The 121,896-nt window shown below is 42.7% G+C and overlaps 3 protein-coding genes across 11 annotated transcripts; 1 reads left to right on the plus strand and 2 right to left on the minus strand.

The window, feature by feature from the left end:
• The first annotated feature begins 3,992 nt into the window (after window positions 1-3,992).
• Window positions 3,993-107,815, plus strand: DOCK7 (dedicator of cytokinesis 7). 9 transcript variants are annotated; one of them, XM_082053182.1, is made up of 51 exons: window positions 3,993-4,128; window positions 13,497-13,602; window positions 27,261-27,436; window positions 27,632-27,700; window positions 30,331-30,460; window positions 30,567-30,779; window positions 31,175-31,260; window positions 33,353-33,419; window positions 34,655-34,804; window positions 36,709-36,789; window positions 39,007-39,172; window positions 39,823-39,965; window positions 42,095-42,188; window positions 43,733-43,895; window positions 61,540-61,657; window positions 62,252-62,322; window positions 63,023-63,161; window positions 63,349-63,450; window positions 63,703-63,789; window positions 64,543-64,774; window positions 66,019-66,183; window positions 67,090-67,259; window positions 72,510-72,599; window positions 73,530-73,625; window positions 73,729-73,869; window positions 74,014-74,127; window positions 75,144-75,314; window positions 76,051-76,190; window positions 80,709-80,878; window positions 81,662-81,816; window positions 82,688-82,870; window positions 83,355-83,490; window positions 84,598-84,694; window positions 85,126-85,143; window positions 87,037-87,133; window positions 88,398-88,532; window positions 89,238-89,390; window positions 90,079-90,237; window positions 90,500-90,600; window positions 91,829-92,021; window positions 92,205-92,348; window positions 93,096-93,227; window positions 93,955-93,969; window positions 97,625-97,720; window positions 98,369-98,503; window positions 99,869-99,958; window positions 100,819-101,055; window positions 101,743-101,886; window positions 102,868-102,974; window positions 104,002-104,169; window positions 105,335-107,815. In XM_082053182.1, the coding sequence occupies exons 1-51, from the start codon at window positions 4,091-4,093 to the stop codon at window positions 105,375-105,377; spliced, it is 6,426 nt and encodes a 2,141-aa protein (XP_081909308.1). In that variant the 5' UTR covers window positions 3,993-4,090; the 3' UTR covers window positions 105,378-107,815. The 9 variants fall into 9 exon arrangements, with proteins under 9 accessions (XP_081909308.1, XP_081909315.1, XP_081909316.1 ...); XM_082053189.1 differs by lacking the exon at window positions 97,625-97,720; XM_082053190.1 differs by lacking the exon at window positions 97,625-97,720 and having other exon boundaries at window positions 98,378-98,503.
• ANGPTL3 (angiopoietin like 3) lies at window positions 45,989-54,448 on the minus strand (the record flags this gene model as incomplete). The annotated part of the gene is made up of 7 exons (XM_082054885.1): window positions 45,989-46,194; window positions 47,525-47,797; window positions 49,623-49,718; window positions 51,190-51,303; window positions 52,069-52,186; window positions 53,023-53,133; window positions 53,951-54,448. The coding sequence occupies 7 exons, from the start codon at window positions 54,446-54,448 to the stop codon at window positions 45,989-45,991; spliced, it is 1,416 nt and encodes a 471-aa protein (XP_081911011.1).
• Window positions 107,816-107,964: 149 nt separating the features above from the next.
• On the minus strand, window positions 107,965-120,977 carry USP1 (ubiquitin specific peptidase 1). Its single transcript, XM_082053192.1, has 9 exons — window positions 120,810-120,977; window positions 120,376-120,602; window positions 119,315-119,438; window positions 118,852-118,959; window positions 118,166-118,326; window positions 117,266-117,984; window positions 115,574-115,744; window positions 114,344-114,545; window positions 107,965-109,545 (listed from the first exon to the last, which is right to left on the minus strand). The coding sequence occupies exons 2-9, from the start codon at window positions 120,543-120,545 to the stop codon at window positions 108,813-108,815; spliced, it is 2,388 nt and encodes a 795-aa protein (XP_081909318.1). The 5' UTR covers window positions 120,546-120,602; window positions 120,810-120,977; the 3' UTR covers window positions 107,965-108,812.
• Between the last annotated feature and the right edge of the window lie 919 nt (window positions 120,978-121,896).

Consider the following 121,896-nt stretch of genomic DNA (forward strand, 5'->3'; position numbering starts at 1 on the left):
GCACAGTACATAGGCATGAACAACTTTGTAAAAAATAAGCAGCCTAACGCATCTAATCTGTCATCTCTTGCATACAATTTTGCTCTAACTTAAAAAAAAAAATTGCATACAACAGTTGTTTATGAATCAGAAGCAGCTGCTAGTTCCTAAAGAGATGCTTGGATGAATTTTTTTGCAGACTGAAATTTCTTGTAATAGGTCTCTGTGTCCAATAGGTCACTTTCACCTCTTTGCAAAGCATGAGTTTTTTTTCTTCAGACAAAACATTTCTTTCAATTAATTCACTTTTAAGATGAGAAAACAAGAGGCAGACAGGTTATGTGACTCACAGTGCCTGTCAGTGGCAGCACTTACCTTGGTTCTCAAAATAACACAGCGACACCACGACATCAATCATACTGAGTTGGCCGTGATATGGAGGCAGGGTTTGTTGATACCATGATTTTTTGTGTTTGGCATTATTGGATTTATAATGGTAAAAGACTGCTTTTTTTTCCCCTCTATATTTCTTCAATTTTTCCTAAACTTCTTTTGGTTAATGCTCCATGCAGTGCAAAATTTAGTCAATCTGCAGAAGCTCCTGGTTCTCTTTACAAGGTCATGTGTACATTTCTACCAACCTCAGTGATCTCTCACTGTTTAAAGTCATCTACACTGACTTTGTGGACTTCTGCTGCGCTGTTACTCTCTGAAAAGGAATGAGTAATCTTTGTTATTTTTCTGAAATTCACTTGTTGATGCTGACTTTTAAATGAATTGAGGGGTTTTGTTAATATTTGACCAACTATATGGAGAAAGCCTATTTGTGTGGAAAGCAATACCTTCCCATTGAGAGCACATGAGACATACTGTATTTGATAAAGATCTATTTTAAATCTTCTTTTTTTGTATATTTGAATTGAAAATACATACATTTTTACTTTTTGTACATAGGCGTTCCACATTAGATAGGGTGGACTTGAGGGTTTTTTTCATCTCTGTTGATACTCCTGTACATTTATATGCGTCAACAAGACAAGTAACAAATCATTCACAAAGAGGTGGGCTCTTGGCCCCTGCTCCATTTTAGCTGTGTAGCCTACTGCAGCGATGATCTGCAATTAGTGTAAAGGCTGTCAAGGAGAGACTATTTCATTAATTTAAAGCTTGATTGCTCCCAGTTATTGTCCTGCTCCTCCAGCCAGGCTGTGGCCTCTCTGGTGGCAGAGCAGGAGGTGTGTCCCCACCTCAGCCTGTGGTTTCAAACTCTGGTATCCACACACAGGCTTTCCTTCCTCACAGCTCCAGATGTCACAGCACATCTGTCAGGCACAGCGGAGGTGCAGGCACATCTCATCCGACTGCCCTTCTTTCGGTTGCCTCCAGCACAGGGGTGGGTGGACAGCTGGAATCAAATCTGCTAGAGCTCATGTGGACAAGCTCTGAGCTGCCGAAAAAGTCAGTGAAGAGCAGGGCACTGACAAATGAGCAAAGGTGACATCGAAACTCAGCAACTAGTTGCCTCAAGCCCTTGTGCTATGGACTTTGGAGAAGTAGGAAGTAGGGAAGCAGGTGACACATGGCTTGGACGCCTATGCAGAGCATGGTTGGTGGGTGGCTGGTCCAAGTTGAGCTCATCGGACAGAGACCTGGAGTCGCCTGTGTCATTACTGCATTTTAAAACCTACCCTTGGTCTTAAACAGTCCATGCTAACAAATCACTTGTAGAAGTATATTCAATAAGCTATACATAGATTTTTGGGGATAACATTGAGCCAACTTTGTGTGTCCCGCCACTTAATCAAGTTCTTCTGTTGGTGGTAGTATCTGTCAGGACGGGCAAATGAAACCTAAAATCCAAGAGGTCTCTTGATTGACCTTGGCTACTTTGTGTTCTATATATCAAGGCTTCTGGGGCTGGACTGCTCTTTCCATGTTCTGGCACCGATAAGAAATTTTCATAAATGCAGGATTCCCAATTTCTGTATAAAGGAGTTAAGCAGTGAGGTTTTTCTCTTAAGGCAGGATTAAATTAGCCCTCCTGCATCTCAAACTTTGAAAAGGAATTTCCATATGGGTGGGAAAGAGGAAGCATTTCTGGTGGTTCCTCATGCTTAGGTCTGTTCTTGTATGCACACACACTATGTAAGAGAATTTATTCATGGAATCATAGAATGATTTGGGTTGGAAGGGACCTTTTAAACATCATCTAGTCCATCCTTCCTGACAGGGACATCTTTCACTAGACCTGGTTGCTCAAAGCCCCATCCAGCCTGACCTTGAACACTTCCAATGATGGGACGTCCACAACTCACGTGGCTTATTGGCTTTTTCTGTCTGCACTGTGTGATGGACTTGCCCTGGCTGCAACTCTACGTGTGGACAGTAATTCAAGAGCAAAGTCTTTGTGTTGGCAGACGTTTATGAGATGTTTTCTCCCCTCCCCCTTGGAGAAGAGCAGCGCTTTCTCAGAGACACACAATGGGTCTTTGCTTCGTGCCATCTCCATCTGCGTGCACGTGTGTGCATGCATCTGTGTAACACAGGACAGCACATTTCTGTAGCCGGCCACAATCTTATCCACATGGCACTTGCTTGATATATGCACAGAGCCTGATTAACTCCAGTGGGATTACTCACACATGTATATATTTGCAGATTTCAGGGCCTGACATTCCCTGTGTAAACACATACAAACAGAAAAACAGAATAATCATATGCAGCTGGAAATCGGTGGCTTCAGCGAATGGAAAAATGGGCGTACTCAGATTGCAGTAGCAATGTGCTAGAAACATTCACACAATGCAAACAGATGGAGTCGGATGAATTAACACTCGCTACTTTTGGAGACTTCCTGGATTACTATTAATAGTTCTCTGGTTTAAATTAATGCACAGCATATGTCGTGTAACATTGACTTCAAATTATCTGCTAGAATGTTTCCTAGGCTCAAGCTTTTTTTGAAGTCCCAAAAATAGTTTTAACTCTCCATCCTCTACCTTCTCTTCCCGTTAGAATGCCCACCTCAAACACAATACATTTATGGAGGGACTGGTAGTAAAGACCTTTTTGGATGTGAAGATGGTTGTTAAACTGTTCCAGCCATCTTTTAAAGCACTATTAGGGAGGATTTTTAGCCTTTCTGCAGGAAAAGTTGGTACCATACAGGGTATGAGAGGCCGAGCGCCCAGTCTCATCCCTGCAGGCATATGGAGCGTACGGGAGCGTGGGGATCAGGGGTGTCCCTCGCTGCTCTGCTGGGTGGGGATGCAGGTGGCCAAGGGACCTGTGGAGCATCCCCAGCCAGGTGCTTCCATGGGTTGTCACATGCGAGACCCTGGCAGCGGTTTGGAGCTGTGGCCTCTGCTGCCCACACCCTCTGGTTGAACTCTGCAGGGGTGAGATGCTGGATGGTGTGAGCTGGGTGAAGAGCCATTTTCCCTAAACACGAGGGGATCTTTGTTACTACAAGTAGTAACCCCAAGCCACTCAATTTTTGAATGGGAATAAAGTGGCATAGGATAATACAATAGTTTGGGTTGGAAAGACCTTCCCAGCTCCCCCAGTGCCACCCCTGCCATGAGCAGGGACATCTTCACCAGCTCAGGTTGCTCAGAGCCCCGTCCAGCCTGGCCTGGGATGTCTCCGGGGATGGGGCATCCACCACCTCTCTGGGCAGCCTGGGACAGGCTCTCAACACCCTCAGCGTTAAAACGAGGCGGTGAGGGCGAGCTGAAAAGGAGACGCGCTCAGCCTGCACCGCGGCAATGACAGAACGCGGTCGGTGTAGCCCCTCCGACCCCTGGGGGATGAAGGCCGGATCGCTGCTGCTGGTCCCGGCTCCGGCCCGGCTGCCCCAGCCCGCCCCAGGGCCGCGGGGATGGGCAGGGAACGGGGCCGGTCACTCCTCACCGCGCCGTATGTCTGCGAGGAGCGGCCCCTACGCGGGATGGGGGAGGAGGCGGGCGGTGCGTGGCGAACGCCGGGGGTGGGAGCTGGGCCGGCTGCGCCGCGCGGGTGCGCGCCTCCGCGGAGCATTACGGCGCCCATTCCCGGCTCCCCGGCTCCGCCAGCGCTGAGGAGCGGACGCGCGGAGCCCCGCAGCGCGGCCATGGCCGAGCGCCGCGCCTTCGCTCAGAAGATCAGCAGGTAGCGCGGCCGCGGAGCGCGGGGAGGAGGCGCGCCCGCTCCCGGACCCCGGCGGCGGGCGTGGGGAGGGGCGGGCTGCCGGGCCCGACCGGTGCGGAACGGGGACCCGCCGCCGCGCCCCTGGCGGGGCGAACGGGCCCGGCGCGGCCCTCCCGGCCTCCGGGCTGCTGACAGGGCGGGCGCGCCGCGCCGGGCCGAGCCGCACCGGGGCCGGGCCGCCGCGCTGGGCCCGCCGTGAGCAGCCCCCGGCCGGGCCGCCGGGCAGGGGCCGCCCAGACCGGCGCCGAGGGGCTGCGGTTTCCCCCGGCTGCAACAAAGGAGTGGGGGGATGCGGCCGTGTGTGTGCGCCGTGTCCGCCCGCCGCGGTGCCGCTTCCCTGGGGAAGGGGAGGAGGATAAAAAAGGAGGAAAAGCGCTGTTTAATTCAACTCCCTGGGAACAAAGGCTGGCCGGGCGCATTGTGCAGCCCCCTCCCGCCGCACAATGGGCGGCCGGCGCTCCCGGCAGCGCGGCCAGTGTTTTCCTGCCGGTGCGGGGCTGCCGGCCCCGGCCCCTGCCCTTGTCCCCGGCTCCGGCCGCTCCCCGCCGGGTTGGCCGTCGTTGCTCTGCCCCCGCAGGGCCGGGCGGCCGGAGCCTTGGCCGGGCGCTGCAGCCCGTGCCCGAGAGCAGCAAACCTGCTCCCTCGCTGCCTGCAAAATGGGGGAAATAGTCCCTTTCCTTTTGTGTGCGATGAGTAGCTCGTTCATGTTAGCACAGCTCCTTGGACCTGCAGAGCTGTTTGGTACTTGGAAGCATTAAACATCCTTGTATTCCACAAAGTTTTGGGTTGGTTTGTTTGTTTTAAAGAGGAATATTTATAGGAGATTACTTGCTAATACCAAGCTTCTGCAGTTCTATGTTCCAGGTTAGGCATGTGGTTCCAGGTGGGAACCACAGTTTTCCTGTTGGCAGGTCTGACCAGATAGCCTTTGGTGACCCTGGTACCTCTCCTGGCTGTAACTTAGCAGCAGAAGGGAAGTGGGAATCATCCATTTTGCTGCTGCTATTCAGGATGCTGTGGACAGTAGTGAAAGCAGTATCATTTTCATGCTATTGAATGGGGAAACTGTAGGTACAAATAGTTGCAGTTAGAGAAGCTGTGATGGAGAAGGGTCACAAAGAAAAAGGAAGTCAAAGGAAAAGGCTGTAGGTAGGAGGCAGAGGAGTGGTATCAGTAACACCCCACTCAAAATCTGAAGACGGGGTGAAAACATTGCTCCTCTCTCACGGTTCTCAGCAGAGTTTGGTGTGCACCATCCAGGGTTTAATGTGATAGACCAAGGTCTTGGGAATAGAGAGAGCTGGATTTGCTGCCAGACTCTTTTTCCTGGTTCTTGATTGCAGTCATAGAAATAGTGACATGTGAGGCAAGAAGTAAGAGTTCTGCAGCCCTGGCAGGAAATTCAATAAAATGGCCCTGGGGTGACCTGGTGCTCACAATGTTTCTGTCTGTGTCGACGTTCCTGCCTGCATCAGGCAGGAGCTCAGTTCAGCAAGTTCCTCAGGCAGTAGCAGAGATTTACCGTGTTTGTGTACCTTTAGATCTAATCCCCTCGATGTGATTTCAGCCAAATGGCAGCAGTGTGTGTCTGTGCGTGGGCAGAGGTGGTCTTTTTAACATGTCACATTCACTGTTTGTACAAGCTGTGCCTGCAGAAGGACCCAGGTGGTCTGCAGTTGAGTTCAACTCCTTCTTTTATGGTTATTTATAAGACTGCTCTATTTTTCACTGGGGTTTCCCATACTGTTTTCTTCTGAGAAATCTGAAGTTCCTGGTTCACGGGCTGCACGTCCAGTGTGTGTGAAGGCAAAAACTTGTGGGCAGGAGACATGGTTGTACCCAGAGGTGCCCAGACTGAGCTGTAGCCCTTCTGGTGCTGACACAGAATATGCTGCTGTAAATTACTGTTTCAGAGGATGAGAGGCTCCAACAAGCAGCACACGGAAGTCCCAAGAGCTGTGTTGGTGGCTGCTGGAAGCCCTCCCCATTCCATTGTTTAAAGAAAAATAGATCCATCGCGTTTTCACACTCTCCCCTCCGGTTTGGCTTACTCATTGAGGTAGATAAGGCATTTGTCTTGCTCAGAGGAAACAGACACGCTGCTCTTGGTTTGCCTGATAGTGTGTAATTCAAATGGGATGTAATTCAGATCCACAAAGGTAAATTACTTTAAGGCCTTCCTACCAAACAGATGCAAGCATCTAAACTGGTTATTACAGTAGTGGTAGAAAAAGAAATCTGCCATCGGCTGTGCTCTTTCTTCACAGCCCTGATTTACTGCCGGTGCTTTCTTCAGCCGGCATGGTGCACCTCAAGGTAGACACCGAACTCCAGTGCCGGCCGGTATCTGTTTATTGCTACTGGAATCTTCAAATATTGGGGATAACAGCTATCAGGGACTGCCACAACAGTTTCGAATTTAAGACTGTCTGTTACAAGGTGTCTTTCTGACGAGGTCATGCCGCCTTTTTGTTGGAAGGACTTCAAACTACAGGAGATTTTTAGCCTGAACTTTGGCCGTCACATGTACTTAGTAATTCTTCTTGACTCCGTTGGAAGAAACTCCTGAGTTAAACTGACTGCAGTGGGTTAATAATACTTGAAATCTCACCTGAAATGGTTAATTTTAAATTGGAAATATATCAGTAATATGTTTTTTTTTTAATTAAACTGAATTGGAACACGTTCTTCTGCAGCATCGTAATACTTGTGTAACTGCATGAATACTATTGTTTCTGTCTCAGAGTAAGAAGAGATGTACTTCTGTTTAGTACCCCTGTTCAGTTCATATGGTGTTTGGGGGACTAGAGGAGAGTTAGCGGAATGCAGGATCCACCCCAGCAGAGATAAAGTTCACACATTTAGATGTCTCAGTAAAAAAAAACCCCAAGCAGTCAATACATTATTCTGGAGGAACCAGCTAAGTTGTGTGTTTGCCCTCAGCAGGGCTGGGTGTTCAGGACTGACCCAGCCGAGTGCTGTGCCTGTGTTGTCCCCACCAAGCACGCACCTCTCCACCTGTGTGCGCTTCAGATTCCCAGTTGCATTATCCCAGTGCATTTTCTGAGTGTGGGGCAGCTTGGCAGAGAAATGTGATGTGGAAGCCCCACCACCAAAAAGGCCAATTCTGAGATCCCAAGTGTCTCGGTAATTAAAGTGTGTTGTATCCCAGCACTCCAGTCTTTCCAGGGGTAGGCAGAGGAAAAGGTGTGCGAGTTTTGCCAGAGTTCAAATATAGAAAAAGGAAAAAAATCACCCTTAAAACATCACACAACATACACAGTTCAGGCAAACTCATGAGCCCCCATCTCAGTGCCTTGTCATTGCTCTTGGACCATCTCGAGATTGGGCTGTCTGAGGGATTCAGAACTGCTTCTTTGGTCAGACTATCACCATTTGGAAAGTCTCTTTCCTTAAAGTTTTGCTCTTCCTTTACTGCTCCCACAGTGAGAGGATCCTTCTGACTTGAAATAACATACCTGCTGTACCGTCTGTTTTGCTCTGCAGTTCAGCCTCAGAGCCCAGAGCACGGTTTTTACCACTGATCTTTATTCTCTTGCTGAGAATTTTCCGTTTTTCTGTCCCCCGCTCTCACTGGAGTCTGGCTAATTTTGTTTTCACCCTTGTGGGTCCAACCCCTTCTTCTGAGGTGCTTCCATGTGAATGGGAACTGCACGGTGCCATGAAGTGCTGCTGTCTTGGGGGCAGAGCCCTGGCTAAATAGGGGAGACCTTGCTCTCACACATTCAGTGATTTGGAAATATCCCATCATCCAGGGCTCTTAGGTTGTATATGGACAGATTTCTGGAGTAATCACAGTTTGTTGTCTTTATGGGTTTGAATTGAGGGGAAAACACTTCTGTTCTCTGCATTCAGAGCTTGCATCTCATTTCTGCTGAAGCTCCCTTTACACTGTAAAGGGTGACCTGGGAAAACTAAATTTACATTTGTGTTCATTTAGAGCCCTTTTACATTGCCTGAACGATGTGTCAGAGAGACTGACAGCCACCTTTGCCCTGCCGGAGGGTAAACAGGGATGGTGTGAAACCCACTGAAGCCGATAGCAAAGCTGTCACTGGCTTCCACAAGCACCGAATCGGGCCAGAAACGTAGTGGTTGCAGCAGGATATTCATTGCGGTTTATTCTCTTCCCATATCCAGATGCCATTTGCCATCCACGATTGTGGATAATTGCAAGTATTTTTAACAATTTTAACAGATTCTTCAGAGCATCTTCTCCGAAAGTCACGTTGTCTACCCCGTCTGGCCGTTGTGGATGTCTCATGCTGCAGTCAGCAGCGCTCTGGGAAGCCTAAGAAAATTTCTGATCGCTCAAAGCAAGAGAAGGCAGGGAGAACAGTTCATCTCTGGGCTTTCATTACAAAGCTGTTTCTTTGTACAAGGCTTCCTTGGTTTTTTTTTTTTTTTGTTTTGTTTTTTGTTTTGTTTTAATGCGAGATGTCACTTTGATCTCTCTTGAAGAGTCCAATCTTGTGGTGATTTTCACAGTAACGTATCTTGGGAGCTCAATCCCTTTGCTGCAGCTTAGGGGTGACATTTTCAGCCTCAGTCATCAAATATTACCAGAAGGGCACCGCAGGTAGCATTGTATGATGTTTTCTGTTTTAATCAATGGTAAGGAAAAAGGAAACATGTTGCTCATCTTCTGTGTTAATTTAAGAACCCACACTTAGCCCACAGCAGTCAGGATCACGCTGGGTATTTCCCCAGCCTCATTTCACTCATTTCCAACCCATTTCACTCAAAGGGAAAGAAGGAAACGGGATGCTGGGTTTGGGAGGAAGGCTCCATCCAGGGCACAGCTGAGCTCCAGGGCTCTCCCTCCAGCAGGTTCCCTCATCCACAGCGACACACACCTGGTCGCTCATGCTGTGGTTTAAACCTGGATGGAGCCGGCTGTTCTGCAGGCAGGAGAGCCCAGTGGAGCACAGATGGACAGAGGGACAGGTCATCTCACTGCAGTGGCAAGACCAGTGCGACTGACCAGTACCATTTGGCTTTGGGAAAACCCAAGAGCAGCGAGTAAAGCAGGACAGATACCTCCAGCCACGTGCAGAGTTGTACCCAACTGAGCTGGCTGAACCAAGGGAGATGCTTTCGCTTTAAAAACTCTGTAAATACAGTTTTCTCTGCTTCTGAGAGAGAACAAGCAGCTTTGCATGGACTGATGCAGATGCTCACCGTACCAGGCTGCCTTTCTCAAGAGGCAAAAGCTTGCTGGGTGTAGAGTCACTGCACGTGACACATGAGAAGAACAACAGGCAGGAGTAACAGCTTTGTGATTAGAAGGATGGGGAGGAACAAACAATTTGCATTGCTCTTTCAAAATGGGGAGGGCTATGGAAAAAAGAGAAACTTCCTCAAATCTCTGCAGCAGATGATCAGGATGACTGTGTCCTCTGTCCTGAGCAGCCTCCTCTGGGAGAGGGAGCATCTGACCCTTGCTTGGTGTAACTGGACAGGTCTTGGGGAGCCTTTTCTGGGGAAGACAAAAAGAAGAACTGATATTTCCAGTATGCTTCTTAAGCTAAAAAAAAAAAATGAAAGGGACAATTTTTGATTTTGACTGGGTAGGAATGAAACAGAAATGATTTTTGTGCATAGTAAAGAAACATGGAAGTGCAAACAAACGGTTTCGTTTTGTTATTTACAGCTCAGAGTACTTTGAGAATCACTGGTCTTGTTTTGCTTTAGAAGCCAGTTCCGAGGGGATTTTTTTTCCCTCTCCTTTGTCTTTGTGTGTGTGTGTGAACCGAAGGCACACACAATAATTAACCAGTGAAGAAGGTCAGAAAGGAAGTGACTAAGGAAGATGTACTTTAAACAGAGACATTCATGAAGCCGTGGGCTGTAATTAACTGGAATGTTTGTCTAAGGATCCCAGGTTTCATGTGTGAACTTAAGATAGTTATTAAAGAGGCGTTTTTTTATGTGTCCTTTTAATTATCAGAGCTTTATTGACTCTTCTGCCAAACTGATTTTTTTTTTCTTCATTTGGAGACTATTTTGAAATTTATTTCTGTTTTCTGTTTGGTTTTGCTGTAATACACTTGTTGGTTTGGGGAGCATAGCTTCTAGTTAGAAATAGTGTTCAGGGTTATAATATAATGTGAACTTGCTAGTCATGAGCAGATGGGATTTGTCATGGACAAACAGCTTTTGGAAAAGGAGGAGAAGGTGAGTGTATGATCAGTTTTGGGGAAACTGTGAAGCTCTGTGATGAAGCAGTGAGAAAGCAGTTCCAAAAGCAGTCAGCTGAGGTGTTTTCTCAATAGGAAAATACTCATTTGGGTCTACCAAGCCCTGGTCAAGCCTTATCTGGAGTGCTGGGGATGAAACACCATGTTAGGAGGTGTGATTGCTGATGGAACAGATGCGGGGAATTGCCGCTGGATCATGAAGGAAGCAGAAAGCCTGTCCTAAGATCTGGCCTTGCTTTGCCTGGCAGAAGGAAGGCTGGGATGGGATAATTTTTGTGGGAAGGGGTGGGAGGAGTGCTATTGAACCTAACTGATGGTGTTGGCACAAACCCAAATGGCTATAGATTACCCATAAATACAGTTGGTGATCAGGTTATGTTAGAAGCTGGTTTTGAAATGTCAGGAGCGTGGTGCTTTCCAGTGGGGGAAATGGTGTTGGGCACGTTTGCGAATGCGGTGATACAGAAAGGGAGCCAACAAGAGCTGGGGATCAGACTGCAGGCTTGGAGTAAGGAGTGGGAAGTCCTGCAGACACTGCTCAGGAATTTTGGGATTTAGACAGTAGCCAGTTATTTCGTGTGGGAAGAGGTTTGGTAATTGTGAAAGCTGGAGATGTGAGACTACTTCAGACTTGAAAGGAATGATGGTGTCTTGGTCAAACCGACTGGAGGTTGTTCAGTTCCGACTGTGATCATGCCTCAGGGGGAATTTTTAATATCCAGTAAGGTTATTAATGGGGCAGCAACATGGAGCTGCCACTGATGTACAGCACATGGTCAGAAGCTGCACTGCTCAGTGTCACTCTTGTGTTTGACCGTGTTTCCTCCCCTGTTGCATCAAATGACCTTTTCAGTGGGGATGACATTGGGTGGTCTGATGGCATCGCTGCAAACTCAGTGTGGCCCTGAGCAATGCTATGGTTGCAGCCGGGCTTGTTTCAGCTTTGAGTTGGGATAAAGCACAATCGTAGCTGGAGTTAAGGGTGTAACCACATACAGCACAGCTCCCAGCTGCTGCAGAGCCGCCCGGCTGGGGCCAACATGCAGAAGAAAGGACTGAGAACCCCTCTGGAGTCTGTCACAGAGTGTGTCTCGGGTTCATAGGGATCTGCAGGAGGAGCAGCGCTAAGGAACGTGGCTGGGCATCGGCTGCGGTTTTGCAGCTCAGGATGGGTTTCCTTCCTTCTGTGCTTTCTGACTGGAAACAGCACACGTCTTTTAAAAATATGGAAGGATTTTTAGTTTTTCCTATGTTGTGCTGCATTGCAAAATGTGTATCATCAGGAATTACACAAAACACACACCTACCGAGAGGCTGGATTTAAAGCAGAGATCATCCGCAAGCTTGTAAGTCTCATCAGCCACAGATGCGTAGTGTTTTCCAGGCCAAGCAGCCATTTTAATATGTTCCAAATTTTCCTATAAATGATAGCAGCATGCGTGATTTGTTCTCGTTTGCATGTATGTGTGTGAACATGGTGGGAGCAGGGCAGATGTTTTTTCCGAGGACGGTCAGACAGCCGAGTGTTGTCCGTCCCCAGCAGGAGCTGCTGATCTGCTTTCAGAAGCCACCCACCAGAAGTGAAAACATAGTCTCCTGTGGATAAATGCAAACATGAAGCAAATGACTTCTTGCAGCCAGAATACATAAAACTTTTTTTTTTGTCCTTCTACAGTTCACTTTTTCAAAAGACAAAAAAATGCTTCCTCTAGCTAGTCTTACTGCTGTCCTCTGGCCTGAGGAAACATCTGCGCTCCATGGTAGGCCTGGTTGTCCCACCTAGTTCCCTTTTAGAGTTCCCTTCTCTTCCATTGACATCAGTTGCCTCCACCTGTCCCCATTCCTGCACACCAGCATTTACTGCCAGAGCAGTCCTGAAGCCAAGAGCCCATCCTGACACCAAGGTTTTGCTCAAGGGAGGTTTAACCATCTTTACTTGACAGGGTTTTAGCAGCACGTTCCCCTGAGTGAGATCAGGAGCCGGTCTGTCAGCCATGATGCTGCTCCCACAAAGATCGCTGATATAGCAGAAAAAAAATTACCCATGTCCTTGCAGCCTCTTCGTCTGTCTTAAGCACCGGTTGGCGTCTTTTTGGAGCTGGGACCTTGTTCTGGGAGACAGAGCGGAACTGCAGTGCTGCAGTGTGGTGAATGACACGCAGCAGCGGGTTTGTCACTAATAAATTGGTCATTGACTCCTGGAGAAGAGTGTCCTGTGTTGGTGTGCTGGTGAGGTCCTGAAGACTGGGGTAGTCAGCACCTTTTTTTTTGTGGAAAGAATCTGAGCTTTTGATTTGCTTCTGGAACAAAACCATTTCCACCACAGTCAAAGACTCGCCGAGATGAGCTGCAGCTTACTCTGGGGTTACAACATGGAGCACTGTGGATGGTTGTGTTAGGGCTTGACCCATGGCTATTAAAACAGTCTTTGACTATGAACATTTCCCTCTCTGGTGTGCTTGTCCTTTGATGAGATGTTCCCTTGGTGGCTTTACTTAACTGTTGTGTTCTCAGTCTTACCAGTGACAATGCGGCTTACTGGGGAGAACAGCAAACCCCAGAGGGGCACAGTGTGGATTTTACCCTCTGGGCATGGAAGGATTGATCTGTGATTTTCCTTCCTGGTGAGAAAAGTTGCCCAGTGGTGGGATTTCTCTTTGGCAGAGATCATTAGACATTGTGCCCTGCCAGCAAGGGATGAAAATGAGAGAGCAGAGCACAGGAGGAGATGTGCGACCAGGCTTGGAACTGCTGAGGGGTGCGGAGAGCTTTCCTTGGTAGGAACGGGAAAGAGCCTGCTGGGAACAAGTTTATTTGTGCTCAGCGTCATGTGCATTTTATTGCTGCAGATGTGCACAAAAGAGCAGTTCACAGAAGCAAAAAAAAACTTAATTGCTGTTAAGAATATGTATACGCAGCCTTGCGAGAATTTTGTGATTCTCTAAGAATTTAATATGCGAGGTCTGTTCTCACTGGCTGGTGACACTCTTATGCCAACCAGCGCACTAAGTATTTGGTTCCATTCCAACAGCAGCATAAAGTGTGTTTGATATATCATCTTCATCGTGATTCCTTTACAGAGATAATGTTGTCTGTGTCTCATTTCAGAACGGTGGCTGCTGAAGTCAGGAAGCAGATCTCAGGACAGTATGGAGGGTCTCCCCAGCTCCTCAAAAACCTCAATATTGGAGGCAGCGTCTCTCATCATACAACTGTAAGTAGTGCTTGGAACATGGAAGAGTGAAGATGGTGTGCATAGTTATTTTGATAACCATTTGGAAAGAAGTTGTGGTGCTGATAGGTTGTTGACCTAAGCAGCCCGTAATAACACTGAGGAAATAATTCAATGCAAACCCCCCTAATTTTGGAGGTCTCAGTCTTGCAAATCGGGCATTAAATTGCATGTGCATGTGTGGTTCTCTCCATGAAGCGCTTTACAAGCTTGTGCCCTTCAGGTGGCTATTTTCTTGTGTTTCTTATCACTCTTGAGAGTGGGACTGCAGTGGCTCATCTGCTCTTCAGAGGTATTTTGTTATTGTGAAATTTTAATGTGGTTATTCCTCAGGAATCTGTGTTTACTTACAAGTTTACAGTCCACTTTCCAGAGTGGCTGAAATGTAGGCCATGTTGTCAGAATCACCCTTTCTGAAGTCAGATTTTCTTGCATGGCCTACCAGTAACCTTCAAAATTTATTGACCATGGTGGTAAAAAATTCAAGAGTTCCACCAAACTTTTTCAGTCTGGAACTGTGTTTTTGGAAGTGTTCCTTGGATTTGGATTGTTGCTTTGGGTCATAGCAGTTGCTTTTGCAGCAGTCAACTTAGAAAACAAATACGATAGCATCTCATTTTCTTCAAAGAGGGTTGATTAGGTCAGGCAGTACTGGAAATGTGCCCTGAATTTGATAGTCTGCACAAGTGTTTGAAGTAGGGTCCTGTAGAGTTTCCTCAGTTCATGTCCTGCTCTGTGTCCAACACAATGCGTTAAAGCTTTCTCGTACAAAGCACAAATGTGTCCTTGGAGCTTGTGTTGTCTCAAAAGGGATCTCCAAGATGAAGTTGATCCCTAGCTTAGAAGAATGACTTGGCTGCAGGCTGAAAGTTCATCTTGAAGGAGATCTGGCTGTGCCACAGTCACTGGGGACTGAGGAGGGCTGGAATTCCTGTAGTTCAGCTGTGTGAGCCCCAGGCCACCAGAGGCTGGCTTTTGTCAGCTGTAATGTGAGTGAGCAGGAGGAGGGGTTAACGAGAGCGATGTGTCCAGGGCTAATGCTTTATCACAGCCATCTCTGGAGGGGTGTGGAATGATAATGCAAAGCCCTGACTTGGCAGTTCTCTGTGGTCTTTTGCATAATCCGGTATTAGGTAATAGGGAGGGACCCCTGCTGTTAGCGTTGTGGGCTGGATGGAGCACTTGGGGTCATTGAATCCACTTGCCTGCAGCAATGGATGGCTGAGGAACAGACCCTGCTTTGAAGGACCCATCCCACAAGCTTCTGTGCCTCTCTAGTCTCACATGTGGTTTCATCTTGGAACAAGTCCCCTGAATTAGTTTTCTAACTCTTCATTGCTTCCATACAGCAAGATATCTTCTGTGAATCTCTCCAAGCTGTCCCTCAGCCAGCCATGGTTTTGATAATTATTTTTCCTTGTATTCCCCCCATTTAGCTCTGAATCATCTCTTCCACTTTTTCTATTTCTAAGCTTTTTCCATTCTGCCATCATTTAAATCTATGTGCTCAAAGCTTTAGTCCTGTCGATCTACACATGTAATTCTAAATGCATGGTGAGATTTGTTGATCACGGTATTGTCAGCCCTGCCTTCAGTTCTTATGTCACTTGTTATCCTGTTGCTGTTGTGTTTTCTGGTAAATATATGCAAGAATCTGTAAAAATCCTGGAAAAGGTCATGCTGACAGGGAGCAGGCTCTGAGCCTTTCCTATCAAACTGCATTGCGTGCTGGTTGATGTGATTAGCTCCTAGTTTGTCAGATTAAATTCTGTGCTGAGCAAAGATGCTCTTCAGAAGCGTGATTAACATGGAGCGATAGTTTGTAGGAGATAGACTCATGACTTAACTAAATATACTTTTCCTACAGACTATGTCCTGAGGCTGAATAAAATGACCGAGGTTGGCTTGTACTGAATTTGGGGTTAATTTCTCTCCCTTAGGCATCCATCAGAATTTGCAGTGCCTGCCTGCCCTGGCTTGATAACAAACATTATACAGAGAGAAAGCATTACTGCTCTGAGACTGAAATAGCTATTTGCTCTGGAAAAATTCAGAAGTTTGCATGTCCTAATACATTTACAGCAAAGAAACAGAAGGCCCTGAAAATCTGCATGGCAGTTTTGTGTAGCCATACTGGTTTGAAAGCCTAGATTAGGATGCCTGGTGTGGGTTTAAATAGGCAACTTATGCTAAAATGTATGGATATTTTATGTATGGATATGGATTGAGTTTCAGGTGAGAATCTCCACCATGGCAGCAAGTTGCACTGTTGAGCGTGTGGCATGGAACTGGAGGACTTTACACAGTCATGCAGATGTGATCTCTCCTACCCAGTGCACATTACTCATCGTGTGGAGCATTTCCATAGCTAGTTGTGATCCAGACAAGGTCACAGGTCACACCACTGATTCCGTCAGCAGTTGCCAACAGTAGCTGCTTATGGTAATTCGCCTTGGAGTCTTATAACACGCAAGCCAATGTAGACATTTTAATGGAGAAATGTACATTTTTCTGAATGAAGTGCCCTCAGCACTGTGCTTGGTTGGGCCTTTTGTTTCTTGTTGACTGAAGCCAGTGCAGGGACTTTTCACACTCAACAGACTTACATGTGGTTGAACCGAGGATAAATGCAAAAACCTGTCAGCTGAATTTTAGCAAGTCTCTTCCCTTTTGCTTCACAAGCAGCAGACTGCCAGAACTGTTTCTAATTTAGTAACTGGTGGAGCTGGGGAGAAGACACTGCTTTCAAATGACTGTACAGGAGCCCGCGGTTTATTATTGTCAGCCTCCACCCTTCTGCCACTTTAGGAGCAGGTGATTTTAATTGCACACCCCTCAAACCACACGTACAGGTCCAAAGTCTTTGGAGGCTTTTTCTGTAGGACCTAGCATGCTGATGTGGGACTCCTCGCAGGATGCAGTCCTTGCAGCACTCAGCTTTTATTTTTGAAATCCAGAACAGAAGGCACTGACAGTTTATTGCTGAGAAACAGGAGGAGCTGTAAGGTCTTAGATGAAGAGGATTTTATTTTTTTAAGTTACTTTTGCAAGTCCCTCTAAATCCACTGATAAATTGAGTGTACATTGCACCTTGCTGTTTGCGTTCTGGGTTGTAAGCCACGTGCTGTGCTTATCTTCGGTGCATCGAGAGGTTCGATATTCCCTGGTGGGAGCTGGAGCTTCTCACCACTGATGAATGCTGTGAGCAGAGCTCGCGCTTCCCTTCACAGAATTCCCTAGCATCTAGCAGGATGGGCTATTGGCTTTGTTTATTTATGAACTGGACTGTTTACTATGGGCTATTATAATCCCTCATGACTAACCACTTTCTTTTCTTTCCAAGTTTATTTCTTCTGCTGAGCTTCTGCTGTGTTATCGTGCCTGTTATCCGCTCTCCCTGTGTTGCATCCTGGTTGCTGCAGCGTGGCAGAGCCCGATTCCTCTCCCTGCATTTCTGCAGTAGTTTTGCCTGCATGAAGCTGGCTTGTGTATTGTCAGAGATTAATACGAGTTACTGCTGAAGCCACCCAAAGCTTTCCCCGAATCTTGGTGTGCATGTCTGGGTTTGCTGTTTAATGGCTGCTCATTATGCTGCTTTGGTGTAGGAAGTGCAGAGTTTTGGTTTCTTTCTGCAAATGGACTTGTAGTCTGTTTTTTGCCCCGGGTGTGCTGTCTTTTTATGAGGGCAGATGATGTTACCAAAGGACAGAAAATAATCACCAGGTATTTGGACCTCTCTTCAATTGTAGCTCAGCTATTTCTGTGTCTTATTCTACATTCAGCAACTTTTGTTGCTTAATGATATTCCTATTTTTCAAGTTAGATGAAGACTTATAAAATCTTGGATTTATGAACACTTCACTTTTGAATGGCAAAGATTTTCGTTTTGGTTGTTCAAAACTTTTTTTCCCTAATATTTTTTATAAATTAATCTTTAGAAGTATATTTTAATAGGAGGAACAGCATTTCACAGAACTTGCAAATGAGCAGAATGAATGTATACTCAGTTGTTTTGCAGAAAAATAACAGCTGTTTCCAAAGGATCAGGGGTAATAATTCCTCTCTGCTGGTGTATGTTATGGTGTAGTTGAATGTAGTATGAGGAAGAACACTGTTGTAAGAGATGCTAATTAGTCTGGGAATAAAGGGGTCTGGATTCTTGGACATGATGTGATCTGACTGTGTCTGCTCTCAGCGTGCCATTTTCTCCATGTAAAATAAAGCTGCTGACATTTACATATCTTTGTGAAGCACTGCCAGGTTAGGGGCATTGTCTGGGCTAATTGAAGCTTTGTCTTGAATTTACTGGATGTCAGACTTTGGTTGTGTATTCAAAGATAGTATCTAATTATTCAATAAGAAAATATAGGTTCATTTGTATATATTCATTGTTTATTTTAGCATCTTTTAAAAGGAGAAGAAAAGATAATTTTTGCAAATGAATGCAAAACACTGCAAGGGAAAACATGACAGTATCCTATGTGGCATGGAAAAGGGCCTTTCAAAGTGTTTGAAGCCAAGTAGTCTTATCACCAAAATCGCTAAAATGAAAAGGAAAATGAGCCAAGGCTTAATGGTGTCTCAGAGCTGATTGAGGCTTGACACTGAGTCCCATGACGTGTATTTCCTGGAGGTTTCGCCCTGCCTGGCTGAGCGGTCTGTCCTCAATGCACAGGGAGGATGGGAGAGGCGTCCACATCCTCTTCCCTCCTCCTTCCACCGGGATTGCTCACACTTAACTCGGCTCTGCTGCCGGCGCTGGCTTTAGAAAATTAAAACTGCTACGGACTGTTTCTAAAATCTCCCGTTGCAGAGCTCAGGAGCATTTTGTACCTTAAGCTGGTGAGCATGGTGTCCATGGAAAAGCTGAGTCTCATTTATCTGCAATAAATTAAACAGTTTATATGTTAGCAGAAATAACTAATCTTAACTAAATGTTATACCAAGTACATTCGGTTACTTAAACGAAGCATTCATGGCAGGCCTGTTAAATACTCAAAATCTAAAAATGCCACTAAATCCTACTTGTGCTCTGGTAGAATCATAGAGTGTCCTGAGCTGGACGGGACCCACAATGATCATCAAGTCCAAGTCCTGTCCGTGCACAGGACAACCCCACAGTTCGCACCATGTGTCTGAGGACGTTGTCCAGTCTCTTCTTGAACACTGTCAGGCTTGGGGCCGTGACACCTCCCTGGGGAGTCTGTTCCAGAGCTTCAGCACCCTCTGGGTGAAGAACCTTTTCCTAACGTCCAACCTGAACCTCCCCTGGCACATCTTCCTGCCATTCCATCGGGTTCTGTCACTGGTCGCTAAAAAGAAGAGCTCAGCCCTGCCCCTCCTTCTCCCCTTGAGAGGAAGCTGTAGCCGCCATGAGCTCTGCCCTCAGTCTCCTCTTCTGCATGCTGAACAAACCAAGTGACTTTAGCTGCTCCTCATATGGCTTCCCCTCCAAACCCTTCACCAACTTCATAGTTGGTTGGTACCAGCTGTGAGAGGGCACGGAGGAGTAAACTGATGTCAGAGTCCACAGAAGTGTGTAAGGTGCAGAGCACATGATTAGTTTTATTAGTGCTAAGCTAATTTGAGTGAGCCCCACGTCTGTTATCTTGGCTAGCAGAGCTGGGTGAGTGCACCCAGGTTTTGCACTGGCCGGGCTGATGCTTTCACTGTGGGGGGCACTCAGGTGGCTCTGCAGGGCCAGGTCAGCAGGCAAGGTGGCTGTGAGGATGGAAGTCCACGGTGGTCCCCAGAGCGCCGGTCCAGGGGCTGAGCTGTGCTCTGTGATGGCTTAGCTGGGCGCTGGGGCTCATGGCTGCTTAGAGCTGGGACGCGGGGACTGTCCGTGCCCAAAGCTGCTTGGGCTTGCGTGGGTTGTTAGGCGAAGCTTTGCTCCCCATGGATGTGGCAGACACAGTGATTTCTTCACCTGGGCACGTAGATAAACCGCTTCAGCTGTCGTGAGCTAATAGCATAGATACCACCTCTGGCGTCATGGTGTGTCTCCTGCTTAAACCATACCCTGGATAAGCTGCCCACTGATAACTGAGACATGGCCGTGCCATGTATTTCCCACTCAGAAAAGCATGCATGTTTATGGTTACCCCAGTTCAGAGCCTGGGTGAACCCCAAGGGTCCGCAGGGATCCATCTGCGCTGATCTGATGAATGTTTCTGCCCAGGGAGGGAAGCCTGTGATTTTTCTATATTCTCTGATCAAACTGTTTTAGCTTTTTCATTTCTTTAATAGTGGAGCTTTGATGTGTTCTTTGTCTTCATCTCTGCACGCTCAGTTTTGGCGCAGTTTATCAGAGGATGGCTCAGATCAGTCTTAGCACTTGCATTTACTATATCAAAGTCTTTGTGTTCTTGAAATACTCTATTAGTGAAATTACACGATTCTTAATAATCAAATAAGATACTGTCATTCTTCTTACCCATCCTTGAAGGCATAACTTGTGTCTTTCTGTGTTTGGTAGGAAATTACTTTAGTATTCCCAGATAACTAATTAATCTTGGATTAATATTAATATTTCTATACCCAAATGGCTTCCTACATTAGCAACCAGTTATAATAGCAAATAACCTGGCAATATTTGTCCATAAAACATCTCACTGGTTTTGTGGCTGGTTGTTATTTGTTACATGTAGGTTTTCTCTTTAGGTGGGTATATTTACAAATATTTCCTTTCACTAGAGGCTTTTTCCATTTCAAGCATTGTGATATTACATGAATTTAACACCCATTACAGATCATTGAGCTTTACTGTAAAAAGAATCCAGAGCTTAATACTAAATATTCTCAGATCTTAAAAATGGATGCTTTAGACTATTTCTAAAACTTTTTTTTTGTTTTATTAGAGAATGCTTGCAGAAATTTTTGAGCCATATTTATAATTTGAAATGAAGGGCTTTTATCAGCTATTCTCTCTAGCAATTACATCTTTAGCAATTACATATTTCAAAACACCATGCAAAAGAAATAATAAGAGCCAGAGCAAAGCAGGAGGTGGGGAGCTGCATTCCAGAGGCAGAATGCATGGAGCTGGAGATAATGGCTGGGGAGGTGTCCTGGCTGAGGGCTGGGAGCTGCCTGTGGTTGATGGAAAGCAGAGATTGTGGAGGAATCTCCTTGGTTCATTTGAATATTTCCGTGTATTATAATTGCAGCCAGAAAATTAAATGCAGGCATTCTGTGTGCTCACCAGTTGTTCGGCAAGGAAAATTAAGGGTATGGGTTTTATGACATGCAGTACTGGTACTAGACAAATATGTGACTCTTAGAATTTGGATCCGGTCGTGACTGGTTTTGGAGTAAGTGTTTAAGTGAAAAAAAAATGTAATTTATGCAAGTAAAACGTATTTGTTAGTACTTGAGCATTGCCGGTGCTTAATATTGCACTGCTCATGTTTCAAAACCTTTTAGAGTGACTATGGTTTGTAGTTCACACTTAAAAATAAATCTGATGCCTCTGTTTAGCAAATAGATCTTTTTAAACTGTCATCTTCTTTAACTAGCTTGCATTTTTTTTTTTTTAGTGTGTTACATTTCCTGTATTCTCAGATTTGTGCTGAGTCATGTCAGATTTGACTCCTATTGGGGTTCCCTGAGATACCAGTATCTCTTTAAGGGTGATTTAAGGGATTTTGCCACAACAAGAACAGGCCATCTGCATTCCTGAGTGCTCAGCAAGGGAAGTGACTGTTTGCCCTGGAGACCTAGCGATAGCAGGAGAAGGCTGGGGCTCAGCTTTGAAATGTTAATTTGCTGCTTCTGTCCTTCCAAGATTTTGCCCAGGGAGGCAGTGGGTGGGAAGTTGGTGTTAATTTAGGATTTGAAGCTTGGGTGCAATCTGTTACGGTTTTAGTGCATTATAAATTGTTGAATATTTAAGGAGGTATTGAAATTAAGATGGAACTTTGTCCTACTTTCAAAATTGGCAGGAAATATCACCCTAATTTTGAAGAAGTGCCTAGCTGCCAAGTAAAAATAGTAGTCAGGATCCTCCCTGAGATGAGGAGCTCTGCAAGGGTAATTTTTCAAGGTCCCTTACAACATCTTCATAGGGAATTCTGCCCAGGAGGTATAACCTTCCGGTCCATGCCATCGTCATTTTGACAGAGCCGCAAATTGTACAGTGGTCCTCACAGAGACTGGGTCTCTGCCCTTGGGAATGATGCAGCTCATTTTAGATAAAAAGAAAATTTGTCTTGGATTAGGCCACGAGCAACTTGGGTTCGAATCCTTGTTCTGCCAGATGCATCCTGCCAAGCCATCACGTCATAACCATTTAGAATTGTCCCCTGTGAGAAAAAGCATCTTGGGAGGGCAGAGATGAGGGAGGGAAAAGGGAACAAGAGGGCAGTGGTGCTTTTCATGGCTATGCTGGCATACAGGAGCTGGAAGAGTCTGCAGAATCATAGCTGACGTCTGAGTGTGTTGCTTAGGACGTCCCATGAGACTACTTGTGACACTCAGTACAACACGTGTCAATTAGACAACAAACTTCTGGAATAGGATCTAGAAATACCCCTCTGCCCTGCTGTTTGTAGGGAAGGGATAGATGAAACTCCTTCAGGCAAACATCTGAGTGCCTGTGAACATCAAGGCACACAGCAGTGACCTACGCAGGCCTTCTTCTGTGCTCCTGCCAGTGTCTGAGAGATGGAGATAATAATTGTCCCTTTTTCTGCCCTGGTTGCTGCTCTGATCCCTTCCTGAGCTCTGTACAGTGCCTAGGAATGCAGACCTTTTCTTTTCAGGTCCTTGTGTAGGTGTAATTGGGTCAGTAAGGCAGCAAACTGGAGAGGCTCCTGCCGCCCCTTGCCAGATTTGCAAAGATTTGTCTTTTGTAACTGGTGATGATGATACAGATTGCTGCTCAAAATAAGGAAATAAATGGGAGAGAGACATGTTTGGGCTAGTGGTGCACTAAAACTACAGCAAAATACAATGTTTCCTGTCTAGAGAAGGACAAAGTCGATAGGAAACGAAATTTTATTTTCAAGCTTTTAAGGGGATATAACAGTGAAGAATAACACAGCCTTAAAGAAGAAAGCTTGACTGTCCCTGTTGCAGGAGAGCTGTAAACGTGTGAAATAGGGTTTCATAACACAACTTCTGAGAGCTGTAACTGCAACAGCGTGGCTGCACCTACGGAACGTGTGCGTTAAATAGTTTGTATAAGCCAAATCAATCAGGCTGGTGTCTTAGTTAAGCTGACAGAGTGTGTGTCTACGGTCAGGTTAAGGACATATGCAGAACTGTTACTTGTAAGTGTTGTGTTTAGTTTGGGGTAATTGGGCTCTCTAAGTCTGAAAAAGAGAATCCTGTTTGATTTCTTCTGTACTTCCAGTTTATCAGTACATTGTGTTTGGTGTTTAGGTGGGCAGGGAGCAGGTTATGCCCCAACTATTCACACCCAGCAGCCCCTTCCTTCCCATGTAGTCCTGTTCGTTTAATAATTAGCACCAGAACAGTGCATGCCCTGAGTGAGCTGGGGGCTCACACAGTGCCCTGGGGGCAAAGACTGAGTGAAAACTGTGTTCAGGAATTATCTGAAAGATTATCCAAAATTCGTTCTCTAATTACAGGTCATACAAAATCAAGGAGTATTTTTTAAAAGAGTGGCAATCATGATTCTGAGAGCAGGCTTCCCTTTGCATATTTTTAGTGTGTATTTGCCATTAATGTAGATTATTCCATGGTCGTGGCTGGGAAGATGGTCAGAGCTCCTGTACAGCTGCAGTTTCCAGAGGGCATTAATAAACTCTTGGAAGAAATGGACACCCTGTCAATGATTTCTCACCATAGCACTCCAGCATTCGCGTTAGGTTTATTATTACCCCCTTGGTAGGTGGACTGCACGCTTGCAAATACTTGGCTGAAATTGTCCCCCTGCCTTTGGAAGTCTGACGAAGAAAAGCCGGCTATGTTTTGTGGAGGAGGCACTTACTGTTGCTTCCCAGGAGCTGTCGGGGGCAATCAAAAAGGCCTTTCCTGGAAGCGGGATGAAGATTGTGTGTCACTAGCAAGATACAGCTCCCTGCAGCCTCCCAGCAAGCCGGGCTGTGGGAGAAGGATGGCTTTACAGCTCCTCAGCTGTTCCCTTGCTCCTGCAGCAGCAGACTTCAAAACCTTTTAATGTGCAGCTGAAAGTGGGACTTGCTGTTCTTGTGATAATCTGGAGATCAGCTGTACATCAGAGTGGTGCACAAGGAAAAGGGTGAAACTTCTGTAATCTAAGAAAGTGCCACAATCCTAATAGGCTGTGGGACTTGGTTGTTGGGTGCCTTGTTATTTTTGCTGGTGCCACAAGGAGTTAAGCCAGGCCCGGAGACTCGGAGGTCAGCGCTGAGGTCAGCGCTGAGGCCGGGTGATGTGAGTGGATAACCTGGTCCTTATCCGAACTCCTTTGGGTGTGTGTATTCGGTCTGATGGATTCGTATGATGATACCAGGTGACTTTGGCCAGGTTGCAGATAACACGGGGATAGCCCCTTGCACACTGTGTCTGTTCTTGGTCTCATCCACAACTTCAGAGGGATGCGAGATGGAGAAGTTAAATCATCAGCAGTGAGAGCCATGAGAGGAGCTGTCGTGGTTCGCTTCAGACACTGGGACACCATTTGGGTTCATTTTCCTCTTGGTGTGTTTGTTCATCCTTATTTCCTCCTCCTCTTCTTTCATCACTTCTTCCCCCACAAATATCTAAAGCTTAAAATAATGTGCTTGCCTTTTAGCTGCCAATAGGCTGACACGAAGTAGTTCCTCTTCATAACCATGAATTTATGTTGGGCCTGTTTACTCAGGTGCTAGACAGTATTTCTGGCTGCACAGATGGCGAGTGTAATACAGGCTTCTGGGCTTGACTTTTATGTTTGTTTACATCTTCATGGTACAATAGTTATCCAGAGAAACAAACTGGAAAATCGTGAAGTGCAGCCTTCATCCTGAGGTGTACGAAGGGCTTGGAAATCCCTGGAATGCAGGCCCAGGACTTGGTGTTGGGCAGCCCCATAAGCACTGCCCGCCTTGCGGGATTAGGGTTTTACTAGTGATTCGGGTTTTGCTATGGTGGCCAGCTCATTTATCTTTTGTCCAATACATTACAGTGCTGTTTTGGACAAGTGAAATTTGAGATGTAAAAATGCCAGGAATGGGGAAACACATTTGAGGCAGTGAGAGTCTCTGCCCCTGCTCAGTCCTGCATGTCCCACTTAAATCTGCATTAATACAGAGTCTTTTCCTTCTCTGCTGTAATTTTCTAATGTTTATCAAGCTGAAGGGATTAGAAAGATCGGAGGGAATGAGGAAGAGGTTCCTCTTTGTTAGCCTGGGGAGATGCACAGGTAAATGAGTTCATGTAGGCCGAAGCACAACACTTGCATGGTCACCTCAGTTTTGCTGAGCAAATGCACTGGAAGGGGCCTCAGCTTTGGAGCTGCTAGTGTGGGAGGGAGGTCAACAACAGGAGTCAAAGCCAGTCTTAAAATGTTAGGGCTTAAAAGTAGAGTCAGTTAAGCAGCTTTAAGTTGCCCTGTGAGGCCACCTTAACCCTCTGGCCTTCCAGTGACTGTGCTGTCAGTGTCCGGCTCTGGATGGGGCTCTAGACTGGGCATGGCAGGACCTGAGGAGGCTCTTTACCCAGCACCTCTGCCACCCAATGTCCCTCTGGCTTTTTCCTACTGATTTTATTATTTTCATCTTAATTTGCAAGGAGTCTCCATTGTTGAGTTCTTATTTTTCTTTGGATTTGAGGTTGCTTGGTGAAAAGGATAAAACGCATGGGAAGCAGCAGTAGTATTATGCAGCAGCTCTTCTGGAAAAAAAAAAAAAAAATCCACTTTTAGCAATTCCTCAATAACGAACTATCACAATTCACTTATCAAGTGCCACATGGAGCTGGTCTATCTGTATGTCAGAAACCAATAGTGTGAGGTGATGACGTGTTAACTGTGATGTGGGAAAGAGCAATGACAAGTTCTGCTCATTGCGAGTTTTGCAGTGATGAACACAGTTAAGAGTATCTGGTTTGTATGTTCAAAAGTTCTCCAAATCACATACTTTAAGTTCGTTTCAAGAGTTCAGGATTAGAAGGGGAAAAATGGTTGTGAGGTCAGAGTTAAAGAGATGGTAATGATGGTGCATTTCTTTACAGAGGAATTAAATTGTATCTTTTACCTGAACTGTAGAACTAAATACTGAGTTTCTAGACATCCTATTTTTTTGGTGGACCAGATTCTTATCTCTCACAAAGTCATCTGGTCCAGCTCATCCGACTTCGTTGCAGTCATGCCATTTTTCTGCTGAAGGCTTTGCCTTCTGTATTTTAAGAAAATTGCAGTATTCATTGAAGTTGGCTGTGATAGAAGAGATTGTTTCATTACCCTCTGCTCTAGCCAACTCTTTTTCCTTGAATAAAAAGTTGATTCATTTCAGAACTGTTTGGCAATAGAAGTTTAAAAACTGGAATTTGTGGTTGGTATAGCAATTTTTTTTGAGAAGGACATTTAAAACTTAAGTGGTAAATGTTCTTTTTAGAGTCATCTCCAACAGAAGACAAGCTCCAGAATCGTTCCCTATCCCACAGAAATCATCTGGACGACAGGAAAGAGGAAGGAGTAGGAAAACTCGCTGAATTTTGATGTGTTTTTGTGACTCATGTTAAACCACTCAGCCTCACTGGGGTGTGCCAGGGAATTCTAGGAAATCTGTCAGTTGCTGTAGAGACAGGTTCCTCAAAACTCGTTTTTACTGTTTCATTTTCTTAATGTCTATGTTTATGCACAGCCTCATAGTATAATGATCTCACATCAGAATATATATAAGTATTTATATAATATACATATGTAAAAATACATAGTTATGCAATGTATGTATCCAGTTTATGCATATTTTTTTCATGTATCTAAAAAAACCTCAGTATGGTGAGATCAGTACTGCCAGTGAAATGTACTGTTTTCTTGCATGTGTTCAGTCATTCCTTGTGCCCAGTAAAGATGCTTTTTAAGTCTCCATTTTATTTAGAGCAGAGTCATTGTGGCACTAAAGGTCATAATACCTGGATGAGAGGTACTTAAACTTGTACTGGTGGTAGATGAACATTGTATTTTGTGTGGTTTAATTCAAAATAATGTTAGTCTTCAGCGTTCTGTGGCTTCCTGAGTTCTTGGTAAATCAGTCCCTGCTCTGGATTCCTGCCCGGGGGCCGTGCCTGAGGGTGAAAAGGTTCTTGCATCAGGGTGAGGGTTCCCTTTGTGATCAGAGCATGGTAAAAACAAATCCAAAGTTATACCCATGGGAAACAAATGCAGAATGGTCTTTTGATGCAAACTGATTAATTTCTTGGAAATAGGTGGAAATACTTAAAAAAAAAAAAAAAAAAGTGTGTTTTTTCATTGATGGCATGCATCATAGAAATATCAGATAAAGATAAGACATGAAAAATAGCTTTGGGATGTGTATTAGCTAAGGTTAACACCACTAGGGTTAATTGTCATCTGATGTTAGATCAAGTTTCCTCAACAAGGCAGAAGAGCTGGTTTGAAAAGCAAAGTAAAATATGTGATACGTGCATGTGATTTTTTTTTCCCCCTTTCTCTCTGTTTTAAGACCCTTCCATTGCTCGTTTTTTCCCAGGTGCCGCTTACAGAAGCGGTGGACCCGGTCGATTTGGAGGATTACCTTATCACACACCCCATTGCTGTGGAGTCCGGACCCCTGAGAGACCTGCTCGAGTTTCCTCCTGATGACATCGAGGTCGTGTACACCCCCCGGGAATGTCGAACGCTTGTGTCAGCTGTGCCTGAAGAGAGGTAGGAGGTGACAGGGTGACACTTCATTCAAGGGAAATAATTGTTCTGGGTTTGATTACCTGCAAGACTGGAGCCTGGAATTTTTGTTTGTAAATGCCTGAAAGAGTAAATACAAACCTAAGTGGAAGTATGTATGTTTAAAGAGTCATTATTGTGTCTGTGATTTGAATATGTTTGTTTTTATTCTTTTAACAGTGAGATGGACCCTCATGTGAGGGACTGTGTGAGAAGTTACACGGAAGACTGGGCGATTGTGAACAGAAAGTGAGTTCCCCTGTGGTATTTGTCAGCTTGCCTTCATATTTAAATTTTTTGCAGGGTGGCTAGCTGGGATGAATAGGCTCAAAAATTATTGTCCTGGCTACTGGTTCCATGTGTCCTGGCTTTTAGTTGCCCAAATCAGCTGAACTGAAGCTTTGTGTTTAGCTGAAATGATGCTTTGTGGTTTGAAAATTAGATCTCAGACGTCAAAAGCCCTTGGGGCATTTTTGAAAATCTAGGCCATTGTAGTCAACAGTTGCTCCTTTAGAATGGTAGAGAAATTAGGGAATGTGAACAAGTAAAATAACTTCCAGCATTTGTGTCTCTCTTTGTTCCACATGTTTTTAGCTCTTTTTAGAGAGACGTTACATTAATTTTGTAATGATGTAGGATTTATGTGCAGGCACAAGTAGCTAATAGATAAGGTGTCCTCTGCATCATTCATTTGTTCCCAAAGAGACTTTGAGAAAGTCTGTAATTTAAAAAAATAATTATTGATATTTGAACTATCACAACATTTATCTAACGAGTTAATAGTTTAGAGATTGTGCATGCATTGATTAACTTATGAAGATTAGCAGGAGGGTTTCTGAGTAGCTTTACTTGGAACATACGCTCTCTCGGATGATTGAAAGTCTGATGAGTTCAAGAGCTACTGTCGAGGTGTAAGTGATCCGTGTGATGTGCATCACCTCCAAGTGACTTGACTGCAGCTACAGCTCTGCCCTTGTGGCGTTTGCTACAATTCAGTGGTTTAATGTTGTCCGGAGAGCCACTTCAGGGGATGCTGAAGGTATGCTTTGCAGTGCTGGGGTGACCTAATAAAATTGTGGTTGGTAATCTCAGCCTAAAAAAAAAAAACAAATGACGAGGGAACATGCACATGAGAGAGATGCTTTATTAACTCCCAGCCTGTGTGGGCTAAAGTCTAGAAGGTGCAGGGGGCTCGTATGATGTGACCCACCAGCCAGCACACCACTCAGTTTCTCAGCAGCTTTCACTGGTATCTGGGACACCTGGCCATGATTCCTGCACAGAGGAGCTTTCTGTCCTGTGCAGATCAGCTGCAGGTTGTGTTCTGTGTCAGGGATGCATTAAGCTGAAGACATCGGAACTGCCTGAGTGAGTTAAAGGTTGTTGAGCTGCAGTCAGAGGTTTCCTTGCCCCTTCAGAGGAGGAAAGACACTGCCGTAGGCATTCGTAGCAGTTTTTGTTATACTGGGATAAAATCATGGCGGTGGAGTGGGTAGAAATGGAAGTGTTACTGCTGGAGAAGGGGAAGAGCCCAGAAGCCTGGCTGGGAAGGATTCAACTGTAAGGATGGTGACAAATTTTTCATAATTCATTCTGTCAGATGGTTACAAGTGCTTTGACAAGCTCTGGGACACAAAATCCAGCTCTTCTGGCTTTAGAAGAACATGACTTCTGATTTGCCATCCTTCTCTCTTCCTCCATCCCCAGGGGAAACAATCTTTATTTCCATCTCTGTTCTTTGTAACCAAAATGGTTTTTGGGGAAGACAAATCCATCCATTCAGTGATTACCTTAATGGTATTGGAAAAGCTAAATAAGTTTTCTTTACTGGCCTGAAAAAAACAATACTATATTCTTATTTCAATCGTATGACATGATTTCTGTATGCTAGACTGATGGTGGCAATGATCACAGACATCCCTGAAGTCAGGTCTGATTTAGAATGAATTTCCACTTGCTGGTGGAGCCGTGATTGAAATCCCGACATCCTAGTGAGGATTATACAGATAGTTCAGCTCTCAGGAATTATAACCTAGCAAGGAAAATACTTTCCTCCTTTTTCTTCACCCTTTCATTGCTTGCTCCTAACACATCCATATTTTTCATGTGTCTGTACATCCTCCTGTGGTAACTTCAGTAACAGGGCAGGATGAGAACAATTAATTCTAGCTGTGACCCCAGCACTACTTTTGGAACTGACTTGGAGTGCGTGTTGTAAGGAGACTGTGGCTCTGGCCATATGTGTGTGCAAATGTAGACATAGTGCCATTGGGTATCCAAAAATTTGTTAGTCAGAGATCTGACTTTGTCAGCAGCAGTAAACAGACTGTTTGCTAGCAAGCACTCTTACACCCTGGAAAGCCCTGAAGGACCCAGTCCTGCTTATAAAGGTGCCGTGGGAAGATGCTCATTTTAGTTGGGGTTGGAAAGTCATATATTTTCCAGAGGTGATCTATGTTCCATGCAGTCCTACCTGAAGTTGGTGGTTTGGTTTTAAAGGTGTTAATATTGTCTGCTCCAAGCCAGTTCTTGCTCTAGCAGAACCGCTGGCTTTCCATCCCCATGTTCTTGGCCTCGTTTAAGCTTGGCATCACAATCGCACATTTTATGATGACCTTAATTGGCCAGTGATAATACTGCTTTTGACATCGGCCAGGGTTGCTTTCCAGTGGAACAGAGTCACATTGTAGTCCTGGAATACTGGTTGTTGCCTTATTACCCAGCTACACTGGAGGGTGACTGGAGATAACTATTTGCAGAGAGCAGTTCATGCTTTGTGGGGACCCGTGCTGGTAATACTGGACTCATTCTGTAATTCTCCTCCTGGGTTTGGGGTCAAAAAGGATGCTAAGAATGCATTTGAAATACTTTGTTTTCAGATATCACAAGCTGGGGACTGGATTTAATCCCAACACCTTAGACAAACAGAAGGAGAGGCAAAAGGGGCTCCCCAAACAGATCTTTGAGTCTGACGAAGCTCCAGATGGCAACAGTTATCAGGATGAACAAGTAATGTACCTTTAAAACCTTGCTACAGAATTCCTAATTTATAGTCGCATTTTCAAAGTGCAGTCCTGTTCCCGTTATAAGTTGCTTTTAATTTGTTGAATCTCAGGATGACCTTAAACGACGTTCAATGTCGATTGACGATACTCCCCGGGGCAGCTGGGCATGCAGTATTTTTGATCTGAAGAACTCCCTTCCAGATGCCCTTCTCCCAAACCTCCTGGACCGAACCCCAAACGAAGAGATCGACCACCACAACGAAGACCAGAGGAAGTCCAGCAGGCATAAGGAGCTTTTTGCACTACATCCAGCACCAGATGAGGTATTTTTACATACGTGTGTGTGAGACTAAAAAAGTGAAGGATCTAGGGAATGTGAAAATTGTCAGTCTGCCACGGGTTTAAAGGAGTTAAGATTACCTATGTTTAATAGCCATGAGATCCATGTTTTTTAGCATATTGTCTTGCCATAGATGTTACTTTCTGAAGATTCGTTTTCCTTTATGGTTATGCAATCCTGTATAATGTAGAAACATTAAAGGGACTTAATTTAGCATATTTATAGCTGCTGATGAATGCATCATGCTGGTAAACCTCAGATTAAATTTGTGTTAGTGTCTTAGGAAGAAAAAGTTATGCGTGTGCTTGCTTCATAGTGCTATTAGTGGTTTTTCCAAGTGTCCTGTCTCTAAATTGCTGTTCCTGTAATGACTTTCAGGAGGAGCCTATTGAACGACTTAGTGTCCCTGAAGTACCCAAAGAACACTTTGGCCAAAGACTCCTTGTGAAGTGTTTGTCCCTTAAGTAAGTGTCACTCCAGCAAATGGAGCTGTGTTACAGAAACTGAGAATTTAAATCTGCTGTTGTATCTGTGTGCATCTGAAATAGCACTGCTGCCTTGTTTATTACCCTTGAAGAGATGTAACATTGTTTGGTTGGTCATAGGCATAAAGGTTAGTTCTATAAAGCATGAGTTACACAGAGCTGTGCGTCAGACAGTTTTATCTTCAAGACTTTCTTTAGTGGTGGGATATAGAAAGTATTTACCTTCCTGGGCTTTTCTCCGCATTGCTTTTCAGCCAGTCCACAGCTGTACTTGTTCCGTGGTACCACCATGTGTGCTTCACCATGCTCCTTCAGGGCTCTGAAGCTGGCCAGTCATTGGTGTTCAGCTCTGGAACAAGGATGTTTAAGTAGAGAAAAAAAAAAAAAACAAACAAAAAACAAACCAAGATTAAAAATGCTTAAGCCTTAAAACATAAGACAACCAAAGATTTGCCAAAGTTTAGTCTCTACAACCTTGACTGTGTTCCTTTAAGAGTGAAGACTTTATATACTTAGCAAGCATTAGCTGGAGGAATAGAAACCTGTTAAACAAGTTTAATGAAGTGGAGCTCCTGAATATAGGGTTACCTGCAGCTGGTTCATTGCCTATAACTCTTGTCTAATAACACAAGGTAAAATTTTACTGTTATTCCCTTGGAGAAATAAAGTACAAAACTGATTTTCCACACTGCTGTATTCATCATCTGTGTCCTCAGTTAGGTCAACCCTTCTTATTAGAGAGCTCCAGTTAGACTACATTGTGGCTCATAACTGAGATATATGTGTGGGACATATCTCCTGCTCGCAGAGCACTCCAGGACCTAATATAGCCATAGAGATGAACTGATTTTGCAGCCTTTTATGAACTGGAACAACATAATATGCAGTAGCAGTGGAGCTTCCTCTCCAAAGGACAGTGTCTTTAGCATAAATAAGTCAGAAACGGGAAATTACTAATTTCTGCTATTGAAGCATCTCTTGCTGACTGTAAATTTGTAGGAAATCTGCCCGAGTACATGCTCGTTTGTGTACCGGTCATCTCTGAAGCTGCCTTTACAGTTGTAACAGCGAGCGTCCGAGTTTGCGCTATCTTAGTGGCACAAAAAGAACTTCATAGTCTCTCCCCAGAGAGAAGGCTAAGATGACCTAAGCATGATTATTTTCAGGTTAAACTCACCTTTGGTGCAAAACTCAAGAAAATATCTGTTTGATGGTACAAAGCATTCCAGGCTGAAAAGCCACGAGGATGGGGTGTCCCACCGTGAATCAGGCATTAACTACATAGCAGTCTCCGCAGACAGAAGAACGGCATTTTAACCCCTGCTCACTTTGGTGTAGAGGCAGGTTTTAATGGTTTTTTTAAATTCCTTTAACTTCCCAGGTGATTTTAAAATAACGTTAGCTCTATTTGGTAGTTTAATGTTTTCATTGGAAGTGTTTTAGTTAGCATTACTACTTGATAACTGTTACTCTGAAAACCTGAGAGAGGTTTTGAGCTATTGGTATTTTCTGACAAATGTTGGAAATTGCCAAAATAGCTGTCCCTGACTCTCCAGAGGAAGGAGCTTTCTGGTCAGCAATGCTGAGAGGAGCTGTTGGCCGTTTCACCTTATCAACAGGTCAGCGGGGTAAATTAGCAGTAGGACAGCTGCTCAGGGTAATCAGAGGAGCCAAATGGCCCAGCTATCCCAATTAATTATTCCTCTCCCTCTACAGAAGCTATCAGGTTGCTTTGCTTAGCTTTCAGATGACACTTGAAGAAGATAAAAGCTTGATGTCCTGGGACCCTAATCCTAACCTTTCTGTTGGGTCAGTGAGTGGAAGCGGCTTTTAGAAGGTCCAGGAAGCACCGGTGTGTGTCCTAGTGGAAGGGGGCAGTGCAGAGGAAGCAGGACAGGAAATTGGGGACGGAGATCCCCCTTTTCACTGGGAAAAAGCCCATAGGTTTACTCAGCTGTTCCTGACATCTCTGATTAGTGTCACCTTACCCAGGGGGTCTTGGGGAGGAGGATAGATTTGCCTTTCTTACTAAATGCAAGCCAACTGATTTTATATGTTTCTTTCTTTCAAGATTCGAAATAGAAATTGAGCCCATTTTTGCAAGTTTGGCTTTGTATGATGTTAAAGAAAAGAAAAAGGTAGGTTTTAAATTACTTGAGCGATGACATTTCCACTGAAGCATTACAAATCTGTATTTTAAAAAAAAACGGGGGGGGGATTAATTCTGGAAACAAACCTCTACGAAGGCAGTGACATACTGGTGGTTAGAAGAATAATGAAGGCATTTCATGAACCATCTGTGTGTTCTTCCTTTGCTTAGTAAAACAGTTGAAGGATAACCACTTTTCTAAAAATATTATCTAATATGTGAGTGCCTGAAATCAGAATATATTGTCCAATCTTGGCTTTCAAAAGTCTCTTCCCCAGAGGGAACTTAAGTAACTGAAACCTTTTATTTAGATTAAGATTTTATGACTTTCCTAATCTCTTTTCCATGATTCAGCATGGTATGTGTCCAACCAACATTTTAATAATGCACAAGAAAGTCATACGTGCTAAAACTGCTAAAATCAAAACAAAACTGAGCAGTCTTTTCAAGATCGAAGTTATAGGAAATGCAAAATACATTTATTCTCCTATTTATGTTCTGTATTTAATATTTGAAGAGTCATTTAGTTTTCCTAATTCAAGATATTAGCAGTAGTAGAGAGAAAAATGTTAAAAATATGCATTTTGACATTTATCTCTTTAAGACTTGAATTTAATGCATTAAGTTTTAAGTTATGTAGATGAGAGTATGTGGAATATTATGTGAACTTTGTTTAATATTTAAATCACATTTCATAAGCCAATTTTATCATCTCATTACTCCATTTTTTTCTTTCATGTAGTCAGTTCTTTAGTGACCTCTGGTGTTGATAACCAGCTCACATCCACTTTGTCTTTGAAGCCTTAATACACTTGAGATTTGGTGTTTTGGTGTAGGTGGCTTCACTGTCTCCCCTGCAGGATGTTTTGCTTTTTCTTTCAGTTCTCTTAAAGAACATTTTTTATTTTGATCCTTTGGTATTTTCAGTTCACATAGCAATTGTATTTCCTAGTCCTGTGACTGGAATTCCCTACCTTACAGGAGGTGGAGGAAACTTTGTCGGTAATGTGTATTGTTTGCTCCATTTCCTTTCTCTTTTCCCACTGTTCTGCCTTGATTCCTCAAAGAAAAGGCCTTTTCTTTTTCCTTTACATCCATGGTTTGAAAGGAGGCACTGTTGGTAGTTTTTTGCTTATATTTTGAAACTGTCTGTTGTGTTTGTGAAGAGCTTACCAAAAATAAAAAGTATAACTAATGCTTGAAGTTACCCAACTTCTTCCTTAGATTTCAGAAAATTTCTACTTTGATTTAAACTCTGAACAAATGAAGGGAATGCTTCGTCCCCATGTCCCCCCTGCTGCTATATCCACGCTGGCCAGATCTGCGATCTTTTCCATCACTTATCCCTCTCAAGATGTCTTTCTGGTAATTAAGGTAAGAAATACCAGAAAAAAAATTGAATTATTAGTATTGTCTCTTGTTTTCTATTTAAAATAAAATAAACCCAAATCTGGCTGACTACTTGTCTTATTTTCATTTGGAGAGTAGAATTTTGTTCTCAAAAGCATAAACACTGGAACAACAGAATTCTGTTTCATTTCAGAGATTCTCACTCAGTACATTAAGTTCCTTTGTAAGAGAAACAGTTCAGTGGAGATATAAATTGTTATGTTATTGAAAAAAAACAAAAAGAGCACAAAAGTTTGCTTGATACAGAGCAGCTTTCTGGGGCCTGACCTTGGTGTTCATATCAAACAATGTGCTGACTCCTTCAGATGATAGATAAGTGGGTGATTTAAAAATATATATTGATCTGAATCTCATTTCAAAAATGACATATGCCCTTAAGCCAGATTTTCAAATGTCTTTAAGAATTGGAATTGCTAAGAGAGTGAGATCCATAGCTGAAATAAAACAGGACATTGGTCACTCCTGGAATAAAGTATACAAAGATAAGTTATCTTCTCTTCTTTCATTTGATTCAATGAGTGCATAAATGTTAGGAGTTCGGACTGGCATTTCAGTCAACCTTTTTGGCTGGTCTCTGTGTACAAATCATCCCATAGTAAAAAGAGGAGTTGAAGACATGCTTTCAGTTTGCAGGCAGGGGTTCCATTGTCTTGAGAACCCCATGGACTGATGTTTGTTCAAACTGCTTCCTATATGAGCAATAAGCTTTTGCAAATGAATTAAGGCAGTCCCAGGTGAGAATAAGGCTTTCAGTAGTGTTGGAGCATATTGTGATCTCTGTTTTTTGGTACGATTGTCTGAATTCCTTCTAAACATCATGTTCTGGCTGTGCACACGTATTTCCTCTTCTGGTTTGTACAAGATACGAGGAAGAGAGAATGCCATATTTATGAGATGGGGATCTGTCTGAAAGAGCTTGTGACTGCACATTAGTGCCTGTGAAACCAGTGATCCAAGAGGAGCTGGTGACTTAGGTGTTTTTTGATCTGATAATGAAAAGGGTATAGTCAGGGATAAGAAGACAGATGCATAGTGTGCCTTGTAGGATGGATTTTCACATGGGTTTTACTCACTAGGAAACAGCTTTTCAGACAGCTGGTGTTGCCGGCATAAACTGTGAGTGCAAGATTTGATGGAAAGTAGTTTTCTTCTTTATCTTGTGGTGGCCTCGTGGAGTTCTATTAATAAACAAGCGTGAATGGCACTTTGTAAGCATGAGAGAAGTTTAAAGATGTTCTATTAATAATCTAATAACAGCGTGTGCACAGTAACAGGCGTGGGCGGGAGGGCCAGGATGCTTCTGAAAGAAACATCTTCATCCGTGTGATAAGGAAGTTGTTTCTATCAGAAATGAGGTGAAATGTGAAGACTTCAGAAGCAAGCATCAGGTCTTTGACTGACTTTAATTATTTGGTTATTTCATTATTTGATTTGAAAACACACTAATTTAAAATAGTGCTTGTTTTAGCTGAGCACGTCTGAGTCACCTGTTTGTGCTGCTGCAATGGGTCCTTAATATGGAGAACAGAAATAAGAACAGCGTTCTGAAAATGATGATGCTGAAGACAGTGTAAGATGTCTCCAAGACCTCAAAAATGAGCTGAAAGTGGCTCTAGGATAAATCAGACCAAAGTGAAGTGGTATATGCTCCCATTGAAGCTACATTTTACACTTGTGATTAAGTTAGAGCTGGAGATCTGAGAACTTGCATGGTTCTGACAATGTGAAGGCAGCACTTGTTCCCTAATGCACAAAGGGAAATCAAGCTTTCTCTCTTTGGAAAGAATGTGTTTGCTATCTGGTGTTTGTTTAATTTAACAAGCCTTGCTGGATGCATGTCCTTAAAATGGTTCATTTTCCCTTCTCAGCTGGAAAAAGTATTACAGCAGGGAGATATTGGGGAGTGTGCAGAGCCTTATATGATTTTTAAAGAATCTGATGCAGCAAAGGTAAGAATTTTTTTAAAGTTTTGATTAAATTTGGGTGTAAATGCTTTAAGACATTTTGTTATGAATTAATTAAACATACTTTTTTTTTTTCGCTTTGGGACTTAACAGCCATTGATGCTGTTCTGCTGTTAAAATGATCCATTTTTAATTAAGAATCTGGTCAAATTCTAAAGGCCAAAGAAGAGTCAAAGACCCTTGAATCCTGATGCCTTATTGTGGTAGAGCTGTTGAAGCTGATCGGTTTTTGTAGCTGACGGGCGAGACGTGCGGTTACCATCGAGCTCCGTCAGCCAGTTCTCTGTCCCACAGGATCAGCCGTGTGCTTTTACCTGGGTCAAGTGAAGGCCCCCTTTGGTGCAAATTTGCAGTAAAATTTCAACTTCTCCCTTGCTTCTGCAGCTTACCTCCATCACAGAACCTCTGCCTTCCTCTGGAAGGATTGTAAAGCAGATGAAATATGTTAACATGAGATTCTCCACCAGGCCCCATTTTCAATTGCAGTGCATTTCGGGTTCTTTTTTTTCTGCTATTTTGTGCTGATTTTTCTTTTTCCTAAAATTGTAAAGAAGGGCCACACTCAACAGCAGGATGAACCTGCCCTTTTTCCATAAAGTAAGGATAATTTTAAATTTTTATACTTTAGTGTTGTTTTTTTGTTCCATTGACAACATCCCTTTAACTCCTGCCTTCAGTAGTGTGGGCATCGTCCTCCGAAGTGCAGCGGATGGCACGGACCTGCCCTGGTTTGACTGATTTTTTTTGTCTTTCCCACATGTTTCAATGCCGCCTGTCTCCTTGCTGTAGAAACCCTTTGCTCGGGACTAAAAGCAGAGGTTTCCCCACAGAGAAGAATCTTATTCCCTGCAGTTGGCAGCTGATTGCTCGTTGAAGCGGATCAGAGTTTGGGTGGGAATTGCAGGTTTGGTAGGTTGAAAAAAAAACCCAGGAATACTGTGAGGATGTGCAGAATTCAGTGGCACCTGGACTGACCTTTCCTCAGTCTTTTCCCCCATCGGCTTCTCCTTGTTTTTCTCCAATGTGACATGGCTATAGAATAGCAAATAATGGATTTTATTGTTACTTAAGCTACATATGTTATTTTACAACTCCAGCTTGTAAGATGTACAAGAGAGCTTGAAAAGGAAACCTTGCATACGTAGAACGTGAAATGGTGCTTTTGAGCCTCAGAAATGGTTCCTCATTTAATGTACAATTAACTGGGTTAAGCCAAGTGAACAGTAAAAGGTAACAGTGAGGACTGCATGAAGGGGGAAAAACAGGTGCCAGCCATTCCTGGGACCGAGAGTCTTTCCATTGTGCTTTTTTCAGAGAAACTGGGCTGTTCATTTGTTAGTTTTGATCAAACTCTAACAAAGTTTTTTCTTCCTGAAGCTCTAGTATATTTTTAGCTGAAGAAGTTCACATTTTTTGTTTATCTCTGTCTTTGTATCTCTGCACCGCAATATGAAAAATGGATAACTTTTACCTCACGTATATAGATAACAAAAGTAAAAAAACTGCGTTTCCTGTGATCAATAAGTTGACATGTGCCTAAGTGATATTTTGGAATTAGATTTGCATGGTGCTTGGGAATGAAGGTGAAAAGGTGATTTTTCAAGATCTCCTTCAGTAAGGGGCATAAATGTGTTCTGAACTAGAAGAATGTGAGCAGGAGAGGTCTTACTGTTTTTATCCAGCCCCCTGTCTGGGGACTTCTTAAAGTCCTGTAGGTAACAACCCTTCTTAAGCAAAAACGTGCTCTTTAATGTACAGAATTATGGAAAAGACCTTTGCTTTTTTTCCCTCAATAAAATAAGTACGATACTGCTTTTTTGAGGGATGTTTCCTATACAACTCCAGATGATCTGGGCACCTGCTGCATAAAATCACATTAAGAAAGACCGTTTCAGACTTGACAGAGTAAAATTCAGCTTTTTCTTGGAAGAGCAGTGGGCAGATGAGCTCACTGGGGTTTGACAGAGAATTTGGGAGCCTCAAGAGCTCCAACTCCCGAGGTGTCTGTGGCTGGTACTGCTGGCCCGATGGCAGCTTTGTGAAGTTTTACACTTGGTGATCCTCCTCTAGGAGGTGCTGTTGAGGCACAAAATCATTGCAGGTTAGACTAAGATGCCACTGTTACTTAGTGATTTTGCTAAACGAACCTTTGGTCCTGTTCCTCTGCTTTTAATCACTTGGATTGAATAATTTTCTTCACAGAATAAGGAAAAGTTGGAAAAACTGAAATGCCAGGCAGAACAGTTTTGCCAAAGACTGGGCAAGTATCGAATGCCATTTGCCTGGACGGCCATTCATTTAATGAACATCGTGAGCAGCGCCGGAAGTTTGGAAAGAGATTCCACGGAAGGTGAAGTTGGCACAGGAGGTACCGTATCTGGCGTCTGCCTGAGGGAATGCAGACAAATCCAGAGTTTACTGAAGTTTTGATTCATGCCCCATATCTTCCATCGCTCCTTTTATCACTTTTCTCCCCCTGCCCGAGGCCTTCTGATAGTTTTGGGTCATGGTTGAACTAAAACAGAAAAGTCCATGATAACAAATGGATTTATCTTTCAAGGATTTTACAAGCAAACCATCTGTTATATTATTTAAAACCAGGCTTCTAAGACTGGGAGCACGTTATAGGCTGATGAACATTTTCCAAAGGAGTGGATTAATCTTTGTGAACCACACAGCTTATCTGAAACTGCTCTTCAGCATCCCCAGAACTGCCAACTTCATCATCTTTCAGAGCAAGAGAAATACATAAATCTCCACTTATTATAATAGCAGTAAGGCAGTGGGGTGAGGTTGCTGGGAGAGGAGTAGGAGCCAGCTGTGCTTCACGGCCTCCCAGTGCCTCCCAACTGCAATTGCTTTAGCATAGCCACCTCTTATTGCATAATTTCCAAAAGCAGCAGCTACCTTCTTGTGTAGAAAATCCTGGTTGGAAAACAAGTAGGCTCTTGGACAATTGTTTTTCCTCTCTTTTTTTTTTTTTAATTTCTCCTACTTTTTATGTATTATTTCTTGAAGAACGTAAAGGATCGTGGTCAGAGAGACGGAATTCCAGTATTGTTGGGAGGCGTTCGTTAGAGAGAACCACAAGTGGGGATGAGGCTTGCAACTTGACCAGTTTTAGACCAGCTACTCTGACAGTGACAAACTTCTTCAAACAGGTATTGTATGAAGTTATCTAATTAAGGAGTCGTTCCTTGGACAGAGTGATTTGATTGTGTGAAGCCAGTTTAGACCAAAGTGATTGATTTGTGATACTTTCAATGTGTGTAACGTCTATTCCCTGATCACAGGATATCTTTGAACAGCATGCAGTGGGTTTATTATGTCATGTGCTTAATTCTGCCAGCAGTAGGTCGACAGTCTATTGGTGGATTCTTTCAATAAATTTACTATGAATAATTACATTGTGGAATTTGAAATTATTATCTGTTTATGACTCGAATGATGAAGTGTCATTGTGGTATAGTGACTTAACTATGCTAACTAATATTAATAGAACTGAGTCTCCCCAGGAGAATATCAGTTTATTTTGCTCCAGATTTTTCTAACATGCATTCAAAAAAAGTTCTGGTCAACATATTTAGAGAAACACCCATAGAAGCAAGTTCACAAAAACTGAGGATAACTTCTTCAGGTTAGTATATGCCAAAAAGTATTCCAGATATTCGTCCGAGTCTAGGAGTCGCGTAGCCTTTGTCATGATGTTCAGTTGACTCCTTTGGTTTCACTGAGTGATAAGAGAATCCCGTTGAAACATCAGCAGGCTCAGAACCAGGTTCGTCAATGTGATTTGAGGTTGGTATTGGTTCCCTGGACACATTTACATAATATATAGCATGTTGATCCAGGGATGCCTGAAAAAACAAAGCGTTTCACTTCTAGTGCTGCTTTACTGACTGGCAGCCCTTCTTAGCCAGAGCTTTGGATTTTCCTGAGAAGCAGCAGAAAATGTGATTTTAAACAGAATAAAATTTTTGGTTAAGTGTAGAAAATGGTTTCAGTTCATTAATTTTTGCTAACATTTGCTTAATGTCGTATCTGGTTCAGGAAAATTGTTATTTGAATGTCACCTTTGTGTATAAAAAGGGATTTAATAGTGAGCAACCAGATATTTTTGGATAGATTCTCAGTTATTGGGCATACAAAGATTTAGGTGCTATATATTGAAAGCTGGTTAAGCTCTCTTTTTTTTTTCTGATTGTTTTGGTTGCCTGCCACTTTCACTGTGGGTAGCCATCCAAAGTCTGCTCTTTAAATACAGTAGAGTAAATAAGGAGAAATGTCATCAAGGCCATGAAGTTATCATGGTGCAAACCATGTAAGTGGAGGGTGGCTCAAGGCTCTGGTGCTTTCATGAAACCAGTATGACCGTAACTGGGCTCTGGGAATGGCGTCTCTGGGGTCTCAGTGACACAGAGCAGCGCAGGAACTTCCTTTTACTTTTGGGCTGTTATTAAAATCCAGGTCTGTAACGTGTTCACCCAAGATACAGAAAGTAAAAAAATAAATGTTTATTTACTTTGTTGAGGTTGTTCATTTGACAACTTTGAAACAGCTCGTTTTATCATTTTGACCTTTAAAAATTGCCAAACATTGATTTAAGATTAAGTTTCTAATTCTTCTGTATCTTTTATTTTTCGTCTTCCTTTTCTCCTGTTGAGTACAATTAATTGAAAACTAGCCACCATTTTTCTCCTTCCATTGGCTTCTTTTTTTGTATTGTGATTATTACCTTTATTATCTTCTGCTTTTGCATAGTTACAGGGTGGCAGAGTCACATTTTCTATAATGTTTCCAAAATTAATGAAATTCTGAGCTACTGGAATGTGGCACAAGGAAGACTGACAACAGGTTCCCTCTACTTCCCACCATTTCTTAACACTTCTCCTGAAAAGAAAGATTATTTTAGACTCATATCAAGGAAAAGGCAGAGGAGAAGGAATGAGGGTCGCTACCTGAATGACAGATACTTTTTCAAACTATTATACTTGCTAAAATTTGGATATTTTGGGGAAATCTTTTAACAGCCATTCTCAGTTTTGAAAAAGATAATATTGATGGGGAGAGAAAAGGTTTTCAATGAGAAGTTCCAGCAGCTGTCATGATGATTAATAAGGGGAAAAGGATGGAGAAATGAACTGTAATTTAGCATGTTAATCCTAACACCTTGTTCTGGGAGGGTACATCTTGATATCAGAGGAAAAAGACTGTAGTATTAGATGGTTTATTCATTCTCTCGCAGTCCTGAAGGGTGTGTAAATAACCATTTTCTTCCCAAATCCAACAGGAGGGTGATCGCCTGAGCGATGAGGATTTGTACAAGTTCCTTGCTGACATGAGGCGGCCGTCTTCGGTGTTACGGAGACTGAGACCTATCACAGGTAGTGAACAAGATCTTTTTGGCTCACATCTTAAAATATTTGGTTAGTCCTTCCTGACTGCCACGCAGTTCTTATAAGTAAGCAGATAAAAAAACCCTAAAAAGTCATTGACAACATTCCCTGATAGACCACGAGCACTAAAGATGGCATTTTGGCAGGTTTTTCTCTGGCATGTGTGTCTGCGTAGCTCCTGTCATACTGAGAGCAGCGTCTGTGAGAAGAGGATACAAACCCCAGTGCCCTAAACCCAGCAGGGGCTGAGGAACCTCTGTTTTCCAGAGTAAAATCTCTCTCTCTAGCTAAGAGGAGATCTCTCTCCTGGCTCCCACTAGGTTAATAGGAACAGACTCCACCTCTGTTTGAGCAGGGGAAATAGAAATGCTGGCACACCAGAAGTGAAACATCTCTGGTCCCTGACCTGTGCTATTCCTGACAATATTTACTTAACCTGTTCTTAAAAAGCTCCAGCAACAGCAATCTGACCGCTTCCTCAGATCATCTCTCCCAGCACTCAGCTGTCCTTGTAGTGAGGTTAGGTATTAAGAAAACTTTGCCAAAGTATCTTGCTGTGAATTAATCTGATTATGGTCTGTCATGCCCTCAGAGCAGTGATCACAACCTTTCAAGTACTTGAATACTGTTATTAGTTCACTCTTATTCACCTCCATTTTGTAGCCTAAACAGTCTTGAGTGCTTTCCAACTCTTTTTCAAAGGTTGTGGTTGTAAAATTGCCTGTTACTCTCTGCTAGAGTTTCTTTTTCCACACTTTTCTTCAAGCACGGTGCTCTAAATGGGTGTGCTGCTCCTCCTGGGACTTCATGCCCAGTGAAGCAGAGGAATTTCTCTCCAGTGTCTTACGCATGCACTGCATCTCTTGGGATATTTGTAGCTTTCTTCTGGACACTGGTTTATTGTCACTGCTGTTACCCAGCCCTTTTCTACAGAATTGATCCATGCCTTTTTTTTTTTATTATTTGTATGTTTGGCTTCTACTTTTTGATATAAGTTCTTTGCTCTTTCTTATGTTTCACCTTAGTCATTTGATGCCATTTCTCCAACTCTTATAAATATTCACAGTCATTCCAGCCTTAGTGCCATCCATCAACAAACAGTGTGCTATCAGTGCTGCCAGCTGACTTGCTAAGGAAAATATTCAATAATCTCACTGCAGATTAGCTTTCAGCAACTCCTGATGTATCCTGGTTTGATAGGCAAGATTCCTGATGTTACTTTGAACATTGTTTTTAACAGTAGTTGGGCCTCACAGCAGCATTATGGTATTTCCGCAGCTTGTCTATGAGAACAGCATTTGGGACTTGTTAAGATGTGTCTTTTCTGTTGGTTCTTATTTGGTACCCCAGTGGCCCTAGGTATCAGTTTGATTCACTGTTATTTGTTTTTAACAATTCCACCTTGGCTGTAATTTATAATTATTTATGAAATTAACATATAGGCTATTAACTTGAAGAAACAAAGCAAGAACATGCTCTTTTGTTTATATTTAACTTCTATTTATTCTAATAAAAGCATTTCCTTCTTGCAGCTCAATTAAAGATAGACATATCCCCAGCTCCAGAGAATCCCCATTACTGTCTAACTCCGGAGCTGCTACAAGTCAAACTTTACCCAGACAGCAGAGTTCGGCCTACGAGAGAAATCCTGGAGTTTCCTGCCAGGGATGTCTACGTTCCAAATACCACCTACAGGTTAGAGTTTTGAAATACGTTTCACATTTCAAGACCTGACACTGGCAAATCTCAAAATTCCTGCCTTATCATCTGTTTCATTGCAAAACTTGCTGTATCAGTAGATCTGCTGTGCCAGAGGCACAAAAAGGATCCAGACTGACACAGCGTAAAATACACAGATGTGGAGGGACAAACACATCTGCACACAACTGGGCCGTGAACAGGAGAGAAGTTTCTCCATTTCCTAAAATTCACAGTGAAATTTAGTTGAATTATTTTCACTTTTATATAGGTTATTTTCTTTGTCCGTGTCATCATTCTGTTGCTGTTTCTGTTACTTTCTGACACTTCCAGTGACTTACTTTTTTTCTTTAAAGTGGGGGATAAAAATGAAGAAAATGTGGAATCCCTTTGCTCATATTTCTGTTTGGATTTCTTTGTTCACAGTGCTTGAAAAAAATCTTCCAAAGGTCTGAAAGATTAGAATTTTTTCTCAAGTATCTTGGAAAACAGTAGCCTTTCAGTAACTAAGCCCAGATTTATTTTCATTATGTATCACTATTAATATAAAGCTTTTTCACAGGATCTTTGAATACATTACACCTCTGAGTGGAATTGTCTTCTTCTGTTGAGTGATTTCATAAACTTACCAGATCAGTTACATCTTGTTATAAAAGTTTGATAAATATAAACCAGGTTCCGTATCTCATGTCTTTTTTCCAAAGTTCGTTTTATTTATTTATTTATTTATTTGGGGTTGGACGGGTAATTAAACATTACAATATTTATTTATTTATTTATTTATAAGGGGTTGGACAGGTAATTAAACATTACAATACACCAGTGCAAATAAGCAGCACTGTGTGATCTCTTCTTTGTGTTAAATCCATGAGGAGTAAAAGTGCTTTTGCAGTTTCTCTGTAATTAGCACATTCTGTTCACAGCTGCTTCACTCTGGCAAATTACAACTTAAAACCATTTTCTATATGGTCGCAAACATTGAGATAAAAAATCCGTACTGTACAAGGATCAGGTAAAATATACAAGTCAATATGACTCAATTTAACTGCAGAATTGGGGGCAGCATGTCTGTAGTCTGTCTGCATTACAGCATTCTGCAGCTGAAGTTGAACACATGTGAATGTGTTTTCGGGAGTGGGATCAACACTGGACAAACGCGATCAGGGCAGTTGTGCCTATAGGATTTGTTGGTTGGTACCATTGACTCCACTGGAGTTACCTCTCCCAGGCAACTGTTCTCTGTTTGAAAGTTGTTTTGTCAGCTACTCACTTGGTCTTTCATTTAATTTCTTAGGTGTACTAAAAGGTCGCAAAGGGATGGCTCTGAATCTATTTCAAATGAGAAGAAAAGATCTTTCATGTATTTCAGTAAGCTTTGACGCTTAGCTCTTAACTTTCAGTAAGAAGGTATAGTTCTTAAGTTATTCTTCAAAGCATGATGTCTAAAAGATCAGGTCTGTGCTGTGGCTTACTTGACATGCCTGTACACATCTATAGCTGCGCAAGTACAGGGATTCAGCAAAGATCATCCTGAGTTGCACTGCTGAAAATCTGTCTGGTAATACACAAAACCGTGAAGGGGGGAATTACCCATCTTTCCTTTGTTCTGAGAAACATTCCACAACAGTACCATGAACCAAATATCAAATCAGTTACTTTACAAAACAAAATTTCTTTTTTTTTTTTTTCCCCTGTAGATTAATGCTTAAATGTCTTCTGTAGCATTTTATCAGCCCTTTGTTTACCGAAACACTTTCTGTGGTCCCTGCTGTACAACCCAGAAACAAATGGAACAGCCTGAAAACCCATTTCCCCAAGCAGTGCTGTCTAGTGCGTTAACGTGCAACTGGTTCCTGGGCATTAGAGTTTCATCCTGGGGAGGTAAAAGCTCCACATAAGTTACAGCACATTGGGCTTTGGGCTATGGTGAATGAGAATACTCACCAAACATACTCTGAGACCATCGCAAATGCCTCAGGGTTTATGTGTTGGAGAATACACCATACAGCGTATGGATTTAAACATGCATCTGTTATTAAACATCACATGAACTTATTTGATGTAGTGATGTTCAGTGTACATGTTCTGAATTAAAATCCATCAGGTTGAGTGATCCAGTCAAAACTTTTCAGATCTGTTGGGTGTATCATCATTTTGGTTGACTTGAGCAAGTAATATCTTCCTTTCTTAGGCTTCCAGTATAAACCTTTTCTTCTGTCTAGTCTTCCTTTTGACCTCGGCGTGACATATTTTCCATTAAGATTTGTTTCCTCACATTCACTGTGCCACCACCCTCCTGAGGAAAAATATTGTAAAATCAGTGACTGTCAGTTGTACCCCGACATACTGTGCTGTTTCTGGGTAGACAGCTCCCATTTGCAACATAAATCTTCTTCAGATCAATCCCATCAAAAGTGACAAGTAGCCGGTATACCCAAATGAAATGGTGCTCGTACATGTACCCACTTACACTTGCAGGCTGAGGGCCACTAGACAGAAGTTGTGCTCACTGTTATTGGCTGCTTCACATAGAAGAAGTGGTGCATAGAAAACTGCAGACGCAAATGCAGCCACTGAATTGGGACACTTAAGAAGTTGGCTCCACACTTCTGTGCTGTCTGTGACCCTCCACAACTGACTTTCTGATTTGCTGATATTTTTTGCAGGTACAAGTAGTTATATCTCTGCATGTGTAGAAGGCTGAAGAGCCTTTAGTAAACAAATTTTCTTTTTTATTGTCTGGTGTCCTTAAGCATAAGCTTAAATTGTAAGCCCAGTTCTGCTTGCAAAGGACTGGCAGTGACTCTGTGCTGGAACTGAAAGTTTAGCACTTTGGAAGTAATTGGCCTGCTTTATGGTCACTGGAGCTGAGTAACACTCTCAGTTTTGTTTGAGACATTAGCAATTTTCAAGCCTAGAATGATGTACAAAGCTTTCGTTGCATGAAGCAGGTGTGCAGAGGGCAATTCTGTAGCCTGTGGTTTAATCATTAATTACTTTTTCTGTTGTTTGCTTTTTGCTATAAGCTGGCAAAACATAAAAGCTTCATAAAATCAGAGAATCAGGAATCCTTTAACCAAATTATCTGTGAGTAGAAATATGTCTTCAGCTTCCCATCTTGCTCTTTTGAGAGCGATTACAGCATGTATACTTAACAAACAGCTAGAATCTGCTTTCGAATGGAAACTCACTTTTGGTTTGTAGTCAAAATGGAGTTAAAGAGTCAGTTTGTCTTCTCTTTTTTTGCAAGGAGAGGTTAAACAGTCCGACCTGCCACGCTGGAGCGGGCATTAGAGAAAGAACTGTCCTTTCCTTCATAGCTCAGAATCTCATCCTGGCCTTTTATTTCAACCTACACTGCTAGTTCAGTTTCTGATGTTGGTCATTTACACAGCCACACTGTGCTTTAGTTTTACCTATCTATAAAATAGAAAGATGATGCCTCGTTGTAGGACCCCGTTATCTGCCAACAAAAAACATCTTCTGCCCTTTCCTGCAAAGAGAAAGATGCTCCTACCCCCTCTTCTCTGTACCTAACACCAGGCTTATATCAGTAAGTACCCTCCGACGTATCCTGCCATCCTTCATGTAACAAAGAAGCCCCTGTGTTAATACACCCGGCATACCCAAGTAGTTTTCTGGACAGTTGAAGTCGTTTATTGTGTCCAGGTCCCGGTCTGCAGTGGAGAAGCGCAGTTCCGTCTGCTCCGGCAGCGCGTTCGGGATGCTCCCGGAGATCCGGGAAAGCTGGAGGGTGTAGTTTGTTTCCAGGCCTCCCAAGCTGAATGCGTACTCGATGAAACGTTTATTATCCTTCCAGTCCTGCAGCTCAATCCGTAAGATATAGTCCCCTTGTTTAGTGATGGAATAGGTCTTATTCAGGCCCAGCCAGAATTCCTCTGCAAAGTCATAGGAAATAGATGTTTTTAACATGAAACTGGGCATAAGCACACTTAACCATGTTTTTCAGATATCTAACCCATACCTCAGGTAGCTCACTCGCCTTTGAAGTATCAATCTTTGAAAATACATGTTCAAATAAGCCGCACAGTATCAGTATCAAGAGGTGTCAGAGGTGAGGATTAGGGGACAGAAATCACCAGGCAGAGAGTTTGGTGGGGAAGGGGTTATGTGATAAACTTTCCCTGAAACCCTATATCGCTCATGCTGCTGTTGAATTTGTTTTTACAGATAAGCTGCGGGTAGTATGTGTGAAAATATAGTATTTAGAAGGGTTTATTCATTGCTTTAATTAAATCAATAATATGAGTCTTGGGGACTGCTGATCTTTTCAGAGGTCTCCTGCTACATTCTTTTTGTTTACCTCTTCTTAATTGCACACTGGTGATCAATAAAAGCAAGAGATATAAATGAACTGGAGCTTCTCTCTTAACTTTCCCACCTCTTGTGAAACTTTGAGAGGGAGCTCAAGACATTTAAAACATGCATAATTGGAACTGTGTGACAAATGAAGCAAATGACATACATAAAACCTAATTGCAATTGTTACATGTTTTAAGGAAAGAGCTGCAGAACTCAGCTGAGGTTTCGATACCCTTGTGTACAAAGTGAATTTAACTTGAGGATTTTTCTTTTCCTGGAATTCTTGATAAGTAGTTTAATTGTTTCATAAATTATATTCATTAAGTAGCTTATTATCAGTGCTGCTGGTGTCAGTGCACAATGTGTAATTGCCACATGTGGAAATAGTATAGCTGAATGCGGGTGCCGTGCATGCAGGTGGCATTTAAAGCAATAGAAAAGATGGTTGAGTAAAATACTCCCACAGCTTACAGGTAAGAAGCCTGTTGTATTTTATCACCTTAGAATATGTAGCACAGAAGTGAGTAGGATGTAGCTGAGAGCAATGCCATCCTCTGCAAAATCTTTCTGATTTGGGAAAGATGTGGATTCACGTTGGTGTAGTATATGGGAATTGGAGATGAATTAAGACACAGCTGTAGCATTCAATATGATCAAACTATATAGGTGAAAGTCAACTTCAGTCATGAGCTACTGTCCCAAAATTCAGGAAGGGCTGAGATATAGCAGCTCTTTATGTAGAAGAGGTGGAAGTAAGTCAATATTGCTGCATACATTGGTGAGGTTTTCATCACTGCTATGCCTAGAAAGTCAAAGTATTTTCTAAACAGAAGTAGAGTCATCTCATTGCACAAGAAGTATAGGAAAGATATTCTGGATGGGGAAGCTATTGGGCAGCTCTTGGTGCTACAGGTTCTTTGGAGTTGATGATTAACAGGGGAACGTGGGTGTTTCCTCAGCCTGTCCAGCCATGGAGGGGATTTGCCTCGTGCAGGGAAGCCAGAGGTGTTTGTGCAGGGGGCACATGCAGCCTGGGGGGGCTCTCGTGCTTGGAAAAATAGGTGGGGATTGCAGAAATTTTGAGAGAAAGTAGTGACAGCAACTTGGTGAGGTTTTGCATTTGTGTATATTTTAAAGGCTTTGCGTGGTGCTTTTATAAATAGTAAAAGCTCAGTACCTAAAATAGCATTTAAAGCATTCTGGCCTTGATTCAGCAAAAGTTTCTAAAACTGTATTTGCACATGTCTCTTTGAAAATTTTGCTGAGTTATGTCTTCTGGTAAGCACTGTCAGATCTGTTCGCAGGTTTTCTCTGCTCTCATGTGAACACCTTTCAGTAAGAAGATTCAGCTTCTCAAATCAACTGATACAAAGAAAAGACACACAAAAAAGGCGTTTTTACCATTGAGGTCACCAAAACCATTGGCATAGGCGTCCCAGGTTTGGTTGAAATCTAGTGATCCATCCACCCTGTTCTGGATTACAGTCCAGGAACTGCCTGTGAATGCGAAGGGGAAATAAGTCACAAGCCTGGGTTAAGTGTTCAGCTCGTTAGAGAGAAGATGGGAACTAACTGAGACCATCAGGTGCTGACCTACAGATTGCACTGCTGTGGCTGCCTGTCTGCAAATTCACAGTGAAGAAAATGAGTTTGCACTGAACGTGGCTCCATATGAATCCCACTTATTCTTCATTTTGCAGCAGACCTGAGTGTACATGTATATATATACAGAGAGAGAGAGATATACATACAGAGGACAGATGCCCAGATTGTCATGGCCTTGGCCTTATTAACCATCCATGAATGTACTCTTGGGTGCCATAATTTTGAGGTAGAATGAGTTAGCCTAAATCTTCATGAAAGAAATTTAAGTGGGCCCAGCTGAACAGAAGGTGGGGCTGTTTGAGTGTCCTCTGCCACATCACAGCAACTTGGCTTACTGGACTCATTTTGTTAAGCTGCCTTAACTGGGTTTTGTTAGTTTATGAGGGCTGAGAAACACAAATGTAGAAAAAATGATAAAAAAGGGATATGAAATGTTCTGGGCATTTGATCAGATTGTCAGATTCTCTCTGCTGATAGCGCTTGACTGCTGGGAGCGCAACTCCACAGAAGATGTGAAGCGTTGAAGGCCATGTCCACACCAGGGCTGCAGGACGGTCTTTCTCCTGACCAGGTCATGACACCCTCCTTTCAACAAATGTAAGCAAAGGAGCTTTTTGCACAGGGCAGCCCTATGCCGCTGTGTTTACACATCCAAACAAGTGACACGGCCCTGCCACGGCTGCACCAGCCATTTGGCAAAGGGACTGTGAGGGTCATGAGGCAGGACATGCGCAGGGCAGCACCGCAGGATGCTGCAGTGCAGGGTGAAAAACACAGGGAATGGTGAAGTGGCCAAACGATGTGGGATCTCTGGGTAGTGGCATAAAGGATCAGACAAATGGGTTTCTTACAAAGGTAGAGCTTGGGCATTCTGGTCCATGACAACTCTGGGTCTATATGATCCATACGTAGCTACAGACTCACCCAACCATGATACAGGACTCCCTTCTTTGGGTTAGGTATATTTAAGTCTCAAGCAATAACCCTTGTTAATGAAACAAAATTTTACTAAGGTATTTACTATTTAATGTTTGCTTTTATTTGGAAAACCTATTAATGGTTGCAATAAAATGGCATTTATAATTGCCATTTTCATTATCTATAGCTAAAGAGGCTTGTTTTTTTTTTTAATATACATAATTTCTGTCACATGATTGAAAGTTCTTTCCTCAGTGTAAACAAGAGGTGAGTAATGAGTTAGGAGACTTTAGGATATGGGAAACCTGAGTTCAGAATACAGACAGACCAATAAGTCAAGAGGATGCATAAATCATGGTAAGATTTTGTGCGCTTTGGGATGAGTTTTTCAGCTTATAGGAGCTACTTAGGTGAAAATTAGACTGTTGCTAGCACGGTGTCTTACCGAATTTCATTTCACAGTAGACATCGAAAGCTTCCGAGCCGTTTGGCTTAATAGTGTAAATGCCACTGAGCCGCATGCCGCTGTTATAAAGAGCAGTGCAGTCAGGAGCAGCACCTGGGAAAGCAAACAGCAGACCCTTACAAATCCTGCTTTGGATGGGTTAAGTTTTAACCCAGCTTTGTAACTTGGGATAGAGCCAAAGCAAAAACTAGAACAATCTTTTTGGTAATTTTATTTTACAATAAATGTTAGGAAATGGACAGACTGCTTTAGACTTGGTAGCGCAGCTGCCAAGTTGTACGTCAGTTGGACTGCCTATATTTTTTTAAGTTTGGCACGGTTTCAATTTAGATAATTTCTGAAAGTTTTTAAGGCCTGAGACTGGACTCTGGCAAATGGACTTGTGAAGCCCTTGTGAAGCCCTTGTGAAGTTCCTAATAAATACTGTTCCCATTGCTGCAGGTCAAAAAGGCCTCTCAACGTTCAAGAAAATTCTTCAAAATCTTAGAATTGTCCAGCATGAAGTAAATTAGTTCTCTGTTCATACTCTCCAGGACTGGCATCGGCGATGCCAGAAGTGTTGGTAAAAGGATGGTCACAGCACGTGTTTGTTTACAGGGGTGAATGGAGGCTGGAGGTTGAGGACAGGATTGTTGGATGTTCTCCTGTATATCACCCCAGAGACAAGTACATGTATCATGGGTCTAAGTAGATGATGGCATTTTTTTGCAAAGCAGGAATTCCAGCTCCTTCCCACAGTGCTGCATATACAATAAGCGTTTTTTGCTTTTAGTCTTTGACCGTTAAACACAAAGCTGTCACAAAGAACACTGCGAATGCCATGTTTTGTGTAGTCATGTCTAGGAGAGAAGGTCTCACCTTCAGTTTTGTGTGTCACAACCGTGGCGTTGCGCACAGAGGAGGGAACGGCCTCTGGTTCCGTTTGTTCCCCCGTGAAGGAGTTCTCTGCGAGTTCCTGCAGCTCTATGTGGTTCAGCTAAAAGAACCGTAATTACAGATTGTTAATTTCCCAAGGCTCTGAAATCTCTGAAGTGATGAGATTCATACAGCAAGCTGAACAATGTCATACAGAGAATATTTTTTCTTGTGAATGTAATCCTTTAGAATACCCAATTTACAATGTAAAAATAACTTTAGAACCACACTGGTGGGTTTCAGGTGCATGAATGTCGGCTGTGCCACTGCTCAAACAGGGCAGGATTAATGAGGTGAGTAAATGACCCGTCCTCACCTTAATGGGCAAACAGATTTAACTCATTTCCTCGGGTGGCATCACTTAGATAAATAATACCAACATCTAAAGAGCACAAAACCACCAATTCCTTCAGTGAAATGCATTTTCCTTTTATAGCCTTCCCTTAGGAATAAATTAAATATGAGCATGTCAGTTGCGCTCAGTGTTACAGTGACACATGTTGAACTGCAGAATGTGGTTCCCTATTGGAGCGAATATCAGAAAAGAAGAAAGAGGTAGAATGTAATGATACTTAGAAGACCAATGGAAGGACAACAATATGGTAGATAATAAGAGAAAAAAAGTTAGCAGCCAGAAAATACAGCAGCCTGGTGTTGATAGTGTTTCAAAGCTCTGTTCTTGGTCAGCGTGTGCCCTGGCCATAGCCCTCTGCCTGGCAACATAGCAGTCTCTCACCTAAAATGTACATATTTGCGGTCAAAATTGTTTATACCCGCCTCTGCACCCCCAAACTGTGAACAAGAGGGATGGCTGACCCAAATGAACGGGCCATTGGCTCCTTCAGTGTTAGGAGAGATGACAAATTTTGAAAAGAGCAATAGAGATGGTTCCTGTACCTTGTCCTCCAGCTCCATTATTTGATCGTGCTGTCTGTCAAGTTGCACATGCTGGTCCTCCACGATTTTGAGAAGTTGCTTGATGTGGTTGTCCTGCTGCTCCACGAAAGCCTGAGGGCAGGGAGGAAGGGGAGATGTGGTTAGAAGCAGTGAAAGACCTTCACAACCTTTTGCTGTTGTTATTTTCCTTCCATTTGCATGTCCAGAACAATTGCATTCTGTGAAGCTGACCCTTGATTCAAACTAAATATATGCCACCAGTCGAAAAAGGGAATGATTCCCCGCATTTAGGTTATTAACTTGGGATTTGGGACATCTGGATTCATCTTTCTGTATTGAAACGAATATCCAGTATTTTCTCACACGAATTGCTTAACCTTATGCTTCTGCAAAATACAGTTAATCCTTCTTTTTCCATAGGAAACTTTCTACCCACTGAAATACATGTATGGACATAAAATCTATTAACAATTGCGAGGTTCTTTGGTCCTGGAGGTCATGTGGATCCTATGGATGTCCCTCTTTTAAGGTCTAAGACAGTTCCTAGGGCGTTGATTTGTAATGAGCTGGTAACATACAAATCTATGGGCCTGGTAATCACATCACTTCCCTGATGGCAGTTTTTTAATCATTATTATTACAGTGTTTCTTAAAGCTAATTTGCAAACAAATACTTGAAAAGATAGAGCCTTATAATTTCATGATTTTGTCACTGATTTTACTGGGAAATTTTACCACAAAATAAGCAGTATGTTAGATTAAGACATTAATTCTTTTATGATTATTGCAGTGAGTTATTGCTCAACATATACAGTAGTATTACAGTGAAGATGCAGGGAAAACATGAGCTTCTATTACTTAACTACCAATAACAGCATTACAGTTTACTTTGGCTTTGTGTGTCAGGGGCTTTCACAACTCTACTTACTTTGAGTGAAGAAATTTCTTCTGTTTCTTGCACTGAAGGATGGATAATGGCCAGTTTTGTGACTTTGTCTTCCAGTCCCCATACTTGCTCTTGCAGCTGGATTTTGTTTTGTATGAGGTCTTCAATCTTCAAATTCATCTCCTGCGAGAGATTCTTCATCTCTTCGTTGTTGATTTGCAGTCTGGCTGTAGTTTGTTTGAGCTGTTCTTCTTCTTCTTTGATTTCACTGGTTTGCAGTGAGAGCTCATAAAAGGACCTATCAAAAATGTAAAGTTTTTGAAAGATGTCGTTCATCTGCCCCTTTGTCTTGTGGACAAAGTCTTTAAGACCATGCCCAAGCTGGAGGAGTCCGTTGGCCAAGATTCGTACATCATCTAACATGGCAAATCTCGACTTTGTCTCGGGAGAAGCAGCAGAATCTAAGGAGGAATAATCCTTCTCAGCTCTGGCTGAAAGAGCAAGTGGGGCAATGAACAGAAGGACTAGAATGATTTTCATGTTTTCTGCTCCTTATACTCTTTGTTCAGGATGCAGAGAGTTTTCCTACTAACAGTTTTTGCTGTGTGGCTGTTCTGACTTGAAGAATTTGATCTATTTATACTCCTCTTCATTTTAGAAGAGGCAGACCAACGAGTTGATCATTAAACTGTGTGTATTTGAACGAATGTAACCCCTCTTGAATGTAGGTTGATATCTGGGAAGATAAAACTGAGAGACGGGCATGGTGCTGATTAAACTGGTTCTGAACTTTTCCATCTGCCAGACTTTCTGTTATAAAAAGTTATTGATGACTTAGAGTTTTTCACACAATGCTTTTTAATAGGTTAGTTTTGGGTCATAATCCTGATAAGGACCTAAATTGCTTCTTGTTTGTGTTGTATGATTCCTTTTACTGCCTCGGAAGTATAGAAGGGTTTAGCGTACTTGAAGAGTGCTGGATGCTGTGTTTCAGGTTGTGCAGCTGCTTGGTAAGCTATGGAAGGGCAGAAAATTCCCAGATGATTCACACCGCTTGATTCTCATTTTGTACCATTTTCTGATGTAACTCATTGTGCTGCAGTGGATTTACTTGTCATCTAGTTCAGATTAAGTGAGAAAGAGGGAATTAGGTCCAGAGATTGCCTGGATGTGATTCTACTATGTTAAAGTTTGTGCAGGGTTTTATAAGGTTTGCACCATATAAAACGTATTCTTTAAGAGCTGCTTTCCAGAGGTGGATGAGATAAATAATATCTCGCTTACATTTCTCACCTTACCATTCTCTTTACTGTTTAAGATTCACACTACATAAAGCAAGTCTGCAGGTACTCTGAAATAAATGTCCTATTCTGCAGTGGGTCTCTGCATGGAAGCATGTATGTTTTTTGAGTAGCACTGCGGTATGAATGAAAGGTATTTTTCTTTCTGGAATCACTTATAGCAATCCAAGAAATCAGTCTATGCGTAATATAGTCTGTACTTTGCAGCGTTTTCAGGATTTTGTTTAATTCTTTTCTGTTTAATAATTCTTCTTCTGGTCTGGACCTTTTGTTGTTCATGTACATATGCACATATGATATGAAGCATCAATAGAAAAATTATTTTTAAAATGAAGTTGTTATATGATGAACTTCCTGTGTGATGGAGGCTTGATACTGTGCAGGTAACCTCCCTACCTATAATTAAGTAATGTGAAAGTATTTTAGATAATTGGTGGAGAATATTTCACAGCAGTATGATTAGTTATCTGATTTGCATGGCTTAGGGCTTTATTCCAGAGATCCAGCTTTGACAAGGTTGATTCTTTCACAAGGGATGTCCATGCGGTTCTAGTCTCTGAGAAGCTCTTCAGTGGAAGCCTATCATGCGTTATTAAAATCTGTATATTTTTTTCAGATTAGTTTCTAAAGAAACTAATCGAATCAGTATTTACTCAACCCTTCTAAAAATATGCTTAAAAAAAAGTGTTCAAACAGTTAGGGTTATTCATGGGACAGGAATCAGCCTGAAGGGTTTGCATTGAAATGTCATTCCTGCAGCATTTTCTCATTTGATGATATCAATGGAAATGTGTAAAAAGCTGTTCAAATGAGGAGGAAGAAAAAAGCATGTGCAGGGTCTGGACTGCTCTTATATTGTACCTTTGTGGGAAGTTCTTAGGGTTCTTAATACTTGAACTCTGAAAAGTTTGATAGTTTTTGCTTTGAATGGTAGACCGAGATACATAACACCTGATAATCCTATTTAAACACTTCCATCCACTTAAGTCCTATTTAAACACCTCCAGTGTTTAAAAGGTAAGATAAGCATGTGATTTTGAAGGATTTGTATTTTCTCATTGGGTTGTCACTTATGTAGATGAAGTCCAGGTATGGTTTTTATCTAGGCCTGACACTGCTCTGTAATAGGGAACAAAGTCCAGCCTCTGGCATCTGACACAGGGATTTTGAGCTGCAAAACCTGGAAGAACTGCTTGTAAAATTTTAATAAATAAATAAATATATATTTACATATATTTATATATATTTTTATATATTTATATATGTATATATACTTTATACAGTCCACTTCAAAGTACTTGAGTGGCTTTGGTTTTACAGGGTTTCAAATGAATCACTTTCTGGTTTAGCTATTACTCACAGTCAGAAGAAGTCTTTCTCAGTTTCGTTTTAAATAGTTTTGAAACTTTCCTAACCCCTTCACCCCCAAAAAACCTTTATTCTTAGCTTAGTCTTCAGAAAAACACAGAAAGTTACTCAAGAAATAGCAGTGACGAAGCAAGTGGAGATCAGACATTGAACCAGGTTTCTACAGCTGGAGAAGATGCTGCATCTCACTCTGTGCCTCCCGTTCCTGTGCCAGGGTGCTGCTCACACATGACACTACCAAAAGACACTTTTCCAGAGACAAAAGGCAGTCAAAATGCTCTGATGTCAAATATTAAACAAGCACAAGTAGCTGCCAAGCACGTTTCCATATTAGTGCCAATAAGTGATAAGCTCGCTATAAAAAAACACCCTTAGATATCACAGCAGTCACAGAGTATGTCAGCAAAGCAGGACACAGGCAAGCAAAGGGGAGAAGAACCTTCTGGTGTGATTAAACCATTGGATTCAGAAGCTGTAGAAACCCTAAGGGGGAATCCAGCCTCTGGGAGCTCTTAGCACAGGCAAGAAAAGATGTGTTATATATAACAAACACGATCCTGAAGATCTTTTGTGCAGCTGGGTGACCCTTATTAAATGGGCTTTAAATGATTTTTATAGTGGAAGTAAAGCAAAGAAAAAGGTCTCTGGGTTTTACCGAAAAGGGAAAGAGTTAGACATTCCCTCTAGGAGTTAGGATCAGCTCTTAAGGTTTTAATACCTTTATAAAGGGTTTTGCAAAATGGCTGCAATCACATTATATAAATATTTCGCGGAGTGCCTGGTGCCATTGATTCCATGGCTTGGGAAGCCTTTGAACTTTAGCCATTCACTTTATGAAGCTAAAAGTACTTTTGAGATCTGTTTGAGATAATAGCATAAGCTTTGCGTATGTTTTGCATAGCATTGTAATAAATGCACCAGACGCAAGTCCTTGGATTTAGAGCTTCTGGCTGAAACTTTTGTTGATAGCAATCTGTAAATAGTATCATCAAGAAGTAGCCGCTGAAAGCATAAGGACTAGCGGTCCTTTGGTTTAATCAGTGTATGCCCAGCATGGTTGTTGGTGTTGCAGTGTTATTTTCGTGATCAATCCCTTCTCCACCCTTTTTCTCTTCTGTAGAGAACTGACCACTGTGACATGAGACCTCCTCACAATATTTGGCCCACCAGAAAGTTGCTCTCTCCTCATGTTTCCCACCACTTTTTACAACAAAGGCCAGGGACTGTTTTTTCTTGATTTCTGGAGGCTACATTCAGTGCTGTGCCACTTTGCTTTGTCTTTAAAAGCCCAGCGGCTTCGATGTCCATCATCTCAATGAGGCAGCTTCTGCCATCACTTTGCACAGAAGTTGTTTCACTTTTTTTCTGAGGACAGTGGCTACATCTCTGATGTCTTACAAAGTCTATTTAGCCTAGGTTTTCGTACACACAAATAATAAGAACTTGAGATGTAATGCGTCAAAGGAAAGAGGGTAACAGAGAAGAAACAGAGAAGCCTCCCAGGGCAGCTGTAAAACAGGGACACTGGTTCCTTTAAGAAATTTATAATTTTCCTATTGTTTTTCATCTGTGAGTGTCTGTGGCTCCTGTAACTGTGCTTACAGCAGGCAGGAATATCTGCAACTTATACCTATGTAGGGTAAGGTAAAATTGGATTTTTTGTTTGAGATCACATTCTGATGTGCAAACAGGGGAATTTCCTCCCCTCTCTTTATTTAAATTCTCAACAAAAGGATGATATAGGAATCCTGTGGAGAGAAGCTGCCTGCACAGGAGCAAGCATTCAACTCTCGGCTGTCTTACAGTGGGATCTGTGCATCTGAACTCCCCTAACGAACGTGAGCTTCTTCCTAATGAAATGCAGGATATCGGGGTTGGTGCTGGTTGTTACTAATGCCAAGCCCGACATATAACATCAGCTCTAACATCTGTTTGTAGGGCTCTAGCACCCTCTTTCTAGAGTGGCATCCACCTCGTGAAATGTCTCCTTTGCTCCCAGCAGCAGAGGCAGTACGAGAACCACAAGCTCAGTCTAGATTAATCTCTGCTATTCAGCATAAATCAGTCCTAAGCGTAAGACTGCCTTTAATATAGGGATCCTGTAGCCTGGCTTCACAAATACATTAAATCCTTCTCTTAAGCACTAATAATACTTAATAAAAATTTTATGAGCAATGTACATTTTAGAGTAAATTTTCATATCCATTTTCATTTTAAAAAGAACATCGAGGAGCAAATGTATTCATGCCAGAACAAAGTAATTTAGTAGAGTCACAAAAACGGCACAGGCCCCCTCTGAGATAGTAAGAGAACCTTGAGTAGGCAAAGCGACCAGTGGGGATGAGATTCAAAAACTTAATTCAGCATGAAGGACTTGAAAGGGAAGAAATTCCCACATGCCAGCAAAGGATATTCCTCTGTCTGGCAGGGTGAAAAAGAGCCTGGCTTCGTAGTGCTGCCCCGTATAGCTTTCTGGAGCTGTACAGCTGGGCTGCTGCCTATAGGTACCAACCTGGAGGAGGGACCTTTTTTTTCAGGGGCTCTTAGAGAATTCCTCAGGACCAGCATTAGCTCGTGTCTTTGAGGTTGGGAAAACCCGTGGATATCGGGGAGTGAATGGAATTGCCATCAGAATCAAGTTCTCGGATGGGATTAATTTGCCGAAATGTTGACATAAAGTGCAACTTCTGACAGTCTAGGGCAGCCGACCTTCTTCTTCCCAGCTGGTCCTTCAGGAGAGTGACCCACTGCTGGCCCAGTGCAGGTGCTTCGAACATCCACGGCATCTAAAAACGCACCAGGTACCTTCACTGAGCAACCAAATCGCCGTTCTCATGACAATCAAAAAAAAAAAAGAATCTTTTTGTTTTCAGTCTACTGTTGCCAGCACTCCATAGTGGCTGCTTTATTACACTTAAAATGTTGTCCTGCTGTGCTCCTCACTGCAGTTTTCCGTGCCCATCTGTTGTATCTTGTCTCTCTGGGACAAGGAACAGTTGGAAACTACTTACAAATTGTATTTAGATTCACTGAATAGTTCCCGAAGGGGGACAGAGGGGAAGGAAGCCTCTTTTTCCTCTTGACTTGCAAGCCAGGGCTTGTTATGGAATTGGTTGCTTCAGTATTTGGGTAAATGCAATACGTCAGTCTTTTATCCCGAGCAGATGGAAGGCAGAAATGTGAACTTCTCACCTACCGTCGGGCTGCTGAGGAGCCCCTGGTGAGCATTGCTCTTGGTCCTTCTTATTGGAGCCGTAGGAGCCGGGATGTCCAAAGGGTAATGATGCTGGTCTGGTGGGCAGGGTGGTGTGGGAGATGGAGAGGGGATTTACAGGTGGTCTTTTTAAAGATGTTTAATAATTCACACACTTTTACTTATTTGGAGGCAAAAGAAGGTATATTTCCTTTGAATAATTGCATATGTTGAGTGGAACGTTTCAGAGGTTGTTGACTTTTTTGGTTTTGTAGGGACATGCAAGGGACTTTCTGTGGTATAAATTACTTGCTTAAAAGACAAGCGCAGGCTTGTAGTGGACAGTTTTGCTAATGTTAGTGAATGCAACTTGGGCTTTGTTGGCAGGGACTCAGCAGTGCTAAGCGGATGGAAAATATTGCCGAATTTTGCATCTTAGAATTGAATAGAGTAGAATAATTTCAGTTGGAAGAGATCCTCGGGATCATCGAGTCCAACCATACCCTAACTCTAGCACTAAATCATGTCCCTAAGAACCTCGTCTAAACACCTTTTAAGCCCCTCCAGGGATGGTGACTCCACCACTGCCCTGGGCAGCCTGTTCCAATGCCCGACAGCCCTTTCCAGGAAGAATTTTTTCCTGATGTCCAATCTAAACCTCCCCTGGTGCAACTTGAGGCCGTTTCCTCTTGTCCTATCACTTGCTATCACTGTTGTGTTTAAAGTAATCATAGAGTTGGAGAAATGGACCTGGAAGAGGCCTCCAAAATGTGTGCCCCCGTGCCCCTGGCAAAGGTTGAGGTTGTCTATAAACTGATCCGGACAGGTGTCTGCCTCACCTATCCTCAAAAAATAGCGGAAAATGGAGATTTCACGTCCTCACTGGGCAGTTTATTCTACTGCTCAGCTAGCCTTACAGTCAGAACATTTTCCCTCATACCTCACCTAAATCTCCAGTGCTGCAGTTTCAGCCCAGTATGCCCTGTCATATTCTCTGTGGATGTGATCGTGATTTAATCACTTTGATCTTTGCAGCTGTTCTTTAGATACCTGGGAGTGTTGACATTAGCCATGGCCCCAGCTGTTCCCTCAAAACTAAACACTCCTGGCTTGGTCTGGCCATCCCCGCTGTTGGCCAAAGCTCCCAGCTATTCTTGTGTCTCTACTGTGAGTTTTAGTTGATTCTCATCCTTCCCAAAGTGTGGTGTTCAAGTGTGAAACTGGAGACACCATGACCTGGGTCATTGCGAAGATTGCATGTCATCTGTTGAAGCTGCAGATTCCCGTTTAGTTAAATCTGTTTTCAGAGAAGAGGTGTAACCTGAAGTCATCCTGATGTAAGAGATTAAAAATGAAGAAAGAAAAAGAAACAAGGACAGGTCACAAGGAAGTTATTGAACAGAAACCAACACTTTGTGTTAAGCAAATAAACATTTCTCAGTGCTTTTCTATTCGTATGTTTTCTTACCACTTGAACTTCTTAGATTGTACAATCACTATAAAATTTTTAGATATATTTTCCAAGCACCCTTATAAGCAGGAACTATTTCAAAATACTATGGCAGTTTAAAAAATACAATTTTTGATGTCTAAAATAAGGAGTCATTCTGAAAATGCTTGTGCGCTTTTCTTGGATAGAAGACCATGTGGCCAACAGAAAACGTCAAACCATTCACTTTGACTCAGATCGTTTCCATGGAGGTTTAAATAACAGATTAATAAAGATTAAACCCTCTCATTCTCGCACTTGATGCCTTTGTCTCTTGCAGGAATCTTCTTTACGTCTACCCTCAGAGTCTTAACTTCGCCAACCGCCAAGGATCTGCCAGGAACATCACTGTAAAGGTCCAGTTCATGTATGGAGAGGACACCAGCAACGCGATGCCGGTGAGGGGGGGACTCTGTGCTCCATGTGAATGCTACATGCCACAAGGCAGAGTACACGTTGCAGTCGTAAAATCCCTGTGTTAAAGAAAACCTCACTGAAATATATTTCAAAATAGCAAGTTCAGGGGAATATAAAATGGCAATATTTCAGAACAAAGAGTAGATTTGTGTAGAGTTCGTAGAGCAACAGTGTAGTAGCTAGTATTTTTAATCTGAAATGTTTGCAGTGGACACCCTTGTGTTTGGAACAGCATCTTTGCTTCCATGCCAAAAAAATGAAAGGTGATACTTATACTTACATTAGAGCCAGAAGTGACCAGCACTGGGTGAAGATCTGTGTAGGATTGGTTACAGTCATCATTTCTTCAGCCAGGTCTGTGTGCATGTGTAACTGGGATTATTAAAACTGTGAACTCTTCAGTGACCGAGTAAAACATTGCATGTAAGTGAAGGGGCATGTAACAAGCAGATGTAACTGTACACAGCTTCAGAGACTTGTGAATGAAACTGTAAATGTCTCTGCAGGATTATGAAAAAAATTCTTGGCACAGTCTTACAAGATTTCTGTGTTGTTGTTTTTTTTCTTTGTGGCAGGTCATCTTTGGCAAATCAAGCTGTCCTGAATTTTCCAAAGAAGCGTACACAGCTGTGGTATATCACAACAGGTAAAATACATGGCAGCTTGTGAAAGATGTTGCCCTGTATGGGTAGTGTGATCCCACCCAAAGGAAGTTTTACTGATGTAAAATTATTTAACGGTGACTATCTACATAGCACCCTCAACAACTGCAGTGGTAGCTGATACTGTAGAGTTTTGTGATAACTAGGAGGTGGAGTCTTTGTTTGATCTGGTACAAATCAAGAGTATTTTATCAGGGACTATGATCATGAGCACGTAGCCCAGTTCAGCAGATGCTGTTAAGTGCAAGCTTCAAGTTAGTAGGCATGAAGATCTACATTATAAACTCATGTTAGCATGTACGTTGTGATTTTGATGGAGCCATTTAGGCTTTAATTAGAAACTGGAATTACTTGGTCTTGAAAATAATTTTGTTGAGGTAAGGATTGCTGAATCTGGCCTTGAGGTGTTGATAGTCCTTGTAACTCTTCCAGCGAGAGGTATCCCAGCAGAGAATCCTGTCCTGCAGGCTGGGGGTTGTGGTGGTCTCCACCTTGAGACAAGAGTTTATTGCTCATGGGGAGCAGCGAAAATGAAATTCAGAAAATGAAGCTTTAACCCCTGGGATAGTCCATAAACTTCCTTCCCCCCAGATACATTAACTCCAAGGAATTAGAGTTGAGCATGAGATAGTAAAGCACATGGTTTGTATTGGTGATTCAGCTGAGCGTCTGGTCTCTGCACAGATCGCCTGATTTTCATGAGGAAATCAAGATTAAGCTTCCAGCCACTTTAACTGATCACCACCACCTGCTTTTCACCTTCTACCATGTCAGCTGCCAGCAGAAACAAAACACTCCCCTGGAGACTCCAGTTGGATACACTGTGAGTGGCTTTCAGTCTTTGTGTTTCAGCACCAGGTATATTCGTAATCCAGTTGTTTGCAATTTTTTCAGCATTGCTGTCAGCTCATACACCATTGCAGAATTTGACAGTCAAGCTTGCAAAGTTCAAAAAAGCCTTAGAAAAATATGTTTTTGTTTTTTCTTTTGTTAATTCCTTCTCCTTAAAGTGGATACCAATGCTTCAAAATGGACGGTTAAAGACCGGTCAGTTCTGCCTCCCTGTTTCACTGGAAAAACCACCACAGGCTTATTCAGTGCTGTCTCCAGAGGTGAGTTGTTCTTCATGCAGGAGAATACTTCTGTTAAAAAGTGAAAGAATGCATGTGTGTGTGTGCATGTGTATTTTTAACTCATAGGTTATTTCTTAACTATTGTTAATTTTAGACAGGTGTGTGTGTGTTTGTGTGTGGGCACATGTGTGTGATCTGACAATAAAATCAAAAGAAATGGCACTTGTAATTAGAAATGCCTTAGCTCTGGTTTCTGGCACATCCTCAGCTCATCTTTCTGTTAACCTACAGGTTCCGCTCCCTGGGATGAAGTGGGTGGATAACCACAAAGGGGTTTTCAACGTAGAAGTTGTCGCTGTATCATCCCTCCACACTCAGGTAAATGTTAAGAGCAGTCATTGAAATAAAAAGAGTTTGATAGTCTTTTGACAGTTGAAACACTGTCAAAGTTGATACTGTGAAGAGTATAGTAATTACTTGTAGTGAAATTACAATCTTATTTTCAGTTCTGAGCAAGCAGACCTGTTATTCCACATTCTGCTGTGAGTATATTTGAGAAATTCTGCTTAAAGATGTGAGCAGTTTGGCCTTTATTCACAGGGAGTGAATGGCCAACAGCGTTTTCAGACCTCAGACTGTTGTTTTTAATACAACAGATCTAATGTACAGTCCAAGCATATGATGTTTTCTTGTTTTTTCTTTTCCTCTGTGCCTCTTTTGTTTCACCATGTATTTTCCATCTTTCTTTGATTTGGAAAGAAAGATGGCAGTCATTTTGACTAATCATTTCAACTTTAGTTTTATTAATTCCCAGTATGTCATTTGGTGGGGTTTTTTGTGTATTCTATTTGTGTTGTAAATAGTAACATAATTTTAGTACGTTTTGGTCTGTTTTACTAACAGTCTGTGGGTCCTCTATTTTTGTGCTGACAACCTCTGGACATTGGCTGATTTTAGTTGAATTAGACATGTGGGCAGAGCTCTCCAAGATGTTGAGTTTCTGCTGATTTTTTGAGATTAAATGGTCAGGCAGAAGAATGAGGGAGAGAATCCATGAGGGGCAAATCCATAGAAAGCAGAGTTACTTTTGGAACTTCTTGCTGATTATAGGTTTTTTTTGCTTGTATGTAGGACCCTTACCTCGACAAGTTCTTTGCACTTGTCCATGCTCTGGATGAGCACATGTTCCCTGTGCGAATAGGAGATATGAGAATTATGGAAAACAACTTGGAAAATGAACTGAAGAGCAGCATTTCAGCTTTAAATTCCTCTCAACTGGAGCCGGTAGTGCGATTTCTTCATCTCCTGCTTGACAAACTGATTCTCCTGGTAGTAAGACCTCCTGTCATTGCAGGCCAAATAGGTATTCTTTTTAAGTTTTATAGAGAATTACATAGCTGAAAGTTTGACACTTCCAATTTTATCATATTTATGTATAAAATAAAAAGTCCAGTTTTATGCTTTATTTTTGTGCCACTAATATACCCTTGTATCTTCAAAATAAAACATGCTGGCATCGAGATTGGTGGTGATATACACAGAGTAATATCTAATACAGAGGTTTCCAAGAATGGCTAGTAATTTGATGTCCAAGTTGAGACACCAGAAAGAGGTCTGGCTTTCATGAGCTGGGTGCAGCATTTTCTTAGTGCCGGAGCCTATTAAGGTGTCACCACGCTGATATTCAGAAACTAAGAACTTCAACCTTACTAGTCACCTTGGAAAATCATGAAGGTAGGTCAGATAAGAGGATACAGATGCTGTGTGTTCTTCCAGCTATTGTGGGTCTGATACTGTCAGTATGAATCATCATTCCTTTAGCACCCTGTTATGGGTTGTGCTCTGGCAGTATAAAAAATCTCAGGTGGAAGTCAGGATTAGTTCCTTGGTATTTAAAATGGCAATTGAGAGCTTTTTAGGAAACTTGAGTTTGGACATGCTGCTTTAAATACAGCAGTTGTTTATTTTGGAAAGGTTATCTTTTTTTATTTTACATTTTTAAGCTGTTTCACTTTTCAAATGTTCTGTATTGGTTTAGTTTGTCTGTATGGACCATTGAGGACATTAGTGTCTAGTTTTTTACAAAACTACGATTTACAGTCTCCAGCAGCTGTCTGCTTCATCCCTTATTTGTTCGAAATATCTGCCTTGGTCCACGTGTAGATTTCTGTGGTCATTTTTGGAACAGGTTTTTTTTCCAATTGTTCTTTTTGATGCAGCTTATGTTTTGGCTAAGGCTTAAATGGAGGAAATAATTAACTGAGAAAAGTGTGATAAATATCCAAAGGATATTATCCATCAATTAAACAAGGACTTGATCTCATTACCATTGCAGTTGATGACCAAAGTTGGTCTGATTCCAGAAATCAGGCCTAAGTTGATTAAATTTGTTATTAATAAAATTGAAGCTTATCACCTCAACACCTGTCCTCCTGTCAAGCTGTTTATTAGGCCCAGTTCAAACCCCAGGTTCAGTTTTCATGAGAAATGCTTCCTATACTCTTGACAAGCTTCACTATGTATATTTTAGAAGGTGAACAAAATGCACATTTAGGATTTGCTCATGGGTATGTCTACAGTTTAAACCTCCTCACTTATCACTTTCAGTTAACCTGGGTCAAGCATCTTTCGAAGCGATGGCATCCATCATAAACCGGCTTCACAAGAACTTGGATGGAAACCAGGACCAGCACGGCAGAAACAGCCTTCTCGCTTCCTATATTTATTATGTTTTTCGCCTACCAAATACCTATCCCAACTCACCATCACCAGGTATCTCTTTTATTTCGAGTCACAGTTTGTTAAAAGTGGCAGAAATTGCCTGCTGGCAGGTGCTCTGGAGCTCCAACTGTATGGCTGGATCCCAGCCAAGCCCTATTATTAACTTTTTCTACAATCCACTGTAGCCATTTACAAGATGAGTTTAATTACAGTTAGCCATGTCAGAGATTTAACTGTTTGATGATCTTAAATAACAGTATCACTACTGAAAAACTGTGAGGTTAAATTATGGCAAAATACTTGTTTTTTAGTTTTGTTTTCAGTGGCAAGTAGACAGACATAGAACACTCCTGGCCTCTCCTGCTTCCCAGTCTCCCTCACTAGTAGTTTTGAACTTTCATCCAGTTCCAGCAAAAGTTGATATGCTGGTAGAGTAGTGTGATATTCTTGAAAACTAATGTCTGGGTATGGGAGGGAAGCAAATTAATTCCACCCTTGCTGAGAACAAGGGATGTATCTGTATGTGGAGGAGGCGGTGTGAGTGACAGCCACAGAAAACTGGGCTTTGGAAGAGCTGTTGTGCACAGCACTTGCTTCTTGCATGGAGCAGAAAACCTCTGGGAGGGGTTGGGAAGGTTGTGTACTTAAAATTGTGCCCAGTTCAGTGGTTTTTGAGTCTGAGGTCTGGCAAATAGCCCTTTAATTAAAGACATACCTCACACTGGCTGCCTAAATCCACAGAAAGCTTCCTGCTTCCCACAGATTGACGGATAAAATAGCTTTTTAATCCCATCCCTTTCTCCCTGCTGCTTGCCTGGGAGAATCAGGCAGGGGAAGGCACAGGGAAGGTTTCATTACTAGCTGTACAAAGGATTTGCTGCCTCAGACTGGTGTAAACATCGGGGATCAAGGCTCTGGGCGATGTTCTAATAGGGATGTTCTTTGATGACATTGCAGGTCCTGGTGGCTTGGGGGGATCGGTGCATTACGCCACCATGGCTCGATCTGCCGTCCGACCAGCGAGCCTGAACTTGAACCGCTCGCGGAGCCTTAGCAACAGCAACCCAGACATATCTGGGACCCCCACCTCGCCGGACGATGAAGTTCGCTCCATCATTGGCAGTAAGGTACGCGGGCGCCACTGAGGGTCTTGCGGGAACTTCAGCATCTTTTATTTAACCTTTAACGAAATAACGGGGAAGTTTCTGTGGTGTTTTTTTTTTTCTATGAAAAGATGTTCTTACTAATGGCTCCTTCTCAGACTTTTTCTGTCAGTTACTGATAACACTCCTGAAACTCCACTCCTTGAAAATAGTTGCTGATCTCTCTGACTTGCTGGAGACCATCCTGGCAGTGTTAGTTCCATATGTGTGGTGGCCAGGGGCAAGAGAATGGATTTACCACCTCACTTTACACAGGGCCAGCTGCTGTATTCTCTCACCAGCTCTGTTACATCTCCCCAAATCTTACATCCTCTACCTTGTTGCCCTGTGGTCCCACACTTGCCTCCCAAACCAAAACTCTCTCTTCTCCTCTGCGTTCAGCACTAACTGCTGCTCAGATGCTTTCTCTACTACTTGTGTCCAGAGCAGGTATCATGCACACAGCAGGAGTATTCCTGCTCCCTGCACAGGCCAGAGACGATTTTGGATGATTAGTGAGTGAGCTGTAGTCTGGCTGACTGAGCTGCAGTGTGAACTTACGGTGTGATAACTGTACCCACCATGGCTCCCCCAACCTATAAGTGACTTTCGTAGAATCATAGGATGGTTTGGGTGGGAAGGGACCTTCCCAGCTCTCCCAGTGCCACCCCTGCCATGAGCAGGGACATCTTCACCAGCTCAGGTTGCTCAGAGCCCCGTCCAGCCTGGCCTGGGATGTCTCCAGGGATGGGGCATCCACCACCTCTCTGGCCAACCTGGACCGGTGTTTCATTAGTGCAGAGCATCTGGCATGGTCTTACTTTGGCTTTTAAGAGCTCAGTATATGCAGAAAGGCCCATCCCTCTCTGGTGACTTCCCAGTACACAGGACTGCTACAGTTCTGATTTGAACACTTCCCTCTTCTGCCTAAAATATGTGGGATGAGCCAGCACAAACCTGCTGTGTGGATAATTCCCTTCCCTGAGAGGGCTGCCTTAGCTTGATTGGGGTTCTCTTTTTTAATCTTCAAACTGTGATAACTTACACCAAGGTGAGGCTTTCTTACCTGTGACCCATCGCTCTTCCGGCACAGATGAATTCCTGAGCCCTTTCAGAGATCTGTTACGTTCGATCCTTTGGAATCAGTGAGCAAGTTTGTCAGTAAAGCCATCAGCCTGACCAGACAGGCTTGGCACTGCTTGGTCCTGGTTTTATAAGAGCGAGAAAAACATAGTTTCAGAAAGAGGTTACCGATTTTAAATGAATAACAACATAAGTTGCTGACCAAATAAGAGACTGAGGTGTGGGCAGGCAAATCATTATTTCTTACATCAAAGTTTGGACTTAAAAGTCTTAAAATATTTTAAAGACCACTTCAGTATCTTGCTAATTAAACAACCCTGACCTTTTGTGAAATGCCATAGGCACTGATGTGCATATGGAATTTACACAGGCTATCAGAAGTTTAATGCATGCTGGCTTAGTGAATAATGTCACAATACAAAATGAACAGAGCTTTTCTTGTAGAGATGTACTCTAGGCTTTAAAGAGAATCCTATTCTGTGGATAATTGTTAAGGGAAAAGTTTCCTTTAGGGCAGTCTTGAGCGTCAGAAATTAAGCTCAGTCCTGACTACACAGAATTTTGGTTGAACAGAATTTTTTTCTGCTTGTTAGCAGACAAAAATAAGACACTTCTTGAGATCCTGAAATGAGTAAAAGGGTGCAATAATTCCTGGTCTGTTTCTCTGAGTAATGGCTTAGGCAAATATACCCAAATAGGGAACCTGAACTTCAAACTAGAATTTATCGTGGGAGATTTCTGCTTTAAAAATAAGTAAATAAATAGTGTTTCGTTGTTTGATGGAAGTTTTTGGAGTCCAATCCTAAATTGTTTTTTATTGTAATGTAAGATATTTGATAAGTTGAGTCAATATGCTTTAAGTCTCCCCTATATCACCTTCTTTCTTAATTCCAAGAATTCGAATAGCCATCCTCTTTACAGAATTTGGAAGATCTCTGTTTATTTTCATAACAGAGGAGATTTCAGGCCTGTCACTTATTTTGCCTTCATTTATTAATTGAGCCCATGTGCTAAAGCAAATTTATTAAGTGTCTAAAAAGACCTGTGATAAGATTTTACACTTTAAATGTTCCTGAAATGTTGGAGATGTGCTGGGAAAACAAAGGATTGTGGAGTTTCATTGCTCTGACGGGATTTTCACATACGTGTGTTATGTTCCTGCACAGATCCAGCTGTGCAGGTTGAACCCCAGAGACAGAACAGAATTTAATAGCAGTGTTGTGAACTTCTGAGTGACTCTGTCAAGCAAAAGGAAGAAGCTCCTGTACTCTTATTTTCCAAGGGGGAAAAATCTTTCCCTTTTCAAATTTTTACAATATGACTTCTGCTTCTGCAAACACAGTATATGTTCAACTTTATCCTCAAGACCAGAGCAACTTGATTAGAAAGCTTGTGAGCAGAATTGTGAGTGTGATCAGGTCTAATTTTGAAAATGCCGTTATTTTACAAAACATAAGGTTAGTTCAGCATTCTGCGAAGTCCTTTCGGCTTTAATTCACTGTGAGCAAAATAAAGCATGTTTATGGGTCTGAGCAGGGCAGAGAGCTTTGATTTATTTCTTTCAAAAAGTAACTGAGATTAAAATTCTCTCTTTATGTGTGTTAAGTATTTTTTTATTGGACATATTAAGCAAAATTACAGCGTTGCTGTACTCTGCGTAGAGGATAGCTCAGTGGATTAATGGTTCGAATCCCAGGATACAGCTCTCATGCTGGGTTCAACCTTGAGGTGGATTTTTCTTGGCTGAGAGAAGCAGATTGTTGGGCTTGCTGGACTTTGCAGCTGGTTATAATCGCTGCAATGAAATGGGCTGCACCTTTGCTTCATGGATTGGGAAAAAGCCCTAAGTTGGCACAGAAACCGGGATGAAAGCTCTCACTCAGGTGAGGGTTGAAATCCAGGTGTGGAATTTATAAGGAACTGCTATTTGGCTGTGGCATTGCAAAACTGCCTCTGTTAGAACTGGTTCCAGGGACCCAGGAAAATCCACTGCATCCCACTGAGTGTTCCTGACTTGGGAGCAGCCTGGATGACAAACACATTTTAATTTTTCCTTTTTGTATTTCTGAGTGGCTTGAGAGGAAAAGGGAGCAGAGGGAGAGGAGGGATCCACAGTCATTTTGCCCATATGATCCATTGCAGGAGTAGAACTTGAAGTACAAAATAGATTGAGCTTTTAAAAAGCAGGATGATTTTTCCTTGGTTCCAGAAAAGGTGTGTGCTCCTTCCTCTCTTTGCCACACTGCCCAGAGAAAATAGCCAAGTTTCCACATGAAATCGTGTTTGCAGGGTCACTCTACCAGGAGTGCTGGATTTTTATTCTGTGAGCAGAAAGCCCTGTGAGAGCTGACAGATTCTTTGAAGTGTTTCACCGTTTCCGTAGGATTTGTAGAGCTTACAGACTGTGGGCTAATGAGTAATCTACCTTAAAAGTGCTGGAAACCTCAGAGAGCATCCTTTGTGGTTTTCACATCTGTGCACCAATTTCTGTCACACTGTAAATCTCAGCTGGCTTCGTCTACTGAAACGAATTGGTTTAAACTGACTAAAGTGAGATTTTTTTTCAGGAAGAGGAGCATTTTTGAATGTCAAAAGTTACGATAGAAAGGGTTGGACCAGAGCTGTCGACAGTATTAATGTGGTGTATGTGTGTGATGAGATATAAAATAATCCTCTGAACTAAAATGTCTCAAGAGACACCTGAGAATTCAGGCTGCTTTAACAGCACTAACTGGCGACGTGTTAGCTGCTTTGATTGCTTTTAAGGACTAAACTTTGACTACTGTATGGCATGCAACATGTAATATTTCTTTCCTTTCCCAACTGCTTTCTATTACATGCCCAGGGTTTAGACCGCTCCAATTCCTGGGTAAACACTGGTGGTCCAAAAGCAGCCCCATGGGGATCCAACCCCAGCCCAAGTGCAGAGTCAACACAGGTGGTGTCCTCGGGAGAGGTTTTTCTGGATTTGTTTTCCCTGATGTTTCCTTGTAGCATATCTTCTTTCAGTGTACACTGTGATTTTGTTGGTTTGTTTTTTTATTTTTTTTTTTTTTAATTTATTCCTGGAAAGCTTTGAGTTTTATTTTATAAACTAGCATCTTCTCCCCCACCACCTCACCACACTGCATGAAAAACCTCAAAATGCGTGAACGTGTCCCCCTCTTTCATTTCAGTGGTTGCTGGTCTGTGAAATGTAAATGCTGTGACTGCTTTTCTTTTATTTTATTTTATTCTCTCTCTCTCTCTTTCCTAACACTAGTTTCAGCTTCAGGTGGAGCACATTTCTAAGTGGGAACATTAATCACAGCTTCATAGTTTTGTCCATGTTTGCCATTTCTTTTGATGTTGTGAACCATTTTGCCATTTTCATCAAGCATTTAGTATTCATAGTCAAGTAATCCTTCATGACTGTTTGAGTGGAATGTTGTTAAACCAAAATTGGTACCCATGTAAAATTCTCTCTTAAAACATGTAAATTTAAGTGCTGGAACCAGTGACTAGGGCTGATTGTATCTGTTCTGTGCTGCAAAGTATGAAAACTTCATAGCAGCTTCAGTCAGAAAGACTTAATTTATTTAGCCCCCGTTGCCTGCTGCTTTCCACTGCATGGTTGCCTTGAACATACCTCTCAACTGTGCCTCCTTTCCAGTTTATCGCTTATCCAGAATTAGCCTGAGTTCACTTGCACTCACGGCAGATTATTTCCATCAGAACCAGAACTTCAGTAATTTTCTCATTCCCTGGGCCAGTAGCAGCATCGCTCTGGGGCACATCCCCACGTGCTCAGTCGCTGGTAGATTGAGAGGTATGGGCTGAAATTACAACTATTACCGCCTTGGACATATGCATGTTGAGAAAATACAGCGATGAAAAAGTTTCATGCTTTGCAGCATTAAGTGTCTTTGTGCATAAGAACATGGCAGTTATGTAAATAGCCTATATGTCTTAAAACAGTAAAAAGTAGTGTCATTTTGTTTAAACCAGATCTCTAAATGAATGAGAGTTTGAGAATGCGTAAAAAGGTGTAAAGACAGTAAAAGCCTACAGTTGGAACAGTATTTTTTTAAACGTACGTTGTCCTTGAGCTGCAAAACCCATCCACAGCAAACTTTAATGTCCTGTCATCATTCATTCATCTCCACTCCGTAGGCTACGGATCGAAGTTGTAATCGTATGTCTTCGCACACTGAGACGTCAAGTTTCTTACAAACATTAACAGGACGATTACCAACCAAAAAGGTAGATTTCAGTGAAGACAATTGATTTTGTGGGGCAGGGAGGTCAAGTCATTCTGAAAACATGATGCAATCTATTATTTTATTTATAGCCTGGGTTTTTCTGAGGTCATTAGGAACTGCTGTTGCTTAACACCTCTGAATATCCAGGCTGTAGTGAATATGAAGTATTCTGGCAGAGTTCAATTGGGAAGAATAAAAATGATCAGAAGTAGCTTGTCTGATTTAATGTCCATATTGTTTGGAGCCAGTTTATTGCTGGCTTTCAGAAAATATGAATAGCGCTGTCTAGACATGTAAATGATACATTTTTGTGTGCAAAATTATAATGCTTTAGCTGGCAAGATCCTAAAAAGATCCCGACAAGATCCTAATAAATGTCAGAAAGGCAAAACGCCTGACTTTTGTGTAATGAAAATGTGATCACTGCCAACGCCCAGTCTGTGGGTTGGTCCTCCCGAGAAAAGAAATCAAAAAGCTGTTTCGTAGCCCCACATTTCTTTCTTACTGTTTAAAGTCCTTTCTCACATATAACTGTGTACAAATTGCTTTATGTGTCCACTTTTTACTCCTTTTTCCTGCAAAAATCAGACCAGGCAGAAAGGTAGACTTTTAAACTAAACTCATTTGAGCACCAAACTTTTTTCTTTTTGGGGTGGGGGGGTGGGTGGAAAATTCTTTTGACACTTGAAATTAAATTTTGGAGCGAGATGCTGTGAAACGTTTCTCACATCACATATCATAACATCGTCCTTCATCGTTAGCCGGGGATTTCTTTAAGGGATGCCACCACTGCTGTCACGTTCCCAGTTATTTATTTTGCTTAACCTCACTGTTTGCCACACTTCCCATGGACCGTGCTACCATTTCTCACGCGGACTTTTTTGTGAATTGATCGTGAGGCTCGAACTAACTCTGGATTTAATCTGTGTAGCTTTTTCACGAAGAGCTGGCCTTACAGTGGGTTGTGTGCAGCGGGAGCGTGCGGGAGGCAGCCCTACAGCAAGCCTGGTTCTTCTTCGAGCTGATGGTGAGCAAGCTGGAAACACCTCACTTATCGCCTTACTGTTCGTAGTTTAAAACACAAATGGCAACAACTGCAAGTGACTTTGCTGTAATTTATATTCCTATAGGTGAAGAGCATGGTGCATCATTTGTATTTTGCTGACAAACTGGATGCGCCAAGAAAGAATCGTTTTCCTGAGCGTTTCATGGATGATGTAACTGCTTTGGTCAGCACAATTGCTGGTGATATAGTCTCTCGGTTTCAGAAGGTAATGGCAAACAATTAAACTGAACCCCGGTCAGAGTTTAGGCACCAGACCTGCTGCATGTTTGCTGATGCCTCAACCAGGAATTGTTTGAAAGCATACAGTCTTCTTCATTTTCTTTCCTATTTTTCTCTTCCTTCTCTCTAGGATACAGAAATGGTTGAGAGGCTCAACACCAGTCTTGCATTTTTCCTCAATGACCTGTTGTCTATCATGGACAGAGGATTTGTTTTCGTTCTTATTAAGACTTGCTACAAACAGGTGAATATAAACAAATATTATGACTTAGCTGTGAACCATAGCATAGCCTATTACTCTAATTTTCTTTGGACAGGCAGTAAAGTATGGACACAGAATTCTGCTATTCAAGACTTTTTAGAGCAAGCAAGCCATTCTCAGTAGTGATATAGAGTTTACACCCTTCTGGTTTCACTCCTAAATGTGAATGGGAAGTAACTTCCTTGAGTGAATGGACATGCAGCAGGGAGGAAGAATCATTCTCTCTGCTTACCACGTTTAGAGTAATTGAAACAAAAAATAGTAGAAGGTTTTGTGAGGGAGCTCAGACTATCATGGTTTGTCTCTCAAGAACACATTTACCCTGTATGATCCCATTGATCGCCAAACTCCCCTTCCATCTTTCTGAGGGTTCATGGTCTCCTCCCCACAAGGAAAATTCCTACACTATGCATTGGGAAGCTTATTTGCAGTGTTGTGGCAGGGAAATTGCCTCAGACCACAAGCTTTCATCTGACTACAAACATCCATGCTGACACCGTGTCCAAGGAGATGAGGAGGTATCAGGAGTGGAGGCTTTGACTCATTTTTGCTGCAGAGTCTAAAACATTTTATATAAGGAGCGGGAATAGCAATTGCATTTGAACTTTGTTGCCTACTCTGTTCACCAACCCGCATCTTCGACCTGTTAATGCATCGCAGTGCGTGATCCTGCTTCTCACAACTCCCTACTTAAATCACTAGGATGTGGCTGTCATATGTGAAGCACATAGCTCTTCATCTCCTTAGTATCAATAGCACTGTTATATACATCTTGTACTGATATATGTGCCATTGGCTGGGATGTATATCCCTCCTGCACATCACAAGTTGAATCTGTGTCATGAAGAAGTGATGTGGATGTGACTATTTAATGATATCAAGCTCTTCAGTCCTTGATTTGGAAGTGTTTTGGGAAGCACTGGTGGGACAGGGGGGCTGGTGCTGCATTTATACTCTGTTTTGGTGCTAACAGCGATCTCCTGGGCTAAACTCACCAGGTGTCTTCAAAGCTGTATTCCTTAACAAATCCAAGTAACCTGGCATCTCTGAGGCTGGACTTCCTTCGCATCATTTGCAGCCACGAACACTACGTCACCTTGAACTTACCCTGCAGCTTGCTCACACCGCCTGCATCTCCATCACCGTCTGTGTCTTCAGCGACTTCTCAGGTACAAAGATCCTTTGTGGAAATGCAAGTTGGGCTGCATTCTGAAGCCTAAATCATATGAGGTGGTTGCACCACCTGTATTTTCAGTGTCTGCTTGCTAATATTTGTTGGAAGCATTCATTTAGAAATTAATTTTCCTGCTACATAGATTTTTTACTTCCTTTGATAGTTTATTATTGAAAAAAGAATGCCTATATCCCTGTCCTCACAGTCACCAGACATATTAATGTCCTTAGGGACCTAGTCCCCTTCTATATTGGACCAACACACGAACATAAATGAGCCATTAAAGAAAAGGCTTTGCCCAATGTTGCTCTTTTCTTACAGAACAAGGATGTTTCACAGCACTGTATTCAGTCCTAGCCTGTGCAGAAAAAGTAATTTGAATTAGTAAGTGTGTCATTCAAGTGGATTAATTAGTTGCAAAATAACATAAATCAAATTAAAGCCTTCTTAAACCTGAATAAGATCATCTGTACCTGAGTTAAAAGTTTGACTGATCTGCTTTTAAAGATTATTTGGCTTAACTTTCCTAAGGCCTGTCCTGTAGGTGGGAAGGCAATAACAGTTTGCATGTAATGTAAATAGATGTGGCTAGATCCAAACAAAAAAGGGAAAAGGTACCTTACGTGAGATTGTCTTTAGTTCTGAAAACTGCTTCTAATGTATTTCATAAGCTTTGACTCTGTGTTCCAAGGGACCTCATTATGCAACTTCTGAAACTTGGTTTTTTGCAGAGTTCTGGATTCTCCACAAATGTCCAAGACCAGAAGATTGCAAATATGTTTGAATTGTCTGTGCCTTTCCGCCAACAGCATTACTTGGCTGGGCTTGTATTGACAGAACTAGCTGTCATTTTAGATCCTGATGCAGAAGGGTAAATATTTACCTTTTTTTTTCCCCCCCAATACTTTTCTGTAATTCCAAGCAAGTTGTGGATGCAAAGAAAGTTCTGCCACAGCCAGAGTTGATTTAAATTTGTGAGCTGAGCAGATAAGAAACCAGTTCTTTAAGAATCTGCTTTCTCCCTACCACTCATATTTCGTACTTCCTTGGCCCTGACTCTGTAAACATGGTTTCAGTCACATTTTTCCAGCTGAGAAGAAGGGAGAGAGGTTCCTGCTGGAGTCCCTGTCTGCCACAGGGGCACAGCTGAGGCTCTTAGAAGGAAAATAGGTAAATAGATTTTCTCAACTGTAACAAGAAAATTTTCAACATTTCAGAAGTCTCTGTGGCTGGTGGTTTTGAATGTTTTGAATGTGTATTTCATTTGTGGTCCTCCCAGCTCTTTTTAAGCAAAAATTATGCATTGATGAGGTCCCTGCAGGTCACATATATAGACAAATAGAGTCAAACATGCAGTTTGTCCGTGACTTGCCTGGCTTGTGCAGCAAATATTTGTCTGAAGTAGGAGTGCAGCCTGTAGTCCTGACATCCAGTCTGTTACTTGTGTTCTTTAGGACTGTCTTCTGCTTTGCCTCTTTAAAATGAGTTTCAATGGAAATTATTGATTGCTTCCACAGTCCTAAGTTCTCTCACAGGCATTTTTCTCAAGGTGGACTCAGAAATACCCGCTGAGTCAACAAATGCTGATGATTCATGGTTAATTCTGCCCCTTTAACAAGAGGTGTTGGGAGTTAAACATTTATTCTGTTTCCTGTTGGAGAAGAAAGTGATGCCATCAATTAGAATATTTTCTTGTATACATACATAACATACTGCAGTCCATTTGTTGGCCTGAAATGGAAAAAGCAGCAAATGTTTGCTCATATATGCTGGCTGCAGAAATCCTTTTTGTAGCACAGGACCATCCTGCTCACTGGTCAGAAATCGGGTCCTGTCTCTCATCATATCACAGTATCACAGTATGTTTGGGATTGGAAGGGACCTCAAAAGATCATCTAGTCCAACCCCCTGCTGGAGCAGGAACACCTAGGTGAGGTCGCACAGGAACATGTCCAGGTGGGTTTTGAATGTCTCCAGAGAAGGAGACTCCACAACTTCCCTGGGCAGCCTGTTCCAGTGCTCTGTCACCCTTACTGAGAAGAAGTTTCTTCTCAAATTTAAGTGGAACCTCTTGTGTTCCAGCTTGATCCCATTACCCTTTGTCGTATCATTGTTTGCCACCGAGAAGAGCCTGGCTCCATCCTCATGGCACTCACCCTTTATATATTTATAAACATTAATAAGGTCCCCCCTTAGTCTCCTCTTCTCCAAACTAAAGAGCCCCAGCTCCCTCAGCCTTTCTTCATAAGGGAGGTGCTTCACTCCCTTAATCATCTTCGTTGCCCTACGCTGGACCCTCTCCAGCAGTTCCCTGTCCTTCTTGAACTGAGGGGCCCAGAACTGGACACAATATTCCAGATGTGGTCTCACCAGGGCAGAGTAGAGGGGAAGGAGGACCTCTCTCGATCTACTAACCACCCCGCTTCTAATACACCCCAGGATGCCATTGGCCTTCCTGGCCACAAGGGCACAGTGCTGGCTCATGGTCATCCTGTTGTCCACCAGGACCCCCAGGTCCCTTTCCCCTACACTGCTCTCTAATATGTAATCTCCCAACCTATACTGGAACCTATTTGCCCTTGTTCTTCACCAACTTTCTGTTCTCACCTACCTGCCCCTTGAGCTCTCTCTCCTTGCTGTTCTCAGCACTTAAGCTCGGACCAGGATGGTAATCTCAGCCCAGTTGCACAAAGGGACAGTGGGGAGATGGCTCCTCCCCCAAACCTGGTCTAGACAGAAAAAAAACCCTGATTCTAGTTGAACTCTTGAGATGCAATTTGATCAAAGCTCCTGAACTTTGGTGGAGATGTATGCCAGTAATGCATTTGGGTTTTACTGTTTTCCTGAATGACTTGTAGTTTGCAGTGTATTGGCTGTTATCAGGCTTCAACCTTCTACATTTGCCCTGGTATATCCACCCTATAAAGTAACCCAGTCTGTTCCAATGTGCTCCTCCCTTGCCTGTGAAGACTTTCAACAGGCAAATAGTATAATGAGCAGGCTATTAGTAGAGGCTTCAGACATGCCTGCCTTGTGTTGGCCACCACTGGAAAAAGCTCAGAATTGTTCCCCGTTGCACGATCCTGCAGCAGGACTGGAGAGGGATGTCCATCTAGTTGCTTATTGTGTTAGAACTTTGCCTTCAATGTGTTCTGTTCTTGCTCTTTTTGCTCCATTAGCAAACTATGTTAAATTTTAGCTCACCCTTTTTATAAGAACTCTTTGGGTCAAGGTGGGTGGAACAGGCTGCAGCACCCTGGTGCCTGAAGGTGGTAGGTTAGACAGATCCCTTTGTGGGAGGTGCTGCACAGCAACACGGTGCGTTACATCCTCCTCCAGCATGCTTAGATTCATAGAATCATTTTGGTTGGAAGAGACCCTGAAGATCATCGAGTCCAACCGTTAACCTTACGCTGTCACTACTCCATGTCCCTGAGAACCTCATCTCCGCATCTTTTAAACCCCTCCAGGGGTGGTGACTCCACCACTGCCCTGGGCAGCCTGTTCCAATGGCCAACAGCCCTTTCTGGGAAGAAATTTTTGCTCATAACCTCTAAACCTCCCATGGCGCAACTTGAGGCCGTTTCCTCTCATCCTGTCCTGGAAATCTGAAAGACTCTACAAGATGCAGATGAAAGAACCAGCTGAATGTGTCAGAGTGAGTCCAAGCAGCTGTAGACCCTCAGCAGACTGTCTCTGCAAACAACGCTGGGGTGCTTTGGTTATTAAGTCATATTGCTTGTTTCACAGTGCCCATGTTGTCCATGTTGTCTGAGGTTATAAGGGCAGAAGTGAGAAAATCAGAATTTGACCCTCAGTATTCAGCAACAAAAGTAATTTTTCCAAAACTGTGCAGTCTTGACACAAATTTAGGCCAGGAGTGAGATAACAGAGGGGATGGCTGGAGGACGGCATGATCAGTTCATTGCATTATCAGCCAGAAATATTAGTGGGCCGTATTTCCTCCTCTTGGCTGTGGATCGATCCACTGCGGTACCTGCTCTGTCCTGGAGAAGTGCAAAAGAAATCCATGTCACCCTAGGTTTGAATTACTCTGGATGTGTTTTCTGTCTGTGCAGTTCTGTGGCCTGCAGGATAGTTTCCCTTGAACTGTCAGAAACACAATTTGGGTGCCACTCCTTCAAAATAATACAAAGACTTTCCTTTAGCCTTAATCTGAAGGAACTGGTCACTTAAATAAGCATTTCCTTCCTAGTTGTTAAGGGTCTCACTAATTACACAAACAAACAATTGTAGGATCTCATTACAGCTTGATTAAAAAAACAGAGGAAAGACGTGTCGCTACAACTAGCTGATGTCCTCTAACCTGTATGGGTATCTTTTAAATCATTTTAAACCCCCAACAATCCAGCCAAAAGCCTCTCGTCTTTTTTTTAACCAGAACTCAACTCTACTTTTCAGGTAAAGTGGATACTGCCTGAAATTCAACACTTGTTTTAATACCTCAGGTCTGAACACTGAAGCTTATGTTTTGCTAATGCACAATGTATGAGCTTCCTTGGCTGCTTCCTGCATGGGGTAAAGTTGTCTTCTTGGCCTGGTTTGCCTACAGAAGCAAATAGCTCCAGAGGTCCCTGCTATTTGCTCTGAGAGAGTTTTGCCTCGGTGTGGTGGTGGAGGGAATTGAGCAGAGGGCAAGTTCTTGAGAGATTCAGGGGAGTTTGGGGTTTCAGGGTGTGAGCGCCGAGTCGGCTCACGCAGGGTGTCCTGCCAAAGGGATGGTGCTTGGGCCCTGCCATCGTTTGCGTCTTAGTAATGAGGGAGGCCATTTTTGTTGCTATTTTTCCTTCTACCCCTCAATTTCCTTGACACTTTTTATTCAGAATTATGGATCTGTAGTCTACTGTTTTGGTTGAATAATTGCATGATGGGCCGGGGAACTGAAGCAGAAGCTTCCTGATCGTTTGATAAAAGCAATTCTATCTTAGGAGGGCTTTTCTCTCTCTAAATGGTGTTAAATAGAAAAAAAAAAAAGAACGCATCAAATAGTTTCACTAAACCCACTGTCCTCTCAAGTTTCTCTCCCTGTTTTCCATATTTCCTGAGTTCTCCTGATGATCTGCAGTAGACTCAATATTTCAGCATAGCAGTAGCCAGGACTTTGTTTTCATATGGAAAATACAAGAGTGTTCGCATTATATTGAGTGTGCACCTCCACAAGATATTTTTGTACATTTTAGATGGCATAGTGAAAAGCCAGCCATTTGTAAAACAGATGGGAGATAAAAAAACAGGTGTAATGGCATTTTATGTGAAGCTAAAAATAAAAACCAGGATTTTTTTCTGTTTTTTGAAGCACCTTAGTTACAAAGTATAGTTTGCTTTGAAGATACTAACTTATCTGCGTGACCCAACTCTCTTTTAACAGTTTATTTGGATTGCATAAGAAGGTCATCAATATGGTACACAATTTACTGTCCAGTCATGACTCGGATCCGCGGTACGCTGACCCGCAGGTAAAGGCCCGGGTGGCAATGCTGTATCTACCTCTGATTGGCGTGATCATGGAAGCCGTGCCTCAGCTTTATGACTTTACAGGTATTTTATATTCTGTGCTTTGAATACATGTTCATCTGCTCACCAGACTTGAGTGTTTGAGTTCTCAAATTGAACTACAAAACCCTTTACTGTTGGATGAGATTGTTTCTGGTTTGAATTATGACTTTGAACGTGTTTTTGCATCCATTTCCTAAACTGTACTTGCAAAATATATCTTCAAGGACTTAACACTCAAAGGCTTCATTTGCCCAATTGTTTGCGTGAAGTAAAAAACGAGCAATGCATTTTAGTTAACATCGGAGTGACTGCTGTCCCTCTGCATCTCTGACCTGCTTGGAAAGTCACCTCATGTAGTGTACAATTGTCATAATAATTCCAAAGGATAAGCAGAGTTCCTCTCCTTCCTCTTAGCACGTGCTCTGGCAGCAGCACGTTTCAGGGGCACTTTGCAAAGTATTATTTCAAATCAGGGCAGGGAGTCCAGTCTGGAATAGTTTGGAATTTGGAGGTGTCTTCTGCAACCTTTGAGTTCAATGACACAATAAAGCTGCAAGTCAGGATTTGAAGTGAAGTACTCAAAGGGACAAAAGGTCTAATTTTCAGAAGGGTTCTAGATACTGAGGTTGTGTAGGTTGCATTTGAAAACTGTAGTTTGCTTTGCGTGATCTCAAATAATAGCCCTGCTTACTTTCAGGACCTCATGGGCATGATGAATTTCGGTTTGTATTCCTGGACAGTTCAATGAAATTAGCACTGCGGAGGGAGTGTGGGGAGAGAAACTTTGAATTTGGGGACTGACGAGATGCACGTGTTTCTTGGCAGAGAGTCACAACCAGCGAGGGAGGCCGAGCTGTGTTGCTGTCGATGATTACGAAAGCGAGGGTGGAAGCATGATAAGCCAGACAGTTGCCATGGCCATCGCAGGAACGTCGGTGCCTCAGCTCACCCGGCCCAGCAGTTTTCTACACACCTCGTCGGTACAAAGCCACCTCTCTCTATTCCTTGACCCTCAATCTGTGTCAACAAGCAAATATTTATGCATGCAGGTCCTGTGAAGCTGATCAACGAGTGGTAGAGACGCTGGGTGTTACACAGGGAGACAGGGTGAAAGACAAGGGGGAACAAATCACGTTTGCAGGTGGTTGTGCCTGTCTCAGAGAAGGTATAAGAAAATGCCAGATGGGGATAAAAATCAGTAAACCACAGAAAATGCAAGAATTCTCTTTTCTGATAAAGGTTCTCTTGTGCTGAAACAATCTGATAAAAGCTCTGTGAAATGCAATGGTCACTGAGCTCTGAGCCCTAAGCAAAAACTCCATGTCTAAATCTTGCCTAGCTGAAGACAGAAATGATCCATTTTCCCTGTTCTCTTCTCAGTTCTCTCCTCCTTCCAGTAGCAGGCAGGCCATTCCATTTCTCAGTCCTGCTTTTAGTCCTGCATCAGGACCCCATTTTGTTGGGTTTTATGCACACTTAAAGTGAGACACTGATACATACATGAGATAATGAATGGAGCCCCTCTGTGTAACTGTGAACCTGCTGGAGGTTATTAAAGGCATCTCAAGGGAAGTGAGTTTTTGCTGCCTGAACAGAAACTCATTCTTAAAATTTGATTATTTTGGTTCAAACTACTGCTTCTCTCTTGTGGCTTGGCTATCTGCAAGCTGTTCAGTTGAGAAAGAGCAATGTGTATCTCCTGGTTGTTAGTAAAAAATGTCTATTCACCTTCTGTTCCCATTTGGTAATTATTTAGGCTGGGATGGTAGGTGGTGCAGATTCTTTTAGTGATGACTGAAGTGTTTGGATGTAAAATACAGCGTGGCAAACGTGTTGACCTGTCTGTTTCAGAGCGGCAGGCAGCACTCCACCTTCTCAACAGAGTCCAGCCGCAGCCTCCTGATCTGTCTCTTGTGGGTTCTCAAGAACGCAGATGAAAGCGTCTTGCAGAAATGGTTCACAGACCTCTCAGTGTTGCAGCTCAATCGCCTGCTGGATTTGCTTTATCTTTGCGTATCCTGCTTTGAATACAAGGTACTGCGATATTGTTTAAACCTCCTAAAGTTCCTTCTAGGGCTTGCCAAGGAACTTTACACTCCCATCCTTTACACGACTCCAGAAAGGCATTTCCTACTCCCCTCTAAGTATTTCCTGTATTTAGAATCCCAAGGCTTAGCACTTGTCTGTGCAACCTCTAGCCTTTTTCCATGTTTACTTTTCAGCCATGCAAGTGTCTTGTGCCTTGTTTCACTTCTTACACAGTTTGTGCTGCTTGCTACTCGTTTGGGAACTACTACGGGGAAAAGGGGTGGCTGGTGGCCACTTTGCTTACTGTCAACAAGAAGAGAGTTTTCCATAGCAGTGCTGGAGTCTGAGTGGATTATCTCACTAGCAACTAAACCTGTATTTCTTTCTTGCCCTATGTCTTTAGACAGGAAAGATATTTTGAGTTGCTAATGCTCAGAAAATATCCCAGATTGAGAGAATCTTCCCTCATAGTCTCTTTTGAAACTTGCAGGGCAAGAAAGTGTTTGAAAGAATGAATAGTCTGACATTCAAGAAGTCAAAAGACATGAGAGCCAAACTTGAAGAAGCTATTTTGGGAAGCATAGGGGCAAGACAGGAAATGGTCCGAAGAAGCAGAGGACAGCTGGGTGAGTAAAGAAGTCTTCTCTGCTGTCCCCGTTTCCCAAAAACTGCTACTCCCAAGCCCAACAATTACTTACACCCATCCATGGTGTGAGATACTACCCATCAAGATATTCAGGCGAAGAGGCCCCTAGAAAATGCTGTTTGCAGTTTGCAGCATGCTTCACTGGGCCTGCAAAATTAGGACACTTTTCCTAAGTTCCATCTACAGATGGTTTGTTTGCTACTTGTTTGCTTTTGTGCACATGTGATCATGTCTCATTTAGAGCGTGTTCTTGCCTGAACTTCTTCCGGTGTAGCATCCTTCACAGCCACCTTCTTGTATGTTCTGTGCAAGTATCAGAGTGGAAACCAGACTGCCTGGTCTTGCTTTGATAGCTCTGAAAATGCCTAAATATTTCTGCTTGAAATAGCCAGTAGTTTGGGTAACAAGCACCTTGTGGTGATTTTTGCTGGTTTTGTTGTCTGGGAGGAAGGAAGGCCCAAGGGTTAGGACAAGAATCAGAAGTGGCTTCGGTCTCCTACTCTGCCACAAGCATCCTGGTACCTGTGAGCCAGTCGTTTTGGGCCAAGTTGAACAGATATTTAAGAGAGATGGGGACCTTTGTATTTTTTTTCTTAATCTGACCTGATTGCCTTTATTACTTGAAAGTTCCCTGCCCATAAAAAGGACTGTGAGGTAGGAAAGGGGATCTCAGCACCACCCAGAGAACATTCCTGTGTGCCAGTTGAGGACAGGGAAATCGGATTGGTGAGGATTGACGCACCCGGGCATCAGTCCTCATCTCTTAGCATCCCTGGCAGCCACCTCCCTGGTTTGAGCACCTCAGCTGCCTCTCTCCATTAGCTCCTTGGTGAGCTGGCATCTGGCAGCACACAAAGTGTTGCTCTTTGCTCTCTTGTGTACAAAACCACTGCACACGAAGTTGCCTCTCGTGCCACTCAGCAGTGACATTAGGGGCCATGTAAACATCTTGGGTACATGCCACAGACTTGCGCTTGAAGAAGTCATAGTTTGCTGTCACCTGTCACTTGTGAACAAATCCAGACTTGCTACCCGTGCAAAAAAGTTAGCATTAGGTGACTGCTATTGTTTTCATGTTCTCTTGCAGAGAGAAGTCCTTCTGGGAGCGCGTTTGGAAGTCAAGAAAATTTGAGATGGAGAAAGGATATGACTCACTGGCGTCAAAACACAGAAAAGCTTGACAAGTAACTCTACCTTATCCTTCTACATTACCAATGTGGGAATGCGGGGTGTCTCTCCCTGTGGGTGAACGGCAGCGGCTCACTTAGCTCTCGTGTGAGCAGGTTTGGGCCCTCAGTTGGAACCGGGCTGGCAGTGTGCAAATAGCTTTTAGTCCAGCACTGCCCTGTCTAACTCTTTGTTTTTACACTGTCCCTTGCTTCCTTTGATTTTAAAATGAGATTTAAAGAGACTGATACAACCCTTTACCTTGTCAAACCCCTGTAGCAAGCTTTAATTTAGAGAGAAGATCCATTAACTGTTCATAGATAGCATATATATCTCATGTCATATTTCCTTTATTCCATAAGAGCATTCTGGAGTTCTCAAAGCTCGCTTTCCTTTCCTGTCCTAATCCATCACTTTGATTGTTTTTCCACATGTGCTGTGCTTTTAGAAGCCACAAACCAGCCAGGTACTGTAGCATTGGTGTGCAGTTCTTATGAATTGGTGTTTTGTACATCTGCAGCCTCAATCATCACAGCGTTGTTTGTGATGCTTGGCAGAAGTTTTCAGTGTGTGTGTGCAACTGGTTGAAAGAAGCTCTTTTTGCATATTACACCCATGTCCTCTAAAATTCCCTCTCTTAGTGTGGTTTAATCTGGAGGGCTCAGGAGTTGTGTTTGAGCTTTGCTATGCACGTTTTTGTTTCCTCAAATTGCAACCCGCAGTCCCCATCCTCCTGGCAGAAGCCTTGTTCCTGAACTTGGGACAACAGTCTCAGCCCAAGTGAAGCTCTGAAGATATTGGGGAATGGGGTCCTCAAAGCCTGAATGGAGATCAGGCCGAATTTTACCCTTGAGGACATTAATACTTCCTGCAGTTGAAAGTACATCTTCACAGCTTCCACTTGCTTTGTCCAACACCAGAATGTAGTCCCTAGTTATGTCAAGTAGTGGCTTTTTGTCCAAGACTCCAGTCCTGTTGAGACCTTGGGAAAGCCACATGACCAGTGTGTTTCAACCTACTAATGAAGCGATGTAGGTATAAATTGCACCACGGCACAACTCCAGAACTGTGGACAGATTTACACCGGATTAAAATTCAGCCTGAAAAACTAATCAGTTCACTTCTGGCACTGGGTCTGAGCCCTCTCTCCTCTTCCCAGCAGGACCTCCTGTCCACGTTAAACAGCTGTGCAATACCTTGATGCTCAAAGGATGGTATCTCACCCCACAAAATAATCTGCTTAAATAACTCTACAAACGTGCTTTTTAACCCATTTTTCCTCACTGTGACCCGAGTCCATCACACTCCACTCCTCCGGCTCTGCGTGTCCTGCATGCATAGGCAGTCTGGCTTTTTGAAATTAATTAAACAAGACTTTTCACACCAAGAATTGCATACAGCTGATTGCAGGTGGTATCATTTTATGCAGATGGTATTATTTTAAAGAGAGACAGGCCTTAAGCCTTCATTTTCTGGAGCCCGAAGAGTAGATAATGAGTGTATGACCCAGTCCCAGAGCGTGGCAGGGGGCTTGCTGCAATCCGGGTCCCAGAGCTGAGTCAGCTGCTGTCCCCTTTGGTGTGTAATTGCCTTGGATTTGATCAGTTCCCGTGTCTGTCAGAGGTGGCACATGTGGTAGGACAGGGCACAGTTGGGCTCTTCAAATATCCTGCTGCGTCTTTGTCAAATCCAGCTCCTGCCACTGAAATTAGGTGGTTGCTGCTGAATTCCCAGGGCCACCGGTGCGAGGGGCTGTATGAGCTTTGTAAAGCCATTCTAGCAAAGTGAGTGCCTGGCAAATAACAGCCAAATGGTGCCATTTTTCTTGAACTTATTCAAGAGCTGTAATATAATGTAGCTTAAACCGACGAAAATCGCACCCTCAGACTATGCTACAACCAGTCTAGCTGCAGGGATCAACAGTGCGGATATGTTATATTATACTAGCTCTTGTAGCACCACCTTGTGTCCATAGCCTATAGTGTAAAGCCATATGTTCTGTTCCTGGTTGTGCTGTTGCATGCCTAACGATGCTACTAAACCAGTTTTGAGTTGGGCTTTTTGATTCTGAACTGTTATTGTGTTCCTGGGAGAGTAATGAAGTGGCAGAAAGTAGCGTGATTTCTCCTGAGCATGGCAAACATAAATCCTGTGTAAGTTTGTATATGTAAAAAAACCCAAGTCTTTCTTCCTGTCCTCTTAATGGATACAGTAAAATATCCTTGTAGTGTTGTCCAGTAGTAAATGTACGCATTTTGACTGGGGGTTTTCTGCTAATGTGAAAATATTTTTGACCGGAAAATATGTAGGTCTGCTTCTTACACAGAAAGTGATTTTATTGCTTTCTTTCTCTTATTAGATCAAGGGCAGAGATAGAACACGAGGCACTTATCGATGGAAATCTTGCAACGGAAGCGAATCTGATTATTTTGGATACACTAGAGATAGTCGTACAGGTAAGGATGGTAAGAAAATAGAGATATAACAGCATTACTGTCACCTGGCCAGGCAGCAGAATGTTAAACAAAAACTTCCCGCTGCTCTTAACTGCCTGAGCGCCATCAGAACTGTTCAAGCACCCTGCTGCGGCGGGAAGAGTGGTAATGCCTCAGCCCAGAACAATCTGCTTTAAAATGTCAATACTGTCCTTCAGTCTTTTTGAAAGTTTTTCACTATTGTGCTATATGAACCAGATGTTCATAAAACTCAATAGTGAACTGTAAAAATTTTCAAGTTCTGCCCTATTCTAACTGATTCATCTGGTTCGTTCCCAAATCTGCCTCAAGTCATTGAGTTCCAGGGCAGTCTCCTGCCTCCATACTTAATGTTTGTGGTGCAGGGAAACCTCTGGGCTCCTTCATCTGTGTGCACAGCCCAGTGATGTTCTCAGTCCCTGCTGATCAGCACGGACATGTGGCAGTTTTGTCCCCTGCTTTTGTACAAATGGAACAGGCATGGGCTGGAGGCAGGTGGACACAGGAGCAGATCTGCTCCTGAGCTGCTGGGAGACTCACTGATACTGGGGGTTACACCTTGCACCCGAGGAATCCACTTTCCCTCTAGTAGAACAAGGTCCCCAAAGTTCAGAGCCTCATTGGCTGGAAAGCGCCATTGTTCCAGCAGCATTAGCGCGTGGGTCAGATTTTCATTATCTGGGGGTTGATTCAGAAATGAAATGTTTTGCAGGCCCAGATAAATAGAATATAGAATAGAATCATAGAATCATTTTGGTTGGAAGAGACCCTCAAGATCATCAAGCCCAACCATAGCCCACCTCTGGCACTAAACCATGTCCCTAAGAACCTCATCTCCGTGTGTTTTAAACCCCTCCAGGGATGGTGACTCCACCACTGCCCTGGGCAGCCTGTTCCAATGCCCGACAGCCCTTTTCGTGAGGAATTTTTTCCTAATATCCAATCTGAACCTCCCCTGGTGCAACTTGAGGCCGCTTCCTCTTGCCCTGTCACTTGTTACTTGGGAGAAGAGACCAACACCCTCCATGCTCCAACCTCCTTTCGGGCAGTTCAGAGATCAGGAGGTCTCCCCTCAGCTCCTGTTCTCCAGGCTGAACCCCCCAGGTCCCTCAGCCACTCCCATCACACTTGTGCTTTAGTGGGTAATTTCTCCATTCCAAAGGGCTTTTCAGCAGAGTTGTTCTCTCCTGACACACACGAGGGTTGATTTTTGCTCATGCAACTCTTGGTTTACTTTTGACTGCAGACAGTTTCTGTGACGGAGTCCAAAGAGAGCATCCTTGGCGGTGTGCTGAAGGTGCTTCTGCACAGCATGGCCTGCAACCAAAGTGCACTTTATCTCCAACACTGCTTCGCCACACAGAGGGCTTTGGTTTCAAAGGTGAATTGTCTGCAGATGCTACAATACATCCTGAGCAGCACTGATGGAGGATGGGGCTGTTTTCTTCCTTTGCACTGGGGTCACTTCACCAAGCATTTATTATTTTGTGCAATATTGATTTTCAGGAAGTGTGGTCTGGGGGTTGATAAATCCTGACTAGTTTTCATGATCAGTATCCTGTGTTTATGCATTTTGGGTTTGATGGCTGCACGCAAAGGTACAGTTTGCAGAGCCTAAGCGTGGTGGGGGTTCCTGCTGGCGCATGCTAAGCAGGCAGAGGCACGTTGACAGCAGGGAGCACAAAACACGGGTGGAATTTAAGCTATATGAATCTCGCTTAAAGTGGGTTTGTTTTACTGGGCCCATAATTTAAATGATTTCCCAGTTTCTGTAGGTATACTGGGAATAGCTCACAGTTTTAAGCCTGAGTTTTTGGAACTAATGTAAATCAGTGTAAGGGTCTAGATATAGAAACAAATTGTGGGGGTAGGTAAAATGAGTTGCCTTCTATTGCTACCAGTGAGTCTGCTTTTGCCTCACTGTACAAGTGAAGTGATTCAAATTAGCATCTCTCTACTCAAATAGAGGGGACTGGACTTTCTGTAATGCCAGTGTATGCTCAGTGCAGAGAATTGCCCTGGTGTTATGGAACATGAGTGCGTGTTCCTGTCCAAACGCTAATTTCGTCACGTGCTGTGTTTCCAGTTCCCAGAGCTGCTGTTTGAAGAAGAGACGGAGCAGTGTGCGGATCTGTGCCTGCGGCTCCTGCGACACTGTAGCAGCAGTATCAGCACGATACGGTCACACGCCAGTGCCTCACTTTACCTCCTCATGAGGCAGAACTTTGAGATTGGGAACGTGAGTATCCTGCTGCACTTCATTAGATTATTCCATGTAAATGGGTGGGGACTGCTGGGATTTTGTTTTCATTCAGCTCTTGCTTACCTCTAATTACATCTTAGCTTGACTCACCCATGTGCACTTTAAATGGTCAAGAAAATTCCCAGCCTTAACTCTTCAGTTGGTATTTCACAGGCATACGTGTAGCACTGTGTCACAAAGCTCTGCCACAGACATCTCTCGTTGGTTGGAGTCCCCCACAGTGAGCAGAAGATCTAGAGAGACCTGCTGGTTCTGGGCACAGCGACTGTTAGTGGTTTGATAGCAACAAATTAACTGTGACTTCAGTTTTTAGGCCAGCCCAGACCAAAAGCAAGTGTCTAGAATGAAGGGTGTATTCACGAGAGGGAGTTGAGCATCATCCTGTCCAGGATCCTTGAGCACAGGGAGGAGAAAAGACTAAAACTTTTGCACGAGAACCTTCACCTGCAACTAAAAATTCTGTCCTCAGATTATGAAGTCAGTAGCACCAGAGGTTTATTGTAATCACTTCTCCGTGACAACCCTTTTCACAAAACTGGTGTTTTCTTTTTTTGGATCAGGTGTCTGTCAGGAGGAGGGTGTCATGACCAGAGCAGTGGTGTTGCAGCAGACTGTTGAAGTGTTTCCAGGTTGTTGAAATACCGTAATAATTTCTCTGTTGCAGAACTTTGCCAGGGTGAAAATGCAGGTGACCATGTCTCTCTCATCCCTGGTGGGGACATCCCAGAACTTCAATGAGGAATTTTTACGACGTTCCCTGAAGACTATTCTGACATATGCTGAAGAAGATCTGGAACTTAGGGAGACAACATTTCCTGATCAGGTACAAGAAATACCACAAGAGGAGTAATGTGTGGTTCATTAACAGGCTGTTCTTAAACCTCCATCTATAGCTGGAGTTTGCATGAACTCCCTGAAGGAGGTACATTATTTTTTTTTTTAGCATCTAAGTACATAAAACTCAGGTTCTTGATTAATTCTGACAAGGTGCAAACACACAAAGCTTCAGAGTGTCTGTGTTCCAAACACAGCAGTATGTAGCTCACATCCCATTGCTGGTTCATTACAGCAGTATATTTTTACAGGTTCAGGATTTAGTGTTCAACCTCCATATGATCCTCTCTGACACAGTGAAAATGAAGGAGCACCAGGAAGATCCAGAAATGCTGATTGACTTGATGTACAGGTAGAGTTTATAACCATTGCACTGGAGGAACAGTAGATGTCAGTGCTCCATGTGGTGTTTGAACAAAACCTTGTACCTGCTGCCCTTCCTGTATTTACAGCGTGAGGTGCTTTATTGCTGTGAACTTTGATTACTTGTTTTTTATTAGCAATTACTTTAGACTTAAACATGTCTTACAGTGTTTGACATAGTTCAAATTTCATCTGCAAACAACACAGCTACTTGCTACTTGTTTTTGGACCCAGGTGTTGCACATTTGAGTCCTTATAGAATCATAGAGTCACTTTGGTTGGAAAGGAGCTTATTTTTGGAGCAGTTACAGGTCTTAGTGCTCATGCACCAATATGTACCAGTTTGTTGTATTTAAATGTGGTGTTGATAGGTTTTGTTTGACACTTATGTACCTTATCTTGGATAAAAGTAGTTTCCCTTCCCAGGAGTCTCTGACATTCTCATCCTCCACCTGAGTACAGACAACTCTCCCTGCTTGCATCAGGGAAAACTTAACAATCTTCCAGGACCTGCTTGCACAAAAGGCTTTTCTGGTGCTGGTACATATGATGGTCTCCATACGCAAAAGATATTCCAGAACCATGTTAAGATGCCAGCTACCAAATTATGTGGTGGCATCTGCACCAGTGGTCCTGAAGGCTTCTAGGCAGGTCTGCTGTGATTGACCCACACTTCCTACCAGTCTCCAAGTAAATTATGAGCTTTGGTTAGGAGCTTCAGCAGTCACCCATAAAAGCATTCTGCTGTGAGGCGGTAGCTGCAGTTGCTTGCTCATCACTAACTGGCTCAGAAAGTAATTTAGGGTAATTTATCACTGTCTACAACTGCCTGAAAGGAAGTTGTAGCGTGGAGAGTGTTGGTCTCTTCTCCCAAGTAACAAGTGACAGGACAAGGGGAAATGGCCTCAAGTTGCACCAGGGGAGGTTCAGATTGGATATTAGGAAAAAATTCCTCACGAAAAGGGCTGTCGGGCATTGGAACAGGCTGCCCAGGGCAGTGGTGGAGTCACCATACCTGGAGGGGTTTAAAAGGTGTTTAGATCAGGTTCTTAGGGACATGGTTTAGTGCTAGGGTCTCTTCCAACTGAAGTGATTCTATGATTCTGTATCTATATAGCTTCTTATGTTGTGTATTTCTAGATAGCCTAGCACTGAGGGTGCTTGTATTTAAGCAGAAGTAATTAAATAATAATCACAGAGGTTTTCTTTCCAATCAGGATTGCGAAGGGCTATCAGAACTCCCCTGACCTGCGCCTGACATGGCTGCAGAACATGGCTGGAAAGCACTCGGAGAGGAGCAACCACGCCGAGTCAGCCCAGTGCCTGGTCCACTCCGCAGCCTTGGTGGCTGAATATCTCAGCATGCTGGAAGACCGAAAATACCTCCCTGTAGGGTGTGTTACATTTCAGGTAGGAATTATCCTGCTGAAGTGCCGTGCTGGTTCAGAAGGAAATTAAACAAAATAACTGTGAAAGCTGCCTCTTTAGAAATTTTAGGATTTGACTGAAAACCATCTGGCTTTCAAAGAATTGAGAATTTTGATTGTTGTTTACATTGAGTAAAAATATTTCATCTATATTATATCTCCTTAGAACATATCTTCTAATGTTTTGGAAGAGTCAGCAGTTTCTGATGATGTTGTATCGCCAGACGAAGAAGGTATCTGTTCTGGAAAGTATTTTACAGAAGCTGGTCTGGTGGGATTGCTGGAACAGGCTGCAGCGTCTTTCTCCATGGTAGAAGACTTCAATTTCTTTATCTATCTTCTTCAGCAGTCTTACACTGTTTTGCATTATGAATGACAATGTTTTCTCTGTGTGTAACTCTGTTGTAACCACTTAATTTGCATGAAGCACTGGGAGTTTTAATTGTTCAAGGCAACTTGCTTTGCCTTCTGGAGTAAGCTTTGCAAAGAGCAAGATCTGGGACCAGTTTCTAGTGTTTTTCACTTCAACGCTTCACGTTTGGGAGTTCACAACAGTTAAGAAGGGCCGTGATGTTTTTTCCTCCTCTTCAAAAAGAGTGGGCCAAGAGCTTTATGTGATCAGTGTTAATGAGCTGGTAGTAGCAGATCCATCAGAAGCCAAGGAAAGCAAGTGAATTATTTCCTGCAACACAGTATAAAGCATGATGCAGTGGATTTAAGTACAAACAGCAGTAACTACAGAGCAAAGACCTAGAACCCCTGCTGTGGGCTGGCTGTGCCATGCTCTTGTGCTCATATCCATCCAAAATACCCCAGTTTTTATTCTATTAATAATCTCATTAATTAGCAGCAATGATGTGTGGCAATGTGTAATGCAGTAGGCTTTTTATTCCAAGGTACCTGAGTATTTTATTCCATTCCTGTGTGGGTATATTTTAAGAAAAGCTGCTGATTACATCACCTTTTCATTTTGCAGTTTTATCATTTAAATGCTGGTAGTATGTATCATTATTGCTGTTGAATTGATGGAGGAATCTGATGGACCTTATTTTCTTAGGCTGGCATGTATGAAGCAGTTAATGAGGTTTACAAAGTCCTTATTCCTATCCACGAAGCTAACAGAGATGCCAAGAAGCTGTCTGCTATTCATGGTAAACTCCAAGAAGCATTCAGCAAGATAGTTCACCAGGTAATGATTTGTATTTTCAGCTGCAATGTGAATTGTGAAAAAACGTCAAATGTTCAGTGCAAATAAAAACTACCTGTTAAAGAAAAAAAAAAAAATTACGCAAGAGTTGTCCAATGGTGATCCACAGTAAATTAAAGGATCACTAACAGTATTTTTTTTCTCTGGACATTTAACATGAGAAACATGAGAGAACATGAAACAAAACCAAGTTTCATTGTAACTTCCAAAATATCCAAGAGTTAAAAATTCCAACCATCTGTCAGTTTATCCTTCCAGATGTTATTTTAACCTGTGTTTTGCATGCTGTATGTCTGGGAAAGACACTGTGTCTTGCCTTTAGCTTGCTAGGTAACATTCAGAAGTGTTGGGGGTTTATTTGTCTATTCATACAGTAGACAAATAATTGAAGGAACCTTCCTAAACTTAAATGGTGTAAAACCCACCAGCTAGATGCAGATCAGTGCATTGATTTCATCGGATCCAGCTGAGGGTCTGGTGGTTTTCTCCCTGTTCTGGCATCTCCAGATTCCTGAGGTTAAATGTACCGATAGAGGACAATTTGTGAGTGTCCTTCTGTGGCAGAGAAGGCTGTTTTGGATGCATGATGTTGTATAATTATTGAAACCATTTCAGGTTTATGATACCTTACATTGCTGGTCATGTTTTGGCCTTTGAAACTTCTTTTTTTGGTTTCTGTGACATGCGCTTTTTACTTTTTATTACACAGAGTACTGGCTGGGAGGTAGGTAACTCCGTTCTAGTTAGTAAAGAACACTAATAGAGTTTTCAGATGACTCACGCCAACGCTTGCCCACATGTGCTAGTTGTGGGTATTTCTGTTGCTGTCTGCTGTTAAAACAATTCATTAACCAAAGAAATACCAATAAACCGATTGTGGTTGTAGTAGGAAATTCTTCATAAGAAGCTCTAGGTAGTGCATGGATGCTGACGTGTTCCACTAATGAGGTTCTTTGGTGAATGAGCCACTGTATCATCACTAGTTTGTTTTTATAATTTGTTTATATTTCTTTTCATCAGCATTGACACAGAAAATCATCCCTTCATACCATATTTTCACCCCACCCACAGGGGTCGATTTAAGCAATAATGCTCAGAGGTACTGAAACACAAAACTCGTTTCCTGCGCGTACAGACCATATCTCGGAGAATGGGCTGCTTCATTCTGCTCATTTAAGAGCAATCAGTTCATTAAGTAGCTGTTATCTGGCAGTAAAATGGCTCAGTTGTGTTAACTGGAGTCAGTTTTGCTGCTTTCGTTTTTGTCAAGGCCATTGACTCATGTTTCTACAACATACACCATGAGAACCACACAATTGGATTAAAGATGGGCAAAGCCGTCGGCTTCATCCGCAGCAGAGAGAGTTTGGTAACTCAGGCCCTCGCCAAGTCGACACAGCAGGCACATGAGCATCCAGAAGTCTCAGAAGACATTGTAAATGTTTTGTGAAGATGATGTTACGTTATTTGCTTAGACTTCAGCTGTCCAGTTAATCTCTGCTCTTCTGTGAATCAGGCAGCTCAGCATGGGCCATCTCCCTCCATGTTTCCGCAGCAGGAGAGCATTTAAACCCACGCTTCCCAAACTGGGGCTAAGAACAAAATTCTTTTGCATTGTGTGATGTAAATAATTTGGGCAGATGATACCTGAATATCAGTTTTAGTTCCAGCCTAGCAAGAAATTAAGTCTGGTAGTTTAAAAGTAATCCAGAGAACATGTGGTAAGGAGTGTAAATGATCTGTGTCCAATAGCCAACAAATGTGAAGGCCTGTGAGCATCTATTTTGATTAGTCTGTCCCTAAATCGACCCCTGAAGAAAATCCTGTCATTGGTTATGATTCTAACATCACTCAGTCACGTTTTACTGCATGGTAAAAGACACCCATGGTTTCTGTTCTCATCTGTTGTTGTGCTCCTTCATGGCCACACTTTTTCTGATCTTTGTGCTTTGTAGCTTTCAGATTTGTTGCATGTTTTGCCCTTTTTCCTTGTTTTAAATACTTTAATGGATGCTCACCCTTTTTTTATTTTAGAGTTTATTTGCTGCCAATTTGCTGCTTGTTTGTTTTTTGGAATTTCCCTAATTAAATACTTTCTGTTTTCTCCTCTGTCGCCCTGGTTGCTGACCCTCCTCCCCACTCTTACTATTGTCTGTTGTGGTAAGTTCCTACTTGTGGATTTTTTTCCCCCCCTTTCTCCTTTTTTTTTTCCCTATTTGTTTTTTGTTTTACACTGTGGAAACCCCAATTTCATTTTACCAAAGAGCTATGCCAACAGCAGGACCCCACCTCATGTCCCAGGGCAAGCAGTATTGCCAGCTACAAGCACCCAAGTATCCTGAGTCTGACACTGTTTCCAAGACATACTTAAACACAAGTGGTGGGTTTTTCTGCTTGTGTGTTTGTTCATTGAATAAACGTCAAGTTAATTCTTTTTGTTTAACAAAGTTATTAGGAAAAAGCCTTTTCATGCTATGGCATGAGAATTCAAAAATGCAAGTATGCAAGGTGAGGTTGCCAGTGAATAGTAACAGGTGGTACCTTCAAAAAAATCAGTATTGGAGGACTTGTGATAGTTGGCAACACTGCAAAGGACCTTGGGTTAAAACTGATCAAGAAAATAATGCTCAAGTTCGGTAAAGATGGTTGGATTTTGCATTCTGCACAGTGTGTACGAAGGAATTACTTCCATTCTGACATCCTTTGGGCTGGCTCTGCCTCCAGGCAGCTGCTGCTGCTGCTGTGTTGGTCTTGGTGAAGAAGGCAGATGTGATCACTCCTGTCTCTGATTTTTCAAATCTTGTTGGCAAAGCTTTTTGTGTGCGTGCAAGAGATAACTCTCAAACTTGATTCCCAGCAATTTTGAAAGGTATTTACCATGCATAATAACAAACCATGAACCTTCATAAATCATGATGGCTGTTATCTGCTCTGCCAGTTCTGTAATGGCTATTCAGTGTTCACCTTCATTCTCTTCTCCTCCCGAAGACCTATTATTTTTCATAAAATAATAGGAGATAAAATGCTTTTAATAATTTCTCCCTCATATCTGCATTTTTAGCTCTTTTCAGAAACAAGACCATGGAGTATTTTTAAGTTATTTGTTTTGTTTTCTGTACTGTGATTAAATAGACTTTGGTGTTGGCTAAATTTCAATTAAAAGATCCCAGTACGGAGCCATCCTGGATTCTTAACTCCAGGCAAGAAATTGAGCTCTCCCAGTTTCACAGCCTGATAGTCACTCACCAACTAGGTAGGAAAAAATAGTTGAGTTGGAAGAGCAGCAGCATGTCTTCCATTGATGGGGCCTGCCCTATGCCCAGGGATTGGGGCAGGATCCCACCAGCTTCCACATGGAGCATGCCAGCCCTGTGTGAGGTTTGGGGAGATGTTTTGTTTGGCTGTTTCCCTGGAAGGGGTTAAAAGACACGATGCGGTTCTCAGGGACATGTTTAGTGACAGTGTTGGGCTAACAGTTGGACTTGACCTTGAGGGTCTCTTCCAACCAAAATGACTCTATGATTCTGTGCTACTTTGGGAAAGGAGCCTGTAACATTGAGGTTGATTTTTAAAAAAATAGCACAGGAAGCTGGAAATACTGGGCATTGAGGGATTTTAGCGTGGGGAACATTGTCCAAAACTGTGGCTTTGCAAAGGTAGTGATGAGTAAACGGAGGGTTCTGTAGGCCGCTCATTGCTATATCGGTCCAGAGGGATGGGCACTGGAGAAGGACAGGAAGCCCAGGGGAACTGCAACCAGATGTTGCCAGGTGTTAGTTACAATCAAACAGTAACCACTTTGGAGCTGGGGCTGGCACCAGGAGGTGCTTCTGGGGATGGCTGTGGGGTGACAAAACCCTGTGGTCAGCACTGGCAGGAGATGGATGAAAACCCCTCTCTGGACAAGGGTTGGACTAGTTGGCCTTAGAAGGTCCTTTCCAACCGAAACTATTCCATGATTCTGTGATTCTAGGGATGCTAGCGTGACAGTGCTTTTTCCAGTCTGCCTGAGGGTTTTTTTTTAATTTTAGTTTGGCTTGTTTATACTCTTTGCCTTCCATAGATTATGTTCACCATCACCACAAAAGATCCGTTTTGCCGTAGCAAAAGACTGAAAAAAAATATCGTACATGGCAGCCAAGATGTATGTCAGTGCTGTTTGAAACCAAACACTAGCCCAGATTCAGAAACATTAAATGTTATATACTATGTTATATACTGTGTTATATACACACTTTCTCGCGAGAGTAAAGGTGAACATTGTAGAGTTTCTTGCTGAAAGGCATTTCTGGTTTTGTGCATGCAGCGTGAGGTTTTTTTAACAAAATCAAAGGTGCGATGTATTTTTAAAGCGTTTTTCTTCTCTCTCTCTTAATCAGATTTTCTTCGCTACTTTATCCAGCAAAAATCTTTCTTGTTTCTCTACTTTTGTTACATTTCTGGGCCAAATTCACCACTGGCTCCCATGGAAGCAGGTACATGATAGAGCGAATTGCATCTGCTTTCACCAGGAGTGACTTTGGCCCTCTGTACTAGACATTAGTTACTAGAAGAGAACGTAACCCCTTCCAGTTGACACGCTATTTAAAAAGCACTTGCGTGTGTGTGTGTGTGTGTGAACTGTACATTGACTTCAGCCCAATCCTGCAATTACTTGTGAGTGGATAATTTATGGGGTGCTCTGATGTGGGTGATTTAAGGGGTATCTGTGCAATATCCCCCCTGCAGCTACAGGCTATGGGCTCAGGGTTGTCCGCAGAGGGTTTGGAGAGCCCGAAATAATTACCCAAATGAAGGGACTTGCCTTGGACTGTTCCCCAGAGATGTCTGACACCTCCAGACTCTTCCTGGGGTGAGAAAAGTCATTGCAGGGTTGGGCTAATGGTCATAACTGATTCATATAATTTCATGTTAGTTTATAATTTCATTGCGGTGTCTGCTGCTAAAATGCATTCATGCTGAGTTCCAGGTGTGTTTTTTCTTTCCCTTCTTTCTTTCTATTTTTTTTTCCTTGTTTTTTAATTTCTTTTATATTTCACATCAATTCAGGAGCCTGCCTGCAGCCGTGCTTGGAGGTGTGCATGTCTCCACACTGAAATAACCATCTGTTTCTCCACACCTAGGATGGAAAGAGAATGTTTGGCACCTACTTCCGGGTTGGTTTTTATGGAACTAAATTTGGAGACCTGGATGAGCAAGAGTTTGTTTACAAGGAACCCGCGATCACCAAGTTAGCTGAGATTTCCCATAGGCTCGAGGTGAGATGATCGTGGCCGACCTCAAATTCTGTCTGGGAGTTGCAGTTTAACTGTTTTCCATTAGTTATTTAAGAGCTGCGTTGCCAAATTACGGGAAGTGTTGGAAATTAAAATCGTTGGGCAAAAACCAGCGCTCTGCCTCTTGGAGGCTGATGCAAAGCTGAGTTTAGAGAAACAGTCACTTGGCAAAACAGTTTGCAGAGACCTGTGTGGTGGCCAGAGCTGAACCCGATGTCTTGCGTCCTGTGGCCAGGACCACCTCTGCAGCTGGAATGTAAGGAGAGGAATCCCACAGGTTTTCCTTGATCTTGTAGCGAAAGCTGCAGACCTGCTATGATCATTCCGGACTTTGTGGCGGATCACACCTTGTCTGCACTTCTTGTTAGCCTCCTCGTGTAAATAGGGTGACCTGGGCTGGAAAAAAGGTTGGGACGCCTTTCAGGATCTGCCTGTCAGAAAGTATTGCATTTTGCTGTGATTTTGTTGCTTTTGTAATGTTCCTGTCCTAGAGATTGAAGCCTCTAAAGTGGCTGAATTTCAGAGCCCCTGAGGGTATCACAGGTCTGAAGTTTGTTTCAGGCATGAACAGGCAAAGGCAACTCCGATTAATGTAACTGGGGCTTGGGCGCTGCTCCAGGCACCACCCTGTGATCATCTGTACCAAGTAATGGTTAGTCTGGCCTGGTTTTGTGCCAACTAACCTGTGTCTAGACAATGTCTTAGCACAATTTGGGGGACAGCAGAGGTCAGAGACTGTTCTCATCTGTGCGGAGATGAAGCCATCCCCAGCAGCAGGGGAGGACCAGGCTCTGGGCCGTGCCATGCTCTGTGTCCCTAGGGCCAGAGGGCAGACCTGACCCTGGATTATTCACTACAACAGATCTGATGTCACGTTGTTGCTCACAACAGTTCAGCCGCTGTCACATTGCGCTGAAAGCAGCAGTGTTGTTTCAGGTTTAAAAAAACCTGAATTCCGAATCTGGCCATTCACCCAGCCCAGCAGAGCCACGCTCTGATGCGGCACCTGATTTCTAGGCTGATCCCGTGTTGACCCCAGTTTTCAGCTGAGTTCACAGACACCCAGCTCACTCAGATGGCTTGTTCAAAACCACGCAGCCTGTCTGTGTGCAGTTGGAAGGCTCCCGAGTTCTCCTGCTTTCCAGGGCGTTAGGCTTGTTTTTTCCTGTTGCCCCTGGAATGTGACTGATTTAATTCTGGGATCAGCAGATCACATTCAGCCCCAGCACAGCTACTGTTGGAGGCACATGGAGCTTCACCTCCCTGAATAAGCCTTTGTCCCTCCAACCCCCATCTCTGATGGCTGCATTTGATGGTTTATTTCAATGCATTTGCTCTCGATTGTAGGGATTTTACGGAGAACGGTTTGGTGAAGATGTGCTTGAAGTGATTAAGGACTCAAACCCTGTGGACAAATGTAAACTAGATCCTAACAAGGTAAGAGCACAAGTACAGGTTTAGAGGTAGAACCGGTCCTGAATGTGTGCAAACGCAGTGGAACAAATCTGCCCTGAATTTCACCCAACAGGCAATGAAATCCACATCCGGAGCATCTTGTGACTGCTTGAGATGAGAGTTGGGGAAAACCATCCCAGCAAAGGAATGCAAAATTAGGCAGTGGTGGGTGGGAAGAGAGATGACAGGACAGCAGAGGCCCAGGCTGCATTGGCCTTTTTCTTTCTTTCTGGGTGCATGGAAGGGAGTTTGCCATTCTCTGGCCTCTGGCTTTTTTGCAGCTGCAGCATCTTGTCATTCTTGTGCCATGTCCTTTAGGCACAGCAGAAATAGAATCATAGAATGGTTTGTGTTTAAGGGACCTTCCCAGCTCCCCAGTGCCACCCCTGCCGTGAGCAGGGACATCTTCACCAGCTCAGGTTGCTTAGAGCCCCATCCAGTCTGGCCTGGGATGTCTCCAGGGATGGGCATCCACCACCTCTCTGGCCAACCTGGGTCAGTATTTTACCATGCTAGAATGCCTAGTGGCTTAGGGCAGGGCATTATCTGCAAGGAAAGGAAGGAGAAGCTTCATGTGAAGAGCATGAGAGGAGGAGGGCAGTGAGCTGTATTTTATCTGGTCCAGAAACTGCCGAGCAGTTACCAGCACCCCTAGTCCTTGTCTGTGTGAGTGTGATTTTTCTGAGTACAGGCAAAAAAAAGCAGTCCTAGTTCTTCCAGAAGTGGCTTCAAGACGAAAGAAAGCAGACTAGGTGATCGCACTGCTAAAAAGCAGGGCGTAGGGCTCAGCTCTTCCCCCTGGTGCTGTTCCTCACTGTGCACACCCGGGTTCCGTCCCGCAGGCCTACATTCAGATAACCTACGTGGAGCCGTACTTCGACACGTACGAGATGAAGGACAGGATAACCTACTTCGACAAGAACTACAACTTGCGGCGTTTCATGTACTGCACACCCTTCACGCTGGACGGCCGGGCTCACGGGGAGCTGCACGAGCAGTTCAAGCGCAAAACCATCCTGACGACGTCCCATGCTTTCCCGTACATTAAAACCAGGATAAACGTCATTCACAAAGAAGAGGTGAGGCCTGTGCTGTCAGGGGCTTCCTGTGTTTGATGGAATGTTGCTGAAACTCATGCACAGTGTACTATTGTATGTGTAGTTTAATATCACAGCCATGTCCCTTCATGCTGTCACATTACACAGATGCACCCTCCTGGTTATCACCAGCCTGCCTTTCCCTTCTCTGTTAAAAATGCAGAAATTTGGCAGAGAGCGAGAGCAGACAGCACCATTATGAGCTGCTCTGGCTGTTCACTGCAGAGACTCTGCACCTGAGTTTAAGAACGCCTTGTTTCTATTGAGCTTTTCCCTGTTCCTATTCAACCTAAACTAAAACCAGACCAATTTAGTAATGCAGAATGTCACCTCTTTCACCGGTGTATCCAGTTGACACAGTCCTGTAACCCTGGCTGACTGGTTGGAGAGACTGCAAAGGGACATGAGTCTGCCCGCTCAGGAGCAATCTCAGAAAGCGCTTGTGTACCCAGATGTAGAAATACATTTAAAAATAAAATATTTTTCTTGATGTTCCTAAATCAAGACTGAGACAATGTGTTTCTGAAGTGCTTCTGTCCAGACTGTCCTATCAGTGTTCTCCACCTCTTCAGTGGGACACCCCAAAGTGACCTTGGTGTTTCTGAAGGTCTGTGTCTGGTTGGCAGTCTCAGCCGTAACAGGTATACTCTATTCTGGCTACTTCTTTAGATCATTTTGACGCCCATTGAAGTTGCCATAGAGGACATGCAGAAGAAAACACAGGAACTGGCTTTTGCAACCCACCAAGACCCCGCGGACCCAAAGATGCTGCAGATGGTGCTGCAAGGATCAGTAGGTACCACAGTAAATCAGGTGAGGATCACTGGCCAAGCTAGAGACACTGGGGTATCATATATCATATCGTATACATATCACTCGGTGTGATGGATGTTCAGCATTGGGCCTTATTTCTTAAAATACCTGGGATTTTTTTCCCCCATTCAGTCTGTGGGATGTGTTTAAGGTCACTGGTTGGTCTAGGCCAGCTGCTCTCAGTGACTTTGCCATTTGCGTAAGAGTCCTGAAAATGTGGTTAAATCTGGAAAGTGGCTGAGAAGAGACAGCCCCCCCTCAGTAACCTGCTCTTTCCTGGCATTCACAGTTGTTTCTCCCTACTTCTCCTTCTCCTTTAAAAAACAGAGAAAACCAAACCACAACAACGAAACAAAAAAGGCGGGGTGGGGGAGCCCAAAGAAACAATCAAACCCCCCTCCCCCAAAAACATTTTAAAAGTTTTATTACTTTCCTGTTGGTTAGCCAGGCTCTGGTGGGTGGAAGTAGGATTGTGTCCTGTTGTGGTTTTTGAACAAAATGGAAAGCAAAGCTAGTGAATGGAGAAAAATGGAGGAAAAACTGAGGGAGTATGAGTAAAGCTCTACTAATGCACAAGCTGGAAAAAAAGCAACCAGAGTTTCAAGTTCTGGGTTGAGTTTGCAGGGCTGGCAAACATTTCCTTGGTTCCATCTGCATTGTTTAAACTTTGTCTTGGTTGTGAGTTGAGCAGATTTTGTCGAGAGTCCTTATAAGAGAAAACAAATGTAGAATCTCTGCGTTTTCTCACACTGTTTTCCAAAAGCAGAGTCTTATTTAAAATAAAAAAGAAAAGCTTAGAAGAGATTCAGTTGTCATGATGTTTGGTGATTTATGCCAGATTTACCAGCTGCAATTCTTCAAGGTGCATTCTGTAAGGAAATGTTGCATTTTATGAATGTTTCTATATGCAAGAAGTTTCTCCAGTTACTGGATATGACAGATGGTTCCGGGAAACTTAATTTTCTCTTCTGCTCCTAAAAGGGACCATTAGAAGTTGCACAAGTTTTCTTGTCTGAAATACCCAATGATCCAAAGCTCTTCAGACATCACAACAAGCTACGGCTCTGTTTCAAAGACTTCACGAAAAGGTATGGAGTATTGTCATCAAACTGCCTGCCAGGTGCAGTTAGTACTACCACATCAGGCAGGAACATGTAATGAAAAATAACATGAAAATAGCACAGGGGTGTCCAGAGAGAGGAGTATCCATGGTGTAAATCTGTCTCTCCAGTTCTCTACACAGCTGCCCAGGTGTTTTCCTGTTTCTCTGGTGCTGCTGGTCTGTGGCTTCAGGGGCTGAAGTCGTTTGGCTTTGCTGTTGATCAGGAATTAATTAGTGATGACAGTTCAGTTGTGAGCAAGTGTTCCTGTCTCAGTAAACACAACTGGCCACGCTGGCACAAGTGAACTCACAGCTTGGCCGGGGCAGGAGAAACTGCTGAATTGGCCAGGAGGTTTCATTTCCTTCTGGGGTGAATTTCTGCAAGCGGAGTGGATGCACACTGGCAGAATTCTCTTAAGAAATGTGCTGGCTGCTCTACTTTTCTCTTGAGTAATGCAAACTGCATCTTTTGCAAGCAACGAGGAATTAAATATATATTTATAATTGAAATAAAAATAGATCCAGTGACAACATGGTTTTTTCATGTGTGATAGATGGCATTGATGATAAAGTTCTTTTCATACTTTTTGTTTAAATTATATCTTTGCAAACAGAAGAGTTCCTGATGAACATCTCAGTCTGCTATTTGTTAATCTTTCCTGAGGAAAGCAGTAGATCTATAATCTTTAAATCCTCTTGGACTGGAATGGGCTAGGTGGAGATCAGCTTTTCTCTTCAGAGAGGATGAACATAACTGGAGAGTAAATTAAAATAAAAAAGGAGTTGTCACTCTGGAAATGAAATGGAAATTGGAAATATGACACTCTCTCCTTTTGCCATGGACACCAAGTGGTTTAGCGAAGTCTTCATTGCCCAAAAGACAAGATAGAGAAGGATATTATGTGTCATACCAGAGGAACAGAATTAATGTTGTTGTACTATTAACCTAACAGGTCTGTAGCAAGCAAGTCCCTTTTTTATGTGCCCGAGTTTCACAGGCTTTTATTTTCTAGATGTGAAGATGCTCTGCGCAAGAACAAGAGCCTGATCGGTCCGGACCAAAAGGAGTATCAGCGAGAACTTGAAAGGAATTATCACCGGTTAAAGGAAGCTCTCCAGCCTTTGATAAACAGAAAGATCCCTCAGTTGTATAAGGCAGTGCTGCCGGTCACTTGCCACAGGTGGATATTTGATTTTACTCTTTCAGCAACGATAAGGAGGGTGTGAAACTGGGCACTGGGGTGTTTGATCTTCTGGTGAACCTGTGACATCTATTTGTTTTCAATTATGGCTCTTTTGGCTGAGTCCGTCCCTTTCCTTTTCTGTCCTGACTTCAGAGCACATCCCCTTCCCAGCAGTTCTGGTAGGTGGTGTTTGCAATGCTTCTTTTGTTCCTCATCTATGACAATTTTTAATTTTTTTCGTCCTGCATTCCATTCGTTTTAGATTCAGATCCACCCCCAGTGTGGCAGGACTTTGACACTTGTTTGTTCCAAGTAGAACTGGGATGAGGAGCTCCAGGGGCAGGCAGATTGGAAAAATAGTTGATGTTTTCCATGCTGGAAGATCAGTAAGCTGGAGTCGGGGCTTTTTTTTCATCTGCAGTGAGACTGAGCTTAAAAAGCCCACTGGGAATGTATGAAGCAGGTCAGAACCTGTAGCACTGTGATCCCCTTGCTGAGCAGGGTGACTTTGGGTACAGAAGGTTTCTAACAAGGCTCTGGCATTTCTGTAGTTGAATTTGATGTATGATATTTTTGTGTCTGCTGAACACTGCAGGAAGGTGACCTTCCCTCCTTATCCAGCTTCAGGCCGTTTTAAGCTCTCCCCAGATCACGTACTGTGTGGTGGTGTTCTGTGCTGGAGTCAGTTTTCACTGGTTGGGGATGGTGGGAGTACCAGTGCTTCCCTCCCCACCCAGCTTGGACCCGCACAAGCACTTTTGTCACTGTATTTCCTATTAATATTATTGTTAATTATTATTAATATTTCCTAATCTTGTGAAATTGAGCCTGTGCAGGGGGCCTAATACAGGTATTCCAGGCAAAGTCCGCTTAGAGACTCAGATGAAAGACTTTAAAAAGATCTCAGTAGCGCAGGTGGTTTATGCTGCTTCTCTACATACACGTGAATTAAACTTTCAGTTTTTGTCTCAGTTGGATAATCCCAGATACAGACCCAAACCCAACTCCTTTGAAAAGCGATGAGTTAATGTCAGTGGCCTTAATTTTTGCAGTAGCCAGTTGTAGAAAATACTGGAAATCAAGTACAGAATCATTCATCTGACAAGGCTTCTTATTTCATCATGGAAAATATGAGCTCATAACTGTATTTTCTCTCCCTCAGAGACTCCTTCAGCAGGATGAGCCTTCGCAAAATGGATATCTAAACAAGTTAAAAGCCAAAATAAAAAAGCACTTAAAAGTAAGGTTTTGAAAAGAAAGAGCCTTGTTATCAGCGCTGGGAATCAAAGAAGTTTTATTGTGAAATAAAACTTGGACTTCATCCTGGACATCCCACACACCTCTTCCTCCATCAAAGTGTTCAGTGGCCAAAAATCATTCTGAATTGTCAAATGTAGACTTATCAATGTTTGAAAAAAAATCATGGCAGTGGTATCCGGAGTATTTGTGATAAGCTGTAAACTTACCTGTTTTTTAAGGCATTTTTATGACTCAAAGGTACACTAAACGCATTTACCTTTATTTATAGCATTACCTAATGTTAAATTTATTTACTTTTAGTTCATATATTTAATTTATATTAGGACCATACGCAAATGCATTTTTGAAGTTTTTAATGTAGTGATGATGGTTATTTTGATGGTACTATTAAATATGTGAATGTTTACACTTTAATTCCCTGTGCCTTGGACTTCAGAGCTCACCACCCTTGGGAAAAAGGTTCAGAGAAGGTAAGTCTTACAGCAACACCTCCTAACCAAGTGGTGATTATTTAATTATCCCTATTCCTTTTTTCCTTTTTAATGCTGGATATGAATTGCTGCAAAGAAAAAAAAAATAATTCCTAGCTAGGAAGTCCAAACAACACAGTAATCATCTCCTCCTAACTTTGAAAGTGCCACTAGACTACTTTTTGTGTCCCTATTTCAATTTAAAAACTAATTTCATGGGGAAAAAGAACATAAAATGGTATCACAGTTTAAGTTAAAAGCTTATATAGAAAGCATTGTTAGTTATGTAAAGAAAAACGTCTGTTTTATGGCAGTGATTTTGGTGGCTGACATAGCCCTTTAAGGAAACATCAGACCTGGAGCTGAGTACATGACGCCTACATCTAGTGCTTAACATTTTTCTTCTCTGTATTGAACAAGGTCCCTTGGAAGAGGTGGGATGTGATCAAACACAGGCTTATTCTCGCTACATAAATACCTAAATATCCATACATATGTATATACACATAGAGATTTTTTTTTTTTAATGAATGTACTTTTTAATATATATAAAAATACAAGGAAAAAAAAGGGTTTATACATGAGCTTATACAACATCAGTTCCAATTTGTGACTAGTTTACTTTTGAAACCTAAACAGTTTTCACCTTCAGTTCTAACATAGACACTCCTGTACATTAGAAGGTGCTGGGAGTTGTTTCTTTGGGGTTCCCCGCCTGCCTTCTGTTTAGTTTGGAAGCTGTATGGGAGTCAGGGACTCTCGTATTGGAAAATATTAAGGGGGAGGGTGTAGCTCTGCACAAGATTTATATGAAGAGGTGTGCAAAATATTTACAACGTGACAAGGGAGAAACAAATCCCAATAGCTATGAAGGAATGAGATCTTAATTTACTGTAGTTCTTGTAGACTGTTTCTCTCAAGCTGCCGAGTGTGACAGAAGACACCTGCGTCTTCCTTTGATTGCCTTGTGCCAATATTTTGAATATAACAGTATTTTGTTTCCTTGGAACATTTCCTCTTCCTGCACTTGAATGAAAAAGACGAACCTTGGGCCAAGTAAACTTTCATTTGCAGGCTGAAATTCAGCAACCCCCCCCACTGCAGGCAGTAACACAAAGCTAGTGTTCTGTAATGTGATTTGGCTGCTCTTGCAAGGTAAGATTATTTTTTTCATGTAGCTATTTCTTCATTTAGACTCTTAAGTTATTTATTATGGCGACAATGCTGTGGAAAGGTCTCAGTGTAGTTGTAATTCCCTATTCTTCTGCTCTGCAGGAGATAATTACTACAGACTTACAGCATGAGTTTATAATCAACTCTAAATTTAGTCCAGCCTTTTTTACACTGTTTTCTATTACCACTAGAAGTTTTCTAGACTGAAACATAGTTTAGTAATGTATCATTGAGGCTATATTGCAAAATCAAGGCCTGTACAAAAAAATCAGGGGTCCACCATTAATGAAAAATACCCTGAGTGTATTTTCCTTTTGTTACTTCAGCATTTATACTACATTATAATAAAAAAAATTGTAAAAATTCAGGTATTGCAGAATAAACTAGGAAGAGGTTTCTAGGGCTTCGCCTGTAAACAAATTGATTTGTACTTGAAAAAGTTTAAATCCAGAAAAGCAGGGCATACTCACACCTTGTCTCTGCAGCAGCACTTCATGTCATTCCAGCTCCACTAGGACAGCAGAAGTCAAACTCGGCCTACTTTATGTTATACTTTTAAGATTTTAATTATCTGCAGTTTATAGTATTTACATTAACATTTTAGCATCTAACATGATTTTGAGAATTAATCTAGGATTCAGAACCAAACATTTCACTTGTTTTCACAGTAATCTTGGTTTCCTTTTCCCCTTGCCTCTGAACCTACCTCTAGTCATCCCCTGCCTTCAAAGTCAGATACACTGTACAAGAAGCAGCTAAAAAACAGAGAATGTGGTTTTTAAAGCACTTTACATCTTCCATTTCTCTCAGACAGGTAAGTTTCCCAGCATCAAACCACCTTCACTTCCCCCTTTTCCCTCTCCAAACACAAAATTCTGATCTAGTCATCTCAGATGCATATCATAAATTTTTATTTCATATATACATTCTTAACAAAGCATCAAAGCCAAATGCTTTTGTTTTCCCACATTTCAGTGAGCTCCAAGAACAAATTAACTGTTAAGGTCACCACTAAGTTCCAAATCCACCCAAACAGATATGCATGTTAGAGGTCTTTACTCTTAAAAGTACAAAATTGTCTTAATTACACTACACGCTCCTCCTGTTTTGAAGTATTAATCACACCTATTTACACTTTGCCCATTTAACACCTATGCAACAAGATGTAAATTTGACCATTCGAACATTTCTATTAAGTTCCTTCCAGTACACTACACAAGGTTACAAGACCCTTGTGCTTCGAGTTGCACCGAGCAGTATAGAACTGGATAAGGAGAATAAACCACTTTGATTATCCAAAGACTAAATATGAAGTATTACTTCCCAAGTTACAAAAATACACAACTTCTGATGAAATTTGCTAGTTAATATACATTTACTCCAGAATATGAATACAAATAACTTTTATTAAAAAAAAAAAGCTAATAATACAATAAGCATGTCTGAGAGCTGTGTTAAAACCACTACCATGTACTGTAGGCATCATTTAGGAATCATACAAATTGGTATTTCTAAAAGGTCATATCACTATTCTCCAGCATCAAAGTTACTGTGCCAGTTAAATTCTATGTCTTGGTTTGTTAATTCAAGTTGAGCCACTTACACTGAACAAAAGAAGACCAGAAACATTACGATCCAGTAGCTTCAAAAAAACAGCTGTTTCTTCCAGGTAGTTTTGATGCAAATCAGACCAACAAGTGTATGCAAACCCCTAATATTTACAGTCAAAATACAGTATCACTCTACAATTTTCTTATAAAACAGTAGGTAAGGAGTCGATGTAGACGACGATGTCGGAGAAAGAGAATTGAGAAAGTCCTTTTCTTCTGTGACCTTCACTTCAGAATCATCAAAGAGCAACCACTTGCCCTCGTACTCTTTGAGGCTCTGCAGCACGCACAGAGCTTTGGTTTCCAGTCCGCTGGTGGCAGTGCCCGCGGGTTCCTGGCTGGGGTCCGTGCCGGCCTCCGTGCTCGTGGCGCTGCTGCTGGACTCGGCATTTCTGTTCTCGGGAACGATGTTCAGGAACTTCTCGGGGTTGGCTGGTTTGTTGTACAGGTCACAGTCAGACTTGCTCTTCTGCCCCCCGAGAAGTCCGACGGCTTCCATGTTCTTTTTGTTCAGAACTTTACCCGGCTGCGCATTGCCGTTGACTCTAAAAGAGACTTCGCCATCGTCGTACTCTTCAGCAACAGTTCTGGCCTCCTCCTCGTTCAGTGGCTCCGGTTTAACCATTTCGTACATTTGGTCAGTGATGAAATTTCCCTTATCTAGCTCCAGGCTGTTGAGATCTGTAATTTTAACCGAGGCCGTGTAGTGTCCGCTGCTGATGGTGATGCCGCTGTGCATCACCACCGCAAACAAGCCGTAGGTGTCGTTGGTCGGCTTCGTGCTCCATTCGTCTAGCGACAGTTTGAGAGGCGTCAACAAGGGAGTGTTTATCTTGGACAGTCCACCATAGCAATCAAACCTTTGGAAGAAAAATAAAAGTCAGACCTCTCGCCAAAGCAGCGCATGATAAATAATTGCTTTAAGCAGCCTACATATTGCGTCCATGTTCTTTTCCTTCTATTAGAATGTGAGCAGTTGCTCACTTTTCAACTGGCTTTTCATGAGCAGCTGGTCAGTAAAGACATTTTGAGTATTTATAACATTAACTCTTACAGCCTAATGACTACATGTTTTAACTACTTCACGAATTCCTTTTTTTCTGAAGTACCAGCTGAAGTTAAGTTTTAAAGAGTGATGATCCAAGGAGTTATTCTGTTTGTTGAGTTACCACTTGTGCTTCTGTGCACAAATACTTGGCACTTTTTCCCTGACACCATCCTGCTTTCCAGATTAAAAACAAAACCAAACAAAAAAACCTTTAACATCCAAGGCTGAAGTAAGCAGAGTTTGTTTTTCCCAAATCCTTGAAAGAGTCATTTACTAAATAAGGGATACAAATCTATTCTACTTTCGAGTAGCTTTAATGTCAGTCAGAGAAACCAAGTTCTTGCTGTAATAAGTAATATTTCTGAGATCATCCCAGTGCACTGTAGGATACTGCCCCAGTAATGCAATGGTTGTCTGAGTAAGCTACTAACACTTTCTTACTACTCAGGATTCTTCATTAAAGAAACTAAATGACATGGGACAGTTAAACAATTATCTAGCTGATTTACTGTGGAAAAGCATCAAGTATTTCATAAATACTTAGCCATTTGTTCATAGTACACAACTAGAAAAGTTTAAGTGCTTTGATTACAAGAAGGCTCTTTTAAAGAGTTAGAAAAGAAGTGTCAGGACTTTGTGTATTAGCCTCCTTAGATGATTGTTATCTTACACAATTTACATACTGCATCAGCCCAGTTTAATTAAGCCCTGTATTTAATGATATGTTATGATGTCCTAATAGATTCAGTCTTGCTCAGCTGTTGGGGTGTTGTAGGGAAAGATACAGGGGAATATAAACAAACCCAGTAAAACTTGGGTTCCAAAGATCTAACTACTATTATTCAACTTGCATTTTATCGTAAGAAATAACTATCTTTAATCCAAGAAAACTGTGGATAAGGCATAAGAATATAAGCATAAGTACAGTAACAGAATATTACTTTTGTTTTACTGGGTTTAGTTTTGATTCTGCTGCGCTTCTAAATGTTTCACTCACATTCACAGCCATAAACCCTTATAAATACATTTACACACACACATGTCCTCAGGCACTCAAGTCTCCTTAACAAATGACCTCTAGTTTTAGACCTAGGCTTACCATAAACGTTTGAATACACCAACAGAAACACAAAAGAGCAGATATAATCAGAAATAAAGCTGAAATCTTCTGAAAATCCCTATTATTAGTAGCCAGAAATAGAGATATTCAGAAGAGAGTCAAGGAGCAGAGAAACTGCTGATACTCCAGGACAGAAATCCAGTTCCACTCAAGCACACTATGACAATCATATTAATACGCAACATTAAAATAAACAGGCTCTACCTTTCTTCTGAATGAGATCCAGCACCAGAAAGATTTGGAGAGGAGGAAATAAGAGAGGAAATCTTTTCCTATTAGCTTTTTGTTCTTCTGAATGATAAGAATCTGAAGACAGAAAAATTGCATGCCCAGTACAGTGCCTCATGGTCACACACAACAAACCTGCTGCTGCAGCTACAGCCTTTGAGGCCGGAACTGCACCCACTGCACTGAATTAGTACCTCAAGTTATTACAGACTTTGAAAGACTGAAGCTATTTTACTGCAATGCTTTTAACAAAAAAATGTGAAACACTCCAAATAAAGATTTGCAGTGGCATAAGCACTGCCGTCACTAATCAGCAAATGGGACTGTTACAAAGCCTGAAGTGTCTTAAAAAAAATTATATATATATATTTTATATATATACATATATTAAAAATCACTCTTACCCAATACCATTTCACAAGACAAAGCTCTGTTGGCTTTTCTTTCAACAACTGTTAAATTTACATAGTAGAAAAGCTTGATTAGATGTTACCAGTTACACATTTCTTCTTAATAGCTGTCTAGTCTGAGCACACATGGAATAGGATGTTTTTTCCCCACACAGACACTTGCTAAAGAGAATTACTCATCTCCAGGCAAGTCATTTTCACACTGGCTGCTTATTTTAAAAAAACAAGAACAAAACAAAACAACCACAAACCATTTTGCAAGCCAGCATCTAGAAAAGATGAAGCAAATCCCTACAAACTACAAATATTTACATTACCATCCCCCTTCTGCTTCATTTCTCTTCATTCATTTCTAACTTAGTTGCCAGATAACTCAGCAGAGCGTAACTGAGAAGGGGAGAAGCTTTCAAAATTGTTATTGGAGCTACAAGAAGCATGAAGACAGTTTAAAAATCGTAGTTCAAGGCAAGCAAAACAGTCTGTTATTACTTCTAGGGCAAATCCTTGCAGTCTCATCTACAAAGAACAGTATTTTTTTTTTTTACAATAAATATTACAAGTTTGCACAAATCAGTTGGGAGAAGCTCCATCAAAGCTCATTGTTCAGAAATCCCCGTGACTCTGGGCACTATGGAGCGAGCTGGTGCTTTGGTTTTCACCTCAGCTCTTCCCGCTGCATTTCCAGCTGTGCTTTCCTACCCCAAATCAAGCTGTTTAGGAATGACATGGTTCTGTCCAAGATAAAACACCCAAGCCAAAAACTGGGAAACAATCTTCAAAGCTGTTTCAGCTTCATCACTGACTCCAGCTCTGCGTCTGGTTTTTCCACTCTTAATTCCTTAATCGTGGGCTGCGAGCACTTGGCAGAAAATGTGTGACACGATTAGAGGACACAGGAGGAACACAAGAGATGGGCTTTAGTCTGACCCCATCTAGGTCTGAGTATTTTGGAGCAAGGACCTGAAGATCGCCGGGATGGAAGAAGAGGTAAGTGATTCAGGAGCTGGCTGGGTAACCTGCAAATTCTCCCTCACAGGAGCAAAGAAAACAGCAAAGGTAGGAGCAAACTGAAGAGAATATCCAGGTTTCCTGCAGGTGGACATCTCGGGTTGTATTTTTTTGAACAGACTGTCATCCCACCAGGACACCAACTCACACCAAGGGCTACTCAACAACAGCACTGCGGTTTTTTAAAAAGCGCACCGCTTATTCTCTGCCTTATTGCGACAGTCAAATATTGTGTAGAGGAATGAAAAGGAAATTTCTATGTAACGACCCTAGACTTGTATGATGAGATGTCAGCAGACGTTACAGACACAGGCAGTTCCCTTTCTACTTTGTCAGAAACCAAGATACTCCTAAAAACAAATACTAACAACAGGCAGAGCAAGAATTCTAGTTTAACAATCTGAGCAAACTACCTGTAGAAGTATCTTAATATAATCTTAATAGTTACTTTACAAATCTGATTTACACTGACCACGGTTACCAGCATTTGTTTATAGAGACAAATAATCTGTCAACTTATGTTTGGTTTCTGTGTAGTGCCAAAGGCTCCAAAAAAAGCTCCAAAATACATTGGTGACACAAATATGATAAACTAATTACACAGAAGACTTCATGAATTAGACTTTCCTGCTGGAAAGGTGGCTCTGAAGGCCAAAGCCAACACACAGGGAAATGCAAAGCGCAGGGAACTGGGTGGATTAATAAATTAATTAAGGCCAAATTAATTTGTGCCTGAATAACTTCATGCACATTGCAAAGCAGCTCAGTGTTACACCTCAGAATTACCCCCAGCCACCGGCTTATAAACCACAAGCTGCGGCAGAGATGCTGTTGAAAACAGCACAAATTTGTATCTTCTTTTGCTGCGTCCAGTGAAGTTAACGCAGACAGCAAAAGTTATCTTTTAATGAATACCAGAGGTGAAAATACAGGCCAAGTCTGCAAATGTCACTAAAATTCTATAGTCACACTCAAAACACAATTAATGGCATGACCATTTTCTAAAGGATCTGGAGGAGTATTTTACAGTTTTAAGAAGTTTCTCCTTATGAGGCTTTCTGTCATTTTTCACTATTTGAATCTCAGTGGAGAAAGAATTTACTGCAAAACTGTCAAGTGCTTGTTCCATTTGGGGACAGTACTGCTTGCACAGGGTTTTCTTTATCTTTTTTCATACTTCAGAATTTGGGGATTTCCTTTGGGAAGGGAGAGAAAAAAAAAAAAAAAGAGTCTCAAGAATAATCTCTTCCAAAAAAAACCACACCAAAAACCCAAGGGTTTCTACAGTATAACACCAAACTGATTGCTCAGCAGTTGAACGATGACATTGCTGTTACTGTATTGGTAAAGGAATCGATCAATTTTTCTGTAATGTGTGTTAGCTCTTAAAAATGTTTATCTCCTGGTGGTTTTTTTGTTGTTGTTTTGTTTTTTCCAAATGTTAGTACTCCAAAGTACTATGAGCTACAACCACAAAACTCAGATTTGTTCTCATTACTTGTTCGGCTAAAGAACTTAAACCTGCCTCTCAACTCATGCAAGTGATAGCAAAGGTAAAGTTTTAAGAAACATCACTATATCAGGCTGTTGTAAGAATATAGAGAAGACAATTATTGTTAAGAATTCTCCTGAAGGTGTATTTTCCTAGAGGTGATTTCTGCCACTACTTGTGAGAACAGAAAGCCTTTAAGAAATTATGGGCCACATCCCACTGATTTAAGTTAATTTCAGTCTAGAAATCTCCTTTTGCTTTTAGAAAAGTTACAAAACATTTTCATCTCTTCTGGTAAGATTTCCCTTCCAGGAGCACACGGTTTCGTAACATCGTCAATCTGCATACTCACTCTAAGCCACTAGCAGCAAAGCACTTCAAATGAATTGTAATCACTTCAGGCATTTTATCGAATAAAAGGCTGCGCTCTGCTTCTGTGTAATGGTGGCAGTTTTCGCAGAAATATTTATCCTCTCCCACAATCCTTTCCACTGACGCAAACTGTGAAATTGCCCATTTAAGAGTCTTCATTTCCGTTTTTGGCTCTGGAGAAACTATAAAAGAGAATCATTACATTCACAAATATGCTATTATTTACATTTCCAAGGCATCCCACCAGAAAAACAACAAAACAAAACATGTCAGGTTAAGACATGTTCAAATACTATTTTCAACGCTGTCAAGAACACTTGATATGTATGAAAATATATTCAAATCTTTGAATGATTTCAAGAAGTGATGAAGATACCACTGAAGAGACATCATTACTTCAAATCTATGGTTTTCCCAAAGCTCGTCTTCCCATCGCACACGCTAATTCTCTTGCAGTGTCTGGAACCTGGGTGCATATATCCAAGACCAGAATTTCACTCATTAAGGCAAAAAACCTCAAAAATAACCAAAGTTCCCTTTGTTTTTTTTACGTTTTGCCTCTCCTGAAGCGTCGCGCTGCTGCTGACGGGATCAGCTGCACTGTCACACACACGCTCTAATCTGTCGTCCCTCAGCAAAACGGGGAGGGTAAAAATAGTAAAAGCTGCTCCAAATTAACCCCACAGGAACTAAAATCATTATTTGTTTTTAATTCTGAATTTCAACATGTATTGTTGCCATGTTTACTTTGGAAAAATAGCTAAAAACTAAGTACAGATCACTAAAGTTGAGAAAGATACTAGGGGACTGACATTTAAAAATTAAAACCAAACACTATTAAGGTAACAACAGTCTAAAATACCATAAACATATTTTTACAGTAAATTAACAAAAATCTGGTTTGTCAATTATTTTATAAAAAGTGCAGATGTTTCTTAAAAAATGAAGAAAAAGCAGAATTTCTTATCCAAGAAGAAAGGGAAGACCCAAATCAAATAAATTACCTATTTATAAGCAGGAAAATATGTACGTGACTTAAGGATTGTAAGCAGCCTGTGTTACATGTTAAGACCTGAAACAATTTCAATACTGTCTGGATCTGTCCATGTTACCAGTGCTGTGTTTCCCAAGTGTAAAGTTAACCAGGATGAGAGATAGCAGAACAGCCTCTAATTTAACACAAGCATGCACAGGAGCAAGAGTTACTTACTTTCAGAACTCTCTTCAGTTTTAGAAAGTTCATCTTCTTGCACTGGAACACTGATGTCCTGAAAATCTTCTCTCCTTTCCGTGAAGCACTCGCACTCCAAACATCTCGTCCGCAGCACCAACTGGCCCTGGAACAGCTTCTCCACCAGCTCAAAAACGGCCAGTTCTGTACCTAGAGAAAGGAGGAGCCGCATCACTTAGCAAGATGTGTTTTATTCAAATGACACTTCAGAACCTGGCTGTTGTCCTTCCAAAATCAGTGTTACACACATGGCCTTTTAGGGGTTCCAGATAAGGAGGGAGAGAGGGAAAGGAAGAAGGAGGGAGAGAGGGAAAGGAAGAAGGAGGGAGAGAGGGAAAGGAAGAAGGAGGGAGAGAGGGAAAGGAAGAAGGAGGGAGAGAGGGAAAGGAAGAAGGAGGGAGAGAGGGAAAGGAAGAAGGAGGGAGAGAGGGAAAGGAAGAAGGAGGGAGAGAGGGAAAGGAAGAAGGAGGGAGAGAGGGAAAGGAAGAAGGAGGGAGAGAGGGAAAGGAAGAAGGAGGGAGAGAGGGAAAGGAAGAAGGAGGGAGAGAGGGAAAGGAAGAAGGAGGGAGAGAGGGAAAGGAAGAAGGAGGGAGAGAGGGAAAGGAAGAAGGAGGGAGAGAGGGAAAGGAAGAAGGAGGGAGAGAGGGAAAGGAAGAAGGAGGGAGAGAGGGAAAGGAAGAAGGAGGGAGAGAGGGAAAGGAAGAAGGAGGGAGAGAATTAAAAAAAAAAAAGGAAAAAAAGCTGCTTATCACATGTGATTTTCAGAGAATACGGAGCCACTTTCTCTTGGCCCTCAAATTTAAATTTCTGTTTCAATATTAGGTTCTTATTTTATACTTGAAGTGTGACAGTGTCACATTCTGGAAAAATTGTGTTCGTGATTCTCAGTACAGACTGTCAGTCTTCCCAGGGGACATCACACTTGTATTTTTGCCAGGTCTCTATGCTCAGTCCTCGCCTCCAATACTTTGAGTTTGCTGGCCAATTTTAGTCAAATCTGCTGAAGAAACAGGGAACTCAAAAGATTCCACGTTCCTTCAGATTTTATTAAAAGTGGTGGTTGGATCAGAAAGTTTGTTCTACATTACTGCTGAATTCATACCAAAGCCCTTCCCTCAGAGGTTTCTTGTCTCATTGACAAGACCAAAATCCACACCTGTCAGCCAATTAGCTTATGTAATTAACATATGTAATACATCCAGTGTCGTTCCTAGTTGCTGGGAAGGCTGGAACTACGAAGAACTCATGAAAAGGGAGGGAAGGAGAAGAAATTATTTGTGAAGATTTGCAACACAAAGCCATAGCCAATGGGGTTTGATTCTGGTTGCTCTGGACACTAATTTTCTTTTATATCTTAAACCCACTTGCTATTTCTATAAATTACAAAAATCATTGATAAAATAAACCTGGTAATATTCTGACTTTTTTTATATTGTACAACGATTACACAGAAATCCCTCAAAAGTTCTGAGCTAAACAGGTCAAGTTATTAAAAAAAAACCTACCAATGTATAAAAATAAAATTCTCTTTCATAAAAATCTTTTTCAATTCTTGAAATGGTAATTTTGTATTTGCGAGCTCTAGTGGCTGTGCAGGCTTGAAGGCTGACTTCCTATGCACAGGAATTTCTTAATCAGACTAATTTTAAGCCCATACACTTGTTCACCAACCTTCCTTTTTCGGTTCCTTTTCAGCTCCTTTTTCATTATGGCTTTCCAGAGGAGATGCTGGTTCACAATATTCTTCTTTAGTGTTGTGACCATTTTCACACTTCACAGATGACTCTTCGAGCTCACAGTCATCATATTCTTTCCTTGGGTCTCTGGATCCCAAGTTTGTAGTTAGCTTTCCTAGACTATAAAATTTAGACAGAATACTAGGCTGTTTGCATGAGGATTTTAACCAGTTTAGCCTGAGCCGTGACTTCTTCTGCGTCGGCTTCGCACCCTCACTTTCACTGGAACACTTGGCAATGGCATCAGTCTGATTTTCCACCTTTTCTCCCGTCGCTTTCCTCTTCGACCTGGTTTGCCTTTGATTTTCTTCCGCTGCGATTTGCTCTTTTGACACTTTGGATTTTTTCTTTGCGTTGCCACCCTCAGCATCGCTTTTTCTTTTCCCGTTGCCTTTGAGCAGCTTGTCTTCAGCCGTCTCTCCACCATGGCTACTCGGTGCGTTATCCTCATCCTCAGCAGCATTGCCAGTTCCATTGCTCTCGGTATTTTGATCAGCTTTTTCCTCTAGTTTAGCTGCAGGCTCTTCCACGGGCAGTTTGTTCAGTTCTTCCTTCTTCAGGAGCTGACATGTTTCTTGAATGTTGCCCAGGATACACTGCAGAACTTCCTGGGCGTCGTGCTGTAAGTAGCCTTCGTACATAGGGTTGAGCTCTCTAGTGAAAGAGCAAGGCAAATTTATGATATCATGAAGCTAACAATAAACACACTAAACTTTCTACAATGATGCCCCAATTTTCAGACCATCTACCCCCAGCAAGCCTCTAACATTGTGCTGTACAATGGCCTCAAAACTCCAGGTGAAAATTCTGACAATGTTATTAAGCTAATTTGTACCTAAGGGTATTCAGTAGCCTTCGTGGCTGAGTTGCAAGTTCATCTGTGTATTTTTCTGGATTTAAGAGAAAGCTGGCTTGAAGCTGCTCGACTGAAAGAATCAACGAGTGCAAACTGCAGATTAGTTCGTAACTTGCCAGTGGATCTTCTTTACAATTTCCCTGCAATAACAATATAAAAAGAATAAAAATACTTGCAGTTTTGTCTGTAACAGAAACTTTTTCCTCTCCTGCCCTCACTTAGTTTTCTAACAGACATTTGACAGACTTTTGTCTGCTACGGGAAGCAGGTGAGTTTTGGGCAATGTATTGCTCTTTCGCCAGTAGAAAACAAATACAAAAGCCAGGCTAGCCATTATTTTAAAATCCCAAATAATCTTTGCCCACACTCCAATTTCCATCAACTCAAAGTACTGTATCATAATTATCTTAATGTCAGAAGCATGGTGATATATCTTCTCTAATTTCTTCTGTTCAGGTTAAAGACTTGTGCTTACCAGTTTACAGACACTCTGAACACAAGTTCAGAACAACTCAAACGTGTCTTTACCTGAAATGGCACTTTAGGAAACAATACTGCAAAACTCCTTACAAGCAGAAGAAATCGGTTAAATTTTCATGACACTCCTGGCATGCAGCCTCACTCACACAACTACAAGTAAAGGAATGTGTCGGGAAATATTTTACCTTTTCTGCTTTTTGCTCGCTTTCGTCCTTCAAAGATTCTTTCTTCTTTGAAATTATATTATATAAATGTTTTACTCCAGTTTTAAAACCAGGACAAAAATATAATACCTGAAAGCAAGTTTAAAATTAAAATAATTGGTAAAGTAAGAAGCTACTCAACGTACATACCCACACTGATGATCCAAACTGACTTTGCACCTCCCAGGGCTGCTGCACGGCATGCGAAGACGCAGGATTATTCACAGTAGGGAGGTGCCCAAAGTACGTAAAATAAAAAATTACCCAATCAAGGCCACCTACAGTGCACATTTTTCCCGCAGCATCATCTTTTTATCCCCACTGTAATTAGATTCCCTTCGTACTACATCCAGATATCTCTGTAACACCAAAGTACAAATCCCATCCACTTGTGCTTAACCAAAAGAAAAATCATCTTTCCAAGGCCCCCTGAGCACGATGTTACCTGAAGGACGCTGTTCAGGTAACACGTGTTACCCAGATTGTTCAAGCCCACAAAAGGCAGCATGTTGTCTTTCTTCTCACAGCTAACGAGCGAAGGAGGCTGTGCTGCAGGAACCACCTGATCACTATTAAACAGAGAAAACAGGGTGTAAGAGACACTTTTTGAAGATGATTCCTTCTGGCATGGGTGCACATCTCTCTCCTGGCCATCTATATATAGAGCTACTGACTAATGTATACAGATCAAAATAATGTCACAGGGTTTCTGAGAGCGTTTGTATGGCTACTCTGGGCACCCAAACTTTTCTGTGTTCTTTGTTCATTCCTAAGGCAGCACTAAGAAAAATGTGTCTGCCACATATTTTCTATTACTGTCCCATGCTCCAGATTCACATCAGTTCATTTCTGGGAGCAAACCAAAAGGATAAAAAACAGAATAACAAACAAATGAAGGAACCAACATATCTGACACGTTATACGCAGCGATAATCACCACACTGACATAACAAAACTAAATTCTGAAGTCTCCAACACGTTTATAATTGACCATGATTAAGCAATTCTTCTTTTTCCCGCTTAAATTTCCTCACTAGCTACAATGAGATGACAGATTTGTTCAGGGCTTGAAACACCCTAACAAATGACAGTAAGCAGAGCAATCAACTCTTTTACTCACAGCAAACACAACTGTTAAAGACGCATTTTTTTTTCATTAAAACTCATTTTGCAAAAACTTACATTTTAATATAAACACTCTGACATCTAAATAACTACCCCACATCAACTTCAAACAAAGTAACTCCTTCAAGTTATTAAGAAGTCTATACCAGCTAAACATCCATAGTGGACTGAACTTGTTTTCTTAAATTACTGCTAGAAATTAATTACAGTCAATAGTTAGTTCAGTTTGATTAACGTGGCTTAAGGGTTGATTGAACAGAGGTCGGAGCGGGTAATTCTGTGCCAATGTACAACTGCACGGGGGATGGCGCGATGGGGGATGGAGCGTGTTCCCCACCGCCCCACCTCCTGCTCGGGACAAACAGCGAAACTCTCACGTACACCTCGGAGCCTCGGAATTCCGAACTCTTTTGTTCATTCTCCTGGGACTCGGTGAAATCCAGCGCTCTCTTCGCCTCCTTTTTCTGGAAGAGCTTCAGGGAGAGCCGGTTCTTCTTGGAGGGGCTGCCCCTGGCGGGCCCGCTGCCCTCGCTCGGTAACACCCCCGGCATCTTTCCGGGCGGGGAAGGCGGCCGGCCCGGCCGGGAACCTGCGATGGCCGCTCACACCTGCCGCGCACACACACACGAGTCGCCATTTACTCCGAGTGCGGGAAGCAGAGCCCCGGCGTCCCCCGCCCGACAACGGCCTCCCCGCCCGGCCCGCCGGCCCGCACCGCCCGCCCTCACGCTCCCTCCCTCTCTCCCGCCCGCCCGGGAGGCCGCTGTCCCGGCGGGCCCAGCCCGGCCCGGCGCGGCGGAGCCGCCTCTCCTCACCGCTACATGTTGGCGCGGCCCGGGCCGCCGCCGCCGCCGCCCGCCGGTTGCTATGGAGACCGCGGGGCGCCCCGGCGCCGCTCTCGCCACCACGGGAAACTTGGCGCGTTTTCCGCGCCGCCAGGACCCGCGCCCTGAGCGCTCCTCGCGCCCAGGCGCTGGCGGCCGCCCCGCTTAAACGCCGGAGCGGAAACCGCCGCTGGCGCCCGCCAGGAACGCAGGGCCGTGGTGACCGCCGGCGGTCTGTCTCCCGTCAGCTTGCGGCGACAGAGCGACATCTTCTCACGTGCCCTCCGGCAGCGCCGGCGCCACATCTCCCGCCACCGCCGTCAGGCAGTGCGGTGGGCAGCCCGCGGGGTCCTGCCTGAGCGCGCGCGGGCGCTGGTAGCGGCCTGGCTAAAGGGCTCAGGCTCGCGAGGGAGGTGGGGAGGCGGCTGGGCTGAACCATTCCGCCGAGACAACCCCCTCCAGCGGCGGTGGATTGGTCCCGCTCCAGCCCCGCCCCTCCCGGCCTCCGCCAATCACAGCGAGAGGCGCGGGGCCGAGATAACGGATAGGGCGGGGGCCGGGCCCACCGGGTCCTACGGCCGCTCCGGCCCCTCCCGCCGGTCCCGCCGGTCCCGCCCGGCCCAGCCGCCCCGCCCCGCCCCGCCCCGCCCCGCCCTGCCCGGCCCGGCCCCTCCCCGCCCCGCCCCTTTTCCGAGCCGGGGCCGGCGGACAGAAGCGGGCGGCAGGCGGGGCTGGGACGCGCTGCGGTGCGGGAGGTGGAGCCACGCCGTCCTTCAGGCCGCAGCCTGCCCTCGGGCGCCCGTTCTGTAAATAAATAAAATAGCCATATTTCACACTTTCTGCCTTTTTTTTTTTTTTTTTTTCCACTCGTAAACCGCGGGTTACAGCCGTCACTCCCGAGATCTGTGCTAAAACGCTTTACCAGCACAGCTGTGAGGAATGTAATAAATCATGGGTTTCGGTGAGACTGCAAAAAATCCTGATACGGGATCAAGACACTCAAAATACGGTATTTGGGAAAACATTAATACCCTAGATCATCCTGCTCTTCGGGCTGGCCCAGAGAAGGTTTGGAGAC

Source organism: Streptopelia decaocto (assembly GCF_964273445.1).
Source record: "Streptopelia decaocto genome assembly, chromosome: 5".
Classification (NCBI taxonomy): Eukaryota; Metazoa; Chordata; class Aves; order Columbiformes; family Columbidae; genus Streptopelia; species Streptopelia decaocto.

What these genes read in the sequence shown, in the direction of transcription:
- DOCK7 (XM_082053182.1), top strand. Translation starts at nt 4,091, where the DNA reads ATGGCCGAGCGCCGCGCCTTCGCTCAGAAGATCAGCAG. An exon ending in GCTCCATCATTGGCAGTAAG is followed by an intron (nt 67,260 to 72,509) that starts GTACGCGGGCGC and finishes TCCACTCCGTAG; the next exon opens with GCTACGGATCGAAGTTGTAA. An exon ending in CTGCCGGTCACTTGCCACAG is followed by an intron (nt 104,170 to 105,334) that starts GTGGATATTTGA and finishes TCTCTCCCTCAG; the next exon opens with AGACTCCTTCAGCAGGATGA.
- USP1 (XM_082053192.1), bottom strand. Translation starts at nt 120,545, where the DNA reads ATGCCGGGGGTGTTACCGAGCGAGGGCAGCGGGCCCGCCAGGGGCAGC. An exon ending in AACTGAAGAGAGTTCTGAAA is followed by an intron (nt 114,546 to 115,573) that starts GTAAGTAACTCT and finishes TCTCTTTTATAG; the next exon opens with TTTCTCCAGAGCCAAAAACG. An exon ending in TTTGCTGCTAGTGGCTTAGA is followed by an intron (nt 109,546 to 114,343) that starts GTGAGTATGCAG and finishes TTTCTTCCAAAG; the next exon opens with GTTTGATTGCTATGGTGGAC.